Source organism: Colossoma macropomum, unplaced genomic scaffold (assembly GCF_904425465.1).
Source record: "Colossoma macropomum unplaced genomic scaffold, Colossoma_macropomum, whole genome shotgun sequence".
NCBI lineage: Eukaryota > Metazoa > Chordata > Actinopteri > Characiformes > Serrasalmidae > Colossoma > Colossoma macropomum.
The window spans coordinates 2537-146715 of NW_023495871.1; the positions used below are offsets into that span (position 1 = coordinate 2537).

Genomic DNA, 144179 nt, shown 5'->3' on the forward strand with positions numbered 1-144179 from the left:
CTACCCTTTCCGTCTGATTCACCATTTGTAAATCTGTTTTGGTATTGGTAAAAGTGTTTCACATCTTGTAAATTTGTTTGCTTTTACTTTTGTATTTTTGTTATTTTGTTTTGCCTTTCTCAGCCACTGTAGACAGGTAATTTCTTACGGACATCACATTTTATCTACGTGTTCAAGATTCAGAAAAAAAGAAGAGAATGTTTCGAAATGAAATTTAAAGATATTGTGTAATTATATTAGATTAGATTGCTTTAACTGAGTGCTGTGGGAGATCATGCACTCTGGGTCAGTTTATTATAGATACAGTGGAGGTGAATCATGTGTAATAAAATACTGAAAACAGTGGGTCATATAGAGGAAACTCACTTCTGGAAGAATCTGCACACTTGCACTTGTGTGTGAAATAGAAGAAAAGTGAGTCGACGTTACATACAAGTGAACTTTTTACAAGTTGAATTTCCAGTTTTCACTCGGAACATATGTTTGGATTTGCTTGTTTCCTAATCACTTGTTCAGACAGGTAGCTTAGGAGAGAGCTGTGATTGGTCCAGTAAAACAACACTGCACCCTCTTCACCCTGTAAAACACCTTCCAGTACTTCCTTTTGGTGCAGAACTCATCCAATCCAAACCGGTTAACAGTGTAATGGAAATCTTCAGCAGCGTCTGTTCTGTGAAGAGAAGATCATAAACAGAGAGAGAAAAGCTCAGAGGTAATTACTGAAGATCAACACACAGAATTTACTTTCTGACTTGACGATTAAAGACATTTCAGAAACAGAGAGAGCAGAACATCACTGTGGAACTCAGAGACAGAACTATATTTCAGAGAACAGCTTTCAGATGAAGTTAACATGTAGACTTCACTACTTCTGTGTGTGTGTTTACAGGATTAGGTCTAATCTGAAGGAGGAGCCATGACCTCCAAAAGGAGCTTCTCTGAGGAGCAGCACTCACAGAAAGCTGAGAGGTGAGAGAATCATGTGACATTTTCATTAAATAATTCCTGATAAATATTTGTTCTATATTTACAGTATTATAAATACCTTTATACAATGTATTACTGTTACTCAATTTATTGTAATCTTCATTTTTTCTGGGATAATTTAGGTCAGATATGGGAGCTTTTTTCTAATAAAACTTAAATCATGGACAGCATAAGTTAATTCAAAAATGTACTCAGTTACCTTCTGTAATCAGAACAATTATATCTGATCAATTTCTTTAAGACATATGTACAGTTCTGATGCAGACTCCCAGTTCTTTGGCTTCTGTAGTTGACTGTGCTCCATAACAAAGTCTAAGTATTCTTGGATGTTTGGTGAGGTAAATGTACTGTACAACAAACGTAACTGTTGTGTTTTCACACATGTAACTATTGAATTTAGGTTGTTTACAGTGAGTTTCATGTCAGTTAATCTATGTGATTATAACTGACACAAAAAATAGTTAAAATCTATAGGCTCACATTTATTTTGAAAATGGAAATAACTCATTAAGGTACCTTCCCTTTCTAAATATGGACCACCCTGAATGCGTTGATTGTTGGTGGATGAGCCATACATATGGGTAGACACTCCTGAGTAGTAGTCAGGGTGTTGGTGGCGTAGCATACACTGAATTGCAGCCATAATGCTGTTCTCTGTGCCGCAATTGGTCCCTTCTCTTATGTAGACAACACCAAGATTTTGCACACAAGAGGGGAATTGTGAGTGATAACTGATAGATTGTTATTTGTTGGTCCACATACAAGCCACAGTACTTTCTGTGAAAATCCATCTATGCATCCCGAAAGGGCCAAACCGAATTGTATGAGTTTGTCGTAACCATCAGCATGCCGCATACAATTCGGCCCCACTGAGTGGTAGGTTCTCCTTATAAACTTTCTGGGTTCTCTCATCTCGCATCCACGAGGACTGAGCTCCTGGATTAACACCATAACATCATCCCTCTTTACTCACAGATTGTACTTTTGCTTGTGTGCTTGCCACTTCGTTCAGTAGCCAAAGAGCTGTCCAGGTCCACAAAGCTCCAACCTTACAGCATTTCTGACAGTGTTTGTAGAGGAATAGTCCTTTCTAAGGTACAGTCCAGCCTATTGAAGTTTAGTTTTAAGACATCACAAGCTAATGTTTACACCATGTACACTGACATGGCAAAATTCATGGGATAGCAGTATATGAATTGATTATGAAGTGGTGTTACCTTGGGATGGCTTGGGAACTTCGACACCTGTGTAAGTTGTGAGGTGTTATCTTGTGAGTGATGTTGAACACTGGCAAGCTGACATGAATTATTGGAGTTCGAACGAAGCATGGTAGTCTGCAACGATGTGCAGACATTTAACATTCCTTGATCCACAGCATCGTGTGTATACCGGGAATACATCATAGAAGACATTACCACTCACAGTGAACAGCGCAGTGGCTGCCCACGGTTGCTTAATGATTGTGACCAGCGGCATCTGGCTAAATTTTTCCATGTGAACAGACAAGCGAGTCTGGCAGAAATCACATCCACATTCAATGCAGGAGGCCCCACACGCATCAGTAGCATTCTTTAGCTTTCATAGGATGGGACCAGAAGACCCACTGGAGTGCCTCTGTTAACACCACAAAACCCGACACAGTGCCTTACCTGGGCTTGTAAGGTTGCTAACTGAACACTAGAGAACTGACAACATGTGGCGTGGTCCACTGAGTCACAATACCTGTTGTTTCGGGCTGTTGGTTTGGTGTGTTTGTGGCGCAGACCCCATGAAGCCATGGACCCCAGTTGTCAACAATGTACTGTGCAGGCTGGTCTTGGTTCCATACTGCTGTGGGGTGTGTTCTGATTGGTTGGGTCCACTGGTTTGCCTGAACATGTCATTGACTCTTTCTCTGCTTGGTGACCATTTGCAGCCCTTCATGGGCTTCATGTACCCCACAATAATGGGATATTCCAGCAGGGTAATGCATCATGCCAGCAAGCCCAAGTTGTCCAGAATTGGTTTGAGGAGCTTTCTGGAGAGTTCTGGTGAATGATGTCTGCACATTTTCCCCAATCGAGCATTTATGGGATGTGGTGGAGAGGTCCATTCGCACCAGAGATTCTGCATCCACAACACCACAGTGCTGTGGATGGCTATCCAGACGGCATGGCTCAACATCCCTCCAGATGTCTTCTGTCCACTTGTGGAATCAATGTCACATTGAGCTGCTGCACTTCACCAGGCTACAGGGGGTCCTACACAAAACTAGTTCCTGTCCCATGACTTTTGCCATGTTAGTGTAAAGAGGAGATCATGTCAATGATAACATAGTCATAACATAGCGTAGGAATGACCTTTATTAAAAGAGACTATACAATAATGCATTATATCTTCTTCCATCTGCTCTTTTAAACAATCTAAAGACTTCCCACAAGAAAAACAAAAGTGGGCCAACTGGCTAAAATGAGTTCCACAAAATGGATAGAACATTATTTAACATTACCCTCAGAAACTCCATTCACTTTACCCCCACAAAACAGTTTGATAGATGCAAAAGGTCAGCAACAAGTATTATCTGTTTAATGTGCCTACCCTTTCCGTCTGATTCACCATTTGTAAATCTGTTTTGGTATTGGTAAAAGTGTTTCACATCTTGTAAATTTGTTTGCTTTTACTTTTGTAGTTTTGTTATTTTGTTTTGCCTTTCTCAGCCACTGTAGGCAGGCAATTTCTTATGGACATCACATTTTATATACATGTTCAAGATTCAGAAACAAAGAAGAGAATGTTTCTAAATGAAATTTAAAGATATTGTGTAATTATATTAGATTAGATTGCTTTAACTGAGTGCTGTGGGAGATCATGCACTCTGGGTCAGTTTATTATAGATACAGTGGAGGTGAATCATGTGTAATAAAATACTGAAAACAGTGGGTCATACAGAGGAAACTCACTTCTGGAAGAATCTGCACACTTGCACTTGTATGTGAAATAGAAGAAAAGTGAGTCGTTGTTACACACAAGTGTACTTTTACAAGTTGAATTTCCAGTTTTCACTCTGACTATTTGTATTTGCTTGTTTCCTAATCACTTGTTCAGACAGGTAGCTTAGGAAAGAGCTGTGATTGGTCCAGTAAAACAACACTGCACTCTCTTCACCCTGTAAAACACCTTCCAGTACTTCCTTTTGGTGCAGAACTCATCCAATCCAAACCGGTTTACAGTGTAATGGAAATCTTCAGCAGCGTCTGTTCTGTGAAGAGAAGATCATAAACAGAGAGAGAAAAGCTCAGAGGTAATTACTGAAGATTAATTTACTTTCTGACTTGATGATTAAAGACATTTCAGACACAGAGAGAGCAGAACATCACTGTGGAACTCAGAGACAGAACTATATTTCAGAGAACAGCTTTCAGATGAAGTTAACATGTAGACTTCACCACTTCTGTGAGTGTGTTTACAGGATTAGGTCTAATCTGAAGGAGGAGCCATGACCTCCAAAAGGAGCTTCTCTGAGGAGCAGCACTCACAGAAAGCGGAGAGGTGAGAGAATCATGGGATTTGGGGTAAAGACTGTATGTTCTCATCTACACCAACATGCAGGAGTATTTGTGGATCACGTCTGATATTGGTTGTGTTCTAGACTGGTTCAGGGTCAGAGATCTGACTCACCTGAACCCAGCTGTGTGTCCATGAAGAGTGACTGCTCAATAGACAAAGGAGTAGGCTTCAGGAAGTATACCAAGTCTTTTAAGCTCAGGTAAGAATGATGTGGAACAGAAGAATTAGATGGTTTTTCACTGATTCCAGGTTTCTTGAAGAGTAAATTGATCAAGGGGCTTGAATTTTCTGATAAATAACAAAATTAACAATGAAAGAACAGAAAACTGTTTTACTGCATGCATTTGTTTATTTTTCATGATTTAACTCTGCATGTAGAATAAGAGTCTTTGCATATTATATCAGGGGTTCCCGAACTGTTGTACATGTTCTCAGAGGGGTTCTCCAAATGATGCTGGGGTTTGTAAAAAATTCTAACATTTGATATTTACACTCACCAATTCTTTATCAAGAGATCCTTTCTGAAGCTTCTACAAGCTAATCTGAGTTTAATCTTAAGACAAAGCCAGATTTCTGGTGTGAATTTGTGAGTGATGAAGGTGCTGTATGTGATCGGTGGCTCATCTGTGAGCATTGTATGCTGTTCATTTTACAGCTGACCACTCACATGCATGTTGGTGATCATACTGATCACTGTCTGTGTGGCTGTTTTAGATTACAGATGAAAAAAGTTCACTCCTCTTCCTCATCTCTGTGCTCTGAGCAGAATTCCAGCGTGAACCTTGTCTATAATAGAGGCCTAACATCATATAATTCACTTTCAGTATACTATTGCAGTCAGGAAAAAAAAAAAACCAACTCATTTTCTATTTTTGTTGTTTTTCCATTGCAGTAATTTGAAATCTCAGCTGCTCTTTGAATTGTGTAAGAATTTCACAATGAATAGACTAAGAGAAATGGGCCTAGTTAATTGGAATAAATAATTTCTTCATTAAATTCCAGTAAGCATAAAGTCACCTTTTACAGATCGAAGGTTTCTATGGTGATATGTGGTGTGATGTGTCTGCATATCATAAACATGTCTGATGTTTTAAGGTGGACTGACTGCACAAGGCTAAATATCTTGCTTATACATCCTGACAGTATGTACATGTGTGTATGTATAAGGAGTGACAGGGGAGGTCACAGCAGGAGGTTTAATGTCTGAGGGGGTACAGGACTGGTAAAGGTTTGAGAACCACTATATTAGATTAAACTTTATAAGCATATAGAATTAAAGAGGGTTTCAATGACATTTACCTACTAGAGAATCAAATTTTAACATTCCAGAATGTGTTTTCTGAATGTATGACTGTAACATCGTTTTCCCTTTTTGTTATGTTTTAGTCTGATTCAGAGAAAAAGACCAGACTCCCCTGAACCCAGCTGTGTGTCCATGAAGAGTGATCGGTCAATAAACCCTCCAATAAAATTCAGAGAGGAGGACAGTTCTACTAAGCTGAGGTAAAAACACTTTTAAGTCAGAATAGTGTAGGGCTCCTGTTGCTAAAGTGGGGTACACTTATTCTCAGGGGTACAGCCAATGACACTGGGGGTACATCAAACAATTCTGAAATATACTCTTTATTTAATTTCAGTTTATTTCATTAACTTGTCACACAATTACTCAGAAATTTCCCCAAACAACCCTGCACTCGCTCACCAACTCCTGAGCAGGAGAGCCTCACTGAAGTTTCTGTAAGCAGGACTTTGAATACTTTAATAAAAATGCACTGCCAGATTTATGGAGAGTGTGCAGAGTATGGAGGGTGAGTTCTCATCCCTCATTGCAGTGAGCACTAAATACAGGCATAGACAGTGTGTGGAAAATGATTACAGATTAAAACTCTCTCCTATGGAGCCCAACATTATGAACTTACACCCCCGTTATTAACTCCCCTCATTAAACTGTGGGGAGTTTGTAGTTATTATCAATGTGTGTGTCTGGTAATGCACAAATAAGGTGTTCTATAGAGCAACATTACGAGGGAGTGATTATATAGGACTAAATGTTATATGCATTGTGGCAGTTGAGCTGTTAAAAACGTGATTTCTTTAACCAATACTGTGTTCTTGCATTTTTTTAAATTTAAGCCACAGGCCTGTTTTTCTTTTGTCAAAAAGACCAGCACATTCATTTTTCAGGCTTGAGGCTTGAATGTATGAATGTATTACAGAGCTGAAAAGTGACCACCAACTTCTTAAGCAGCTCTGATTCCAGAAGTAAAATCTCTTTAATTTTCTCCATAATGTAACATTGGGGCTGAGACAAGTGGCAAGTGTGAAGTAGCTTTATTAGAGACTGTCCAATTGTTGTAGTCACAGCAAGCAGAGGTCAAAACACTTGTAGGCAAAATGAGAGGTAGATCCATCTCAAAAATCAAAGAAAGTAGCAGGGGTCAAAACCAGTGAAAAGCCAAACACAAGAAACAGGCTCAGAATCAGGTACTGAATGCAGAGACTTTGCAAAGACACAGTGGAAACAAAGAAGTATAAGTAGTGGTCTTAACATGCTTAGAATGAGCTGCAAGTATGTGGGAGAGCAGGACAGTGGACGGACCCTGGGAGATTCCAAGTCGAGTCGGGGGGGGAGTTGTTACCTGACACATAGACATTTCAAAATGTCCTCATATTAAGAGTTTTAAATATTTGGCTGAACCAAGTAACAAAATGAATCATGACTTTATTGCATTCATCATTCTGGTTTTGAAAGTCTGTTGATTTTATCTTTGCTATCAAATTCCTCAGCAGTCATGGTGGAAGCTGCATTAATGTGTGAAGAAAATGGGATTTTTGTTCTTCAGCACATTACGCATGTTAGATCAGGATGGAGAAGAGGAGGAGTTTTTTGTGATTATTATTATTTACTTTATTTCCAACCATCCTATCATAACATTTCTTTTTAGATGGCAGTGCACATACAAAATATTTCCCTCTGTTTGTATGAGCTCTCCTGTCATTCCTGAAACAAGCAAAGTAAATCTGGAAAAGAAAACACATATCTTTCATTGTAACTTGTAATTTTCAGTATTACACAAATACATATTCAGGGAATTCTGGTCGTCTACATGGTTTTATATATTTTGCAGCGTGGCACTTTGGTGTGATCTGTGTAAAGCTCCTGTTCATAGTAATTATCATTAAAACCCTCCACTGTATGTTGTCTCTTTCATACTAACTCTGACAGAACCAACCAGCTGAACCTGACACAAACTACACCCCAATAGACAGCCAGACCCTCTTCTCTTTATCCATAAACAGTGGTGGTACTATTGTCTTTGTGGTACTATACTAAAGAGCATAAAAGAAAGAACTTGTGTATGTCCTCCAAATTAGGATACTGATTTCTGCTGATATTTGGGCAAATGTAAGGTTTAGCATTATAAGATTAAAATTAAGATTAAGTGACCTTTATTAGTCCCACAACGGGGAAATTTCACCTCTGCATTTAACCCATCCATGCAGTGAAACACCACATACACCCTAGTGAGCACATACACTAGGGGCAGTGAGCACACTTGCCTGGAGTGGTGGGCAGTCCTGTCTGCAGCACCCGGGGAGCAGTTGGGGGTTAGGTGCCTTGCTCAAGGGCACTAAGCTATTGTTGACTGGAAATTATGCGACAATTCTATATTACAGGCTTAACATCATATAATTCACTTTCAGTATACTATTGCAGTCAGGAAAAAAAAACCAACTCATTTTCTATTTTTGTTGTTTTTCCATTGCAGTAATTTGAAATCTCAGCTGCTCTTTGAATTGTGTAAGAATTTCACAATGAATAGACTAAGAGAAATGGGCCTAGTTAATTGGAATAAATAATTTCTTCATTAAATTCCAGTAAGCATAAAGTCACCTTTTACAGATCGAAGGTTTCTATGGTGATATGTGGTGTGATGTGTCTGCATATCATAAACATGTCTGATGTTTTAAGGTGGACTGACTGCACAAGGCTAAATATCTTGCTTATACATCCTGACAGTATGTACATGTGTGTATGTATAAGGAGTGACAGGGGAGGTCACAGCAGGAGGTTTAATGTCTGAGGGGGTACAGGACTGGTAAAGGTTTGAGAACCACTATATTAGATTAAACTTTATAAGCATATAGAATTAAAGAGGGTTTCAATGACATTTACCTACTAGAGAATCAAATTTTAACATTCCAGAATGTGTTTTCTGAATGTATGACTGTAACATCGTTTTCCCTTTTTGTTATGTTTTAGTCTGATTCAGAGAAAAAGACCAGACTCCCCTGAACCCAGCTGTGTGTCCATGAAGAGTGATCGGTCAATAAACCCTCCAATAAAATTCAGAGAGGAGGACAGTTCTGCTAAGCTGAGGTAAAAACACTTTTAAGTCAGAATAGTGTAGGGCTCCTGTTGCTAAAGTGGGGTACACTTATTCTCAGGGGTACAGCCAATGACACTGGGGGTACATCAAACAATTCTGAAATATACTCTTTATTTAATTTCAGTTTATTTCATTAACTTGTCACACAATTACTCAGAAATTTCCCCAAACAACCCTGCACTCGCTCACCAACTCCTGAGCAGGAGAGCCTCACTGAAGTTTCTGTAAGCAGGACTTTGAATACTTTAATAAAAATGCACTGCCAGATTTATGGAGAGTGTGCAGAGTATGGAGGGTGAGTTCTCATCCCTCATTACAGTGAGCACTAAATACAGGCATAGACAGTGTGTGGAAAATGATTACAGATTAAAACTCTCTCCTATGGAGCCCAACATTATGAACTTACACCCCCCTTATTAACTCCCCTCATTAAACTGTGGGGAGTTTGTAGTTATTATCAATGTGTGTGTCTGGTAATGCACAAATAAGGTGTTCTATAGAGCAACATTACGAGGGAGTGATTATATAGGACTAAATGTTATATGCATTGTGGCAGTTGAGCTGTTAAAAACGTGATTTCTTTAACCAATACTGTGTTCTTGCATTTTTTTAAATTTAAGCCACAGGCCTGTTTTTCTTTTGTCAAAAAGACCAGCACATTCATTTTTCAGGCTTGAGGCTTGAATGTATGAATGTATTACAGAGCTGAAAAGTGACCACCAACTTCTTAAGCAGCTCTGATTCCAGAAGTAAAATCTCTTTAATTTTCTCCATAATGTAACATTGGGGCTGAGACAAGTGGCAAGTGTGAAGTAGCTTTATTAGAGACTGTCCAATTGTTGTAGTCACAGCAAGCAGAGGTCAAAACACTTGTAGGCAAAATGAGAGGTAGATCCATCTCAAAAATCAAAGAAAGTAGCAGGGGTCAAAACCAGTGAAAAGCCAAACACAAGAAACAGGCTCAGAATCAGGTACTGAATGCAGAGACTTTGCAAAGACACAGTGGAAACAAAGAAGTATAAGTAGTGGTCTTAACATGCTTAGAATGAGCTGCAAGTATGTGGGAGAGCAGGACAGTGGACGGACCCTGGGAGATTCCAAGTCGAGTCGGGGGGGGAGTTGTTACCTGACACATAGACATTTCAAAATGTCCTCATATTAAGAGTTTTAAATATTTGGCTGAACCAAGTAACAAAATGAATCATGACTTTATTGCATTCATCATTCTGGTTTTGAAAGTCTGTTGATTTTATCTTTGCTATCAAATTCCTCAGCAGTCATGGTGGAAGCTGCATTAATGTGTGAAGAAAATGGGATTTTTGTTCTTCAGCACATTACGCATGTTAGATCAGGATGGAGAAGAGGAGGAGTTTTTTGTGATTATTATTATTTACTTTATTTCCAACCATCCTATCATAACATTTCTTTTTAGATGGCAGTGCACATACAAAATATTTCCCTCTGTTTGTATGAGCTCTCCTGTCATTCCTGAAACAAGCAAAGTAAATCTGGAAAAGAAAACACATATCTTTCATTGTAACTTGTAATTTTCAGTATTACACAAATACATATTCAGGGAATTCTGGTCGTCTACATGGTTTTATATATTTTGCAGCGTGGCACTTTGGTGTGATCTGTGTAAAGCTCCTGTTCATAGTAATTATCATTAAAACCCTCCACTGTATGTTGTCTCTTTCATACTAACTCTGACAGAACCAACCAGCTGAACCTGACACAAACTACACCCCAATAGACAGCCAGACCCTCTTCTCTTTATCCATAAACAGTGGTGGTACTATTGTCTTTGTGGTACTATACTAAAGAGCATAAAAGAAAGAACTTGTGTATGTCCTCCAAATTAGGATACTGATTTCTGCTGATATTTGGGCAAATGTAAGGTTTAGCATTATAAGATTAAAATTAAGATTAAGTGACCTTTATTAGTCCCACAACGGGGAAATTTCACCTCTGTATTTAACCCATCCATGCAGTGAAACACCACATACACCCTAGTGAGCACATACACTAGGGGCAGTGAGCACACTTGCCTGGAGTGGTGGGCAGTCCTGTCTGCAGCACCCGGGGAGCAGTTGGGGGTTAGGTGCCTTGCTCAAGGGCACTAAGCTATTGTTGACTGGAAATTATGCGACAATTCTATATTACAGGCTTAACATCATATAATTCACTTTCAGTATACTATTGCAGTCAGGACCAACTCATTTTCTATTTTTGTTGTTTTTCCATTGCAGTAATTTGAAATCTCAGCTGCTCTTTGAATTGTGTAAGAATTTCACAATGAATAGACTAAGAGAAATGGGCCTAGTTAATTGGAATAAATAATTTCTTCATTAAATTCCAGTAAGCATAAAGTCACCTTTTACAGATCGAAGGTTTCTATGGTGATATGTGGTGTGATGTGTCTGCATATCATAAACATGTCTGATGTTTTAAGGTGGACTGACTGCACAAGGCTAAATATCTTGCTTATACATCCTGACAGTATGTACATGTGTGTATGTATAAGGAGTGACAGGGGAGGTCACAGCAGGAGGTTTAATGTCTGAGGGGGTACAGGACTGGTAAAGGTTTGAGAACCACTATATTAGATTAAACTTTATAAGCATATAGAATTAAAGAGGGTTTCAATGACATTTACCTACTAGAGAATCAAATTTTAACATTCCAGAATGTGTTTTCTGAATGTATGACTGTAACATCGTTTTCCCTTTTTGTTATGTTTTAGTCTGATTCAGAGAAAAAGACCAGACTCCCCTGAACCCAGCTGTGTGTCCATGAAGAGTGATCGGTCAATAAACCCTCCAATAAAATTCAGAGAGGAGGACAGTTCTACTAAGCTGAGGTAAAAACACTTTTAAGTCAGAATAGTGTAGGGCTCCTGTTGCTAAAGTGGGGTACACTTATTCTCAGGGGTACAGCCAATGACACTGGGGGTACATCAAACAATTCTGAAATATACTCTTTATTTAATTTCAGTTTATTTCATTAACTTGTCACACAATTACTCAGAAATTTCCCCAAACAACCCTGCACTCGCTCACCAACTCCTGAGCAGGAGAGCCTCACTGAAGTTTCTGTAAGCAGGACTTTGAATACTTTAATAAAAATGCATTGCCAGATTTATGGAGAGTGACGTGTGCAGAGTATGGAGGGTGAGTTTTCATCCCTCATTACAGTGAGCACTAAATACAGGCATAGACAGTGTGTGGAAAATGATTACAGATTAAAACTCTCTCCTATGGAGCCCAACATTATGAAATTACACCCCCGTTATTAACTCCCCTCATTAAACTGTGAGGGAGTTTGTAGTTATTATCAATGTGTGTGTCTGGTAATGCACAAATAAGGTGCTCTATAGAACAAAATTACGAGGGAGTGATTTTACAAGACTTACTACCATTTCTTCTTTTTACCCCTACCCCTTGTTTTCGAGTGTCACCCTAACCCCTTGCAACTGAGTTACAAGGGGTAGTAGTTGAAATCTTACCCTACGAAATGGAACAACCCTCAAATTAAAACAAAACAAAAACAAAAAACTTTGCTTCATTAACAGGCTACTAGCGGTGCTCTGTAGGTGACCCAGCCTGTCTTCAGTGATAGCAGAGGAGGGTAAAGTTCAGCAACCTCACTGCTGGTCTTTAGTTACATTTAGGGTATTATATGCTTTCAAAGAGGGAGCATAAGACAATTATTTATTATCGCCCACACATAATTCTTTGGTGATATGAAGCTGAAGTCAGCTATTCGCCAGCTTCTTGTTCGAATTTTCCGTTCCACCTTAAATGTTGCAGCAGTTACATTAAACACTGCTGGACTATTTAAAGTGGAACGCAAAAGTTAGCTAGCTAGCTAACGAAACATTAGCATGCTATTAGCAATTTTTTATGCTTGTTATGAAGAAAACGACCATAATACACTGAAACGATATTAAACCAAGATAATACAATGGTTGTTGTAATTTTTAACAGAGAAAATACTTACATTTGTGGGTTTTTTTGGTCACTCGTGCAGCCATCTTGCCGTTTTTTCTTTTTTTCTGATAACACTCCGTTTGGAGTGTGCCTCTGAAAAACTTCCGTTTGGAGGGCCAAGTAGCCCTAACACTTCGCCCTACCCATCCATCTCAACAAAAATCGGGACACCCTAACCCTAGACATGAACGGACAAAACAGAGGGCTGTGTTTATTCATTTTTCAGGCTTGAGGCTTGAATGTATGAATGTATTACAGAGCTAAAAGGTGACCACCAACTTCTTAAGCAGCTCTGATTCCAGAAGTAAAATCTCTTTAATTTTCTCCATGATGTAACATTGGGGCTGAGACAAGTGGCAAGTGTGAAGTAACTTTATTTGGGACTGTCCAACTGTTGTAGTCACAGCAAGCAGAGGTCAAAACACTTGTAGGCAAAATGAGAGGTAGATCCATCTCAAAAATCAAAGAACGTAGCAGGGGTCAAAACCAGTGAAAAGCCAAACACAAGAAACAGGCTCAGAATCAGGTATTGAATGCAGAGACTTTGCAAAGACACAGTGGAAACAAAGAAGTATAAGTAGTGGTCTTAACATGCTTAGAATGAGCTGCAAGTATGTGGGAGAGCAGGAGAGTGGACGGACCCTGGGAGATTCCAAGTCGAGTGGGGGGGTTGTTACCTGACACATAGACATTTCAAAAAGTCCTCATATGCATCATTATCATCATTAACCGCTTAGTCCAGATAGGGTCGCGGTAGCGGTTGGGAGAGCAGAGAATCCCAGATGACCCTGTCCCCCACAAATTCCTCCAGCTCATTCCTGGGGACCCCAAGCTGCTTGGAGATATAATCCCTCCGGTGGGTCCTAGGACGACCCCAGGGTCTTGTCCCGGTAGGCTGTGCCTTGTACACCCCCACTGGGAGGCATCCAGGGGGCATCCGGTTCAGATGCTCGAACAACCTCCGCTGGCTCCTCTCAATGCTAGATATTGTAAATATTTAGCTGAACCAAGTAACAAAATGAATCATGACTTTATTGCATTCATCATTCTTTTTTGAAAGTCTGTTGATTTTATCTTTGCTATCAAATTCCTCAGCAGTCATGGTGGAAGCTGCATTAATGTGTGAAGAAAATGGGATTTTTGTTCTTCAGCACATTACGCATGTGTTTTTTGTGATTATTATTATTTACTTTATTTCCAACCATCCTATCATAACATTTCTTTTTAGATGGCAGTGCACATACAAAATATTTCCCTCTGTTTGTATGAGCTCTCCTGTCATTCCTGAAACAAGCAAAGTAAATCTGGAAAAGAAAACACATATCTTTCATTGTAACTTGTAATTTTCAGTATTACACAAATACATATTCAGGGAATTCTGGTCGTCTACATGGTTTTATATATTTTGCAGCGTGGCACTTTGGTGTGATCTGTGTAAAGCTCCTGTTCATAATAATTAGCATTAAAAACCACTGTATGTTGTCTCTTTCATACTAACTCTGACAGAACCAACCAGCTGAACCTGACACAAACTACACCCCAATAGACAGCCAGACCCTCTTCTCTTTATCCATAAACAGTGGTGGTACTATTGTCTTTGTGGTACTATACTAAAGAGCATAAAAGAAAGAACTTGTGTATGTCCTCCAAATTAGGATACTGATTTGTGCTGATATTTGGGCAAATGTAAGGTTTAGCATTATAAGATTAAAATTAAGATTAAGTGACCTTTATTAGTCCCACAACGGGGAAATTTCAGTATGTTGTCTCTTTCATACTAACTCTGACAGAACCAACCAGCTGAACCTGACACTCTTCTCTTTATCCATAAGCAGTGGTGGTACTATTGTCTTTGTGGTACTATACTAAAGAGCATAAAAGAAAGGACTTGTGTATGTCCTCCAAATTAGGATAGTGATTTGTGCTGATATTTGGGCAAATGTAAGCTTTAGCTTTATAAGCTATTGTTAACTGGAAATAATGCGATGATTCATCTCAGGCAATGTTGTGGAGTAACACAAATATAATGTAATGAGTAGTGTAAAGAATTACTTTCCACAGAGAGTAAATGAGTAAAGAAATGAATAAAGTGTAATACATTACTTTTTTGAATAACAATTCTAACACTGTTCATTACTTATTATAGCCTGTTAGCTGGCTACTTTATTAACATTGGTGTCAACCCACCGCTTATGGTTTACCCATATAAAAGGTATTATAGCAGTTTTGGAGGTAAACAGCCATATATGGCTTTGATACAAGAGATCTAGTCTACCACAAGTAACTTTGGACAGCAATTTTGCCACACTCAAATGAAGATGTACTTTGCTCTTCACAAAATGGGCAAATATTTTCCAAAAGTGAAACAAGCACAGAGTTCCACCACCTTTTTCAACCACTGGAACATTAAAATCCTTCACGTTCAGCCCAGGTGTCTGTAACTCAATTTGCACTCTTTTTGAGCTGCTTTTGGAGACACTAACAGCATCTTTGAGAAAACAAAGGAAAAACAATCCTTCTGATGTTTGTAAAAGTTCTGCTGGAACAAAGTTGCTCTGCCAGCTTGGGTGTCGCCATGCCAACTACATGGATGACAGTGATTGGTTAGTAATTTCCTATTGCTAGTGGAAATTCACAAAAAAACAAACAGAGGGCAAATATCTTGTAGCTCTACGAAGTCTACTCTGCTCTGGATAAAGTATGGTTATAAATCTAATTTCCTATGGCGATTATGATTGGCGTTTTTACTTCTGGAACCAGGCTGTTCAGCTCTGTTGGGTTAAATTACCTGCTTAAAAAATGCTACAATGGCACTGAATAATGTAGGATATGTAACTAAAATTGCAGCTCTTGTGATCTGAAAATTTGGACTTATTCAAATTGCACCAAAAGTGATGAATCATTCAGTCCTACATGGCAATATTGATTTGCATGAATCAGCATTGAATTTCATTTTATTTCAAAAAAAAAATTTGTAAAATATTATTGTCAAAAACGGTAAAATTCCAGTCTGCAGGCAGAAGAGCCACTAGAAGTCCTGCAGAAAGGAGTTAAACACATAAAATATATGTAAATTTTGAAATTTGCAGAAAATGCCATATTTATATTTCCTATAGAGAATGTTTTAAATTATTTTTACTAAGAAAATCAATAAAACATGTAATTTGACTGAGAGTGTTAAGACATTTGCATATGATCAATAATGTCTAAAGAGGTTCAGGAAATTAATATGATGTAATATATGAAAGCATATTTATTGTGTCATGTTGTTCACAATATGCTAAAAAGTCTTCTGTTTTCTGACTCCAGAAAATTCCAGAAGAAAAACTCAGATATTACCAGGAGAAACATGGAGATCATATTCAAGGTGTGTGTGTGTGAGAGAGAAAGAGAGAGAGAAAGAGAGGAAGAGCAACTGATGTCATGTACAGTTTACTGGTATATATATGCTGTGATTTTGGGTTCTTTCTTACATAATAAATATTTCATCATAACTCGGGCTCTAAAGCTTTTTTATAACAAAGACCTTTTTATTATTTTGATTTTCCCACCAACAAAAACCACAATTCTAATGTGTTGGTGAAAAAGTTTCATTTGCAGTTTCATTCAAATGCTTAATGTAAAGTCACGCAAGTGTTTGAATGTCAAAGGTGTTGGATTTTGAATTTTGAAAAATGTAATCAGTAACTATTTTCCTTAGACAAACTACAAAATGTACTGCAACTATCCTGCTTTTGCTAAACAAGAACAACAAGAACAACAATAATAATAATAATAATAATAATAATAATAATAATGCGACCCTTTGCACTGCTAACAGGCCCCTGTTTCTTTGATCCTTAATCAGGAGATGGAGCACAAAGTCATCTCTCTGATGAAGAATCAGCTGAAGAGGTTTGTGAAGCTGCTGAGTCTGGATTACCCAGCATGCTCTGAGAGAGAGGTGGAGGATGAGGAGGATCAGAGCAGTGTCAGAGAGGGGGTGCTGAAGATCACACTGACCGTCCTGAGGAACATGAACCAGACTGACCTTGCTAACACACTACAGACCAGTAAGACATCAGGGTCACATGATTACTCATTATATGAATTAATATTAAAAGTTTAAATAATCAGGATAATGTTATATTAATAACACTTTGCACTGAATTATTAGGTTTGATTTTGCTAACAGCCTTTTGTGATGTCGCTGTAGTATGATATGCAGTTGATTATGTGTGTGTGGCAATGCTAAAATGAAATGTTAACATTCAACATATATATTTTTTAGAATTGGCTCCGTCTTGTCATCAGAAGCTGAAATCAACACTGAAGGACAAATTTCAGAAAATTAATGAAGGAATCTCAAATCCTGGAACCTCAACCCTTCTGAATGAGATCTACACGGAGCTCTACATCACAGAGGGAGGGAGTGGAGAGGTCAACAATGAACATGAGGTTAGACAGATTGAAACAGCATCCAGGAGACCAGCACAGGAGAAACCCATCAAATGTAATGACCTCTTTGAAGATACTTCCATCAGAACTATGCTGACTAAAGGAGTTGCTGGAATTGGAAAAACAGTCTCTGTGCAGAAGTTCATTCTGGACTGGGCTGAAGGAAATGCAAATCATGACGTTCTCTTCATATTTCCACTTCCTTTTAGAGAGCTGAATTTGATGAAGAAGAAAAAACTCAGCATGTTGGCTCTTCTTCATCAGTTTTTTAGAGACACAACAAAATTAAAACCAAGTGACTATCATCACTACAAAGTCCTGTTCATCTTTGATGGTCTGGATGAGTGTCGACTTCCTCTAGATTTCCAGAACAATGAGAGCTTATTTGATTTAACACAGTCAGCCACAGTGGATGTGCTGCTGACAAACCTCATCAAGGGGAATCTGCTTCCCTCTGCTCTCCTCTGGATAACTACTCGACCTGCAGCAGCCAGTCAGATCCCTCCTGAGTGTGTTGACCAGGTAACAGAGGTTCGAGGGTTCAGTGACCCCCAGAAAGAGGAGTACTTCAGGAAGAGAATCAGTGACCAGAGCCTGGCCAATAAAATCATCTCCCACATGAAGTCCTCAAGAAGCCTCTATATCATGTGCCACATCCCAGTCTTCTGTTGGATTGCAGCCACTGTTCTAGAGAGGATGTTTGGTGAAGCAAAGAGAGGAAAGATCCCCAAGACTCTGACTCAAATGTTCTCACACTTCTTGATCTTTCAGATCAAACACAAGGACCAAAAGTACCATGGAAAATGTGACACTGATCCTCAGCAGACTAGAGAGAGTATTCTGGCACTGGGAAAACTGGCTTTCCAACAGCTGGAAAAAGGCAATCTGATCTTCTATGAGGAAGACCTGAGAGAGTGTGGCATTGAGGTCAGAGAAGTGTCAGTGCACTCCGGAGTTTGTACCCAGATCTTCAGAGAGGAGTTTGGGCTGCACCTGGGGAAGGTGTTCAGCTTTGTGCACCTGAGTGTTCAGGAGTTTCTGGCTGCTTTATATGCATTTGTCGCCTTCATCAGTGGAGATGGAACAGATCAGCGAACCACTGATCTCTCTGGTATTTTCAATAAGTCAGAAATGTCACACTTCCTCAAGGTTGCAGTGGACAAGGCCTTACAGAGTGGGAATGGACACCTGGACCTTTTCCTCCGCTTCCTTCTGGGCCTCTCACTAGAGTCCAATCAGATTCTCTTACGAGGCCTACTGACACAGACAGGAAGCAGCTCTCACAGCAAAGGGGAAACAGTCCAGTACATCAAGGAGAAGATCAGGGAGAATCCCTCTCCAGAGAAAACAATCAATCTGTTCCACTGCTTGAATGAACTGAATGATAATTCTCTAGTGCAGGAAGTCCAATCATACCTGAACAGAGGAGGTTCCAGTGGACTCAGTAGAGCTGAGCTCTCTCCTGCTCAGTGGTCAGCTGTGGCGTTTGTGTTGCTAAATTCAGAAGAGGAGCTGGATGAGTTTGACCTGAGGAAATATGATCCATCAGAGAAATGTCTTCTGAGGCTGCTGCCAGTGGTCAAAGCATCCCAAAAAGCTGTGTGAGTACTTTTCTTCAAAAATGTTGTACTGCATTGTTTTTTTGTTTTCTATGAAAATCAGTAATTAATGCATTCTGCTTTTAATTGTAATATTTTCTCAGTACCACTTTAAAATAAGAAAACCCTTAGAAAGTGTTTATAAATGGATTAGAATTTGTTTATTAATGTTTTTTAACTACATTGTAAACACCTTAAAAATCATTAATAAGCAGTTATAACACATAGATGCCTCTTGTTTGCCAAATAGTGAACCCACATCCATCTATATTGTAAAACCACAGATCTTGTTGATACTTATCTTGCTTTGTCTTTTCCATCAGTCAGCATTCAACCTGTCAGCTTCATCACATATTTGTAAATAAGTTTAACCATTTCACCACCAAGTGTAATCATTTATTTACCAACAGGATGTTTTAGTTAATAATGATAATGAGGTGTACATTAACATACGAAATTACTAAATTTATATTCTAAGGTCTTAGCAATATTCTTTACCTTTACATTTTCAGCATACTATCTGACATTTTCCTTATGATTGCCACAGGAATTGATATAATGTTGCAATGTGCTAATGTACATTGGACATGAAGGTCCTATTGTGATCATTAAGATTGAGTATCTTCTTTAAAACAGCATTCCTTGTGGTAAAGTACACCTGACATGAAGGTCGTACTATTGTAATACCTGTGGTAGAGTGGCATCTACATTCGGACAGCAATCCAGGTGTAATCTTCCTTTACTGGTTTACTGCTGACCACTCTCAGATATAAGTGACCTGTCTGTAAAATCTCAGGTTATTACTTACGCTGCTCACAGATCATCATGTCAATTTCCTTTATTGCAGTTGCTGATTCACAGATTTTTGGTTTGATGTTTCTTGCCATGAATGGTCTACAACTATTTGTTAATGAGTTACTAACACTTATAGCCACCAAATCGGAGCCTTATTTTAACATGTAAAACATTTCACTGTTTGTTAATGAGTAATTAACACTTCAAGCTTGAGCCTTATTTTAAGACGTACACTTCACTGTAGGTTTTCCTGTTTGGTTTGATGTTTCTTTGTCTCTTAAATGGTCTATGACCATTTGTTAATGCATTACTAACACTTAAAACCTCTAAACTGGAGCCTTATTTTAAAGTGTACAAGACTTCACCATTTGTTAATCAATCCAATCAATCAGTTACTAACACTTATAGTGAATCACATTTATGTAATATAAGTTTATACAATGCAATGACACAGAAATAAGGAAAACAGTTATATTTGCACAACAAAATACAGTTCAAAGGAGACTCAAATTTAAACTGTCTAAACAAGAAATGCCTATATTATGGTAAATTACTTTTTAAATAAGAATGTCTTTTAAATAAATAAAATGTTACCACATTCTTAAATATTTTTTTAATTTAAAGCTAAATCTTTTTTTAAGTTTAAGTCTTTATCCAAAAAACCTAAACAAACCAAAAAATAAACTTCAATATTGCTGTAATTTTTTGTGTTTTTACTCTAACTTGAACCAGTGTGCCACATAAACTTTAACCAACATAAGCCACATAAACATGACCAAGTGTAAAGAGCCATTAAACAGGCTTGCTTCTCCTAATGGGGAGAAGTGCAGCCCCAGCCTTCATGCTTTCTATTTTCTCTTTCACATCTTCATCTCCTTGAATAGCAGCCTCACACCGCTTGGCAAAGGCCAGCACTGTCTCTCCACCAGGCTTCTTGGCCAGTACCTCTTCATATACTTCAGGAGCAGTAACAGCGAGCTCTCCAATCGCTGAAGTGGACACTACAGTGTTCCTGTCAATGGCATGCTTCTGGAAGGCCCTGGTCATGGTCTTGGCCTTTGGTAATGTTTTAAGGATCAATTTGTAGCAGCATACATTTTCACTTGGTGTTTGTAATAGGCAGGAAAAAAGAGACTTGTTGTGAAAAGGTTTTACTGCAGAGAAAACCATAACAGTTACAATAGTGCTTCAACTACAGTTGGGCAATATGATTAGATAGAAGCAGGCAAACAGGTGTCACATGTTACATCTATTTAAACAGGTCTGAATTATGCTCTCTTTGCATTCAAACATGCAGCTGGGAAGTGTGGCACAATTGATCACATTAACAATAAATACTGTTGTATTGTCCAGCCCTAGTTTCAACTGTATGGACTTTTTTGGTCTATATTCTATATTCCAGTCATTGTATCAACTTTTTAGTTTGTGGTCATATAATTATGATCACATTATAGTTGTCAGCCTGACAGTTAAATCAAAACTATTTTCTTATGTACGGTATGCTTATTAGCTGTTTATTTCAAACATGCTTATGTCTGGCCTGACCTATCAGGATTATGCATATAATCCATACAAGGAACACTCTAATATCTCAGTGCATTAATACTATATTCAATTGAAGTGCTTAAGTGTGTATATAAAAGTATCAGATTTCAGAGCCAGAACGATCCATTTTATAACTCATATTTTGATGGGATGTGTCCTTGATTTTAAGCCTGCTAGTTAATTGTAAATTGCTTTTACTTTGCTACTTTAATTTTTAATAACATTACAGTATTAGAGTAAAAATAAATGATGAGCATATCATCTTAGAAACCAATAAGAATGAAGCTCGGTTAAATTTAAAAGATTCACCAATCAAAAAACAGCAGCTCTGACAGGAAAAACACTAGAGAGAGGTTCAGTTTAGTGGAGAAGGACAGAGGAGAACTAAACTAGCACACACGAGGAACAGACCACGTCCAAACGGTCATCTGTATTCATTTTCACATAAACTAAAGAAAACAGAGTTATTATCAGCGACCAAACACGAAACCTGCTGAGATCCACTCTCACAACTGACTCCAGCCTGAGGCAGCATTAGCCGAGCTAGCTGATCCGAGCTGAACAGGTACAGTAACTTGTACTTTTACTTTAAGTATGTTCAGTACTTTTTACACCCCTGCTGCATTGTCCATGGTTTCTTCCTTTGTTGTAACTGAAAAGTACAAAAAAAAAAAAGAATCACTGCGATCGTAGCCTATATGCTCTCTTTTTAACACATAAACTATTACTATAGGAAGAAAGAAGTGCTTGAAAGTTATTTTAAAAATGTTTCATTGACTCAGAAACATTTATAACAATTCATTGAATACAGCTCTGACTACACAGTGTTCCTGTCAGTGGCATGCTTCTGGAAGGCCCTGGTCATGGTCGTTGCCTTTGGTAATGTATCTGTACTTTACTGAAGTATTTCTATTTTGGGCAACTTTTTACTTTCACTTCACTACATTTCAAAGTGAAATATCTTACTTTTTACTCCACTACATTATGCAAAATCGGTCGTTCCTTTTGGCTTATGTGTGCATAAAAACATAACATTTTTCAGAGTAAAAACAAAGAACCATGAAGCAAGAACACAGAGCACAGCGCACACTTTGTTTTGAGCTTGTTTTGACCTGTTGGACAAACCTACCCAGTGCAAGAATACGGTTCAACAACGGTGTTTTAGGGCCACTGTCCATAAAAATAACAATAGTAGACTTCGAGAATAAAGTCGTAATATTTAGAGAAAAGTCATAATATTTCAAGAAAAAAGTCCTAATATTTCAAGAAAAAAGTTGCAATATTTTGAGAAAAAAAGTCATAATATTTGGAGGATAAAGTGGGCTAACTGTAGGGGGCTCGGTTGCTGTACTGTTGCTGGAGTTCCACTCACTCCTGTCTGCTTGCGGATCGATCATTTTAATTATCATTCCCATTGTCTGTGAAACTGCATGTGCACTCAACAACACTCATGTGAGTGAAACACTCATGACTGTGAAACACTCATGCGCTCTTTGAATGGCTCGGAGATGTAGCCACCGAAGGCCATGTAGATGGTCAGTGCATGCGATTCTCCTTCACCAAAACAGACAGTTTCCTCTGAGTCCGTCTGGCTCTTTATTCTAGATAAACACAGTTTCCTGCTCAGCCATTTCTTTTACTAATAACAGGCTGGTGCTGATGTGCCAGGAGAGACAGGGAGACTGAGCATTTCTTTATGGGTGAAATCGATATGAAAGTATAACTCCACCACCTCCTCACTGCCCCTCATTTAACATGAGGAGGTGCTGCCTTCCCTTTGCAAAGCCTTTGGCCAGAATACTGCAATCTTTCCTAGTATTAATGCCACCTTTTAATTCAATGAAATTATCTAGAGTACCTCTCTATTGTAATAGACACAAAGATAATGCCAAAATCCTTTTTTCCACCACCGACTAATTAATGCCAGCTTTTCAGCTAGTGTGTCTCATGATGAATTATCTTCTAAAATCTGTGAAGAGTTCGCAATTCATTTTCAAAATAAAATAGACCTGATATGATAGGGTGTAGCTCAGCAGACTCAAACAACCTCCTATAATGTTCCTGATAGGCCACCTACATCAGTAATGACATCTTTCTCTGTTATCAACTATCAGGAGCTCACAACTATTTTAAACAAACTAAGTTTGTCCACATGTGACCTTGTCCCTGTTCCTGCTTCATTCCTTAAGATGGTTTTTGAATGTGTTCACAATGATGCTTTAACTACTATAAGCTGTTCTCTGTCAGCAGGCCCTGGTGAGCCATTTTAAACCAACTTCAAACCTTCTTTTTTTTAAGTAAAGTTACAAAAACATTGTTTTCACGCAATCAAATGTGCATCTTGGTTTTACTGGGAAATCATCAAAAAACATAACATTTCTTGTGGAGCCCCACAATGTTTCCTTTTTAGGGCATTTGGTTTTCTCGTTGTTACCTCTAGGTGATGCCACTACAAAACATAATATCAATTTTCATGGCTATACTGATGACACACAAGTATACATTTCCAATCCTTCTAATAATCAAGGCTCTGTTGACAGGCTTATCAGCTGTGTGTCAGATATTTCTCAGTGGATGTCACAAGATTTTCTATGACTAAATTATGAAGAAACTGAAATACTGGTAGTTGGTGATAAAATTCAGAGAAAAAATGATTCATGATAAGTTTGGATCTTTAGCTTTCGTATAACAAACCTGAAGTAGGAAACCTGGGTGTGATTTTAGAATCCTAGATCATGGCAACTAAAGTAGCTTTTTAGCATTTGAGAAATTTTGCCTTTTCTATTTCAGAGCAATGCAGAGAAACCTGTTCCTGCATTTTGTTACAAGCAGACTTGATTACTGTAATGATCTTCTCACTGGAGAAAACAATTCATCCTCTACAACTCAAGAAATATATAAAATTGAGATCATGTCATTCCCAGTTTGAAAGAATTGCACTGGCTCCCTGTATCTTTTAGGATAGATGTTAAAGTTCTGCTATTAGTTTTTAAGGTTCAAAATGACCTTAAAGCACCGCTTACATCACAGTGTCTGTCTGTTTATGTTCCAGCATGTGGTCTTAGATCTGCAGATACTGACCTTTTTACTTTCAGTAAAATACAGAAAATGTGGAGAGGCCTGTTTCAGTAATTATGTTTTTAAACTGTTATTATTATTATTATTATTATTATTATTATTATTATTATATACTGTAAATACCTTTAATTAGCATATGGATTACTTCTTTAAGTAATTTATATACTAAAAAAAGTGGGTTAGGTTATTGTCCCAGTACAAATCACGTAATGCCTATTAAACAAACTCCTTTGTTGATGTCTGAAACTAGCTAATTCTAGCCATGTACCTGTCAGGGCAGGCAACTGTCCATGGAGAAAATCTCTCTCTTCTTCCAGTTCTTTAATCTTCTTCTTCTGCCATCCCAACTTCTCCCTTAGAAATTTCAGTTCTTGTTTCTCCTTGTTAATAAGTACTGTGGCAGTAGTGGCTAGGTCAGAGGCTGAGCCTAACAACAGACATTATAAAAATTAGAATGGCAGAACATCTGCTGGCTAAGTGGGTATCATTTATTAATTAAGCCAGTATCAGTTCTCAATTCAGGAACAATTCTGACTCAATAAGCTTAATTCAAACTGTATGTTGTAATTTTAAGTTACTCTTGCCATCTGACTGCAATAGACTGGTTGACTGGTAAAAAATCACAAAAACAAAATCATTAATCAGAACCAATCAATTCTCATTATTTTTATATAAATATAAAAATATATAATCACTAGCAATTTACAACACTGACAGGTCCAAATTTACACATTTCATGTTGTGTTTACTAGCCATATTCACATCTTTCGTGTAACTGATCTCTGTTGATGACATTTCTGCCAGTCAGCCATAAAGGCTCACATCCACGAAAAGGTTAACAAGTAGAAATACTGGGACAAGACTGTACTAGTCAGCCAGCAGCTACAGTCTTGAAAAACACATAGCCATAACTTGTTAGATAGTCAGATTTGTCAGATATCCTATTTAACTCAAGGCCATAGCCATGTGATTTATTGCCTGAAAATTAGGGCACATCCTTTGCAGTGTCTGTTGTGGCTATGGCCCTGCCTTAGCTAACTAGTAATTGCAATCAAGTTAAATCACCTGTGTGCAAATATTATAATACTATAACAGTAATTTTAATAATATCGCTGTTGTTGGAAAAAAATCTTGTATCTCCATTTTTTTATGTTTTTCAGATTTTGACATAACTTGAATGTACCTGTTACCCTTTACATTGTGTGAAAATTTCATGATGTATGGACCATAGAAAATGGCCCAAAATGACTTATTTCCAAGTCTGGTGCCATTGACTTACATTACATGTAATGTAGGTTTTTTCTTTCTCCTGTAAAGTTACCATTGTAGAGATACAAGGTTTTCTTCCGACAACAGCAATAACAATAAAAATAATAACAATAACACGCTTTCAGTTCAAGCATGTATAATTATTTATTACTTACAAAATGTTTTTTATGTGACATAGGCTTTTAGGCAGTTCCAATGGTGAAGTTTAGATTGTGTGCTTAAATGTGTTGCAGAATTAAAATTCAAAGTATGCTGAGTGTTTGCAACATATAACAGGTGTCTACACCAATTTGAAATAGATGGTGTACCTTACTTCTTGTAAGGTAATCATGCCAATGTATCGGATAATTACCAATTGGGTCTATATCTTTATTAAAACTCATAACATACCATTTTTTCCAACTTGATTCTATTCTACAGTGTCTGACAGGTGTCAACACCAAGTCTAAACCAGTTATATTGTGGAAATGATTAATTTTGGCCATTTAACACACTTCAATGTATATTGTATTTATAAATACATACATATATAACTTAATTATATCCTCACGTCACATGCTTGGTTCTTCATTTAAACTTGAATCTATTGTACAATATCAAAATGTCAACAGATCTATAGCTTTAGAAAGGTAACACCCTGATATATACTGACATTTTTAATGCGTCCCAATACACCATACATATCTTTTTTAAAACCTCAAAACAGATCCCCCATTCCATGTGGCCATTTGTGGCACTGTATTTAAACATGCATTTACACCTGGGCTTGTTAAAGCTTATAATAGATCCCTCCCTAAATTGATTATATATTGCAATATCAGACAAGAGTCCACAAGATCTATGCTAGAAATTTAGAGTTTTGAGTTTTTGTTTGCACTGCATTTTTATACATTTATACATTTATACATTTTATACATTTTTATATTTTTATACTTTAATATGACAAAAGTATATTAGCTAAGTGTAAATTTAACTCATGAATAAACAGTGAAGGAAGGGTCCCTGTTGGCAGTTATGTGTTAATAATTCACTTCAAAATAAGGCTCTGTTTTGGGGGCTATAAGTGTTAGCAACTCATTAACAAATGGTTGTAGGGCGTTTAAGAGACAAAGAGACATCAAACCAAACAGGAAAACCTAACATTGAAGTGTTTTATGCTTTAAAATGAGGCTCAAGCTTGGAGGTTATAAGTGTTAATTACCCATTAACAAACAGTGAAGTGTTTTACACTTCAAAATAATGCTCTGTTGTGGTGGCTATAAGTGTTAGTAACTCATTGACAAATAGTTGTAGACCATTTAAGAGACAAAGAGACATCAAACCAAACAGGAAAACCTAAAATCTGTGAATCAGCAACTGAAAATTGAAAACGACGTAATGATCTGGGAGTAGCGTAAGTAATAACCTGAGATGTTTCAGACAAGTCACATATATCAGAGTGGTCAGCGGTAAACCAGTAAAGGAAGGTTACACCTGGAATGCTGTCTGAATCTCACTCTACCTCAGATATTACAACAGTACCACCTTCATGTCAGGTGTACTTTACCACAAGGAATGCTGTTTTAAAGAAGATACTCAATCTCAATGATCACAATAGGACCTTCATGTCCAATGTACATTAGCACATTGCAACATTATATTAATTCCTGTGGCAATCATAAGGAAAATGTCAGATAGTATGCTGAAAATGTAAAGGTAAAGAATATTGCTAAGACCTTAGAATATAAATTTAGTAATTTCGTATGTTAATGTACACCTCATTATCATTATTAACTAAAACATCCTGTTGGTGAATAAATGATTACACTTGGTGGTGAAATGGTTAAACTTATTTACAAATATGTGATGAAGCTGACAGGTTGAATGCTGACTGATGGAAAAGACAAAGCAAGATAAGTATCAACAAGATCTGTGGTTTCACAATATAGATGGATGTGTGTTCACTATTTGGCAAACAAGAGGCATCTATGTGTTATAACTGCTTATTAATGATTTTTAAGGTGTTTATGATGTAGTTAAAAAACATTAATAAACACATTTTAAATCATTTACAAACCCTTTACAAGGGTAGTCTTATTTTAAAGGGGTATCATTTTCTCTTTCTTTACATCACATCTTTCTGTTACTGTTAATTAAAAAATATATTTTTTGGTACTGTTTAATTAAAAAGAGAGAGATTTCCTGATCCAGTCTAAAAGATCTGTCATGGTTTCCTGGGCTAGGCTCCACATGTTACTCTTTCTACCACTTTCCTGTCTTCTTAATACCTTAGCTCTGCCTCCTTGTTATGTTCATAAATGCTCCATAAATGCTTACTGACTTGGGTCAAACATTGACATGGTATTTTGGTCTAAGTCCTAATCTAATGACAGGTGTTTAATTTTAGAGAAGGAACATCTCTTGGAGCTTGTGCATTGTCAGTTAAACCTCACTGTTTCTTTTTTTGTTTTTTTGTTTTTTTTTGTGGTATGACGACAGGAACCAGTCAAACTTGTGCATTTGAAAAGCTAACACATTTATCATGTAGCTGTAGCCATCCTTACATGTTTAAAGTCCCTTCTAGTTTCAGTCTGTTTTACATAATTTTGCTGTACTTTTTTCAGATTAATCTAAGCAATTTTACTATCAGAGCTTTTCTTGAGCATTGCACTAGTATTGGGGGAGCAATGCCCCAATGATCCTCTATTGTTGAAACCTACGAACCCCTATTTATCATGATTGTAACTGCTTACTTGATGGTTTTTCCTTACCTGCCTGTGTATTTATAGTCCCTGTCTTCATTTTATTCACTGCATACTATTAGGGTTTTAGGAACATGGCGGCTTTTATGTTGCTAGTTCTTCCTTTTACTCCGTCGTGTTGTTCATCCTTTGAACTTGTTCTTTAATTCTAATCTTAAACTGAATATCGTGTCAGTGATACATTCAGAAATGTTGGTGGTGTCCCCTTCAACTCAGAGTATAATGTTTACTTGTAAACACTTCACACTTCATATGTGAAATATTTGTGACTTATCTGTAAGAGGAGAAGAGAGGGCAAAAACCAGATTTAGAATTTACGAGCTGTAAAACTTTGTGACATTAATTATAAAACTAATTTCCTTCTCTTTTTGAAGTGGTGTTTTGAGACACAGGTAAGAGGGAATTCTCCTGATAGTTCATGTTCTCAATTAAATAAAACACAATTTATTGTATACATGAAGAACATATTCAGTCCTAATATGTAATAGTTTATAAATAATATCTAAAGGTTTTTTGGTAGCACTTTACAGATTGGTAATAAGTGGGTAATGTTATGGTAGTATCATGGTAACTAGATGTATTTATCAATAAATTAAATCTCAATTTCGTAGTTGTTATGAAATAATAAAATAGTAATTGTAGTGGTAACAAGTCAGTAATAAACTGGTAAAATAAAGGTAACAAGTTGTATTTACCTAATAATTACATGCTTTTTTTCTGGTTGTTACTAAATAATAGGTGAGTAATTGTAGCAGTAATAAATTAATAATAAAATGAGTGAATAAGAGTAATAAGTTGTATTTACATAAAAAGTACATGCTTATTTTCTAGTTCTTAATGTATAATAGGTGAGTAATTGTAGCAGTAACAAATTAATAATTAAATGAGTAAATAGCAGTAACAAGTTATATTTACCTAAAAATTACATGCACATTTCTTAGTCATTAAAAAATAAGAAGTTAGTCATTGTAGCCGTGGTCAGTGATAAAATAGTAAAGTAATGGTACGAAGTTGTACTTACCTAGAAAATTCATGCAAATTTTCTAGTTCTTAGTAAATAATAAGTCAGCAACTGTAGTGGTGACTGGTTGATAATAAAGTGGAAAAATAATGGTAAATAACTAATTGCCCATCAATCAAAAGGGCAATAATATTAGGGTTATTAGCCCAAAAACAAAGCAGTAGGTTTGCTGAAATTATGTGGTCTTTGTGCTGAAAAATACTAATTCACTTGTTTCCACTTTGTTTCTTACCTGTTATGTCTTTAAGTGGCCAGGGGCAGTATAATGTTACAGGCTGTAATTACAAAAAACTAAAAACTGAAACCAAATGGTATTGGAGCTATAAAATGCAAACATGCTTCTTTCCATCTTACTACATCTTTCCCACTTACTACATCTCACATCATGTAATAACATCAGCTATGCAAAATAGTCTGGGTAACTGCACTGAAACAATGACTGCAAATTACTGCATTATAATCTCTCATTGTGGTTGTTCTATTACTTTACGTGTAGGCCCACCTATAGACAAGTGTACTTACACAGGAATAGATGAGTTAAATGTACTGAGATTACACAGAATCAGCGCTGGAAAATGCAACATCACATGTTCCCTTTGTGTTACCTTTTAACAAAATACTGTTACTCTATTATAAAGCACAGATCTGACAAAATGCTCAGAAATTATTTCAATGATGGAAAAAACTCACAATCACATCACACATATCTTTATTCAACCTCTTTATTTGTCCCTGAAGATGTAATGCCTTACCAGCAGACAAGATCACATAGCAGAAAAAAAAATACTTAACAAAATGTCACTAAACATATTTTAACCTCTTAACCTATGTTTCTTCTTCACTCCATAACTACAGAGCTTAAAAATGAACTTCACAGTAGTTATAGAATAATTCATAGTACTGTAGATACTAAATAATTAGTCTAACAATTAAAACCTGAAAAATAAGACAAGGGTTCAAAGAATTAAAAAATCTTGGTTGATAATCTATTACTTTAGGGGATGTACTGCAGAATTTGAAGTGCTTATTTTCTGTGCAACTATGTATGCAGTTCCATTCATTTTTATTTTTTTATTTTTTTATTTCTATATAACGCCCAGATTAGTTTGGTTAGTTATCTTTCAGGAGTTGACCAAGAACAGCATTCTTATGTTTCTGAGCTAATCAATAGTGCCATTCTATGAATGCCACATTATCCTTCAGTGTTTTAACAGAAATATTGCCTCTGTAATGGTAAACATCCCTTGTGTATGTTCTCCATGCACTTTCAAGCTGCTGGGTATGAGCACTGGTTCTAGGATGCACAAAGAACCTACGATGTTTGACTTGGTAATAGATGAGTCACTAAGGATTGTGCTGGCTGGTCTGACATGGCTTCTGATGATTGGCATAAGGTGTTGTGCACTTCTTTGACAGACAAACTTTAAGACTAGCGTTCTGCATCTCCCTTTCACTTCCAACATTCCGAAGACCCAACCACGTCTTCTCCAAGTTGCCTGCATACTGAAATATGCTGTTTCACAATTCAAATACATAAATCTAATGATTCATTTTGTTTTCAGATTTCCAACATAACAGAAATTAAATAAGGGAGCCTTACCTTTCTCTTATGGCACAATTTGCTTTCATCTAAAATGACAAAGGCATTTCTCCCACCTAGCCTCCTCCTTGTCCTCCACTCCAATCTTCACTCCACTTGCCACAGTCTAAGTCCTTGAGAAAACCTATTGAAATAATTATCGATATATTCAGAGATATAAAAACATAAACAAATACAATGGGTGATATTATGAAAATGGATTGCAAGTATTTTTTTCCACACAAAAAGGATTATTTAAATATCACTTCTAACTATAATGTCAAAACTAAACATAGTGGTGAAAATTAGAAGTGGTGGTGATCAAAAGTCATTATTTCACATTTTTGATTCCTAAATTTATTGTTTACCCTGTGATATTTTTTAGCAAAACAAAACTGGAAGGCAAAAGCATTTGACATTTAGATGTTAGTAATGTTAAAAATGTAATGTTTGAATTTTTAATTTTTTGGAAAAGGCTAATTTATAAGGTAGTAAACTGCCCTGTGCATGAATGTTAGTCAAGATGATATTGGTAGATGTGACCTTGAAAATATGGACTTGTCTCTCATTGACATCGACACAAATTGTCTGTGTTTCCAACACACCCCGGAAAAACAAGATCTTATATAAAAAGGGTCAACACAAATACTACCACCTGCTAGTGATTATCTATGGTCATATTAGCACTTGTAATTGCTGTAATAGGTTAATTGTAGTAGCAGCTAGCATTATTTAATAAAGCTAGTTAAAAAATTAACATCAGCTCAATGCAATCATCCAAAAACAATGGAAGACCATTTGTTTAGTACTTAGACTTTTTATGCTACACTAAAAATGTGATACATTAAATGTACTGTGAACAACTGCTATAATGTTGAGGAAATTATTATACCGTTTTTACAATAATATGTTTTCTAAAATTACAGCTCCAGCAACTTGCAACTGACCTCCACAGCAGCATATTGTAATTCCAGTTGTATGTCTACTTTACACTTTCAATACTCTTTGGTGGTAAAACATGTCCAGTATTACTGTAGACAAACAGGAATATACAAAATACAGTGTGTTTACAACAGTTACTTTAATTTTAATTCAACAGAACTACAGTAAAATTACTGTGGAATGTTGTACAATACAATACTGTACTGGTAACAAAGCTGCCAGGAACATACTGTAAATATTACTAGAATTTGTATACTTTATCTGTATACATTATAACATATGAACATACATATCTCTGTTGTTGGAACAAAACTTTGTATCTTCATTTTTGTCGCTTTTCAGTTTTTGGCATAATTTGAAAATATCTGTTATCTTTTATATTGTGTGTAATTTTCATGATAAATGGACCAAAAGAAACGGCCCAGAATTACTTGGAAATAAATCTTCTGGGTGGAACGTTTTGGAAGACATGGGTCCCATTACATCTGGCACAAAGCTAACACTGCATTCCACCATAAGAACATCATACCAACAGTCAAACATGGTGGTGGTAGTGTAATGGTCTGGGGCTGCTTTGCCTCTGCAGGACCTAGCTGATTTGTCATAACTGATGGAACCATGAATTCTGCTCTCTATCATAAAATCCTGAAGGAGAATGTCAGTTTATGACCTAAAGCTCAAGCACAATCAGGTTATGCAGGAGGACGAACAAGTTCACCTCTGAATGGCTCAAAAGAAACAAAATTAAGTTTTTGTAGTGGCCGAGTCATAGTCCTGGCTTAAATCACATTGAGTTGCTGAGATAAGACCTTAAAAAGGTAGGTCATACTCAAAAACCCTCCAAAGTAGTGGAATTAAAATAATTCTCCAAAGAAGATTGTGCCAGAATTTCTCCACAGGCAATGTGTCTTTTACAATGTAAAAGACACATTGCAAGCTTTCGCAAACATTTGATTGCGGTTGTTACTGCCAAGGGTGGCACAACTAGTTATTAAGTTCAAGGACCAATTACGTTTTCAAATGGGTAACATAGTTTTTGAATAGATATTTATCCTCACTTCATGAAATGATTTAAAAACTGAATTTTGTATTTGCTTGTGTTGTCTTTATATTAAAATTAGCTGGATGAACTGAAACATTAAAATGTCACAAATTAGCAAAAAATAGAAGGAATAGAGTGAGGGGCAAATACTTTTTCATGGCTCTGTACTAGGTGCCCATAATGAATTATATAACTTGAAATACAAAGCATTTTTTACTTAGTGTCACATCTACTGCCAAGGGCACTCCTTCTGTCTATTCCTTGCAATCAGCAAATTCTGTATTATCTATTGACTGTGAAGATAACTACAACTCCTATGAGTCTCTGAAGGAACCTATATCTGCCCTCTTCTCCATCAGCCAATCAATTCAAGTCTTATCTGTTTATTGTTACATGCAATCAGTTAGGTAGTATATAAGCCCAGGCTTTAGTTTAGTCAACTGTTAAGTATTGCTAACATCTCTAGTTGCATACTGAGCATTCTTTGTTATGCATTTCTGTGTTTGACCCTGGACTGTGTTTTGGACCTCTCTGTGTGATTCTCCTTTTCTGGATATCCTACTTTCTGGTTTTGACCTTGGACTGTTTTGACCACGATTGTTGTGTGAATCCTTTAGCCTCAAGTAAAGATCTACCTTGGGTTTCAATCTGCAACCATCTGATTTGTCCTGAGAGCCTGACACTTAGGCTATGTTCACACAGCAGGGAAAAGTGGCCCAAATCTTATCTTTTTAAAGTAAAGTCACATCAAGTCAAGAGGCTTTTATTTGTCATTCCATCTATGTACAAGTACACAGTGGAGTGAAATTATGTTCCTCCAGGAACAAGGTGCAACATGGAACAAAAGAGTACAAAGTGCAAACGTGCAGACATAAGTGTGCAAACAAAAAATTAAGCTAGAAACAATACAATAAATACAATAAATTAAACAGACAGACACAATAAACAGACAGTACAGTACAGTGCTGACACAGCACTCATTTCTGGACATGAGGTAGTGGAATAAGGTGCAGACATATTTAACATGCTGTGATATGTGAGTTATGCAGTCAGATAACATACATAACCACAGCAGTTACTGAGGTAGTACTTGAGTAAACAGTAAACACAGTTTCCCCAGGCATCTCCACTGCCCCTTTAGTCTGCCAAATTCACACTCCACTATAATTCTGGCCATGCTGTGGTGCTTGTTAAAACACTTTTGACACCAGCTAGACATACAGTATACAGTATGATATACAGTATATGTTTAGTTGGGTAAAATAAAAAAAACAATGTCATACTTTTATGAAATAATTAATTTCATTTCACATCCTTCATGGTCATAATCTACAAAGAGGATCAATATTGCATGTACATGAAGGATACAGAAGAAAGTTCCCCTCCTTCTGCCATAGCATAGACTTCTGAAGTTTTAAGAACCACTGCTAGGCCATCCAACGTGAAGCTATCAAGAACAGAACAATTCATATGGAAGTACAAGCAAATAATTATGATTAAAATAATTTTACGATTAAAATTAAAATTAATATCTAATCCTTAATGTGACATTGTACAGTGATATATTTAAGTGTCCTTTTTACTTTTAAATGACCTGTGTAGGACATTTAAAGAGGCAGACTTTGAAAATAGAAATGAGCTAGTAAAATCAGACATTTACTAACAGTGCCTAAAAACTTCTATAAAATGAAAAAATACTTTTGTATCACATTGAGCATGGATTTTAATAATGTTTGAATTGCGTAGATTTTCTTATAGAAAAAACAGCATAAACCACTATATGCTGTGTTTGACATTGGTGTGCTGGTCATTGGCTGGATGACCAGCTACCTCAGCACCAGACCATCACTAACTAGCACGGACTAGCTTAGAATTCATGGTCTAAGTTGTTTTTTATTAAGCAGCATGCAAAATGAAGACTGGTTTAGAGTCAGTTTAAAGCAATAGAAAAGAAAAGAAAATTTTGATATAGAATAGGCTTACCAGAGCTGATGATCCACGATTCCCTGCAGAAGAACAGAATGGTATCCCTTATGGTTGAAGTAAGCTTTCAGGTGCAATGGTAGGAATATGACTCCTGTCGATAGCCCTGGCACACTGAGGAAAGCCCATCTTTTTCGAAAGCATCATAGGATGTCCTGGAGGTCCTCCTTGAGGTAGCTTGATGTAGTAAGGCATGAGAACATAACGCATGGCCTTGCAAAAATCATGGATAATTCAGCAAACAAACCTTGCCAAGTTAGACAATGTGCAGTAACCCTCCCCCGTTGTCAGCCAGGACAAAGCAAATCTGGCTCAGATTTTCCATCCAGACATTTCTCTCCAGTGAATCTGATCTATATTTGAAGTGCGACTGAAAAAATCATATCATGAAATATTTTTCTCAATTTTATGTGTTCCACAGTTTTTGCACCCCTTCATTTCATACTTTCGGCAGCCTCCCTTTGCAAAGATAACAGTAAATGGGACTGGAGAACAAATGACTGGAGAACGTGATCTCCATTCCTCCATATAGAATCTCTTCAGATCCTTCAGATTCTGAGGTCCATGCTTATGGACTCCTCTGTCATTAGGTCAGGGGATTGGGATGGCCATGCTAAAACATTGATTTGTGGTCAGTGAGCCATTTTTCTACAAATATCTGGCTGCAAAGGTACTTGTTTGTTGACACATACAGGTAACACATGTAGGAACATAAGGTAACACATGGAGAGTAAAGTAATTTGTACCTAATTCCCCTGATTTAAACTGCACAATGCACTGTATTTACTCTGCCTTTACAGACTAGCTAGCTGTAATCTCACCACAACATCCTGTGAAAAACTATCATTGGTTCTACAACTAAACTCCTCCCTGAAAGAGCTGGACCTCAGTAACAATGACCTGCGAGATTCAGGAGTGGAGCTATTCTCTGCTGGATTGAAGAATTCACACTGTAAATTGAAGACACTCAGGTAAGATTTCTGTAAATTTGAAATTTAATAATAAATGTGAAGCTCTTATATTTAATGTATGACTACTTTTCAGGCAGGGGCGGCACGGTGGCGCAGTGGGTAGCGCTGTTGCCTCACAGCAAGAATGGCCTGGGTTCGATTCCTGGCTGGGCGACCAGGGCCGTTTCTGTGTGGAGTTTGCCTGTTCTCCCCGTGTCTGTGTGGGTTTCCTCCGGGTACTCTGGTTTCCTCCCACAGTCCAAAAACATGCAGTCAGGCTGATTGGACATGCTAAATTGCCCCTAGGTGTGTGTGAATGTATGTGTATGTCTGTCTGCCCTGCGATGGACTGGCGACCTGTCCAGGGTGTATCCTGCCTTCCGCCCAATGACAGCTGGGATAGGCTCCAGCACCCCACCGTGACCCAGAAGGATAAGCGGTTTAGATGATGTATGTATGTATGTACTTTTCAGGCATGACAGGTGTAGCTGACATATGTAGCTGAGAGTCGCCTGTGAAATTCTGGATGAATTCCATGTGTGATAATGCATCCACGTCAATCCCACCACTCCTGGCTCTGATTTTGCATCTAGATATTCTTCTCCAGTGAAGTAGCTGCCATCAATCCACAGATATACATCAGTGACATAATGACCCTTTTTCGCTTCCTCGCTCTCATGATAATTTGTTTATGAATTTGCAGCCGCCCTCCGCCGCACATTAACATAGGCATTAACTTTAAGCTAGTGGCTGTTAACTGTTGACTCCATTTTGATTGTTTACCTCTGAATGCGCTTGCCACATGAAGCATTGTTCTTTCGCGCATATGGGTCAGTTTAGGAGTGTGCTCTGTTGAGAATAATATTGGATATAGGTCATATTAAAAAGACAGTGTTACTTCATGTATAAACTTTTCCTTAATGCTTAGTTAATCTTCATAAAGTAAATAATGTAATGATATTAATAATAATATTTTTGAAACATTAATAGTCATTACTTGGATCCCTATTATGAACTTCTGAGTTTATGATATATTTAAAAACAAATTGTATAACATATTACATTCATATTACATTTACAGCTGTTACTCATTGAGTAAATAGCTAATAATAAAAGTGTAGCATTTCTGCATGCACAAGCAAAAGTGATATAATTATGTATATTCATTAACAAACTATTATATAATGATTAATTTGCTATTTATAGGGCCCTGTTATTATAAAATGTTATGAAAGTGCAACTCGACTCTTGCTACTTCACTACAGAATCAGAGCCAATCCAGGTATATTTAATGGATTATGTATCTGCTATTAAAGGATTGGTTTCGTAAAAATCAAGTTTATACATTTTTTAAAGTGTCCTCCACAAATATTGGCACCCTTTATAAACATGAGCAAAATTGGCCATAAAAACATATGTGTGCTTATTCTTTTAATCTTTCATTCAAAATATGAGCAAAAATCTAATCTATATTTAAAGTGCGATTGAAAGACAAAATCTTATCATGAAATATTACTCTTAACTCTATGTGTGCCACAATTTTTTGCACCCCTTAATTTCATACTTTTTGCTGCCTCATTTTGCAAAGATAACAACTTTGAATCTGCTCCTGTAACACTAAATGAGATTGGAGAACAAATGGCATGTGATCTGAGACCATTCCTCCATATAAAACCTCTCCAGATCTTTAAGATTTTGAGGTCCATGCTCATGGACTCCTCTTCTGCTCATGCCACAGTTTTTTTCTAGGGCTTAGGTCAGGGGATTGGGATGCCCATGGCAAAATATTGATTTGTGGTCAGTGAACTATTTTTCTACAAATATCTGCCTGCAAAGGTACTTATTTGTAGATACAAACATAAGGTAACACATGAAGAGTAAAGCCACTTCTTCCCTGATTTAAACAGTACAATGCACTGTATTTACTCTGCCTTTACAGACTAGCTAGGTGTAATCTTACCACAACATCCTGTGAAAAACTATCATTGGCTCTACAATTAAACTCCTCCCTGAAAGAGCTGGACCTCAGTAACAATGACCTGTGGGATTCAGGAGTGGAGCTGCTCTTTGCTGGACTGAAGAATTCACACTGTAAATTGAAGACACTCAGGTAAGACTTCTGTAAATTAGAAATGCAATAATAGATGTTAAGCTCTTATATTTAACATATGATTACTTTTCAGGCATGAGCACCCATACATTCAAAGGTTTTGGCTTTTGGAGATATTTGCCATTTTGGAAGACAAATACACTACTGCAGCTAAATTACACTCTCTTTAAAGCCTATGTCAAGACCCTCACAAGGAAACATTTGTGAACTATACATCACCCAAATTCCCTCACTTCATTTGAAAACTGCAGAAATGCTGGTTCATGCTTTCATCACCTTATATATAGATTACTGTAATTCTCTTTTCATGAGCATTTCTGCTAATGCACTACACCGTAAAAGGTGGAACAGGGCAGAAGTTTATTTGAAGTATTTTTTTATTATTTGGTTTGATGAAAAACACTGTTTCTGTTCATTTTAACTAGAATTTATTTTGTTTCAAGCAATAGTTGCATTTGACATGAATACAACTAGTTAATTAGTTAAACCCCATATTAACACACAAAGTCCATGCTTAGATTGATCTGACTAAACATTTTTGCCATATATTGGACACATTCAAGTTCAGCTGCTATGGTTCTTAGATACATTAGAAATTCTACATGTCAGTGTAATTTTAATGAACTGTTTTGTTAAACAAACTTTGAGTTAAACTTTTGATGAACTGTTAGGCTGTGATCATCTGCTGTATTTGTTTCTAGATGATGTAACACTTGAAGAGTGTTGTCATTCTAATTCTCTTGACATAAATGCACCATGTGCTGTATTTACTCTGTCTTTGCAGACTAGCTATCTGTATTCTCACCCCAATGTCCTGTAAAAAACTAGCATCAGCTCTACAATCAGTAAATTCCACCCTGAAAGAGCTCGACCTCAGTAACAATGACTTGCAGGATTCAGGAGTGGAGCTGCTCTCTGCTGGACTGAAGAGTTTACACTGTAAATTGGAGACACTCAGGTGAGATTTCTGTAAAATACAATGATTATAAATGATAAAGTTCCCATATTTAATATATTTCTCATGTTGAGGACTCAGTTAATTGTGCAGATTTTGAGATTTTGGGGGTTCCTCCCTGAGCAAAGAATATTTGATAGCACTAGAGATCTATAGTAAATGAATAGTGATGTGGTAATACTATTGTAACAAGTTGTTGTAACCCTAAAAATACATGCAAGTTTTCTAGTTGTTACTAATTAGGTTATTAGTTGTAATGGTAATAAGTGAGTCGTAAATGCTAAAATAATGGAAAAGAATAGAATATTGCTATTGTACAAATACAATGGAATTGCAGTGCAACTTCCATGCTAGATACTGTTGATTGATATAGAATATAAATATAATTTTAAAAATCTGCACAAAATATACCTTTGTGTGCAGAATGGAAACAAAATGAAGTAGTAAAGAGAACAGTATAAAGAGTGAAAAAACAAATTTACAGAGCAATATGAGAGAGCAGTTAACATTCAGTATAAGTAGCAGCAATAAGGGTGGTAGCAGCCATGGACATTATCTTTAGTAATATTATAGGTATTAGTCAGTCAGTGATACAGAAAGTGCACGTGCAGTGTGTGGTAGTTTGATATGGACATTCAGCTCAGCAGCCAGAATGGTAGAAGCTATGCGCATCACATGTTAATTGACACTGGTATCAGTACAGCAAGTAATGATGCTATGATACAAAAAGTAATGTTTAACGCAGTGAGAGTGATGTTCTATGGTTCAGTGCAGTATTCACTCTTGGAAATAAGCTATTTCTCAGTATGGAGGAGTGAAGATAATCTTATGCCATATGTCAGATGGCAGAAAGTGAAACAAGTTATGGCAAGGGTGACTTGGGTCTTTGCATGTGCTGGTTGTTTACAGCATAATTTATGAATGATCTTCAAGTATAGTAGCTGAACCTTGATGATTTTCTAGGAACTTGTGATGATCCCCTGCAGTGCTTTCCTGTCCAAAGTGATCAAAGGCCCACCACAGCATTTTTCCTCCTTACTCAAAATGTTATGTTAGCAGGAAGTATGTGATTATCTTCATACTTCAGTTTCAATACAACATTTTTTTGGCACTGCAGAGTGCATAAAATGACCTTTAAATATTTATTTATTTATTTATTTTGTGTATTTTCCTCCTAACCACTGGTTGGGACTTTATTTGGTGTGATCTTAGAAATCATAGATAACACAAATTGAGAATAACAAATCATAATGGGGCAGTCGTGGGCCGGAAGTTAGGGAGCCAGCCTTGTGACTGTAAGGTCACCGGTTTAATCCCCTGAGCTGACAGTACATGACTGAAGTGCCCTTGAGCAAGGCGTCTAACCCCCAACTGCTCCCTGGGCACTGTGGATAGGGCTGCCCACCGCTCCAGCCAAGTGTGCTCACTGCCCCCTAATGTGTATGTGGTGTTTCACTGTATGGATGGGTTAAATGCAGAGGTGAAATTTCCCTGTTGTGGGACTAATAAGGGTCACATAATAATAATAAGCTACCATATAGTGCATTTTCATGAACTGTAAAGTCAACTGACCCACCCACACTTCACGTGATCGACATTGCTCTAACTAACTCTAAGGCACTCATTTACAAATGCTTAGTTTTGAATGCAGGAGGGAGAAATGTAACTTTCTACATTATATTCTGAATAACCTGACCAAATCATAAAGGCTCACTTTTCTTTTCAAAAGTCTGTACCAAGCTTTTTTGCTGGCTCATTTGTAAATTGGGTTCAATACAGCACTGGATTTGCTAGCTGACTCAAGCTGACACTTACTGAAGCCAGTATGGATTATAAGATGGTAAAACTTTTTTTTTAAATCATTTTCTTTTGACAGTTTATTCAGTAATGTAGATACATTATATTAATGTTAGCTACCTGCCATCAAATATTTTGCATCTAAGATGCAAGTCAGCTACAAATGTATTTTTATAATGTTGTATGAAATGACACATGGACATTTTTGAAGTTGCCAATAGTCACTGATTTTCCCATGTTTAGCTCTCGCTGTATATAGTTAAAGCTAGCTAGACCTGGTTAACCAGTCAGATAAAAGCTAGCTAGCTAACATTAGCTAACAGCCAAGTCTCCAAGTCAATGGTGGAATCCACAACATAATTAAAATGTGGTTAATCTAAATTTCTGCAAATTAATGTAAAAGTAAGTATGAAATGCATGGATATCTTCTAATTTAATTTAACCAGAGAATTTCATTAGCCTCTATTTGATCACAGCACAGATCTATTGATGGAGACCCCTAACAGCCTTTCTCATATTGCTGCAATGCATCTGCATTCCAAAATAGGGAGATAGCATGCCAGTGTATTTTTCATCCTGCTTATATTCAGATCATTTTGGAATGACGAATTTACAGTAAATGCCATAAGGTTGAAGTCAGCTTCTAATGCACCAGCTTAGTTTTCACTGTTATACTTTGTATATTATATTATGAAGAGATGGCAAATTGTTTGCTTAGTTCATGAGATGGCAGTGGGATTATGGGAGCAGCAGTAGACTGAAACAGGTGATGAGAGCCAAAATAATTTTGGTAATTTTGTAACTTAATTTAAACAAGTGAATTTTTCAATTTAAGTGTTTTTTATCATTCCTCAATACAATTTGTATACACAAACAAAGCATGACTACACAGAGCACATACATAACAGTGTGAATCAAATGCAGAATATACAATAAATATATCAGACAATAAACATTCAGGGCATTAAATAAACATGACAAATACACAGATTAATAAACACACATGACATTCACTAGACAACACAACAAAACAATATATGGATCCTTCATTTTGGTATTCTAACTGCTTTAGAACTAACTGAAATGACCCTATACATTTCTTAAGTTTATTTTCCTAAAACACATTGAACATTCCCTTTTGTTATTACCAATGCCATAATAACACCTCCAAAACTTTATTAAATGTTTCAATCATGACTATTTCAATAGTGAGAATTTTAGCCAAGTTTGAGTATAACCCAAAAACAATAACTGGAACAAGACTAACAAACAGAGCTTTGAATAGTTATACATACATAAAATGTTTTTTTAAGTATCATAATGTTTTTATTTAAACACAAGTTCACCTAATTTCAGAAAATTTGTTTTTCAGTAGTGACAATTCTTAATGGTCCAGAGAGATTTTGGGACACATTTTCTTTAAAACAATGAGATCACCAAGTGTCCATGGGCACAGGACACAGGGTTGCAATCAGACTTCTTGGTCAAAAATGCAAGAATTTGGCTAAAAATAATCCTCCACGGGCGGCATGGTGGCGCAGTGGGTAGCGCTGTCGCCTCACAGCAAGAAGGGCCTGGGTTCGATTCCCGGCCGGGTGACCAGGGTCGTTTCTGTGTGGAGTTTGCATGTTCTCCCTGTGTCTGCGTGGGTTTCCTCCCACAGTCCAAAAACATGCAGTCAGGCCAATTGGACATGCTAAATTGCCCCTAGGTGTGAGTGTGGGTGTGGATGTATATGTCTGTTTGTCTGCCCTGCGATGGGCTGGTGACCTGTCCAGGGTGTATCCTGCCTTCCGCCCGATGACAGCTGGGATAGGCTCCAGCACCCCACCGCGACCCGGAAGGATAAGCGGTTTAGATGATGGATGGATGGATGGATAATCCTCCACCTATGGATTAAAACTCTTTGTTTCAGTAGTGATATAAAAACGTGAGACAGCATTTCTTGAATAATTTTGTGACTAACTGGAAGTCAGTGTAAAAACTTTAGAACTGCTGTAATTTGCTCTGTTCTTTTTAGGCCTGTTTTAAACTCTAGCAGCATCTTGAATGAGCTGCATCTTTTGTACAGTTAAGAGTCCATTGTAGTAATCCACCCTGCTGAAGATAAAAGTACAGATGAGTTTCTCCAGGTCTTGTTGGGGTACCAAACCTTTCATTCTGATTGTATTTTAGGATGGTACAAGCCTGTTTTGATGATTGCTGTAATAAAGCTAGAGACTACTGGAATGCCGAGACGTCATTGTTTTGTGTTTTAGAGCCTGTGAATCTAGGTGTTAGCCAATACTAATTCTTTTCTATTTGTGGCTAAACATAGTCTCCATTATGTTCTTATCTAATTTTGCCTCTGTAATGACCTCAGGTTGAAAATTGTTTTTGCTTTGGAGGCTTGGTTCTTAAAATGTGTTCTTAACCATATCTCCTGAAGCTCTGAATCAGAATGAGATTTTATGTTGTAGTTGGTATTGTGAAGATGTTGAGTGAGTTAATTGTGTTTTTGTTCTGCCATGTTTTATATCAGTGTTCATGTATATTTACAAAATCTTATTTTTGCTTTGTTTGTTTTGTACTGCAGCTGTTTTTTGTTTTGTGTAAATGCCATCTGTCCCTCTTTTTTCTTCCTTTTTGCAGAATGTCTGGTTGCATGGTTACAGTTAGAGGCTGTTTTACTCTGGCTTCAATTCTGAAATCAAACACCTCCCACCTGAGAGAACTGGATCTGACCTATAATCACCCAGGAGATTCTGGAGTGAAGCTGCTCTTTGAACTACTGGAGGATCCACACTGCACACTGGAGAAAATACAGTGAGTTACTAACTTACTGTTTCAATAAACAGGCTGACTACAATGTTTAACTGTAGATGTGTTTTTCTTTATGGTGAGTTGGTTTATGGTTGGTTGGTTATGGTGAACTGTTGTTTTTATCAACATGACTGTGACTAGCTTAAGGATACCAGGCTCCTGACTGGTTGGTTTGAAAGGGTTTTATGAGATTCGTTTTGGAAACAGTGACCAGATTGCACAGTCAGCAGTGATTGGCTGTCTTCTGACCTCAGAACAGCTGTGGTTTAGCCATAGACGTAAGTGCCTGCTATGTTTATGTCTGCATGAGATGCTAATGCTACACATATAGTAAGTGACTTTGACTTCATGAGATGTTCAGGTATTCACCATATGTACTACAAACTAACATATCACATTGTTTTGATTAAAATATGAGAGATTATGAGGGCAATTAAGAGATGATTCTGGTGAAAAGAAAACCCCATTAATTTGTTTTTTATTTGAATCACTTGTTACATTTTGCTTAGCTGCAGTAGCAGCTCATTGACAAGTCAGACTGTAGTTAGCTATATAAGCAATCAAATTAGCTGGAGCCAAGTTAATGTTGGTTCAAAGTTGTGTTAACTACTTACAACTCTATAACCAGAATAACAATAGTGATCTACTACCAGTTCACGGTTAATTAGCACACTGATTGCACAGTTCTGCCAGGAAGACTCATGAGACAGGAGTGAAGAAAAGTAAGTAGAAATCAAAGCATCTTTAGCATATACCACATCCTTGGTCCAGGTGTTGGAGTACCGAGAGCCTTGCAGATCCTGCTGGATCAAAATGGCAGGAGCAGAGACTACCTCCAATTCACTCTATTGACTAGTGGCCATGGGCCCATTGCATTCACTCATTAGTTGGGGCTGTGGGCCCATTGCATTCTCTCCATTAGCTTGGGGCCATGGGCCCACTCCATTCACTCATTAGCTTGGGGCTGTGGGCCATTACAAGCACTCTATTAGTTTAGGGCCATGGGCCCATACATGCAATCTATTAGTTTTGGGCCATGGGCCTATACATGCACTCCATTAGTGTAGGGCCATGGGCCCATAAATGATCTCCACTGGCTTGGACCATGGGCCCATACATGCACTCTGATAGTGCAGAGCCATGGGCCATGGATGCACTGCATTAGTTTAGGGCCATGGGACCATACATGCACTCCATTAGTTTGGGCCACGGGCCCGTACATGCCCTCCGTTAGTGCAGGGCCATGGGCCTGTATATGCCCTCTGTTAGTGCAGGGCCATGGGCCCATACATGCACTCTGTTAGTGCATACATGCTCCTTGTTAGTGTAGGGCCACAGGCCAATTCATTTGCTCCATTAGCTCAAGCTATGGGCCCATACATGCACTCTGTTAGTGCAGGGCCATGGGCCCATACATGCACTTTGTTAGTGCATACATTCTCCTTGTTAGTGTAGGGCCACAGGCCAATTCATTTGCTCCATTAGCTCAAGCTATGGGCCCATACATGCACTCTGTTAGTGCAGGGCCATGGGCCCATGCGTGCTCTTCATTAGTTTAGGGCCGTGGGTCCATATACACATTCTTTTGGCTTGGGCCACAGACCCATTTATGCATTCCATTGGCTTGGGCCATGGGCCCTTTCATGCACTTTGTTAGCTTGGGGCCATAGGACCAGGTATGCACAAATGTAAAACATTTCTCAGGGTTTCCATCGAACTTATATTGTTTACTTAAGGGGAATGGAACACCAGCTGTATCTACAGAGGTGGAAGGGCTAGCAGGACTGTTAGCTAAACTCAGACCCTGGAGTTGGGCTTTAACTCCATTACACTAGAGACTACGGTTGCTAGTTGGGCTTGTTGTTCCTTGTAACGGTGGCAGATAGAAACAGATGCTTGCAGATGAGGCTGTAATTAAGATCTTTAATAACAATGGGATGATTCAAAATCACAGTTGAAAAGCCAGAGCAAAAAGTCAAAAACCAGATCCAGAACAAGACAAAAGGGAAAGACAAAAATCAAAGTCAGAACAGAAAAACACATCATACATGGAAATCGATAAACAAGCAAGGAGAGAATGCTGAGTTTGCTCAAGCTGAGATGATACTTTGCAATGAACTATACTAAAGGCTGGACTTATATACTAAACTAACACACCCATGAAATAAGGAATAGGTGTGTGTGTGATCAATAGTTTGGAGAAGCTGAGTGCTGATAGGTTGGTCTGATGGAGTCCTGGGTCATGTGAGGCAGCGAGGGGTTCTGGGAATTGTAGTCTGAGGCAGTTCCAAAGTCATTGTCAAAAAACAGGCCAAGGTCAGATCCAAAACAATCCAAAACCAAGAAAACACCATCATAACAAAGTCAAAGTGATACAGCAGAAAGGCAGAATCATAACAAACAGACAAAAGGTCAATAATCAAGAAAAACAAACTGGAATGCACAATGAAACACCGGAAAACAGGAAAGCTCTGGTAACAACAGCAGTACTTTGCCAAGTGTCTAAGCTAAAGCCCAGGCTTATAAAGCTAACTAAACAGATTACATAACAGTAGAAAATAATCAGTATTCAGATGAGGCTGATCTTGGACAGATTGTGTTTTGAGGAAACAAAGTCACATGATCACCCAAAGGGTTATGGGTTGGTATAGTGTAGTGGATAACACCTCTGCCTTGTATGCTGTAGACTGGGGTTCAATTCCTGCCTGGGCACCCTACACTATTCCAATTAGAATCCTTGGGCAAGACTCCTAACACTACCTTCGCCTACCTGTGTAGAATGATCTTATTGTAATTTTGCTCTGGAAAAAAAGTGTCTGCCAAATGGGAATTGGAGTCCCTGCTGGAGGGATGCATGACACTGAATAGTCTTTCACCTCAAATTGGGTTGCAGCATTCTTAGCAATTTTGATGTATTCTGTTTAAAAACTTGGATTTTTTATTTATGAATATGATTCAAAATATTATTTTAGTGTCAAGGGATATTCTTATGTTAAATGTGAAGTTTGGCTGCATTCTACATGTTTTTTTTATTCTCACCAAGACAATGTTTTGTGTTCCAGTTTACAAGTCCAGCCTACTGCCAAAAATGCTAACAAAACAGCAAATGTGCATTAAGCTATTAGAGTATTTAAAAATGGAAATTTTAGTTTTATTCAGGTCATTTATCTGTTACAATATGAAACAAACCATTTACACACACACACACACATCTTCTAAGCCGCTTCTCCCTCAGGGTCACGGGGGGTGCTGGAGCCTATCCCAGCTGTCATTGGGCGGAAGGCAGGATACACCCTGGACAGGTCGCCAGTCCATCGCAGGGCACAAACCATTTAATATAATGGAATTGTTTTAGCTGTTGTCAAAGCATTACATGAAGAGCATTCAAGTTAAATTAACTAATATGTAAGTAAGCAAAACTTGAAAAAGCAGAGTACTGCCATTTTACATCATTTATACTAGAAAAGTGCATTTCCTAAGGAAATTGCAGAGTGATGGCGCAGCTTAAACTTGCTCAGATGTTGCCAGGTGGTTGCTAGGATATCCCAAGTGGTTTGTAGGGTGTTGTTTTGTGGTTGCAATGGTATCCCAGTTGAGATGCTGTCTGTGTATGAACTATGGTGAATGTGAGGTATGTTTGGTGTATAATGTGTATGATGTGTGTGGAGTGTGTTGTGTATGTGTAGAGAGTGTGGTGTTTTTTCTTTTTTGAGTGTGCATTGGTATGTGTTGTGTTTGGTATATGAAGATGATGTGGATTGTTCACAGACTGAGGTACTTTACTGCTTCTGCACCTATCTATAAAAAATTCTGTTTGTCAGAGGTTTTCTTAGCTTTTAGGTGCCAACAGATCAGTGACATTTTGTTCCTGGTGTTAAAGTTTTCTAGGATAGTACTTACAGGCATTGGTTTTAAGTTTGGAATTGAGTTCATAGCCTTAGTAAATTTTTCTTTAGTGCTGTCATTTAAGTGTCTCTTTTTGATATAGACAGGTTGTCTTTACACCACAGAGAAGATCTGAATATAAAACAGAGTACAGAAATGATCCGATACAGCCAGATCCATAAGGGACAGAGTTAATATTCATATTCTTGCTAATAATCAGGTTAAGTATGTCACCCCTATTGTATGTGGGCTTTTTTACATGTTGTGAGAACCCAAAAGTGTCTAACGGAGTTAGAAATTCTTTTGCAATACTGTCCTTTGGATTTCCTATAGTGTAAGTTAAAATCACCAGTTATTAAATTACTGCTGTAATCTATGGAGATGGCAAACAGGTCAAGTCAAGTCAAATTTATTTGTATAGCGCTTTTTACAACTGATGTTGTCACAAAGCAGCTTCACAGAAATCCATTTAGGACAAAGTTTCAACATGAAATGTTAATCCTCCAGGTGAGCAAGCCAGTGGTGACAGTGGCAAGGAAAAACTCCCTCAAAGCTGAGGAAGAAACCTTGGGAGGAACCAAGGCTCACAAGGGGGGACCCATCCTCCTCTGGTCAAACTACCTACAAAATTATTATACTACTAATATTAATAGTAGTAGTAGTAATAGTTAGGAGTCCACTTCAGTGTAGAGTGGGCAGCCAGTCCAAGGCAGGTGGCGGTGACTGGGGTGTGGGCAACTGGTCTGAAGCGGGTAGCCGGAGAGCTCTACAGACAATCATCCAGCAGTGTCCGGCCGGACAGGTGGGCAGTCGTTTTCTCGGAAGAAAGGTAGGGAAATGGAGTTAGTTTAGTTCTGTATGGGTGTATGTATAATAATATGTAAAACACAACGGAGTGTGGCTAATGACTCCGGCAGATCTGACTACAACAGCTTAACTAAAAGGAGAGAACCAAAAGGGCACACAGATACGGGAGCACCCTGAGACAATTTGGCATCCCTCCGCTCCACCGTCCACAAACCTGAGTGATCGCGTGCGAGTGGCGGGATGACAGCAGCAGCGTCTCAGTTTACTATAATTCCCTGCTTCCATGGACCCCTGGTTCTGCTGCCTTTATCCAAGGGGAAACATTAACTACCAAAAGCTAAACTAAATAAGTGAGTTTTCAGCCTAGATTTGAAGATTGCGACTGAGTCTGAGTCCCAAACATTTTCTGGAAGATCATTCAGTTTGGGGGCTTTATAAGAAAAGGCTCTTCCCCCAGATGAAGCCTTCTGAATTCTGGGAACTATTAAAAAGCCAGCACTCTGTGATCTGAGCAATCGTGGTGGCTCGTAATGGGAAATGACGTCTTGAAGGTACTCAGGAGCGAGTCCATGTAGGGCTTTATACGTCAATAAAAGAATTTTGTAATCAATACGGAATTTAACAGGCAGCCAATGAAGTGATGATAGAACTGGACTGATATGATCAAATTTTCTAGTTTTAGTGAGAACCCTGGCTGCAGCATTTTGAACTAGTTGAAGTTTACTTAAATTCCTGCTGGTGCATCCTGATAATAGTGCGTTACAATAGTCTAGCCTTGAAGTAATAAAGGCATGACGCAGAAACATTAGTACATGCCTTTATTACTTCAAGGCTAGACTATTGTCTGTATAAGGCATTTCTTATTCTGGCGATATTGCGAAGATGTAAAAAAGCTGACCTAGTCATACTGCCTATGTGTTGATCGAATGATAAATCTGGATTTAGTATTACACCAAGATTTTTTGCTGCTGAACCAGGTATAACTGGAAAGTCAGCAAGATTTAAAGTTAAATCTGATAATTTATTTCTTGCCACTTTTGGACCCAGAAGGAGAACCTCTGTTTTGTTACTGTTTAGAAGGAGGAAGTTACGCAACATCCAACCTTTCACATCTTTTACACAATCTTCTATTTTCTTTAACCTGTATTTGTCATCAGGCTTGGCTGATATGTATAATTGCGTATCGTCTGCGCAGAGAAGTCATTGATAAAATCAGTACAGTATTTTGGGGGTCTGTAGCAGGTTAACAAAAGTACTTGTGGCAGCCCTTTAAGTAAGGTAAAAAGATATTCAAATAAAGAGAAGTCGCCAACTGTTATCTATTTGCATTTGAAAATACCTTTAAAAATAACAGCTACTAGACCCGTCCCTCCTGTTCATTCTAGAATGTTGGAACAGAGAGTTAGTAGGAGCCGTTTAAATAAGAACACTTGCACTGTTTCCATAGTCTAACCAAGTTTCTTTTAAAAACATAAAATCAAGGTTGTATATTCCGACAAAATCATTAATAATAAAAAAAAGATTTGCATACAAGAGATCTCCTGAGCTGATAAAGGTTGACGGGCAATCTGTTGCAGATTGGATAAGACATATTTTTTTTCGGGGTGGCCTTGCTTTTGTGCTACAAGTCACAACAGAGATTCTGGACGGGTTGGATCCCAGCTCATACTGCATATGAATTTGAGTTTGGCCACTTCGGTCGCAGGGATCCTGTATCAGTTTTTTCCATTGTTGACAAGTGAGGACTGCTGGGCTTGTTGCTAGGGGAGTGATCTTAAAACGCTATCAGTTGGTGGACAAGGTTGTGGAGGGCAAGCTGGTGTGCAAAAGAGAGACGTAGCTTAGTCCTGTTCCTCCATCTTCTCAGAAACACCCACATGGGGTGAGAGTGAGATAGTTGAGGAAGAGGTTCAGTCATCAATGTGATACATGTCTTCACATTTTGTCAGCTCTGTACAGTGTTCATCCTCAGGTCCTTTATCAACACCATTTGATGGCGAAGAGAGATTGAGGCCCTGGGGTCCTTGGAGGTGGGATCCCATACCAGAAGGGCACGGTGACCCCATTTTCTGAAATGCTCTCGTATTCGGTTATCCAGCTTCAAGGCCTGCTCTATCAATGTCTTGAGAGAAGTGGGAGTCTCTGGGGTGGTCAGCTCATCTTTTCACTGGAAGGCAGCCATTAGCGTCCTTGCATTCCAACCGCTTTCAGTGGCCAAAATGCAGAACTCATGGCTCATGCCAGTGAGTAACGATATTATGAATGCTCCCTCAAAAATGGAACCTTCTAAAAACCTCTGTATCCCAATCATACCTCTCGGGGCAGGTGGATAACCAAAAGAGGGATAAAGAGGTCAAACAAATGAAACGCCAAAGCAGCATCTTGGATAACCAAAAAAGGACTTCAGATTCATCAAGAACTTTTTTATTTAACAATATAATTGTGCTACATTTACTAAACATTTTTAACTACATTGAATTCATTGGACTATCTATATTCAAAATGTTACAATGTTGCCGACCTGTCCAGGGTGTATCCTGCCTTACACCCAGTGACAGCTGGGATGAGCTCCAGCACCCCCCCATGACCAGAGAGGTTAGGTAGTATAGAAAAAGTGTGTGTGTGTGTGTGTGTGTATTTACCTTTTACTCCAGGAGGACTTTACTGACTGACCCCACTTGGTTCCACAGCAGGTAAATCTTCGTCTCCTCTGGCAACCACTCTTGTTCATTAACAAGTGCATCTGTGGTATCCTGCAAAAATTGTAAAGATAACTAGTTAGAGCTCACTTTCAATCTGCCTGTTACAAGACAGACACCTACAAGACTCAGACACAGAAAGAGGGATCCCTCACTGCTCACTTGCTATGCTTTTCCTTACCATGTTTGTGATCTTGAACACTATTAAAATTCCTGAAAACTACTTATTGTACTACCTTCAAAGCCATTGATCAAGGCATTTCCATCTTCTCCCAGATGGTCGATTAGATATCAGATGATGACCTCTTGTGTTTGCTGAATGGGGTTTACACTCTGTAAAACAAAATGTCTTTCAGCATCTAATAAAATGTAGTACTCTGCACATTCAAGCAGAGTCTTGCTTTACTATACCAACTTAAGGAAGGAATAAACAGGAGGATGTGTCAGAGGGAATAAATGGGAGTTGTCTGATTAGGATTTATGAATATCTATAGTAATTAGTCATGGTAATTAACTACCACAAAGAAGAGAAAAAGTTAATGAGACAGGTGGAATTGTGAGTAAGGCAGTTATGGAAGCAACTGAATAAAATAATAAAATACATTATTAATACTTAAAGTGTAATATTCATTTGTGCAGAGACAGCTGTTTGGGGGAATCAGAAGCCAACCCTTAGGGGTGTTGGTGCTGTGAACATGTTTGACAAAAAATTCAACTTACATGCTCTAGCCATCATCAAGTGCTCATGCAATGACACATAATAAATGTGATCTAGAAGTAACTAGCCTAGCAGTGTGGTCTAGTGTTAGAGGCTAGCAGTATTGTGTAGGGCTAACTAAGCTAGTAGTGTGATCTAGCATCTGCTGGGCTAACATTGTGAGCAGTATGATCTAGGACTAACTATTCTAGCTGTGTACTTGCTAACTAGGCTAGCAGTGTGGTTGTTACGACCTGTGTAGGGGTTTGTGATGATCATAACAAAAAAAGGACCAAAGAGAGCCAGATGATGTTTAAACAGATCAAGTCATGTTATTTTCTTTTTTTGCTGCTCTTTTGTGTACAGGACACAAGAGAATATCAGAGTGGGCATACGCCAAAACAATAAACAAAAACCAGCCTAGCCTAGAGAGTTCCGAAAACTAACTTACCTAAGGGAAACAAAAACAAGAAACAAAAAACACAGTCAGTCTTCCCTAACTCCCTATCTATACCAAAACAGGAGAAAACAAAGTCAAGAAGAAATGACACCCACTCCTACAACCTGGTTGGCATAAGAGTGAACATTTACAGGGTAAGATCATGAGCTTACTGTTTAACAGTAGAGATAACTGGGTAAAGAACAAGAGATTAAGCTAAGCTATTTCATTTTACATGAGGACAGACAAGCCATAAAACAAACAAGCTGAGCTGTGGTTCAGATGTACAACAATCGCCCCAAGCCGCCATGGAGGAAAGCCTCGATGACATGCAGCGCAGCCGTCGAAGAAATACTCTATTCAATTTCATCCAGCCAATCAGATGCAAGCATCATTACGGGACTCCAGCCAATCACACGCACGAGTGGGCGGGTTCCTAATAAGCGAGAGTATGAGAGAGAAAGAGAGAAAGAAAGAGAAGCAAGCAAAACAAAACATACGTCCTATGGACGTAACAGTGGTCTAGAGCTAACTAACTTAGCAGTGTGATGTAGAGCTAATTAGCCTAGAAGTTTGATCTAGAATTCACTAAACTACCAGTGTGGTCTAGAGCCAAGGCTAGCAATGTCACGTAGGATTAACTATCCTTGCACCATGATATAGAACTAATTAGATTAGCAGTGTGATGTAAGACTAAGTAGGCTACCAGTGAGGTCTAGTGCTAAATAGCCCAGCAGTGTGATGTAGTGTTAATTAAGCTATCAGTGTGATTTAGAGCTAACTATGCATCAGTGTGATGTGGGACTAACTAGCCTAGCAGTTTGATCTAATGTTAACTTGGCTAGCATTTTAATCTAGAGCTAACTAACCTAGCAGTATGGTCTACAGATAACTAGGCTAGCAGTCTGATGTGGAGCTCATTAGCCTAGCAGTGTGATCAAGGGCAAACTAGCCTAGCAGTCTGGTCTAAAGCTAAATACACTAGCAGTGTGATCTAGACCTAACTACAATAGCAGTGTGATCTAGAGCCAGCTATCCTAGCAGCATGATATAGGGCTAACCAGCCTAGCAGGGTGGTCTAGAGCTACCTTGCCTAGCAGTGTGAGCTAGAGCTAACCAGCCTAGCAATATGATCTAGGGCTAACTTGCCTAGCGGTGTGATCTAGAGTTAACCAGCCCAGCAGTGCAATCTAGTCTTGTGAAATAGGGCTTACTACCCATCCAACGTATCTATGTGGGCCCCAGGTGTGTTTATGGAGGGCTAAATGATAGTCCCCATCAACATTACCCATTTTTTTATCCAACTCATGTTGCCCTTCATCTCCACGTGGGCCCCGGGTTAAAGATGGGTATAAATGGGTACAGTGTATGAGCATACAAGGTACTGTATGTTGAGTGTTTTTATGGGCCTCTCATTTGGAGGTCAAGTGGGTTTTATTTGGGCACAGACTGGGAACTTTTTGGGAAGGCTAAGGATACCAGGGCTCCTTATATGCATTACAAACAGTAGCCCATTTGGGACCTATCTCATATTGTCCGCAGTTTCCATTAGGCCCCTTTGAGTGGCACCCCAAATGGGTACATAATGGGTGTAAGATAGGTACAGTGTGGACTTACAATGGACAGAATGGGTTTTATACAGAAGCACAGTTGGGTTTAATATAGATGTATTATGGTCGGATGAGTAGGACAATTCTGGTCAAACTGAACTGGTGGCAATTGAGACCCATGATGCAATTACCAAACATTTTTAGAATGTAGACCTAATGATAAAGCAGGATACCACTGAATGCGATAAAATCACTTCATGTTGAGAATTTTTTTATATAGATATTCAAATAATATATATTAAAAAAAAACAGTTTCTTCCTTTGAATGTTGTCATTATAATCAGAGCAAAACACTGGTCAGGAGAACATTTAATTTAAAAAAAGTAATAGCATTGTTTAAACAGCATTTTCATTTTACAAGTAATGCACACATTTCATTTTCAACTTTGGTGAGCAAACTCATAAAAAAAGTCACAACATTTATTTAACACCAAAATCATTTAGTTTTTTTTTTTTTTTACCTTTAACCATTGTTTAATCACTTTGTTTTTCAGCTAAAGAGGAAAATGATCTGGACTGCATGTTTGCATTCTCCTTCAATAACAAATTAAGTCACACATTCTTAAACTCTTACACAAAACCTTTTAAATTTAAAACAATAACAATGTTTTATTCAGTCCATCCATAAGAAATAACTAATTATAAATTGAAAAAACGCAAATCCTCAGTGCATCAATTACCTAAAACAACAGGCTTGAAGGTGTAACTCAAAGAGAATGTGCCATGGACAAGTACATTCAAGAGGCCCTAGACCAGGGATTCATCAGACCTTCCACTTCTAGCAGAACGACTCCAGAGACGAAAGTGTAGCAAGGAAAATAGTTTAATCTAATAGTATTTAACAATTCCATAGATAACAAAATTTTGTAAGTTAAGTCCTTGGCGCGGGCCCCGTCATCAGCCCAGGTACTTTGACGTGTAGAGCTTCGCAGATCCTGCCGTACAGGGATGGCATGGGGCGAAGCATACCCCAAAAGATTGTAAGAGATAATGAATACCCACCGGGAAAGGCTTTACTTGGATTGACTAGTCTGAAAAGAAACATAAGAGATATTATTAGCAAGATGCATCAGTATATATCCAATAAAAGTACAGATTGTAGGGTATTAGTAACAAGTGCAATTAAATTACTGATTAAGTGTACTAAGTGCTTTTAATTATTGCATATGCTAAGATGGAGTGATAAGTGAATGGGCTCATCATTCTAAATACCATTGTGGTGGTGTAATAAGCGACAGAACTTAGTTGTTCTAATGCATATGTCACCTGGAGTACATAAGGCGGCTTTAAGCTTAAAGTTTTCATCAGGTTAAAAGAAAACTCAAGTTTTAGAGGCCAAGGCCTCGACGCTGCAAATTGTTTGCAGAGAGCAACAAATTCATTCTTACGTTATGTAAGGAGTACTGCAGTATTTATTATGTAAACATTAGATACAAGGGCTGCTATACATGCATCATGTTTGGTTGGGTGACGAGCCCACACATGCACTATGTTTGCTTGGGTGACGGGCCCACACATGCACTACATTTGGTGGACGATGAGCCCACACATGCACTATGTTCGCTGGGCGACGGGCCCACACATGCAGTATGTTCCCTGGGCATCGGGCCCACACATGCAGTATGTTCCCTGGGCATCGGGCCCACACATGCACTATGTTCGTTGGGTGACAAGCCCACACATGCACTATGTTCGCTGGGCAACGAGCCCACACATGTAAAGCATTCATGTGCCCTCACATGCATAGCGTTCGTTAGGGCGACGCGCCCTCACATGCATAGTGTTTTGCTTGGGCGACGGGCCCGTACATGCATAGCTTTCATTGGGGCGACGTGCCCTCACATTAATTGCTGTGTTTTGCACAGGTTACGAGCCAAAATAAGCATAGCATTTTGCTCAGGTTATGAGCCCATGTGGTGTTTGCTCAGGTGACTGGTCCATATATGCAAGTGTTTGTTATGATAATGGCCCATTCATGTATTGAGATTGCATGGCGTTTGCTCAGCAATGAGCTCATATAGGCATGCAATGGCTTGGCAGATGAGCTCATAAATGCGGAACAAAATGTATAACATTAAAGAGGTATTCCTTAGAGAGCTAAGCAAAGGTTTTTTTTTATTTTTATTTAAATCATGCAATGTTCATTCAATTGCAAAGGTCAGTAGCCGCTACCAGTAGTTGCAAGAAATATAATATACCTTGATAGATTTTGAGAGAGCCAACTGAGCATCCATGATGAGTTATGCATCTGGTCTTGTGTAGGATTCATAGGCAGACGAGGACCCAAGCAGCTTGATTGAATTCATGGGTAGACCAAGTTTAGCTGCGGTTGTAGCTGCTCCTATGGCCTATGTAGTGAGTTGGGGACAGTCCACATTTTGTAGTGACAAAGGCTAGATGTTCCCTGAACCATTGTGCAGTCATAGGAAGGCCGTTTGGAAATATAAACAGAGGTGAGTTGAGAGTAGGTGGGCGGAGTTTCAGATAACGGGTCATAGAGGAATAGGGACAGAAGGAGGTGTTTAGTCTACAGATTTTAATAGAAACACCAGCTTCAGAGAAGTCTGTCTGAGTGTTTAAGGAAGATGGTAAAGAAGTGAGACAAGAAGCGTATATCAGACAGTGTGAGACCTCGTGTGGGATCGAATAACTGAGTGTTAGAAGTGAATTCCCCTGGAAACCATAAAAAGCCATGAGAAAAACAGCCTCAAGTAAAGTGTTAATGAAAGATGTAAAAAGACCTTCACATAGAGCAGAGATAAGCATCTGCAGTATTTCAGGAGTTATGGGTAAACATTTATCTGAAACTTGCGGTGTAGATTTATTTAAACCTTTAAGAAGTAAGCGGATAGCTGGGTTGAAGAATAAACTAGGATAGTCAGGGTCATTACATCTAGCATGGAATTGGATACCTGCTAAAATTCTGCGACTTTAAGATTGCGAGTCTGATAATTATGAACGAAGAATGTGCAAACTGTTGTCACGAGTATGGGAAAAACTGGAATTTGTAGTGAAAGACAGAACAGAACAAACCAAGATCACATGGAGTTATAAGCTTTAAGAGTGGAAGGGGCTAAGCCTTTTGACATATAATATTTGGCTGATTCTAGCAAGGCGTTATAATAGTTATTTAGTCGAAAATCAGTAGGGTGAAAGGAGGGCAAGGTGTTGAATCCATGTTGGCCGAGGGGCAGAGTTGTCTGAACTCCTGTAAACAAGATCGAGAGTGCGTCAGCTACAGCATTAAAATGGCCAGGAATATGTTCAGCTGTCACAATAAAGTTATGAATGACTGATTGCCATGTTAAACGTCTAAGTAAAGACATGATTGTGCTACATGACGACTTTCCTTTGTTAATGATGACAACCACGGCTTCATTGTTGCAAAAAATATTAATACATTTCCGTGACCAAGCCTCACCCCACAGAATGCTAGTGACGACAATGGGATAAATCTCATGCAGTGCCGAGGAAGCAGATCCAAGGGCAAATTCAGAGAATTCGGCTGGCAATTTCTCTGCGAACCATTGCCCTTGGAAGTACCCCCCAGAACCAACAGAGGGAGCGGCGTCAGTGAACAAAGCAAGAGAATGCGAGGACTCAACCACGTTGGAGTAAAAGAAGGAGATGCCATTCCATTGCTCGAGGAGCTGAGACCAGAACTGCAGATCAGACCGGCAGCCATTGTCAAGGGCAACGACATCACGCAAATTAACCACGAAGTGAGCGAGAAGGAGCAAGCGAGAAATAAAAGAACGACCCTGAGGAATGACGTACATAGCAAAGTTGAGATGACCGTGAAGAGAGAGAGCTTAGAAACAGATGAAGCTGAGAGAAAAGCATCTAAAATCGATCTAATCCTAGCAAGCTTATCTGCGGGGAGAGACGCACACATTTCAACAGAATCCAAAACGATGCCGAGAAATTTGAGACTGGTGGAAGGACCAACGGTCTTTTCAGCAGAGAGAGGTACGCCCAATTTGCAAAAAGCGCCCTTGAGGACATCTAGCGCGGAATGACGAGAAGACGTAAATTCCACAAGCAAAAAATCATCCAAGAGATGGAGGACGAAAGGCAAGTCACAGACGTTCAACAGGATCCAACACAAAGCCTCGGAAAGACAATTAAAAATAAGAGGGCTACTCCTGCAACTGAAAGTAAGCCCGGACGGCAAAATAAAACCTAGACTCCCACTTAACGCCAAAGAGAGGCCAATCCGATGGGTGAATAGGTAATATTTTAAAGGCATCCGTAATATCTGTTTTAGCCAGCAGAGCGCCACGACCCGCAACCTTAATAAACTGGATAGCATCATCAACGGCTCGAGAAGAATGCATTCGTTAACACTAGCAACCAGATCTGAGGAGAGGACATATCAAAAATAAGCCGCTTCTTGCCAGTATACTTGCGTGTAACAACACCAAGGGAATTGACTCGAAAAGGAACAAAAGGAGGGGATGTAAAAGGACCGACCAAATAGCCCCTTTCAAGTTCCCTGGCCAGGAGAGCAGAAACCACACCAGGTTCATCAAGCGCAGACCGGAGGTTCCGAGATACGTAGGAAGAGGACAGTGGAGAGAGGACACCAACCCTAAACCCCTGCGAGAGCCCCGTGAACAAATAACAAAACATCGGTCAGGGTGAGAAGAAAGAAAGGAGGACAGAGTAGGCACGTCAACAGGAGTGGACGGATGGCCACTCAAAATTTCTTTGACGGAGGGGCCTTCCCCCACCCAGCCGGACAAAAGTGACAAGGACAAAATTATTGCATAAAACGTTCCCATTAAAATCAATAAGGGGGTGGCCCAGCCTATCGCGGGGAGCACTTACAGTTTCAGCACCACAGACAGCAGGCGCAGACGCAGCTGCATAGGCCCTAGGGCAGAGGGCAGAAGAGTGACCATGAGAGCCACACACGGCGCAGGCCAGCGTGTGGTGGCCGACAAAGTGGCGAAGCAGCAGTTCTGTGTCCGTCACGGACCAGTCCAGCCTGGAGTTATAAAGCGGAATATACGAGGCAGCTTTAGCCGAAAAAGCCTTGTGATAGTCATCAAAAAGCGTGCCGCCATAACGCTGGCTAAAGTCCGCCATCATAGATAAATACAGGTCCAGCTCTTCCCTACGGTCAGGATAGGCCTGACACAAAACATCCCTATACACTCCAAAAGCAACGACAAACTCCCCAAAAGAGACGTTGCGCTGAAGCCGAGGATCGGATGTTTTCAGAAAAACGGAAATGTCACCACAATTGACCATTTGCCGATCGACAGCCGGAGAGGGGAGAAGCAGAGAGGCCAGATTAATGTCCTTACTCTTTTTATCTGATGAAGGCCCTCAATTTACCTCTCAAGTCAAATCAGTATTCCTTGAACATGTAGGGGTCTCCATAAGCCTGATACCGGATATCATCCCCAATCGAATGGACACCTGACGTCACACCACCTCCGGAGGAGGAGATAGATGGAGCACCCGTTTATGTTGTCCGTTGGTTGCTGGACTCCCGGAGACATGGAGGAGAACTCAAGTACCTTGTGGACAGGGCAAGATACAGCCCAGAGGAGCAGTGTTGGGTTTCCGCCCATGAGGTTCTGGATCCTGGTTTTATCGCTGACTTACATAGTCAACATCCTAAGAGAAACCTGCTCCTCGACCAGGGGACGATCAGAAAAGGTGCCCCCAGTTCACTCCCTGATCATCTTTGGGGCCGTTGTAGGCGGACCCTGTCTGTCCAGTGCCGCGGCAGCTCTGGGTCTGCTCCCGTTCAGATCACCGGTCATCAGCTTGGAGGTCGTCCTGGCCAGCCTTGCTCCGAGGCCACCCCGGGCTGTTTGGGGGGTACTGTCACGCATCCCTCTGGCTCAGAGGCCTCTGTGGACTCCATCTCCCAGAACCCTCTGGGGATCACATGACTCCTGACCCTCCATCGTGCTCCAGTCACCGCTCTCTGTCTCCCGAATACTGGTTTGTTTTACCTGTTGTCCCTTGTTAGGTTAGTTGGTGTTAGTATAAAGTCCAGGCTTTTAGTTCAACTCATTGTGAGGTATTGCTTCTTTCCAAGAGCTACTGAGCGTTTCATTTCTTTGTTGTGATTCCTGGTTCTGACTGATTTCCTGTATTTTGACTTTGTCTTTTTGCTTGACCCCTTTTGGACTGTTTGCCTGGTGTTATGTTCGTGTTTTTGTATTTTTTGTCTGTTTTGGATCTGACCTGTGCCTGTCGATTTTGGATCACAACTCTTACAGGAAAGCCTTCCCATTTTAACTGGGAGTGTCTAACTCATTCTGTCACAGTGGCCAATGAAATGAGGTAAATTTCTCAAGGTTTTTTGAGGCTGGGGAATCATGCAGATTTCCAATGTGTATTTGGCGGAATAGATGGCTGCCGTGTTTGAATTAAAGCTCTAGGAGAAACTGGTGCATGATGTTACAGAAACAGGACGCTCTACCCTGTACAGCTGCAGGCTGTTTGTGATCATCAGACAAAGTTTTTGGATGATTTTATAGGCTTTCCTGAATCAGTGCACAATACAAGGGGGCTTTGCAGAGTACCAGGAGGAACCATGATCCTTGGTGATGGTTGTCAGTCTCACTCCTGGACAGTGGAGCCTTCAGCTCCTAAAATAAATGCAAACCTCCAATCTAACCTCACTTTGCTTTCTTCTGTCTAGCTGAATTATTCTAAACCTTTTTTTTATATTTGAAGCATGTTTGAAATACACTCAAAGGATTAAATAAATATTTAAGATGAACACTGATAATTTGGAGAACAATGGATTTATTTCCATTTATAAGCACTCAGCTGGTTTCCTGATATGTTTAATCTTGTCTGAATTTTCTTGCTCTACCTTAAATGGTGCAGAAGTTAAATTCTGGCACCTCAGGCACCATTAAGGTGGAATGGGAAAATTATTCCACTTTTCATGGTGGATATGTGAAAAATGTAGCTATAGCTGAGCTAAAGCTTAAAGCAGAGCAAAGTATGTCTGCATTTTCGTTTTATATTTTTAGCCTATACAAGTAAATTACCACATACTTAGACATATTTACAGCCAAGATGGTAAAATTGACATAAAATGTCATGGTTCCCCAGGTGGTTTGATGTTTGTTGAAAGGACAAAATGGCTCTTCTTAAAATTGGGGTGCCAACCTCTGCCCCACAATGATGGGATATTCCAGCAGGAAAATGCACTGTGCCATTGGGCCCAAGTTGTCCAGAATTGGTTCGAGCAGCATTCTGGAGCTCAGTCCTATCAACAAGCAAACAGAATCAAATTTTAGGGTATGTTAAAAAAAAAATTAAAAGATCCAATATTATTCTAAATTTTTGACTAAAATTTTAACCAGATTTATACTATAAGTATGTATGACTAACTCATTGGTGTCCAATCGTTTCTGTAGAGTGTGGCTGCAGGTTTTCATGATTAATTCTTTTTCCTGATTAAGGGGAATCAGCTGAGCTCCTGCTTGTTTCCAATGAAAACCTGCAGCTAAGGCCACCCTTGGTGGATAAGATTAGGAACCCCTGGTCTAACTGGTGAACCAACAGCCTGTCTTACTTCTTTGCTGACAAAGCAGAGTTTTCCTCCCCGGTGAACAGCCTCTCTCTCAATATGAGCCTTTATAAAGCTTTTGAGTGCTGAACTGTGTTGCACTGGTCTGAGTGGATCAGACACAGCAGTGCTGCTGAGTTTTTAAATGCCTCAGGGCCACTGCTGGACTGAGAATAGTCCACCAACCAAAAATATCCAGCCAACAGCGTTCTGTGGGTAGCGTCCTCTGACCACTGATGAAAGACTAGAGGATGACCAACAAAAACTGCAGCAGCAGATGAGCTATCATCTCTGACTTCACATCTACAAGGTGGACAGATAGGATAGGAGTGTCTAATAGAGTGGACAGTGAGTGGACACAGTGTTTAAAAACTCCAGCAGCACTGCTGTGTCTGATCCACTCGTACCAGTGCAATACACACTAACACACCACCACATCAGTGTTACTGCAGTGCTGAGAATGATCCACCACCTAAATAGTACCTACTCTGTGAGGGTCCATGGGGGTCCTGACCACTGAAGAACAGGGTAAAAGGGGGCTAACAAAGTATGCAGAGAAATAGATGGACTACAGTCTAACTGTAGAACTACAAAGTGCACCTATATAGTAAGTGGAGCTGATAAAATGGACAATGAGTGTAGAAACAAGGAGGTGGTGATAATGTTATGCCTGATTGGTGTATGTCATCTTTACTAATCAGGCATGCGCTGGTATGGTCTAACTAAAAATTGGGCTAACACAGGATAACTCTAACTATGAGCACAAAGTGGATGCAAACTGGATGCAGGTAATACAATACTTATGCAATGAAAACACAGAGGCATATAAACATGTGAATGACTCTACTGCATAGTTGCTTAATTTTATCTTATATAGAAGAACACTTAATTAATATGCCTATGTCAATAATATTATTGTGCAGTGCGGGGGATCAGGAGAGAGAAATAAGCTGGCCCATGACTTGCCTTGTTCTTCACAGACCTTTCCTAGCTTCTGAATCAGTCTGAAGATCTGATGTCATCTCTATGTTCATGTATCAGTATTCATGCTGATAGATACACCATAAAGCTGGAAAAGACACGAACATGATAACTTTTCCTGTTTTCCTGAGGGTTGGTACAGTCTCAGACTGCTTTGTTGACAATACTAAGAAGATTAAATACTTATCATTTGATACTTATTACACAACACAGCAGGGCTGGTATAAAGCAAAAACTGCCTAAATTCATTGGCTTCCATTGTGCCATTTTTAATAAAATCTGGGTCTTCTGGAGAAGGTCCTTGGGAAGTACCGCCATAAAGATTTTAGTTGCATTTTACTGAGAAAAAAAAAAAAAGATTTTTTTTAACCACTCGCAAACAGATAGTCAGGCACAAATGTGGTTATTAAACCTAGGTCAAGATCAATCAGTGGAGCCACACCTGTATGATGCTCTTGGTCTTCCATTTCAGCAAACTGCCTATCTGTTCTTAGTGGTGCAAAAATTCAGGATAAGTCATTCTACCATTGATATAAACTCCTTTCTGAGTACAGCGTTCACAAGTGGTACCCTGTATGTAAAAAGAAGTAAGAAGAGAAATTGAGAAATGTCTCTCATACAAATCCAAGCCAGTAAGACTGACAGATTTTAAATAATCTATGAATGCCTGCAAATATTCCTGAATAGAAAAAGGCTTAGAGACTTCTGAATACAAGACAATCAAAAATGGACAACTATTTGTCACATTAAGCTTTCTAAGTATGGACCAGAGCTGCACACTGGAGTTCTTAAATAATGGTAGTCAATCAATCTTTATCTCGAAAGATAATGAATCAGGCAGTTTCTGAAGTTTGTAACATCAATTCAGAAGCAACTGCACTGCCTACACCAAAGTGATAATAGGACCCTCATGTAATTTGTTAGACTTCAAGGATTTATGGAGTTGAAAGTAAAGTTTATGTACATTTAAAACTAAAAAATACCACACAGATCACATTTTTAAATCCAATCCTTTTTTACTGTGTCAGTGCAAACTGCAGAGTAAACCCAGCAGCCGCTCCACATTTGTGAATTTGCGTCTCCTAGTAATGGGAGAACATGTGAGTTCATGTGAGTTCAGTAAGTTCCGTTTCGCTTTGAGCAACAGTTTAAAAGTTGCACAGTGTGTGATCCCTAATTGTTTAGTGTGTGATTCTCAATATTTGTCACCCAAAGAGATGTCCAGTCCTTTTATAAACTGTTAAGACTTGTGTAGTGTACCCAAGACTTTAGTTAAACACTTTACAGTTATGTAAAAAAATACTTACAAAGTACATGAAAAAATATTTACACATAAATATTTTTTCATTGACTAAATATTAATGGATAGTCATTGTTAGTTGGGCTAGCCATACTGAGGTTATATTTCCAATGTAATAATAATAGTAATAATAATAACTAGAAAGGGAAAGTTCGTGAATGAACTTTAAGGTAGCTTGAAAAAAACCCAGCTAATTGCGGTAAAATGTTAAAATAGTGGAAGACTGTTGATGGTTGTAATGTGTGTCTGATTGTATATGCATGTTTATCTATCTGTCTGCCCTGCGACAGACTGGCGACCTGTCCAGGGTGTATCCTGCCTTCCGCCCAATGACAGCTGGGATAGGCTCCAGCACCCCACCACGACCCAGAAGGATAAGTGGTTTAGAAGATGTATGTACTTATGTATGTATGTTGATGGTTGTTAAAATGTTGCTAAGTGGATGCTGCAGTATCCAAGGTGGATGGTAATGCGTTGCTAGGTGCTTCCATAAATGAAGATCCACCTTAAATTCTGTGTCATCTTAAATTCAGTGCTATATTAATTGAAGTTCCACCTTAAATTCAGCGCCACCTTAAATGAAGTTCCACCTTAAATTCTGTGACATCTTAATTTTAGTGGTACCTTAAAGAGAGTTCCACCTTAAATTCTGTGCCTTGTAGCAGGTTTTGCAATTTTAATGTTATTATTGCTAGAACACAGGACCCCCCAAATTTGTTGTGCACTCTGGTTTTGTTCGGCTGTAGGCCCTACCCTTTGGAGGCAGAGCCAGATTGCTGATAGGTTCTCATCACCTAACGGTTAATTAGCTATTCATTGTTTCCAACTCTGATTGGTTGTGCATAATTTTAGGAACGCCTTCCCCAGAACCACTGCCTTCTTTGTTTGTTAGTTTTAAACAAAGAAAAATAAACATTATTCTTATAACATCAAATCGGTTTAAATTTCAAAATCAAGGAACGAACAACTAGGATATTCAGGTATGTTTATAAGAGAGAGTTTAATCCTTGTTACCTGATACACAACACATGTTAAAGAACATAGGTAATGTTTGCTTGTAATATCTGAATATGACCCAGTGCATGAAGAAATAAAATTGACAACGAAAGAAAAGGAACAAAAGAAAGAAAAGAAAAACACATTCAGGATGCATATTTGTCAATGGTCTAAACTCATTACAATTAAATGGTTGTCTCGGTCTGTTATCAAAGTAATACACTGCATATTTCTAGCACTTAATAGTAGAAAAAGATACAGGTTTTAGGTAATACACGTTACAATAAGACTAATAAAACAAGTAGTATTGCTTACAGATTATATAAATGTTGATAATCAAGCAGACAACGCAACAAGTTTTCTTGGGTTCTTTACAAGCACATGTCCTCACGGTGGTGGTGTGTTGTGTCTCATTCTCACCACTTGGGGGTGTTGTGGCTGCATATCTAAATTGGTAATAAAATCTAAAAAGGCTAACTTTGTTATAGATTCTCATAACAACCTCGTTCTTGGTGTCTCCAGACTTCTTGAAGTGAACCCTGTTGAATGGTGACAATTCTGTATTGGTGCAAACTTGAAACTTGATTTCTTGTAAATTACAAGTTTAGTTAAGAGTTTGGTGAGGCCTGAAGCTGGATTCCAGGCAGGGCTTTATAGCTGCCTGGCATGCCTTATGGAGCAAGGGGGGTTGATAACCTCCCACAGTGTCCAGACTCCCAAGGTAACGTCCTTTTAAGCTGTAAAACTTGTTGGCAACTTAATCCTGTTTCATGGCTTTTACCTCAGACTTTGTGGAGCCAAACCTTTCAGTTTGGGTAATGTGGAGAGTTCTTGTAAACAGGAGTGACTTTGTTTTAACCAGATGGTGATGTTCACTACAGCCTCCTCATATTCAAATTTAAATGTAGTTCCATCTTAAATTCAGTGCTGCTTTAAAGGCAGTTCCATCTTAAATTCATTATTTGTGCTGATACTGCTGAGCATTAGGCTGTAAGCGTGTGAGTCTGTGTCTACTGTGTGTGAGTGTCTGTGTGAGAGATTCCATTGTGACATCACTTGTGCCAGTTAATCTGAATGTCCCAAACATTCTAACCATTAATTTCCTATGGGAAAAAATATCGTCTTTGAATGATAATTTTATGAAAATCATATGTCGGATCGCTTAGAACAGCACACACACACTCTGTGGGTATAGGACCTACGAACCTGCAAAGTTTCGTGGTTCTAGCTTGAAAATTGTGGGAGGAGTAGAATTTATTTTTTGAGTATAGAATAATAATAAGAAGTAGATTACAAAGAACTGTAAGTTGGCTTTTTTCATCATCATCATCATCATCATCATCGTTAACCGCTTAGTCCAGATAGGGTCGCGGTAGCAGTTGGGAGAGCAGAGAATCCCAGATGACCCTGTCCCCCGCAACTTCCTCCAGCTCATTCCCGGGGACCCCAAGCTGCTCCCAGGCCAACTTGGAGATATAATCCCTCCAGCGGGTCCTAGGACGTCCCCGGGGTCTTATTCCGGTAGGCCGTGCCTGGTACACCCCCACCGGGAGGCGTCCAGGGGGCATCTGGATCAGATGCCCGAACCATCTCAGCTGGCTCCTCTCAATGCGGAGGAGTAGCGGCTCTACTCCGAGCTCCTCCCGGATGGCCGAGCTCCTCACCCTATCAAATAGAGTGTAGCCTGCCACCCTGCGAAGAAAGCTAATTTCCGCCGCTTGTATTCGCCATCTCATTCTTTCGGTCATTACCCACAGCTCATGACCATAGGTGAGGGTCAGGATGTAGACCGATCGGTAAACAGAGAGCTTCGCCTTATGGCTCAGCTCCCTCTTCACCACTACAGTCCGGTACAGCGACCGCATTACTGCTGCCGCCTGTCCCAGCCTGCGGTCGATCTCACGATCCCTCTTCCCATCACTCGTGAACAAGACCCCGAGATACTTAAACTCCTCCACCTGGGGCAAGTCCTTTCCCCTTACCTCGAGTGGGCATGCCATCCTTTTCCGGGCTAAGACCATGGACTCAGACTTGGAGGTGCTGATCCGCATACCAACTGCTTCACACTCAGCTGCAAACCGCTCCAGTGCGCGCTGGAGGCATCCATGTGATCCAGCCAAAAGAACAACATCATCTGCAAATAGCAGAGACGCCACCCTCCGGCCTCCACACATAATGCCCTCCTGACCCCGGCTACGCCTTGACACCCTGTCCATGAATATCACAAACAGGAGTGGAGACAGGGCACAACCCTGGCGGCGTCCAACGCTAACACTGAAAGAGTCCAACTTAATGCCGAGTATACGAACACAGCTCTCACTCCGGGCGTACAGAGATTGAATGGCCCGGAGTAGTAACCCCAGCACCCCATACTCCTGGAGGACCTCCCACAAGATATCTCGGGGAACATGGTTGTAAACCTTCTCCAAATCCACAAAACACATGTAGACTGGGTTGGCAAACTCCCATGCCCCCTCAACAATCCGTGAGAGGGTGAAAAGCTGGTCCATTGTTCCACGGCCAGGACGGAATCCGCATTGTTCCTCCTCAATCTGAGGTTCAACTATCGGTCAAAGTCTCCTTTCCAGCACCTTGGCATAGACTTTCCCAGGGAGGCTGAGCAGTGTGATACCCCGATAGTTGGCACACACCCTCCAGTCCCCTTTCTTGAAAACAGGGACCACCACCCCGGTCTGCCAGTCCAAGGGTACTGTTCCCGAGGTCCATGCACTATTGCAGAGGCATGTCAGCCACGACAGCCCCACAATATCCAGAGCCTTAAGCATCTCCGGACGAATCTCATCCACCCCCAGTGCCTTGCCACTGAAGAGCTTGCCAACTACCTCAGTGACCTCCACCATGGAAATGGAGCTTGACACGCCAGAGGCCTCTGGCCCTGACTCCCATGAGGGAGGCATGTCTCCCGGATTAAGGAGTTCCTCAAAGTGCTCTTTCCACCGACCGACAATATCCTCATTTGAAGTCAGAGTTTCTCCACCCCTGCTGAATACAGCTTGGGCACAGCCACCCCGACCGCTCCTGAGTCGCCGGACAGTTGTCCAGAACCTCCTCGAGGCTGACCGAAAGTCTTTTTCCATGGCTTCACCAAACTCCTCCCACGCCCTGGATTTTGCTTCTGCCACCGTTGCAGCTGCCACCTTTTTTGCCTGTCGGTACCTATCGGCTGAATCGGGAGTCCTTCTGGTCATCCAGTCCCTAAAGGCGTCTTTCTTCAGCTTGACGGCCTCCCTCACCACCGGTGTCCACCCGGGGGTTCTTGGGTTACCGCCAAGACAGGCACCAACAAGCTTTTGGCCACAGCTACGCCTGGCACAGAAGTCCAATAACAATTCACTATTTGGGTTTAGATAGGGCAGGCCGTTCTTCCCAATCACGCCTCTCCAGGTCTCCCAGTCATTACCAACATGAGCATTGAAGTCTCCCAGTAAGACTATGGAGTCTGTAGGCGGGGCCCTTTCCAGAACCCCGCCCACTTGCTCCAAGAAGGCTGAATACTCCGATCTGTTGTTTGGTGCATAAGCACACACAACAATCAGAGTTTTCCTTTCTGTGATTTTAATACGCATTGAGGCGACCCTCTCGTCCACCAGCCGGGGACTCGTGAGTATCCCCACACGGCTTTTTTCATGCCAACGTAATAATAATAATAATAATAATAATAATAATAATAATAATCATAACATAATTGTGTTTAGGGGATTCCTTCTGTGTGGACGTTTTGGAAATTGCTTGTGTGTGGTTGTGTCTGATGGACTGGTAAACTGTCCAGGGTGTATCCTACCTTCTGCCCAAAGACTGTTGGGATAAGCTCGAGCGACCCAGAAGGATGAGTGGTTTAGAAAATGTGTATGTGGACTGTATGGTCTAAAGAATATTTTGTATCGTAATAATGAGTTTTATTCTTTTAGTTTTATCTGGACTGTAAGTTCTAAGGGATGTTTTATAACAATGATCTGTTATTCTTAATTTTTGTTTTGATTCGGTATTAACTTGATGTATAAATGTGTTTGTTTGTTCTTCAGGATGCATCATGGAGGAAAGATCAGGATGAAACCAGGACTGAAGAAATGTAACACACACACACACACAAACACACACACACACACACACACACACACACACACACACACACTGATTAATATTCTCTAATCTGTGTGTGTGTGTGTGTGTGTGTGTGTGTGTGTGTGTACAGATGCTGTTAATCTCACTCTGGATCCAAACACAGTGAACAGAAATCTCTCTCTTGCTGAGAGGAACAGAAAGGTGGAGCATGTTTGGGAAAATCAGCGTTATCCAGATCATCCAGACAGATTTGAGTACTGGGAGCAGGTTCTGAGTGTGGAGAGTCTGACTGGACGCTGTTACTGGGAGGTTCAGTGGAGCGGAGATGGAGCTGATATATCAGTATCATACAGAGGAATCAGGAGGAAAGGACGCAGTACGGACTGTGTGTTTGGATTCAATAAACACTCCTGGAGTCTGAACTGCTCTAATAACAGTTACTCTGTCAGACACAATAATCAGGAAACTGTCCTACCTGCCCCCCCCTCCCCCTCTAACAGAGTAGGAGTGTATCTGGACTGGGGGTCCGGCACTCTGTCCTTCTACACCATCTCCCCTAACACACACACACTGACCCACCTACACACACTCACCACCACATTCACTGAACCGCTCTACGCTGGGTTTGGAGTTAATTATTATGACTCCTCAGTGAGTCTGTGTGAAATAGAATAACAAGGGAGAGAGAGACAGGTGGAGAGCAGGTTGTTGAAAAATGTATTTTCTATTTTTTTTCTAAAATGTGAGTGCAGGAAAAAATTACTAAACACAACAGAAATACACAGCCATGTGTTTATATAAGACACATTTCAGATCTATTGTTTCATGACAAAATATATTTCTACATTAAACTACATTCTGCAAAAATACATTTCTGACCATTTTCATACATTTTCACCAATATATTTGATAAATATACTTTACATATATTTCTATTACAAATCTGCATCCAGTCAGAAATATTGTGGCAGTTGCTTATAGTTAAAGATATATTTGAGCTAAAATACTGTGACAAACAGTAGTCAGAGCTGATAGTAGATATAAAGATATACATTACCTGATGGAGGATTGTGAAAATCTTGAGAGGCTGGGATGAGTGAGGACACCATGAGAAGGGTGTGGAAACACAGAGTTATCCTTTTCTTGTGAACATCAATCACTTAGCTTTCAAGCCAGTACACAAAATTAAATAGCACATTCACAGGAACTTTTCAGTCCTTTTATTTCTGCCTCAAGCCTCCATTGTTTCCTTCTCTCTGGGCTCTGCCACCTACTTAGAAAAGACATGACTATAGGCTGGCAGAAACAAAGCACAGGTGAATTTTATCAGCTACTCAGTCTGCTGGTTTGGCATGATTTTCTGTCATGTTTATTATTATTTATTACGACTTTCTGTCATTATTTATAAGGCAAGTTTAGTTGTATAGCACCTTTCATACACTGCTGTCAAGTACTTTACTGATGAGAAAATACAAAATAATTTAAAAAGTAAAGGAGAATAGAAAAATGTAAAGTGAAGAAGAATAAAAATTAATACATTCTAAAACATAAATAAAGCAATAGATTTTAACAGAGAAAAATCATTTAATTAAAAATCAAGCAAGAAAATTAAAAACTAAATAAGGATAATAAAGCAGAGAAGAGGACACGAGCTGGATGAGCTAACAGTGTTTAAACTGAGTTGAAAACTGCTCACATACTAATGTTTTAAACCTGGATTTAAAAGTCTCCAGTGTCTGGGCTCTCCTATTGCTCTGTGAACTGGTTCCATTTAAGAGCAATGTAGTAGCTAAATGCTGCTTCTCCATGTTTAGTCTTTACCTTTGGCAGGGCTAACTGACTAGTTATCTGAGAGTTCTGCTTGTTTCATATCGCTGCCACATATCAAATATGCTGGCCTTAGACCACTGAGCAATTTTTAGACCAGAAGTAATATTTTAAAGTAATGTATATTCTGTAACAGAACAGAATATACTGGCAGCTGCATTTTGAATCATCTAAAGGTGTTTGTCTTTTTTGGGAGTCCTGTTAAGAGACTATTACAGGGATCAATCCTGCTAGAAATAAAGTTGTTGGTGAGTTTCTCCAGGTCTGCTTTAGTCAGAACATCTCTGATCTTGTTGATGTTAAAAGTGATAAAATGCTGACAGTTCCTGAGAGACCAACCCAGTTCTCAAATCTATCTATGAGAATTTTATGGTCACTGGCATCAAAGGCAGTACTGCAATCAAGCAGTAGTAGAACAGATGTTTTTCCAGAGTCTGTAGTTAAAAGAGTATCATTAATAACCTTAATTAGAGTGTTTTCAGTCCTATGATTAGGCCAAAAACTTGACTGAAATTTGTCTAGACAGCTATTTAAGGACAGAAAGTTGCTTGAAGACAATATTCTCAATCATTTTTCCAATGAAAGGAAAATTTGAAATCAGTCTGTAATTGCTCAATAGAGTTGAATTCCAGATATTTTTTATGAGGCTTCACAACTGCAGTTTTTAATTTGTTAGGAAAACACCTGACAGGAGTTAGGTGTTTACTGTCTGAACTATGTCCGCTGCTATTGAGTGAACATGTTCTTTAAAAATGTGGTTGGTAACGTGTCAAGACCGCAAGTGGATAATTTGAGATTACTCCCTGTTTTGATTAAAAATTCATTATTGATAGATGTATGCAAACTCAGTACATCTCTCAATTGACACTAATTCAGGGTCCATATATGTAAGTGACTTAGTTTGTCAACCATGGTGAACAGTATGATGCTGTTGGTAATGTTGTTGATAATCCTGGAGAATAAATATATACTGATTTTGAATTTGATGCCAACAACACATTCCAAAAAAGTTGGGACGGGGCATGTTTACCACTGTGTTTCATCACCTCTTCTTTTAACAGCACTTGTTTGGGAACTGAGGAGACTGACTGCTGTAGTTTTGAAAGCAAAATGTTTTCCTATTTTTGCTTAACATAGGATTTCAGCTGTTCAACAGTGCAGGGTCTTCTTTGTTGGATTTTTCATTTTTAAAATGTGCCAAGTGTTTTCAGTGGTGACAGGTCTGGACTTCAGGCAGGCCAGTTTAGCATCCGGACTCTTTTAATACAGAGCCTTGCTGTTGTAATACGTGCAGAATGTGATTTGACATTGTCTTGCTGAAATAACCAAGGCCTTCCCTGAAAAAGATGTCATCTAGATGGTAGCATATCTATTGTTCAGCATTAATGGTGCCTTCACAGATGTGCACGTCACCCATACCATGTGCACTAATGCCCCCCCCCCGTACCATCATGAATACTGGCTTTTGAACTGTGTCCTGAAAACAAGCTGAGTGGACACAGTGTCCATGATTTCCAAAAACAATTTCAAATTTTGATTTGTCGGACCACAGGACACTTTTCCACTTCCCCTCAGTCCTTTTTAAATGACCTCAGGCCCAGAGAAGATGGCAGCATTCCTGGATCATGATTGTATATGCTTTCTTCTTTGCATTAAAGAGTCTTAATTAGCATTTGTGGATGCAGCAATGAACTGTTTTCATAGACAGTGTTTTTCAGAAGTTTCTCTGAGCCCACACAGTGATTTCCACTACAGAATCACGTTCGTTTTTAATACAGTGCCGTCTGAGGGCCCAAAGATCATGGCCAGCAAATACTGAATAATAACATCAAAAGATTCTCTGAATCTTTTAATCTTATGTACCTTAGACGATGAAAAGCAAAAGCTCTTTGCTATGTTTTGTTGAGAAATGTTATTCTTGAATTGTTGCGCTATTTGATCGTGCAGTCTTTCACAGATTGGTGAACCCCTCCTTATCTTTACTTCTGAAAGACTCAGCCTCTCTGAGTTGCTCATTTTATACACAGTCATGTTATTGACCTGTTGCCAATTAACCACCAAGTGTTTTTTTTAAGCATTACATAACTTTACCAGCCTTTTGTTGCCCCCGTCCCAATTTTTTGGAGCGTGTTGCTGGCATCAAATTCAAAATGGGCATATATTTTTCAAAAAACAATAACATTTCTCAGTTTCAACATCTGATATGTTGTCTTTGAAGCATTTTCAATTAAATATTGGCTTTAAATGATTTGCATATCATTGATTTTTGTTTTTATTTACATTTTTCACAGTGTCCAAACTTTTTGTTCTGTACTGAGAGAGATTACTGGCACACGAGGTCTGAACTGAAAACATGTACTGCTGACACCATCACTGTAGGAGCATGAACCTTTGTTCAGCAGCTTTTATGTAACCAGTTGTTTATTCCAAGGCAGAAGACCACTGATAAATGACTGCGCACTGAGCTTCCTGAGTGTGTTGAAGAGATTATTAAAGTCACTTTTTAATGCTTCATACTGCTGCTTCCTTGTGTCATTCTTGCCTACATGAACAATGATCCGCTTCACTGTTGTGTGTTTGGCCAGTAATGTAGGAAGCTTTTCATTCAGCTCGGAGACTGATGTTTGGCTTATATCAAACTATGAGTTTCTGTTTTTTTACGCCATCAACACAGTCATCGCCAAAAACAAGAGTGTCTGCTTTGTCCGCACACTGGGGCCCAGTGGATCTACCAGGGCGCTTTGACTGGCTGAGACTTCATGTTCTTTCTGCATTATGATCACTGCCTTTAGGAGACTCACTTGCTGTGGAACAAATCTGTTCTGCAAATGGAGTGACTGGGACTGATATTCTGCTCTGGCTTTGTGCCGTGGTTTCTGAGAAACAGCTTTGGCATTAGCATTAGCATGATGGTATATGCAAGTAGGACTGGAAGATGAGACTACAGAGCTGTATGGAAAAGTAACCTCATTACTTCAACATTACTCTGTACCAAATAATGTCACTATACTGGCAGATAGTTTCAAGCATTATTTTCTAAAACAAGCAAGATTATTTGCCAATACAGTGTGATAATTTCACTTATTATTGCTTAAGTATGTTTACTGTCACAAAGTAAATTCAATAATCTTATAATATTCTCAAAACAATCTCAAATGAGAAATATTAGATATATTAACTAGATTTAAGATGAGCTGACTTGCAAAGATCACTTTTTTGCAATGTAGATGGTGGTGGCGCTCAGGAGCCGAGATTCTCAAGTAATTTAAAAATGTGCATTCAGGGACTCCATTCCTGTCTTTCACATAGAGCCTCAGAATCACTAATTCTGCCCCTGCCTGTGTTCAAATCTTCTATTTTTTCAGTCATTTTTTAGCAAATATGACCTTTTACATGATTTACATGATCCCACAAAGACACTTTAGTGTTATATTATTACACACTGCTATCACTCAATGTAAAAATTACACACTTGTCTCCTGTCCAGCTATTGGTGTGACCGACATATTTCAGCACTTACTTCGGCTCTTTAAGAGGTCTATATTTAAGCCAAATAGCTCTTTGGACTATCCCATTGGTAATGCCTCCATGGAAACATTTTGCAGATTGCAGATTTTTAATTATATGCATAAATCAGATTGTGTTTCATTCAAATTTACTTTCTAAGAAGAAGCTTTGAAATAAGTATTGTTATTAAAACCTGCAGATAAAAGCAGATCTAGTGTGGTTCAAGAAATAATCAGGAAATAGAGGGACAGCTGAGTGATGCCAATTCATAAATGTTGTAAATGGACCTGATACATTTAATGACAACATAAATTGTGTTTAAAAAGGCTTTGACAGATGCAGTCATTGAGGAGGATCTATTATGTAGAAGTGATCTATTATGTACTGTAGACATATCAGGTTTGTACATAAATATTCCTGATTGAGGGGGTTTGGAGGCTCTAGAAATATTGAATAAACTCAAGAAATATTGAATGAAACAAATTTTATGTTTAAAAATAGGTTTTATTTAAAAATCCATGAAAAACCAAAGGTTCTCCCATTGAGCTAAATTACGCAAATCTAGATCCTCCTCATTTTTATTATAAAAGAGATACAAATCTGTAGAACCAACTGGTCTGAGCCCAGTTGGATGGAAACATTTGGTCTTTTCCTGCTTTTCTGATTTTAGGGGTCATTTTAAATGTTAAAGTTGCATTATAGTAACAATTAGATACATTCTCAAACTAAAAAGGTGTTCAGAGTTTGGGGCAAGATAACCTTTTTTGACTTTTGTGGTTTATTATTAGTTATTATTAGTTTGTCCATGTGGTCGTGTGCTGTGCTCGGGTGCTCGTCCAAGGTTTAATTAGTAAATATGACTAAACTTGGTTTATATAGATGCCCACCACACAGAAAAAGAAATCTGGAGATCTGGAGAACACATATCTTGCTTTCTTGTTATTGTATTAAAAAATACACAGATTTAACAGAAGTGCCTCAGTTATAAATTTTTTCACATTTACTGTAAGGTTAGTGTTTTTCACTTGTGTAAAAGGTGAAAGGTTGTGCACACATCACATTTCATAAACTCATGTGTCATCTAGAATCCTGAGTTTACCAGCGGTAAATACAACTTTGTTGGCTGTTTGAGTGCAATTCACACATGGGAAAACGGGTACATGCCAGTTTCTGACACCACTCAGAACACAGCGTTAGCTATGTGGGCATAACCAAATGACAATTAAAGCAAGAATCGGTGAACGTAATTATGCAATTAGAAATAAAGATGAGAACTGCAGTAGCTAAACACTTTAATAAAGTAGGTCATGATGAACGTTGACTTATTTTTTATAATTTGAGTATATTATATAAATCTGTATTAGTCTGCTGCGATGGACTGGTGACCTGTCCAGGGTGTGTCCTGCCTTCCGTCCAATGACAGCTGGGATAGGCTCCAGCGCCCACCGCGACCCAGAAGGATGAATGGTTTAGATGATGTGTGTGTGTGTGTGTGTGTATGTATGTATGTATGTATGTATGTATTAATCTGTTACATGTTTAGGGTTCATTTCATTTTTTTGGCTTGATTTATAATAGAGATGGTTTATAATGGGTTTTGTTGGTACTTGTCATTCACCTTAATGATATCTAAAGTGGAAGGTTCATGTAATTGATAACAGTAATTAGTGGGTCAACAGAAATGAAACAAAAAGACAGGTGCTCCTGGGGCATGGGTGCAGAAAACTCAAAAAGAAAAGGTTCCATGCTGAGAGAGGCAAAAAACCCAAAAAAGTATCCATCCGCATCCACAAGGCATGTGCAAAATAAATCCCAAAGCAAAAAAATCCTGGGCACACCGTCCTTAGAAAAAGTATAAAATCCTTTATTGAAACATGGGTCAGCATGGAACCATTTCTTTTTTGAGTAAGTAGTGGGTTTTTTTGCTAGAATGATATTAGCATGCTGAGGTAGGCAGTGTGAAACATGTCTGTACTGTCTGTCAGCTAAAAAATAAAACATTACACATGGCCTGTGCAAAAATTGTGGCACATTGTTTATTTAATGTTTTTCCCTATCATGTTAAAATCAGCAAATATTTGAAATTGTGCACTAAAATTATCAGAAAATTGCCCAAATATGCAGACATCCTTTAGTTTCTGGCCCCCCTTTGTGACACTAGCTGCCATTGTTTCAATTAATCTTCCATGTTAAAAATACACATTTTACCTCTTAAGCTCATGCAGTGTCTCATAAAGGAATATTGTGAGCAAATTTATTAATGTTGTTTTCATAAATATGAGCAAAATAAAAACAGTATAGAAAAACATGAGAAGAGAATGAAAAACAACAGCACTTAAGAAAAATTTAATAAAAACAATAAATTTTTTTTGCATGATTTTACATTCACATGTTGCCGATGTTACCAGTGGGCAGACTGCAGGATTCCATGTAATTCTGTACATTAGTTTTGGAGCACAGATGAACTGCTAGGCAGACCTGTGCTCAGGTTCTGTTCACTATTCTGTTCTTCCATGGAATTGTAATGATGTTCCTGTCTGTGGTACTTACGGTGTTATCAGCTGACTTTATACTATGGAATTGGCAACTTACCAGGAACAGGGCTGCGTCACAGGCTGAACATATTATGTCAAATTCTTTGGTCCTTGTAAGGACTCTAGCAGCTGCATTCTGGACCAGTTGGAGCTTATTTAGTAAAGTGTTGAAGCATCCAACTAAAATGGTTTTCAGTAGTCCAGCCTGGAGGTTATAAAGGCACCAGCTTTTCTGCATCATTTAGAGCTAGAATATTGCATAGTTTAGTGATGTTACACAAGCGAAACAATGTTGCAAACATTGTTTAGAGAGACTGGAATCGAGGATGACACCTAGATTTTTTGCAGTAGTGCTTGGAATGACCGTATGGCCATCTAAATTTAGTTCAAATTTGGAGAGTTGAGATCTCTCTGCTTTGGGTCCAAGTAGTAGGACCTCAGTTTTGTTAGGATTAAAAAGAAGGAAATTGTTGGTCATGTTTATTGTTTACACTGACAAATTGATACCAGTCTGTCAGATAAGATCAGAGCCAGGACAAAGCCTGTCCTTTGATAACAACCGGGTTTTCCAGCCTATCAAGGAAGATGTTGTGGTCGATAGTATCAAATGCTGCACTGAAATCTAGAAGGACTAGTATGCAAATAAGGCCACTATTGAGAGACACAAGGAGATCATTTACTTCTCTAGGTAATGTTGTTTCAGTACTGTGAAAGAGTCTAAAGCTGGACTGAAACATCTCATGGGGAGAGTTTTTAGAAGATAGGTGCACAGTTGGTGTGAGAACACTTTTTCTAAGATCTTAGCAATGAAAGGGAGATTGGAAATTGGTCTATAGTTGGCGAGTTCATTGGGATCAAGATCTTGCTTTTTAAGTAGGGGTTTAATGACTGTAAGTTTTAATGATTTTGGTACATATCCCAGACTGAGGGATGAATTTATTATGGACTACAGGGGTTTAACAACACAGGGGACAATCTGTTTGAGCAGTTTTGTGGGTACTGGGTCAGCAATGCATGTTGATGATTTGGATGAGCTAATCAGTGTGACTAATTCATTTGGTTGGATAGGACTAAGAGATAGCAACTGGACTTTTGGGCTGGCAGGGCACTCATCATGTTGTGATATTAGACCTATAGGCAGATTTTGGATTTGTAGTCTAATATTTTCTATTTTATCGTTGAAGAATCTGCTAAAATCATTGTTGCTGTATGTTGTTTGAATGTCATCTTCAAAGTGTTTAATGTTACCAGTTATTTTAGATATAGTCACGAACAGGATTTTAGGATTATTTTCGTTATTCTCAATTAGTCATGTTATTCTCAAAAAGCCATGATGCTTTATCTGTGTTTAGGGTACGCTTATATTCTATGGTGCTGTTTTTCCACTCAATTCGGAAACAATCTAGTTTTGATATATGCCATTTATGTTCCAGACTACGAGCTTTTTTGTTTTAGTACACATAGTATACATCGTTGTACCATGGTGCAAGCTTTTTCTTCTAACTTTTTTCATCTTAATCGGTGCCACATTATCAAGAGATGACTGAAGTGTGGATTGCAGAATTTCAGTATTATTTTCAAGATCATCAAAGCCCAACAGGGCAGGGATGATTGATAAATCTGGTAAACTATTTGTAAGGGCATCTATAGTGGAGGCAGTGATAGTTCGCTTGTGCTGATAGTGGGATGGTACGCAAACATTATTGTCCAAAACGACTTCATGCATAATTAAGTAATGATCGGAGATGCATTCATTCTGAGAGACAGTTACCAAGTTTTCTATCCTGATTCCCATAGATAGTACTAGTAGCTAAGAGTAGCTAAGTGGCACGCTATTTTTTGTAGTTAACTACAAATATTTGTAGCTAATAGCTGTAGCCACTACAGTTTTATGAAATGTACCTAATAGCTGTAGCGCCTACAAATTTTTGTGTAGCTATAGCGATAATTTTCGCTACAATTTCGCTACAGGCTTCAGTTAATCCGCACAAAATCTGAACCGTAGTCGTTAACTGAGCTGGTGGCGATTGTGCAATCCTGACTGATCCACGGACAGTTCGAGCAAATAGTCACGCGCTGGTCCCACATGCTGATCACCGCTTACTATTAGGCTTAGTTCAGGGGTCGGCAACCGAAATGTTAAGAAGAGGCATTTTGTCCTTTCAACAAAAATGATGTTGGTGAATTAGCAGTTATGCGTTAACTCCAGCGTTTAAGACCATTTATTGTGAAAACTGTGTTAGAACTGTGTGTTATAACGATTTCACAGCAAAGGAGGATGATGAGAATTTTGAGGCTAAAGTGTTGCTGAAGCTTAACAAAGGACTCTGAATGTCATGTCTGTACAGATCTTGCTGAAATGTTTAAATAGGAGCAGTTTTATTTCCACATATGACAATGCTTTGCACGAAGTTGTTTGGTTTGTATCCGGTTATTTTTGTTGATTTTATTAGGAAAAACCTGAAATGATTGACTTTGCCTTTACTTAGTCTAAATTTTTGTTGGATATCACACCTTTGGTTGTGTAAGTTTGATTGTTAGTTACACTTAAACTTACTTTTTGGTGATATTTTTGTATATTTACAACTTTTCATTGTATGTTCTTTCTGGCACGTGATTAAATGCAGTGTCTTGTTCACACTTTCAGTTGGGCTTGTTTGGTGTGCCATGTGGAGATTCACAAACATTCTGACAATTGCGCTTTGAACGTAGCTAAAAAGTAGTGCACTACTTTTCAAAAAGTAGCTACAAAGTAGCGACTACTTTTTCTTGAAAAGTAGCTAAACTGTAGCTAGTTACACATTTTGGAAAAGTACCAAAGTAGCTAACTACTAATTTTTCAGTAGCTATCCCAGCCCTAACTAAATCTAAGGTATGGTTGCAGCGGTGTGTAGGCCCTATCACATTTTGACTGTAGCCCATAGCATCTGAAGTGCTTCAAAAGCTATTTTTAAAGGGTCTTGAGTATTCTCAAAATGAATGTTAAAATCTCCTATTATCAGAGCTTTATCCTAAGAGAGAGCTATAATCATAAGAAACTCTGCAAACTCTTTAAGAAACTTACAGCAAGGGCCTGGGGGATGATAGATTGTAGATAATATAAAGTTATTTGATTTAGAGGCAGGACAGGGGCTGGCACTTTTAAGACTCAGGACTTCAAAGGAGTTTGTTTCATGGCCTGTAGTCTGAGTGATGCCTATGTTTGTATTATAGATCGTAGCTACACCAGCACCTCTACCACTAATACGTGGATTGTGATAATAGCTGAAACCTGGCGGGGTAGATTCGTTTAGAGCTAAATATTCACCCTGTTTGACCCATGTCTCTGTGAGACACAGCATATTAAGTTGGTTATCGGTTATTATTTAATTTACAATAACTGCTTTGGGTGCCAGGGATCATATATTGAGTGGGCCAAGTTTAATGTGAGAGCTGCTGTCGCTGCTACTACGAGAAATTACCTGGACTTTAGTAAGACTGCTAGGACAGATTTTTTGATGACGATGTCTACGAATCGGACGGGCAACAGTCACAGTCTTAATGTTATAAGACATAACAGCGGTACAGACATTAGAAATGTCAACATTAGTTTTATTAGTATTTGTCTTATTTGTAGTATAAGCACTAGCATTTACCTTATTTTCAGTATTAGCACTAGCATTATTAGCTTTAACATTTCTAGTGTTAGCTATAAGATTATTGTTTGCGCTACAGTGGATGGCTCTCTCGATGTTCTGTGAGAGGACAACTGATCCAAGATGACTAGGGTGAAGCCCATCCCTCCAGTAATGCACTGGCTGCTCCCAAAACGAAGACTAGTTGTCCACGTAGCCTAGGCTGTTAGCGGTGCACCAGCCGAGGAGCAAGGACTGCAGCGCGAAAAGCCTGCTGAACCGCTGGGCTCCCCTCCTGTACGTGGGAAGAGGTCCAGAGATGACAATCCTGGTGTCCATCGCCTTCCTAGTGGTGTCCAGCAGTGTCTGGTAGTGCTCCTTCAGGACCTCACTATGCTGGGCAGAGATGTCGTTGGTCCCAACATGAATAACCACGGTCCAGAAGGCGTTGTGTCTGTTGAGAGCGGAGGGGAGGTGCTTGGCTATGTCTAGAACACAAGCACCTGGAAAACAAGAGATGGTGGCATTGCTATTCATACTTTTTACTTTTAAGTGGCTGACAATAGAAAAACCGATGTCCTGTGTAGAGGTCCAAGGCGCTGGGACGGGCGATGAGGTCCGAGGCGCTGGGACGGGCGATGAGGTCCGAGGCGCTGGGACGGGCGATAGGGTCGACGAAGGGGTAGGCGTAGGTGTAGGCATAGGCGGCGAGCTGATGGCAGCGAAACAGTTGCAGGAGGTGAAGATTGGCTGGGGTGGTGGCGTGGGTCTGCAAGGCCCTCGGCAGCGCTGGCATTCCCGGGGTTCATGTGAGGCTGGCGTGAGAACGGCATCTTCCAGTGTATGTAAAGTGGTCCACAATCCCAGTGGAGACACGCAAAAAGCTTGTTAGCAATTTTAAGAACTATTTGATTGCTGTGATGGCAAGTAAAGGTTTTGCCATTGATTATTGAGGGTATGAATAATTTTAAACATATATAGAATCATACAAATATAGAATCAAGCATAGAAATAGTTCATTTTTTTATTTGTGTCTCTGGCACAATTATTCTAGTCTTTTGTCACTTTTTATGTCATTTCCAGCCAGAAGAAACCTGTTGGGTTCTTCTTGTATTATGATGTCAAGGTTGTAACAATAGAAGAACCCCTTTTGGTTCTGTATACAACCATATACAACACATTCTTCATAAATCTGAAGAACCATTTCACAATGCAAAGAACCCTTAAGCATGAAATGGTTCTAAATAGAATTCATGGTTCCTAGTAGAATCATTCCCTTTACTAAAAAACCCATAAGGAAACATCCTTTGTTTTAAAGAGTTTAGCATTAATTTCAACTGTTTTTAATGAACAGTATCCTTTGTGTTCTAAAGGTTAAATTGTTAAATGCTAAAGCTTAAAATGTGATGTTACACAAACTTTTGGACTCGCCTCTCATATTAATAATTTTTATTTTATATACAATAATTTGTAATGTTTATCTATATATTATTTATAAAATGCTTTTTAGAGAGTCTTATTCAGTTTTTGGAATATTTTGGGATTAACAAGAGTTTAAATAATACATCATGAACTGTAATTCTGCTTACAGTAATTTTTGTCAGGTTTTGGCGATTTTTTAAACATTAATTTCAAACTGTTGGACGGTAGTGTATATAGGCACCATATAATATATAGGTGTTATATAGATAATGCGCATATTGTAATTTAACAGGCTGTATCATCAGTCAATCAAATATGTTGGGCAGCGAGGAGTGACTAGAGAGGAAATCCAAAACCAGTGGGACGCGTTTTGGCTGGATTCAGTTACGGTCGATGCAAATTGGAGAAAATGCTTTCGTGAGTATTTTGACGTTTGATACTTAAAGATTAATTTAAAGAATAATTGATGCCAGATTTGTCTACAACATGAAAAAACTGCTTCAGTCAACGTTCATCAGTGTATCATTCATATTTTGTGTGGGTTTTTAATGTAGCTAATGCTAACTGATTAGCTAACTTAGCTTTAACCAAAAGCTAAAATGATGCTTTTTCCCTAGCTGAAACGTTATTAGCGAGCTGGTGTTGTGTTTGTAGTTAGAGAATTTTAGTGAAAGACTTACTGTGCTATACTAATAATATCCTCACAGTAGGACAGGGTGATAGGTAGAACAAATTGTTAGAACACAGCACTGCATATATTATGCATGCTGGCACATTTTACCCCCCTTTGACTATATAAGGGCTATTTAATGAACTGACTACTTGGTTCAGGTTTGTTGGAAGCAGGGAAAACGGCAACAAATCAGGAGTAGGGGTTACTCCAGGACCAGGCTTGGAACTACTATATGGCCCTATAGCCATAGCAAATGATGAAGCTGTGTTGTTTAGGGTGGAATGGAAAATGTTAAAAAGATCCTGTTTGTCATTCATACCATTTTTTGTATTCATTTGTATTTATGTTTGAAATGACTCTGGGATTGGTCTGGTGTAAGGCATAACATAATTTAGTTTTATAAATTCTGTTGAATGTACCTTAAAAATCTGTTCAATTACATTCCTTTAAAATTTAATACAGTCCATTTTGTATTCTGTAGTATATACATCAACTACTGAAATGTCTTTTCTTTTGCTTGAATAATCATGATTATAATGCAATAATGGATTATGCATGCAATAATCTCTTATTCCTGTTTGCAGGACTTAAGTGCCTGTAGAGATGGAGATTACCAGTACCTTCCAGACATAGGTTTCTAGCAATGGTTGCTGTTCTCAAGTACAGATGACCCAAAAGGGAGAGGATCTCACAAAGCTGCTGCATGCCTAATGGATACAGGGTGTATGTCGCTGACCCATTAATGTTCATATCTGAAATTTTACATTTTTTTTGTCTATATGTTCTCTCCACTAGGCAGGACACACATCTAAATAAATGTTTAAATCCATCAAGTCTAATTAGTTGGTCACATTGTGCTGTTTTTAATTATTCATTTTCTACAATCCGTCTGTTGTAATGTAGGTTAATATAGATTAATGTGAGGTGGTAACAGGCCAATAGACAATAGTATCTTCTCTGATGATGCCCTGCCAAGTTATACAGTACTAAGTGCAGTACTGAACATGCTGTACTAAACAGTAACAAAGTAAACCAGCAGACAGTGCATTTACTGAAAGTTAACCTCTTTAATTTTTAATTTTATTTTATTTTTCCAAAAATTGCAACGTGCAAAAGTGCAGAACAACAATCAACTATGAATAAAATTAAATAACTTTAGTTAAACAGCATCTTTTTGCACAAAATATAAATATAAATGTAAAATATAGCCGCGGCAAGCAGCAATCTGCGGGGTCCAAGCACCAGGAAGACATCGAGGAGTAAAGAAGTGGCCCCTGGTCTTAGAATGCAGCAGATCTTTAGATTTTTAACAAAGATCTCCTTTTTAACTATGATTACAACCACTAGGTGATACATCTGCTACAATCTATGCAACTCATTTTAACATCTATGACAAGGATTTGAACCCACGATCCTAGAGTTCAAAGGCGGAGGCTCTAATGGTGAGCCACAACACGTCTGTGGCAAAACTGCAGTTTTTGAAACAATTTATTGAAAGGAAGCAACAAGGAACCATGCACCATTTTAGGACAACGTAGCAGCATAAACAAATTTCCTGTCTCTGAACATAGAAGGCAGCAAAAAAAAGACCCTTCATTAAGATAATTAAGTGTGTGTTCACAAGAACTGCTACAGCAACATCCAACATCTGTGACAGGGAATGAAACCCATGATCTTAATCTTCAACGGCAGATGCTTTCATGGTGAGCTACAAGCCACCCACAGCAGCCCTATTTTTTTTTAAGAATTTATCCATACGGAGCAATAAGAAACCAAGTACCATTTTGGGAATTAGTTTCCACCTTGCAATTACTTTGACTATTGAGGAGTATAATTCTGTGAAATCATAATACACTGTCAGTTTGTCATTTTGTATATTTGTGTCAAATTTGGTTATATTCAGACAATTATTGGTGTATTAATAGCCTTTTATGGCAGAATAAGCCAGTTCACATCAATTTATTCAAATCTTCAGCCACACTGTGCTTAAAAGTCATGATATTTTCAATATGATTGTTTTAAGAAAAAGTTTTTCAACTGTGATATTATTAAATTCAGATATTACTGAAAAAACGTAAAGTTTTTTAAGACTTGTATTGGCAAAATTGTTGGGCTTAGTGGAAATCATAACATTCAGAAATGCTCTTCGCTTAAAGACATACAGTAAAGTTTTCCATGTATATGTCAACAATGACGTGCAGTTACTGATTTGGCTCCCTCTGGTGGCCAGAGAAAAACTGTTGCTCTGAACAAAATTTGCTGAATCAAATAATAGGATTTCCTGTACAGTACAACCTACACATATTTGCAAAGTGACAATTCTCATTAAGTTGCATAATTTGAAACAATTGTCATGTTTTTATTTTTTTATTCTTAGACAGGAATAATTACATTTTAGATTTTTGGTGGTAAATTGAACATTGTAAGAGCTAACATAGGCAGAATCAAGCCAAATGTCATACGTTTCCTCAATTTATTATTATCAATATACAAATCGATTTTGGTCACAAAGAGAGCATAAGTGACAGATTTTTGGTCCCTTGTAGGCTGGACCGAACTGATTATTCCATAACTTGTAATAACATTGTGCTTAAAAGACAAGATTTTTAAATAATTATTGATCTTGAGACTTCAACGGGTTTGAAACCAAGTTTGAGACAATGCAAGAAAAACAATACGGAGTTTTTTAAAAGACTTGTATTTGCAAAATTGTCAGGCACAGTGGAAAACATAAAATACAGAAATGGTCTTGACCTAAAGACATACAGTAAAGCTTTCCACTAATAGTATATTTTTTATTAATTAGTTCAACATTGACATTTGCAGTTACTTATTTGGCTCCCTCTGGTGGCCAAAGAAATATAAAACACCTCTTGCTCAAATTAAAATTTGTTGAAATCAAATTATATGATTTCCTGTACAGTTGAGCGACCTACCCATATTTGTAAAATGTTCATTCTCATTAAGATGCATAATTTGAAACAATAGTCATGTCTTTGTTTTAATCTTAGACAGGAATAATTACATTTTAGATTGATGGCAGTATGTTGAGCATTGTAAGAGCCAACTTAAGCCAATGTCATACGTTTCCTCAGCTGATTATTTTCAATGTATATATCAATTTTGGTCACAATCAGAGCATAAGTGACAGATTTGTGGTCCCTTGTTTCCGAATAGGCTGGACCACACTGATTGATCCATGACTTGCAATACAGATGTGCTTAAAAGGCAAGATTTTTTAAATAATTATTGATATTGAGACTTTGACGGTTGTTTAGAGACCAAGTTTGAGACGTTGCAAAAACATTTCAGCAAGCAGTATGAAAACATCAGTTTTCAAACTCTGATGATTTACAGAAAAACAATATAGTTTTTAAAAGACTTGGATAAGCAAAATTGCTTGGCTCAGTGGAATACATAAAATTCACAAAGTTCTTTTGCTGCAAGATAGATGTTGCAAAGACTATGACCATAAGTATGTTTGAAGTCATAATTTGCATTTAATGCTGATGCTCCCTCTGCTGGGCAGAAAAAATATTACCGTTATTAATTGTGTGGCCAACCTGGGTTTAAGTCAAATTTCCACATTTCCTGTGCAATTTTGGAACATACATATAATTGCAATAATTTAGATGTTAATGAGATGTGTAATTTGAAACCACTACCTTTTCTTTATTTCATTCATAGAAGAATATAATGACATTTTAATAATCCGCACTAGATTAAGTATTGTAGGGGCTAATGACAATCAATTTAAATGAAACTGTGCATGTTTCCTCAGAAATTAGTAGTGTACAAGTTTACCAAGACTTATCACAATCACCTAAAACTAAAGAATCTATAGCCCCCTAAGTCAGAAAAGGCCAGGCTGAACAGATTCATTGGTGTCTTATGGCTGTTCTTTGCAATAAAGTCAAGGTTTTTTTTATTTACCTACGGACTCCACAGATTGTTTTAAGACCAAAAATGAAACAATTGTCTTAAAATCCACAGACTAGTTTGAAAAGCTCAATTTTCAAACATTGATCAATCAAAGAAAAACTTTTAAAAGTTTAAAGGATTTTAAAAGACTTGTATGTGATAAAATGTCATTCTCAGTGTACGCAATGACATGAATTGATTTATTTTGATATACAATAAAATTTATAGGACTTATTCTTGTTTATGCTCTATAGCGCCACCTCATGACCAATTGAGGACAAACTTTAGACGCTATTAGAGATTGCCTATGTGGACACATGATATAATTTTTGTGATGATTGGCCAGTGCTAAGCCCTCCAAATGCCTGTTGAAAACTTATTGGCCAATATTTGTCCAATGATTCAGTTGTCCTTAATAGAACTTGTAAATATTAGACTATGGATACAGCTTTCAAAGTTTCAGCTCAATTGGCTTAGCACTTGCTGGGAAACAGATTTTTGGTTGTTATAGCACCCCCTATTGAGTAATCAGTATCAAACTTGGTGGGCTTCCACAGAATCATGTGGGGTACAGGACTGATAAGTTTGATGAGAATTGGCACTCTCGATCTGTAGCCATTTATGTGAATTAAGCCAAACCTGGAGGGGCTTAATTGGCATGTAGTAGCCATATTGTTCATAAATATTCAATTTTTTTTTTATTTTAAGACCAATACTGTGTTGATATCTTGAAAAAACTCAGAATAGTAGAAAAATGTAGATGTCACATATTTTGCCAATTATGATAGAAAATATGGGGGAGGAGCTAAATACATGCAGTGGAGCGTTTATGTAGAATAAAGCAAGGATTATGCAGAAGCAATGTTGAGTGTAGCCCCCATGGTTCAGGAGATATGGGCAAAAATGCAAAATGTTGCTCTATAGTTGGCTCCATAGTTGGCTCCATCATCAGGCTAACTGGGGTCATTGTGGTGGGGGGGATTCTACACCTACCCTCCAAGTTTGGTCTTTGGAGGACTTACGGCGTCTTCTCCACAATCCGTTTTAGAGAAGAAAAAGAATAATAATAATAAGAAGAAGAAAAATCTTAGCAAAAGCAATAGGGTTCCATGCACCTAAAGGTGCTTGGACCCCTAAAACAGACAATATTTAATAAATTTATTAGGCGCTTAAATGACAAGAAATGAACTGGCTAATTTAGGCGTATATAATGATACTGGAATAAAATAGCAAAGAAAAAATGGTAACGTAAATAATGTTAGGCTATTTTAACTATTAATCTATACCTAAATAATGTTATACTGTAATATATTAGCCCTGTGATGGACTGGCGACCTGTCCAGGGTGTATCCTGCCTTCCACCCAATGACAGCTGGGATAGGCTCCAGCGCCCCACCACGGTGTAGATGATGTGTGTGTGTGTGTGTAATATATTAAGATGTTAAGGCTATTCAGGGATGTTTAATTAAACGTGAACATTTTGCTAAGATAAGATATGCTTCCTAGGCTATGTTTGCAACTAACTAGCTATCTAATGTTAGTTTACAACACAGCTTAGCCAGCATACAGGAAAGTTCACGTTTGAGCTCGTATGCAACTTTGATGAATAAGAGTCATTATATAAAGTCATTTTAATAGATGAATTTGGTAAAAATTTATTTAAACCCCTGTCCAGGCACTAATATTAATTATGCTGTTAATTTCAGTTGTATGGTTGGGTAATGATACAAGATAAAAAGCTACTTCTACTTTTTAGAAATGCCATCATTTCTTCTTGTTATTGTTGTTGGTGAGTTGATGTTTTCCTTTTTATTTCAGTTTCCATGAGAGGCAAAAATACTGGGACAAAGATGTAAACTGGGTTCATTTCTATGTTTTAAGTTAAAAATGTCGTATTCCAGATGCAGATAGTCATGAGACTAAGACCCAAAATGTCCTCTTATTTTTGGATATGCGGTATTAACTATAATGTTTTGTCCACTACCTCATGCTCAGAAATGAGTGCTGTGTTGGCGCTGCACTGTCCTGTCTGTTTACTGTGTCTAATGTCTGTTTAATTTATTGTATTGTTTTTAGTTAAATTTTTTGTTTGCACACTTATGTGTACACGTTTGCACTTTGTACTTTTTGTTCCTTGTTGCACCGTGTTCCTGGAGGAACGTAATTTCACTCTACTGTGTACTTGTACATAGATGGAATGACAATAAAAGCCTCTTGACTTGACTTGACTTATCTTTTGTTGTGTTTTCACTACTAGTTGCAGGTGAGCATAAGTATTGGTACAGCTGCACAACAGCTCATTCTGATAGCTCAGATGTTTCATGTTCCCTTAATTGTAAAAATACATAAATGAGCTATGAATCTGTAGGGTTGCATGTAGACTTTGTAAATGTACTGATATAAAATCAAGTGCCATTAAAGCAATCAACACCAATCAGAACCATTGTAGAGCAATTAGGCATTCCAAAAACTGTGTATGAAATATATATCTGGAATTGTAAGCAGTTCATAGAAATTTTCTCCAGAAATGTAGTGCCTCGTCTTTGTACTTCTTGTAGAAAATTGTAGCCAAAACCTCTCATCAACGTAAAGAACAGAGGGCACTGGCTACAAGTCGCATGAATGATGAAGCACAGTTTTTCTGAGAAGTTCTATGGACAGATGATGTAAAGATGAATCCTCATTAAAACAATGAGGAAAGGAAAAATCTGGAGAAAGAGGCTGAAAATTATTCTTAGAACACCATTGGTTTGGACATGGCTGCTTATGGAACTGCCTCACTGGTCTTGGTGTAACGGGTGATGGTACTCACTTAAAGATGGTTCTTCAAAGGTTCATTAATTAAAAAAAAGTTTTATATATAAACCATGAAAACTCAAAGAAGCCTTTGGATGATTAAATGGTTGTGTGCATTGTGAAAGAGTTCTATATGGCACTAAAAAGGGTGGTTCTATTGTTACAAGCTTGACATTGTAACAATAGAAGAAACTTTTCTGGTGTTGTATAGAACCCTTTTCATAAAGATCCTATACAGAACCATCCACAGCACATTCATCAATCTAAAGAACGCTTTCACAATGCAAACAATGCTTTAACCATCCAAAGAGTTCTTTGAGTTTTCATGGCTTATATATAGAACCTTTTTTTTAATTAATGAACCCTTGAAGAACCATCTTTTTTAAAGTGTAGCAGCAGAGTGAATTATGAAGTACACATAAACATCTTGTGCTGAAGTTAAAAATCCCCCAAAACAGTAACCTGAAACATACAGCATGGCGTACAGATTGAGGAGTTCAAGAAAAGTTAATGTGTTGCAGACTAGATATATTTGTTCCAGTCCTTATGCTCAGCTGATATTAGAGGGGTAATCACACCGAATTAATTTTTCCTGCATTATTAATGTTGTATGGAAAACATTGACAAATAAAGCACAGTATGTGCTTTATAGATATTAGTCTCAGACCCATCATGTAACAAAAATATAAGAAAAATAACTCATTTCACCTCTTTGTTCCAGTATTCACTGTATTCTGATCATAACCAGATAATGTGACATTATGTTTGAATATATCAGAGTTTTAAAATAGTCACGTTTTGTTCCACATCAGATTGAGGACATTTTTTTTAACCAAAACAAAAAAAACATCTTCAGAACATGCATGCATTTACCACTTATCTACATAAACATATGAATTGAAATAATAGTATAATAAATGAAAAGGCAGACAAACTCATTGCTGTTCACTTGTGATGACTTACACTTGAACACTTTGGGTTTCTTTCTTATTATTTCATTAATCATTATTTATGTTATAAATGCACATAGGGTGCCTATTTCTGGTCCTAGCGATCTCCCACCCTGGAGACTTTGAGTCCAACACACCTGATTCCAATATTCAGAAGCTCCTGAAAGGGTTGGAGTTAAACTCTGTGGAGTGATGCATCTCCTGGACAAGGTTTAGGCACCTCTGGCTCAACTACCTGCAGGTCAAGCTAGGCATAGCCAGTTAAATCCCACTTAAATCTTGTAGCCTGTGTTTAAATAGCAGCTCTTGAAAATGATGCTCTTTCAAATTCCTGTTTCAATATGAAAATGATTAATGTTTTGCACTATCCTGATTTATTTTTAATTTCACTTAGTGATTTTTCATTTATGAACCTATTTTCCTCTTGTTTACAATTGGTTCTCAGATGCTTCTGTTAATGATTGTGTTTCCTTGTAGTGAAACTGAAAGAATAACAAAAATGGTTTTTTGACAGTGTAACTTGTTTTATATTGCAAAACTGTATGTTTTCTTTTTCTAGGGTACTTGCAGACATCAGAAATGTTGTCGGACATCAGTTTTGGGCTGTCCAGGAGGTTTTTGAAGAATTGAGTTGGGAGTGGTGTTAAATAAAAACTCGTCTCCCTGAACTTTTAAAGAACCGAAAACCTTCTTGACACAAACCTCACATATTTAAATCCAGCGTGTTTTTTCTTCTTGTGTTTCAAGTCAGCAAATTTTTGTGTTCTAAGTTTAGGAAAACTTGTTGAAATTGTCTGTGGTAATCAGTCATGTGGTAAAGATACAGAAGACAGGGGTTAGACTGAAAATTGCTGGATTATTCTTTTAATGCAAATAATGCACACATGGTAAGCTTTGCTTTAGAGAAGACCAGACTGTACTTGCATACAGTGGGGAAATATGGATAACGTTAATTTTTTTTTTTACTTGACGTATTTCCAGTGCAGCTATTCACATGAAATTTAGACCAGACACTGGTATTAACTGAATAAAACTACACAGGTAAAGAAACTGTAGCATTACGATCCATAAAAAGGTCTGTGCAATAAAGTGGAATGAAAAAAAGAAATATTGCACACAGTAAGAAAAAGCACTAAACCATCTGATTCCACTAATTAGTTCTACTACCAGTGCTAAGTAGTATAAATGATAAGCTTATTTATTTATTGAATAATAATTATTAGATAATTTATTATATAATAAGCTTATTTCCCTCACTGTACATTGTAATGATGTAGCTGAGTACATTTCAGTTTCAGGCTTATGAATAACCATGAATAGGTTTATTGAAAGGGTCTCCATATTCATAGTGATTTTGGAATTTAGTGTTTTACCATTGCAGAATTTGACCAGACTGTGTTTACCAGCAGTGAAAGACAGACACTGTCAAATTGTTATTTCCAATTGCTGAACGCTGTGTAGAACTTGAAACATAAAGTATGGAATAAAAAATAATAACATCAAGACAATCAGCTGTGCTAATATGGTTACGTCTTACAGTGAAATAAATATACTTACCTTGAAAGATACTGCTTTGTTTTCATTCCCATACGTTGAAAATCGTCTATCAGGTCATCAGAACCACATTGCCAGCTGGAGACTTTGCTTGATTTGTATTTTATCCATCAGTTATTTGCATTGGTTATTGTTTTGGTGATATAATGGTTCCCTATATGTACTCATAAATAATATTGTGCAACATAAAACGAACACTTTGTGGTTCACATGCAATAGGCTCCAGCGCCCCCTGCGACCCAGGAGGATAAGCAGCTTAGATGATGAGTGAAGTACACATTTACCTCCTATCTGTATAAACCATATAATTGAAATAAGGCCTATAATGAAGCTGCCACTCTGGAGAGTTTAGATCAAAGGGGGGTTTTCATAAAGGAGAATTTCTCAGTTTTCCCAGGAAACTTCAGCCCAAAGATGAGGATTGTCCAATAGGAATTTCCCTCAGGTCCTCAGCTCTTGGAAGATCCTCATCTTTGGGCTCAAAATGGGGAAACTGAGAAAACCTGTTTTGTGAAATATGTTCCTTGATTATGAAAAGTAAACAAAGTCATTGTCCAGCCATAATTCTGCCCAATTCCAGGGTTTGGTGCAGAGCGATAATTCATGCAGGCTGCGGTTATCTTGAATTTCGTGTTTGACCTCAACAACTTAATTTTTTTGTGACCTATTTTTAAAAGGGGCTCCTGCTGTCCTGAATCTCCATTAAAACAAAAGCAAACATCTGTAACAGACTGTAGTTCGGTCTGAACATAATCTCATCAGTTAAGGACATTTGTTCATAATGGTTTTAACACAGGCATGAACAGCTAAGGAAAACAGCTGATTTGGAGCTCATCCAATAGTATGACGATAATCCTGCAGCCATAAAACCATAAAACCAGGCCCCAGTACAGCAGCCTTAAACAGCTAAACTTTTAACCCTGGATAAGTAAAATAATAAAATAATTCACAGTAGTTTTCTGATGCCGTCTATTGTCCTGCTCATGTTTGAAGAGAAATCAAACAAAAAACAAAATTCTGTGTCATGTAAAGTGTGCCAAAATCTCGGATGTGTTTGTATTGGAGAGAAAAAATAAATAAATTCAGAAGATTTAAGAGATCATTGTTGTCTTTGTTTCATGGACTACTTGCTCTTTTTATAAATGTTGTCGATGATTCCAAAGGATAGTGCAAACACAGATTCATAACATAAAATAAGAGTAAGATTAGATTGAATATTTGTGTTTGTAAACCAGAAACAGCGTAAAATGTTTTTTTAAAAAAACCTTTCAAATGTAAATGAAACCAGTAGAATTATGAGTTCACCAAACATGCAAAATTTACAACTAATCTCCTTTTTTATTACATAAGCAAATTTGCATTTACAAAATTAAATTTCCACAATCTTTTAACGATACTGTGCAACAGGTACTTGTCTAGAGTGCATTTTTAAGTATGGAGTCTTCCAACAAGGTAAAATTACCTGAACCAAAGACAGAAAATTTTTACATTTCTTTAATTACAAAGGAATCAGAAAAATGTAAAATATTATTTATTGCATGTATTGGGTTTGTATTCATCTGAAATGACCAACACCTACTGGATACATTTAACTTTTTATTTGAACAAATACACATTTTAATAAATCAACCATTTTTAATTTATTTATTATACATTAATAAGTACATACAGTATCAGACCAGTGATATCTGAGAAAGAAATGGTTGAGACCAGCTGCTGGTTTGGCAACTCACACTGTTCTCCTGCAAATGAAGTGGACGGTCGGAGTCGATCATCTCATTGACCTTTTGCAGTCAAACATGCAGAATGACTTTATGATGAAGGTGAGGATTTTGACTGCTAATGACTTGAAATACTACAGTAGAATCACTTCATATAATTTTAGGTGCATAACAGAAAAGACTCTTAACTGATATCCATTAATGTTATTTTATTAGTTTCAAATTTCAATTATTATTTAGTTGGACTAACAATTATGAGGATTTTGACTACAAATTACTGAAAAATGCCAGAGTAAAATTACTTCATAATTCATATGTACATACTATAGTATTAAGCTCAACTGATATCTGTTGGTTTTATGGACTACTAAAATGACCATTTTACAATGTGTACTGATAAGTTTGGGGATTTTGGCTGCAAATTACTTAAAGACTCTACAGTATCCTCTGCAATTCAAAATAATAGTCTACCAATTGTTGATAACGAGAGTCGATATGTGTTCAGTAGATATCCTGAAACTGAAACTGAAAAGAGAAGCAATGTTCAGTCTAACAATGAAAGCCAACATGGAAAACCTGTAAACAATGTTGCGCTAAATGCGTAAATCAAGCGCTACACCATGGTTCTTGAACGCACAGCATGATGGAGAGGCTTGTGAGGTGACGTGTGGTAGGCCGGGTCAGATGTGGACCATGAAGAGGGTTTGCTGGTTCCTGATGGTGTCCAGTAGGCACTGATGGTGTTTAGTGTTCTCCTGATAAGATGATATCACAGTGTAAAGGACTCTAATGGTTCTAATGGTCTTTATTCAGCCAATGCCAATCCAAAAAGTGCGTTTGGTGTACGAGCATGAAAGGTTTTAAAGTTTTAAAACCTTTTTCATTTCTTGTCCATTGGACGCTCCTGTCAGGTGATGCTAGGGAAGTGGGCTGTGAGTCATTCCTTCAGGAGCTGATGTGAATGACATCATCACTCTGAATCTGTTCTTTTTTATTGTTTCATCACCCCTCCAGGTTCAGGTAGACATCAGGCAGAAATCCCTGGAAGAGTGGCAGCGCAAAACGTCCATCACCTTGACATCAACGACCCCAGGACATATGGTGGTCCTCGGGTAGGTGCACATGCATTGGTGGGCCTCTACATTAGTATGCGCTAGAAAGCTGCCCCGGCCTTTTCAGTGAAGCCCAAAGACATTAAAATGTATAATACTGAGTAGAACAAACTGCTTTTGAGGTGAACAGTGTGTGTATACAGGCTGAAAGGAAGTTTGGTGTAGACTATAAACATGATCCTCTGACTAAAGTGATTCTTACATGGACCAGATGAACTTGGGAACCTCTCACTTCTACAAGAGCACCAGAAATTATCCAGACTGAGAAGAAGCTTCAAGCTTAGAGATACTGTAATAGTTGTATGTAGTTCATCCCCACAAAATGTACATAACAGAAAAAATAAACCAAGCCTTACCTGACTTCAGTGGACCAGTGCACCGTGTCCAGCTACAAACCAAGACATACATGCTGGAGAGGCCTGTGAATAAGCTGTGTTTGTTAAACAGGACATCAAACAGACGAGGGCTGACAGCTGAGAGTTAAATGGTTATTCTCAGTTTATTGGTTTGTGGTTCTTAGTATTAAAGTTGATAATTGCTTAATGTCTCTGCCTGACCAGATAGAGGTTGATGATACAAGAGCCACAATAAGGGAAATACTGAACTTGATCAAACATAAACACTCAGCATAAGTTGTAGTGCATGTCTGGAATGAATATGAAAGTACTGGTGGTTCTGGTTAATGTTGTGCTCCACTAGGGGGCAGTAATGTATCAGTCTGCTCAGTTGCAGAACTGCAACAGACACTAGAGCAACTCAGTTCTTTCAGGCTGTGTGACGGTAAATCAAGTTCAGTAAACCTTTTTTATTTTTTGTTTATTTATTTATTTATTTATCCTTCTTTCATGAGTGTTTGGCTGAAATGTGGACTGGACTTCATGAATACTGGAACTTCCATGGCACTCCTTTAAAATGTGTTTGGTTCTTTGCTGGAACGTGTTCCTCTCAGAACTCAGACCAGTTAAACCAGTTTATGGGTGAAAGGTCAAAGTAACTGAAATGAAAACTTTTAGTCTGAACTTTAACTGGAGACAAAAAACGTGGACCCCTGACTTTCTCACCGAAGACGTCTAGACACACGTCAGAAAAGGTTACAATGCTTTTAGTTCCGCATTACTAACAATCTTTATTATAATAACAGCTTTAAACTTAGCAGCTCTCAGAGAAATTATACACAACATTCATAAAACAATAAGAAGACACTAATTAAAGTCTAGAGTAAAAAATATGATGTTAATAAAACAGTTCATTAAAATCTCGAGTAAATATATAAGGTTTTTGTTAAGTGTGAGTGTTGAGGGTGATGGACTTTAGGAGGAAGTGAATTCCTGATGCTGCCTGTGTAGAAACTAAAGCAGCTCCACCACTTTTCTACAGTTTGTAATAAAACACCTCCAGGAAGCTTTCATAGATCAATAAAAGCGATTAGAAGGGCAGTAACATCAGCATAGTTGTCATTAATTCTCATCACAGAAGAGACACATTATATAACATTAAAATAAAGACAAATAAACAAAAATACAGTAACATTATTGATAATGATTATCAGGATTATAGAGGTGATCAGTTCTACTGTCTGTTTATACTGAGATTCTATCAGTAAATACAGTTTATTAATAATGAACTGAGATCAGAGAGAGACAGTAACATTATTGATAATGATTATCAGGATTATAGAGGTGATCAGTTCTACGGTCTGTTTATACTGAGATTCTATCAGTAAATACAGTTTATTAAAAGCTCAGTTCATCAGTCTCTGAGTGTTTAAGCTACTCTTATATGAAGATCCTGAAGATGCCATAACAGGATTAGTCCTGTGGAACTAAAGAGAACCTAACTGTAGCCTAATGGAGAGTCTGAGTCTGTATTAGCTCTGATTAGAGTGGTCATCTGTACACGGCTGAACTACAGCAGCTCAGAGTGATGGACCATTTACTGATCTTTTATAACATTAGGGTGTTTTATTTTCATTGAAATTGTCTAATGTCCAATATCAGAGTTCATGTACAAACTGACAGAAATCACTCTAGTGTGCAGTTCTGTGTGATGGACAGTCTGAGCTCTACACAGCATTTACTGGGTGCAGATTATTATCATATAATCACTGATTATGATTAATAAAGATTGCAGCAGCAAAATATGTGAAGGTGCCAGTAGATCTAGAGCCAGTTTTCTGTGTCTGCTTCATCATCCCTAGTAATATTTTTATTGAAAAAAGTTATATAGTAGCCTCATAACATTATAGTTTCATATGTTCCATGTTGTTATTAACCAGATATTATTTAATGCTACATTAACGATCTGTTCACAGAGAGCAGCATCTCCAGTGTCCAGCTGTGTGTGGAGAGTCACTCCAGCAGGAGAGGAAGAACCTCTGATTCAAAGTGAGTAACTTTATATCAGCTCTTAACCTGATTAAACAGAAAGAGGAAATCGTGACTTATGATCAGAGTAAATGAGTCTTAGTGAAGAACATAATTACTCAGCACTTTAATCTCACTGTGGATGAACTTTTCTCAGAGTGAAGCATGCAGGACCTCCAGAACCCAGCTGTGTGTCTGTGAAGAGTGACCAGTCCATGGAGAAACATCCTGTGTTCAGCAGAGGAGGAGGAGAACCCAGCTGCGTGTCTGTGAAGAGTGACAGGTCCATGGAGAAACATCCTGTGTTCAGCAGAGGAGGAGGAGAACCCAGCTGTGTGTCTATGAAGAGTGACCAGTCCATGGAGAAACATCCTGTGTTCAGCAGAGGAGGAGGAGAACCCAGCTGTGTGTCTATGAAGAGTGACCAGTCCATGGAGAAACGTCCTGTATTCAGCAGAGGAGGAGGAGAACCCAGCTGTGTGTCTGTGAAGAGTGACCGGTCCATGATGTTACCAGCACAGTCCAGTGGACGGAGAGGATCCTCTGACTCAGGGTAAATAACTGCTACCATGAGGCATGACCGCCTTTCTGGCTACCCCAGTTAATCAGAGTGAGAAGGTCAGCCAATTAATTACTGTTTACAGTGTTAGTGTGTGTGAGCTGTAGGCTGAGTTCCATCTGAGGTGAATCCAATGCTGAGTGGAAAATGTTCACCCAGACATAGACTGACCACTCATAACATCACCTTATACTGTCTGACTGCTTTATCATTAGACTCATTATTGACCTTTTATCATTAGACTCATTACTGACCTTTTTCATTAGACTCATTCCTGAACTTGGTGGTTCAGTGAAACGGTGAAAAAGAAGCCAGTATTGCTAATGTTTGTCATGGCTAATCACAACTGCTGCACCATTTAAGGTGGAACAGGAACATTCAAGCAAAATGCTGGTGACAAAGAAGCTAAATTCAACACTGGTAGTATTTTTGATAAGGAGTTTTAGCCTTTCAAAATATCCTACCTAGAGGTTTTATTTATGGGTATATCTGCAAATATGCGCTACAGTAGAACATTTTGATAAGGTAGCACAACTTGTCAGAACACCACCACAGCCTGCTTTACTTTCGTGTAGCTTAGTGACATCAAATTGAAGCACAGTAGCTTTAGTTCGCATGTAGCAGTATTAGTGTTAAAGCTCTTTAACAACCTCGTAATTCAGAGGATAACAATGATCAACCTGAATTAGTTAATTAGTGACTAAGTTTGAATTAGTGAGAAGTTTGGCCCCTGACTTTAGTGGCAGCTTCAAAACACCTCTCCACTTGTTGAGGCAAGGTGTTAAGCAGCCTCAAAGAGCACCTCAGTGAAATGAGCTCTAATGGCAATAGTGACTCCTAGAGCTCTTTAGTGAAATGGGCTGGTGACTACAGGGGCTCGTGGTTACTATGGCCTGGTTGGAAGGGTGGAATTGTTGAAAATGTTCTGCAGATTTGCCGTCATCCTCTTTCGTCACAGCCTCCTCTGAGTCCAGAGTCCTGTGACGATGCTGGCTCTCCTGCTTAGATTACTGAGGTTCTTGTTGTCTCCACAGTGGCAGTGCTTCCCCAGCAGAGAACAGAATTCTACTACAGCAGACTGACAGAACAATCCCTGCACAGATTAAAAGACCTGTCCAGTCCATTTGGTCATCCAGGTAGCCCCTAGCTACTTAGAGCACTGACCCCTCTGCACACATAGATGATGACTGGGTTCACCGTGCCACATGCCAGAAATCCATGACCCCTTCCTTTGTCTTGATGTATTTACGTTATAACTGAAGTTTGGGGGGAGGAGCATAGGCTGAAACCCATCCTTCTTCCAATTGCCCTATAAATCCCATCCTCACCTTCCATTCCCGTGACGAAGGGTTCGCAATCCCCACTGTCTCTTTCCTGTTCCTCAGTCCTGTTCTCCCCCTCCCTCAATCAGTCTCCCCTCATACTACCACCACCATGTTGAAGGCATGGTCTGAACTCACAAACTGATGTCAGCCTGTTCAAGTAGCCCATGATGATGCCCTTTAGAACTGGGGGTTTATGGGAAATGGAGTAGTTACTGAAGAAACAGTGCACCATCTTTGTGCAAGTCATGTTATCAACACAAAAATGTATGTCGTCTTTAATACAGTGTTGAGTCAGTGCTCATCTGTGTTCTCTCCATATGATGAACATAGCAAGTTCCAGTGTGTCTCCTTCAGTCCAACCTACAGAGCTTCCTCATCCTGGTCTGTCCACTTTCTCAGAGTCCTGGTAGTAACAGACAGTCAGTGAAGTGCAGGTTATGTTATCACATGCAATCATGTATTACAGTTATCACATGTAATAACATAAACTCATATAATTCCACTGGAGTACTTGGGGGTCATCTATGAAAACGTGCTTACATGCAATTTAGGTATTAACATTATGTGCTATGCCATTTTCTCATGTTGCTCTAATGAAGTCACATGTGCTGACCTGTGAACATTGGAAAATGTGAAAAGTGTGAGATTTTCGGTAAGTCTAAAGAAACAATGTGTGTTTGTCAACCTTTAACCATGAATGACCATTAATTTTCACATGTACAATATTTAAATTAAAGGTTTAACTGTCAGTGCAATATTACACTTGTCTAGGAATATGTGTTAGTATTAGAAACTGACAGGAGAAATCAACACATGTAACATTAAGTCTGAAGCCTGAGGTAAACCAAAAAAAAACATACTAAATGAAAGCTCAAATGTAATGCAATAAATGATCAGAAGAATATTAAAGTTATGTAAATTATTGATGTCTGTTATTATGTAACAGGCAGCCAGTGAAGTGCAGGTTATCATCTGTCATTAGTAAATAAATAACTCATGTTATTCCACAGGAGTAAGTGAAGTCATCTATTTCTGTGACATTTTGTGATGTTGCTACATAAAACTCCAATCATGTCACAAGTGCTGACTTGTGAGCACTGGAAAAATGTGAAAAGTGTGATTTTTGTGTAAATATATAGAAAACATGCATGTTTATTAACCTTTAACCATGAAAAGCTACAGGAATTCCCACATGTCGAACATTTAAATAAGAATTTTTCTTTCTCCTGATAATAGGGCCAACGCTTAGACGGTTGTGCCACTCGGGAGCCCCTTAAATAAGATTTTAAACTATTACTGCTGTATTACAGTTCTCTAGGAATATTAAACATAAAGTTTGTCTTGGGAGCCTGAGGTAAACCAAATGAAATATTTACTGAATTAAAAATGTCAAATTTAGTATAAAAAATTGTCCGAATATTAATATCGTTATTTGTTTTATTGATGTTTGTTGTTGGTTGACCCCTATTAGCCAGCGCTCCACAGTGGATGACATTCTTCACAGAGTCTTAGAGAGACACAAAACCAGCATGAAGAACAAGTACGAGAGCTTATTTGAGGGAATCAGAACAGAAGAGAATAAAACCCTCCTGAACAGGATTTACACACAGCTCTACATCATAGAGGGAGCGAGTGAAGGAGTGAATGAAGAACATGAGGTTCTACAGATGGAGAAAACATCCAGGAGACGCTTACAAGACTCTCCAATCAACTGCTTAGACATCTTTAAACCTCTACAAGGTCCTGAAGGAGAAACACTAGAAGAGACCATTAGAGCTGTGAAGGCTGACAGTCTCAGACACAAAGAAAGAGAAGAAGATAACAGACCAAAAGAGCCAGAGCTCAGAAGTGTTCTGACTAAAGGCATCGCTGGAATTGGAAAAACTGTCTCTGTGCAGAAGTTCATTCTGGACTGGGCTGAAGGAAAAGCCAATCAGGATGTAGAGCTCATGTTTATGCTTCCGTTCCGGGAGCTGAACCTGATTAAAGATGATCAATACAGTCTTCATGGACGTCTGTGTGACTTCCATCCTGAGCTCAAAGATCTGGACCCAGAGATTTATGATCAGCTCAAAGCTGTGTTTATATTTGATGGTCTGGATGAAAGTAGAATTCCACTGAACTTTGATGAGTATGAGAAAGTATCTGACATCACCATGACATCATCAGTGGGTGTGTTAATGACAAACCTTATCAAAAGAGAGCTGCTTCCCTCTGCTCTGATCTGGATAACCTCCCAACCAGCAGCAGCCAATCAGATCCCTCCTAAATACATCAAGTGTGTGACAGAAATTCAGGGATTCAGTGACCCACAGAAGGAGGAGTACTTCAGGAGGAGGATCAGTGATGAAGACCAAGCCAAGAGAATCATCTCCCACATTAAGACAGCAAGGAGCCTCCACATCATGTGCCACATTCCAGTCTTCTGCTGGATCTCAGCCACTGTTCTTCAGCACATCATCAAACAGCGTCATCCAGAAATCCCTAAAACTCTGACTGAAATGTACTCACACTTCCTGCTCACTCAGACAAACATGAAGAATGAGAAGTATGAAGAGAAAAAGAGGAGAAACACAAAGAACCTGCTGAAGTCCAACAGAACCATTATACTGAAACTGGCTAAACTGGCTTTCAAACAGCTGATGAAGGGCAATGTGATGTTCTATGAAGAGGACCTGAGAGAGAGCAGGATTGGTGTCACTGAGGCCTCAGTGTATTCTGGGATTTTCACTGAGATCTTCAGGGAGGAATGTGTGCTTTACCAGAGGAAGGTCTACTGCTTTGTTCATCTGAGCTTTCAGGAGTTCCTGGCTGCTGTTTATGTGTTTCACTGCTATGAGAGCAAAAACATGGAGGAACTGCAGATATTTAACCCACTAAACAGAGAGAGGTCTCAAAAAGTTCCACTGGATGAGGTTCTGGAGGGAGCAGTGAATAAAGCTGTAGAGGGTCAGAATGGACACCTGGATCTTTTCCTCCGTTTCCTTCTGGGCATCTCAGTGGAGTCAATCAGAGACGCCTACAGGGTCTACTGACCCCAACACAGAGCAGCTCATGGAGAACCAGACAGCACATCAAGACATTAATCAAAGGAGATGCTTATTATCCCATCTCCACTGAGAGATCCATCAATCTGTTCCTCTGTCTGTCTGAAATGAATGACCAGTCTCTCTCCAGAGAGATTCAGGTGTATCTAAACTCAGAGAGACACTCAGAGGAGAAACTCTCTCCTGGACAGTGTTCAGCACTAGCCTGCATGTTTCTGACCTCAGAGGAGGTTCTGGATGAGCTGGACCTGAAGAAATACAACACAGCAGAGGAGGGTTATAGGAGACTGATCCCTGCTCTGACTGTCTGCAGAAAAGCTCGGTGAGTGTTACATCTACATTAATACAGCAGATTAATATCTGATTATAGATGATTGATTAAGGCTGAACATATTAGATCTTCAGTTCAGACAATTAAAAATAAATTTTAGTTATTACAGTTTTAGTTATTAAGAAGAGTTGCAGGTTCACTGCTTGGCCACTTTAATAGAAAACGATATTTTTGGAGTTATGACTGATTGTTATATTGTCAGTATATTCTGTGGTACATTGTGATATTGACATATTGTGATATAGCTTTTCAGTTTTAGGAACAATAAGCATGGAATTATTCAACTTAATAATTATAACTTATTAAATTTACACTGTAAATATTTGAACATTTTTATAAAAACATATAACTAAGTAATCTTGAAGAAGCATGTTAAACAGTAGCTTATTTGGATGCCATAAAATAAATAGTATAAAACAAGGCTCATTTACATGTTCTTCAATTAAACATATTAACAGTGAATAGAATTCTTAAATAGAGTTAAAGCGATTTTAAGTATAGCTCTAGTTTTTATAGTGTTATAGTATAAGGGCAGGGGTCACACTAAATATGGCTCTAGTTTTATAACGTTATAGTCTTAGGGGAGGGGTCATGCTAAGTTTGGCTCTAGGTTTTATAGTGTTATAGTGTCAGGGGAGGGGTCACGCTAAGTATGGCTCTAGTTTTATAGCGTTATAGTTTTAAGGGAGGGGTCAGGCTAAGTATGTCTCTAGGTTTTATAGCGTTATAGTGTTAGGGGAGGGGTCACGCTAGGTATGGCTCTAGTTTTATAGCGTTATAGTTTTAAGGGAGGGGTCAGGCTAAGTATGTCTCTAGGTTTTATAGCGTTATAGTGTTAGGGGAGGGGTCACGCTAAGCATGTCTCTAGTTTTATAGCGTTATAGTGTTAGGGGAGGGGTCACGCTAAGTATGTCTCTAGTTTTATAGCGTTATAGTGTTAGGGCAGGGGTCACACTAAGTATGGCTCTAGTTTTTACAGTGTTATAGTGTTAGGGGAGGGGTCACACTAAGTATGGCTCTAGTTTTATAACGTTATAGTCTTAGGGGAGGGGTCACGCTAAGTATGTCTCTAGGTTTTATAGCGTTATAATGTTAGGGGAGGGGTCACGCTAAGTATGTCTCTAGTTTTATAGCGTTATAGTGTTAGGGGAGGGGTCACGCTAAGTATGTCTCTAGGTTTTATAGCGTTATAGTGTTAGGGGAGGGGTCACGCTATGTACGGCTCTAGTTTTAATAGCGTTATAGTGTTAGGGGAGGGGTCACGCTAAGTACGGCTCTAGTTTTCATAGCGTTATAGTGTTAGGGGAGGGGTCAGGCTAAGTATGTCTCTAGGTTTTATAGCGTTATAGTGTTAGGGGAGGGGTCACGCTAAGTACGGCTCTAGTTTTAATAGCGTTATAGTGTTAGGGGAGGGGTCACGCTAAGTGTGGCCCTTGTTTTTATACTGTTGTCGTTTTTGAGATGGGGTTATGCTGACTGTGCTACTAAATCACACCAGATACTGAAACTTTTTATGGTCACAACAGTCTCAGTTGTTTGTTACTGCTGACATAAAGAATATAAGTCATATAGTTATATGACTGTAAATATTGTTTTTTTAAACTTGTGTTCATTCATTTATTTGCATCTTATTTCCATAATAAAATTATATCAAATTTATTGAACAGTGGTTATTTTAGGTAGAACGTATTTGGCTGAGAAATTATTCTTTGTGAAAAACTCCTTGAACAGATTTTTGAAGACTAAACAGAAACACAAGCAACAAGTATTATCAGTTGTGAAGTAGGTGTTTCTAATAAAGTGGACAGTGAGTATCAATAACCCCTCCCCTTCTAAATAAACTTGGGGTAGCAGGTGCTCCAGTTGCTCCATTGTTCATGTACATATGTGTAACCCAGACTCCCTCACAGCTCCAGCCTGCACTGTGTTGAATGAGACAGAGCCACAGTGGAATCTGCAGTGGTTTATTCTGTACAGCAGTTTTCACAGAGAAATGGACAGACAGCACTAGACCAGTCAAAGTCAAGTCAAAGTTTATTTATGTAGCGCTTTTTACAACAGGCGTTGTCACAAAGCAGCTTTACAGAAAAATCTGGGTCCGAGCCCCCATGAGCGTCGCCAGTGGCGACAGTGGGAAGCAAAAACTCTCTAAGAGCAAGAGGAAGAACCTTGAGAGGAACCAAGACTCAAAAGGGGAACCCATCCTCCTCTGGTCAACACCGGATAACAAACAGCATTAGTGTAAAATATTATTATTAGTAGTATAAATATTATTAACATAAAACATCATCAGGAGGGTCAGTTCATGCAGGTGAGGTTTGCACAGCTTTGTATAGTGTGAAACTCCATGGTGGTTGAAACTCTGGTGGCTCCCATGTGGCGACTCGTAGAGAGAGAGAGAGAGAGAGAGAGAGAGATTGATTTCAGAGAGAGAGAGAGAGAGAGAGAGAGAGAGATTGATTTCAGAGAGAGAGAGAGAGAGAGATTGATTTCAGAGAGAGAGATTGATTTCAGAGAGAGAGAGAGAGAGAGAGAGAGATTGATTGATTGATTTTTGGTCCTTGTAAGGACTCTAGCAGCTGCATTCTGGACCATTTGGAGCTTATTTAGTAAAGTATTGGAGCATCCAGCTAAAAAAAATGGTGTTACTGTAGTCCACCCTGGAGGTTATAAAGGCACCAGCTTTTCTGCATCATTTAGGGCTGGAATATTATGTAGTTTAGTGATGTTACGCAAGTGAAAGAATGCGGTTCTAACAATGTTGCAGACATGTGTATCAAAGAGAGACTGGAATCAAAGATGTTTTACAGTACTGCTTGGAATGACCGTATGGCCTTAACATCTAAATTTAGTTCAAATTTGGAGAGTTGAGATCTCTCTGCTTTGGGTCCAAGTAGTAGGACCTCAGTTTTGTTAGGATTAAGAAGAAGGAAATTGTTGGTCATCCAGTTTTTGATATTTTAACACATTCTTCAAGATTATTTAGATTCAGAGCCTCTTTTGGTTTAGCAGGTATGTAGAGCTGCATGCCGTCAGCATAGCAATGAAAACTAACACTGAACCTGTGAATTATAGTCATCACACTGCAGATCTACCTCATACATCAGTGTGGAAAAGAAAAAAGGATGGACTGATGCTTCTTTGTTATTACAGACCCCAGTCTGTACAACCACTCTTTCAAAATAAAAGTCTCTTACAGCTCATTGATAAAGTGGTGAATTAAGTACAGCAAAGACTAAACGTGTTATGTGATATTAATTTATATTCACATTAGTAAAAATCTAATGAAACATTCCAGTCAGTGTCAGTTCTGCTACATATGGTCCTGTTTTTGGTCAAACTGCTGTTCCTGGTGCTCATTACTGTCCACTCTTATCCACAGAGGGACTGTGTGGCTGCAGGTTTTTCATTTCCACCAAACAGGAGCTCAACTGATGTCCTCCTTTGTTCAACTAGTTTTAGTCTTCAAACATTTGATCAAGGGGGTGTTTTACAAAGCAGAATTTCTCAGCTAACCAGATAACTTACACTCACAGTAAGCACTGTCCAATCAAACGAGAGATAAGGGGTTCAGGGGTGATCCTGCTTAGTTGGACTGAAAACCTACAGTTACACTGGCCCTTCATAGATAAGACTTAACATCCTTACTGTAAGACTAAGATAACCTGAACTGTAATCCTTGAAGCCTTGATTTCTGTCTGCAAGCTTTTATTAGTTAACGTTTAAAAAAATATGTTTGGTGTGATTAGTCAGTGTTATGAAAATAATGTTTTTTTTTATTTTGATATTGTGGTTTTGAAAAGTCTCAAATATCAGAACTTTTTAAACTGTTACATCAAAGTTTAAAAATCCAATATTGTGACAGAAGTCAGAGAATTCATGCACCATGAGTGACAGTCTTATATGTCTCATTTCAGCAGTGCTTTGGATTATTTTAAACTGTACTGTGGTTTAATGGTACTGTCTGTGCAGATACAGGTCTATATAAAAGTCTAGGCACCACCTGGCCAAATTACAAACCCAGTTCCATAATAAGTTGTGACAGAGTGTGAAAAACCAATAATACAGAAAGCAGTGATGAGTGAATTCTGTTTGAGCTATTCTGTTTCTGTTAAATAGAAAACAGCCCAAAATGTTATTTTACCTCATGTTTTACCTTCTGAACTTTATTTTAATTTATTCAAAAAAGGTGGGACACAAGCAGGTTTATCACTTTACTACATCATCTTTCCTTTTACCTGCATAAAATCGTTGTATGTGGACTGAAGACACAAACTGATCAGTTTTGAAAGTGGATTTTTTGCCATTCTTCCATTATACCAGTCTTCAGCTGTGCAGTTGTGTGGAGCCTTTATTGTTGTATTTTGCTCTTCATAATGTGCCACACATTTTCAGTAAGAGTCAGGCCAGTCTAGACCTCTCACTCTCTGATTACACAGTCATGCTGTTATAATACAATTTGCTGCATTTTTGGCAGCGTGGTGAACTTTGACCCATCCTTGCTTATACAGGACAAGGCCTGTCCTAAATGCTCCTTTTATACCGAGCATGATTACATCTCTTTCAAAATGTTTTCAGAACGTTTAACAATGTTCATAGTGTTAAGTCGCCCCTGTCCCAACTTTTTTGGAACATGTTGCAGGCATCAGTTTCAGAATGAGTTTATATTTACAAAAGACAATGAAGTTGATAAGATAAAACATTAAGGGTGTGTCCCAAAACCCAGTGAGCTCCCTTAGTAGCTGCTGTCTACATAGGTAGCTGTTTAAATAGGCCGCATTCTAACCATCACTGAACCTTATAAGACAGATAAATGAGACACTCTAGTTAGACAGTAATGACATCACCGCTTGTTCCCACCCACTGAACACAACCAATGTTTACTTACCTCAGCCCTCAGAATCACCTCAGTGCTTTACCACCATGGATCCTGATCTGGCGGTTTATATAATGATTTTAATTGAGAATTGAAACAGCAGAATAGACAAGAGTTCAGTGGTCAGACACTGAAATTTAACAATTTGAGCACTACATGATGCTATTGAACAGTTAAAATTTACAAAGGTAAACTTTCCTCTAAGCACTCTGGGGACTACTTCACCTCCTTCTATCTACTCTCATTGTCCACTTGGTGTCCACCAGCTGCAGGCTGTATGTTATCATCAGGCAAAGTTTTGGATATTTTATAGTCTTTCCTGCAACAGTGCAGAGTCCGTCACACAGAACTCCCTACCAGAGGCAGTGTGATCCTTGGTGATGGTTGTCAATCCCACTTCTGGACAATAGAGACTTCAGCTCCTAAAATAAATGCTAAATTGTAATCTAACCTTTGAGTAAACTTGTAGGAATTGGATCTAATATGCAAACAGAAGATTTTGAGAAGGGGATCATTTAACTAGCTCAGTTTGTTGAAGGTAAAGGATTCCAGTCCCTCTGCAGTAGTTACAATATTCTCAAGATCTGGATTGGCTTTGTAAGGCAGTAGGTTTGTAGAGTTTAACTGTGCGTTCTGAATTTTGCCAGATTTTATTTTAGACATTACTGAAGAAATTCTTAAAGTCATTGCTGCTGTAGGCTGATGGCATCTGGGGTTCAGTAGCTGTTTGGTTCTTCGTTATTTTAGAAATTGTGCTAAATAATAATCTAGGATTATTCTTATTGTTTTCTATGAGAGAGGAGAGAGAGGCTGAGCATGCTGCAGTAAGCGCTCTTCTATAGTGTATAAGGCTATAATCCCTCCAGGCGGACTGGAACACTTCTAGTTTAGTCAGGCGCAACATTCACGCTAGTTGTCTGACAGTCTGTTTTAAAGCTCGAGTATGATCATTATACCACAGGGCAGCCTTATTATTTTACTTTTTCATGGAGCCACATTATCTAGAGTAGAACGAAAAGTATCCTCTAAGCTCTTGGTCATAATATCTAATTCGGTAGGATTAGATGGAGAGCTGATAGAAGCTGATAATTGTGGGAGGTTTCTGATAAAGCAACCAGCTGTGGAGGAAGTTATAATCTGCTTAACATGATAGCTGGTGATGAACGTACATTACCACTAAAGCGAATTTCATATGAGATTAGGTAATGATCTGAGACTACTGTGCTCTGGGGGAGGACGGCAAAATGATCTATGTTTATGGATACTGTGACATCCTGCATCATCATCATCATCATCATCGTTAACCGCTTAGTCCAGATAGGGTCGCGGTAGCAGTTGGGAGAGCAGAGAATCCCAGGTGACCCTGTCCCCCGCAACTTCCTCCAGCTCATTCCCGGGGACCCCAAGCCGCTCCCAGGCCAACTTGGAGATATAATCCCTCCAGCGGGTCCTAGGACGACCCCGGGGTCTTATTCCGGTAGGCCGTGCCTGGTACACCCCCACCGGGAGGCGTCCCGGGGGCATCCGGATCAGATGCCCGAACCACCTCAGCTGGCTCCTCTCAATGCGGAGGAGTAGTGGCTCTACTCCGAGCTCCTCCCTGATGGCCGAGCTCCTCACCCTATCAAATAGAGTGTAGCCCGCCACCCTGCGAAGAAAGCTCATTTCTGCCGCTTGTATTCGCGATCTCATTCTTTCGGTCATTACCCACAGCTCATGACCATAGGTGAGGGTCGGGATGTAGACCGATCGGTAAACAGAGAGCTTCGCCTTACGGCTCAGCTCCCTCTTCACCACTACAGTCCGGTACAGCGACCGCATTACTGCTGCCGCTTGTCCCAGCCTGCGGTCGATCTCACGATCCTTCTTCCCATCACTCGTGAACAAGACCCCGAGATACTTAAACTCCTCCACCTGGGGCAGGTCCTTTCCCCCTACCTGGAGTGGGCATACCATCCTTTTCCGGGCTAAGACCATGGACTCAGACTTGGAGGTGCTGATCCGCATACCAACCGCTTCACACTCAGCTGCAAACCGCTCCAGTGTGCGCTGGAGGCATCCATGTGATCCAGCCAAAAGAACAACATCATCTGCAAATAGCAGAGACGCCACCCTCCGGCCTCCACACATAATGCCCTCCTGACCCCGGCTACGCCTTGACACCCTGTCCATGAATATCACAAACAGGAGTGGAGACAGGGCACAACCCTGGCGGAGTCCAACGCTAACACTGAAAGAGTCCGACTTAATCCCGAGTATACGAACACAGCTCTCACTCCGGGCGTACAGAGATTGAATGGCCCGGAGTAGTAACCCCGGCACCCCATACTCCCGGAGGACCTCCCACAAGATATCTCGGGGAACACGGTCGTAAGCCTTCTCCAAATCCACAAAACACATGTAGACTGGGTTGGCAAACTCCCATGCCCCCTCAACAATCCGTGAGAGGGTGAAAAGCTGGTCCATTGTTCCACGGCCGGGACGGAATCCGCATTGTTCCTCCTCAATCTGAGGTTCAACTATCGGCCGAAGTCTCCTTTCCAGCACCTTGGCATAGACTTTCCCAGGGAGGCTGAGCAGTGTGATACCCCGATAGTTGGCACACACCCTCCGGTCCCCTTTCTTGAAAATAGGGACCACCACCCCGGTCTGCCAGTCCAAGGGTACTGTTCCCGAGGTCCATGCACTATTGCAGAGGCGTGTCAGCCACGACAGCCCCACAATATCCAGAGCCTTAAGCATCTCCGGACGAATCTCATCCACCCCCGGTGCCTTGCCACTGAAGAGCTTGCCAACTACCTCAGTGACCTCCACCAGGGAAATGGAGCTTGACACGCCAGAGGCCTCTGGCCCTGACTCCCGTGAGGGAGGCATGTCACCCGGATTAAGGAGTTCCTCAAAGTGCTCTTTCCACCGACCGACAATATCCTCATTTGAAGTCAGAGTTTCTCCACCCCTGCTGAAAACAGCCTGGGCGCAGTCACCCCGACCACTCCTGAGTCGCCGGACAGTTGTCCAGAACCTCCTCGAGGCTGACCGAAAGTCTTTTTCCATGGCCTCACCAAACTCCTCCCACGCCCCGGATTTTGCTTTGCCCGTTGCAGCTGCCACCTTTTTTGCATGTCGGTACCTATCTGCTGAATCGGGAGTCCTTCGGGCCATCCAGTCCCTAAAGGCCTCTTTCTTCAGCTTGACGGCCTCCCTCACCACCGGTGTCCACCAGGTGGTTCTTGGGTTACCGCCCTGACAGGCACCCACAAGCTTTTGGCCACAGCCATGCCTGGCAGCTTCCACAATGGAGGTTTTGAACAGGGTCCATTCAGACTCCATGTCTCCTACCTCCTGCCGGACATGAGAGAGCTCTCCCGGAGGTGGGAGTTTAAATCATTCCGAACAGGGGCCTCCGGCAGTCATTCCCAGCACACCCTCGCTATTCGCTTGGGCCTACCGGGTCTGACCATTAGTCTTCCCTGCCATCTGATCCAACTCACCACCAGGTGGTGATCAGTCGACAGCTCAGCACCCCTCTTCACCCGAGTGTCCAGAACATACGGTCCCGAGTAGATGAAACGACAACAAAGTCGATCATTGACCTTTCAGCCAAGGAGCTCTGGTACCACGTACACTTATGAACATCCTTGGGTTGGAACTTGGTGTTCGTTATGGACCATCCATGCCTAGCACACAAGTCCAATAACAACTCACCATTCGGGTTTAGATGGGGCAGGCCGTTCTTCCCAATCACACCTCTCCAGGTCTCCCAGTCATTGCCAACATGAGCATTGAAGTCTCCCAGTAAGACTATGGAGTCTGTAGGCGGGACCCTTTCCAGAACCCCGCCCACTTGCTCCAAGAAGGCCGAATACTCCGACCTGTTGTTTGGTGCATAAGCACACACAACAGTCAGAGTTTTCCTCTCTGTGATTTTAATACGCATTGAGGCGACCCTCTCGTCCACCGGGACAAACTCCAACTGTACTGCCACCAGCCGGGGACTCGTGAGTATCCCCACACCCGCCCGGCGCCTCTCACCTTGTGCAACCCCGGAGTAGGAGAGGGACCAACCCCTATCCAGGAGTTTGGTTCCAGAGCCGATACTGTGGGTGGAGGTGAGCCCAACTATATCTAGTTGGTACCTCTCAACCTCCCGCACAAGCTCCGGCTCCTTCCCCCCCAGTGAGGTCACGTTCCACGTACCAAGAGCCAGTTTCTGCCGCAGGGGCCTAGGCCACCAAGGGCCCCCCTGCAATCTCCCACTGCCTGTACGGCACTGCACCACTCCCCCATGCTGGACCTTGCGGATGGTGGGCCCACATGGTCCCCCCACGTTGCCTCTTCGGGCTGAGCCCGGCCGGGTTACGTGGGCTGCCCGGCCACCAGGCGCTCGCCGAGGGACGCTACCCCCAGGCCTGGCTCCAGGGGTAGGTCCCGGTGACCCTCTCCCGGGCAGGGTACACGATGTTTTGCGTCCGTTTTTCATGGAGGTTTTTGGATCGAGTTAGTCTGGGTCTTCACTCCAGACCTGTTCGCCCTGGGAGACCCTACCAGGAGCATGTTGCTCCCGACGACTTAGCTCTGAAGATCCCTAGACCACACAAGCCCTTCCGCCACGACAAGGCCCCGATCCAGGAAGGGCATCCTGCATCAGCTTTTGTCAAAACACCTGTGTTCCCACCAGGACTCGCATTAAATATAACAACAAGAAGCCCTGATTTAATGCCAAACTTAAACAGTTGTGCATGTCTAAAAAAGCAGTATATAGGAGTGGAGATCAGGCAAGGAACACACTCAACAAAGAAATCAGAGCTGCAAAAAAGAACTACTCAAACAAGCTGAGCAGTATGATGTCCACAAACGGGCCATCAACTGTCTGGAAGTGCCTGCAGAACATCACCAGCTACAAAAGAAATCCCCCTGACAATGGGTGATCGTCAGCTGGCTGATGAGCTTAACACCATTTACTGCAGGTTTGAAAAGCCCAGCTCCACACCCCCATTCACACCCTCCTGTCATTCAGCCACCTATTCAGCCTTCCCTGAAGATCTGCGAGAAGGATATGCATCGACTCTTCAGGAGACAAAAAGTGAGGAAAGCACCAGGACATACAGGCTACAGAGAAGTTTCTTCCCACAAGCCGTTAATCTCTTAAACAGTTAAAATATTACACATAAACAATATTCCAGCTTCTAAACTACACTTCTAAATATACTGGTACATAGTATCACAGTCAACTCCATCTTCTGAAACTGCTGTCTCAGACCACTGTTTATTCTAGCATCTTACTTACCTGCCTTATTACCCCACTTATCTGACTGTTAACCCACATACCTGCCTTGTTACCCCACTTATCTGACTGTTACCTTACTTACCTGAATCAGCTGAGCTCCTGCTTGTTTATCCAACTGGTGAAAAAGCACCCTGACTTTCTTACTTCCACACTGACAAAGCAGTTTTTCTCCCTGGTGAACAGCTTCTCTTTTTCTATTTACAATCCTTCATTGAAGGCTCTGATCACTGATCTGGTGGAAAATGCTCTCTCAATATTCAGTCAGAATAAGAAACCTTAGTAGGCAGCATATTTGAGGTATCTAAGAATTGAGAGCCTTGTTGTCGGGATCACATATTATGATGTAAAATGCTGTCTATGTAGAGAGATCTCAAGGTTTTGAGACACACTCAAAATATGTTGTCTTTTTACTGCTTTTTATTTAAATATAGGTCAAAGTAAAATGTACAAATGACATTTTTCTCTGTTGATCTTCAATTTACATTCTATCACAACTTTTGGAAGTAGATGAAGTAAACAATCTCTGCGGCAAAATATATATATTTTTTTCATATTATTTGTCTGCCTACATTAATGCACAGTTATTCTCTCTCTCTCTATGTGTGCGTGTATATATATATATATATATATATATATATATATATATATATATATATATATATATATAATCTTGTTTCTACGCTCATTGTTCATTTTATCAGCTCCACTTACTATATAGGTGCACTTTGTAGTTCTACAATTACAGACTGTAGTCCATCTGTTTCTCTGCATACTTTGTTAGCCCCCTTTCACCCTGTTCTTCAGTGGTCAGGACTCCCATGGACCCTCACAGAGCAGGTACTATGTGGGTGGTGGATCATGCAGGTACTACTTGGGTGGTGGTGTGTTAGTGTGTGTTGCGCTAGTATGAGTGGATCAGACACAACAGTGCTGCTGGAGTTTTTAAACACTCACTGTGTCCACTCACTGTCCACTCTATTAGACACACCTACCTTGTCGGTCCACCTTGTAGATGTAAAGTCAGAGACGACAGCTCATCTGCTGCTGCACAGTTTGTGTTGGTCATCCTTTAGTCCTTCATCAGTGGTCACAGGACGCTGCCCACAGGACGCTGCCCACAGGACACTGTTGTCGATATTGTTGATATTTTTTGGTTGGTGGACTATTCTCAGTCCAGCAGTGACACTGAGGTGTTTATAAACTCCAGCAGCACTTGTGCAACACACACTAACATACCACCACTGCATCAGTGTTTTATATATATATATATATATATATATATATATATATATATATATATATATATATATAAAACACTGTCGAATCACCCCTGTATTCACTGATTCACTGTATAGAGCAGGGATGTAAAGAGTACTGAAAATCCCTACTCAAGTACAAGTACTCTTACTGTAGTGATATTTACTCAAGTACAAGTAAAAGTATTAGTAAATAAAATTACTCAAGAAAGAGTAAATAAGTAATTCATTGAAAAACTACTTAAGTACTGAGTTACTTAGTTACTTTTTCATATTTCTGCTGTCACAACCTGAACATATTTCTGAGCTGACTCGGCTACATCACTGGAAATAAACTATACAGAAAAAAAACTAAAGCTAAAGTGTGGAAAGCTGAGACTGATCACAGTTCGCTCTGCTAGAGCACATCTACACACCTTTCTGTGAGCTGTGTAAGGAATAAGGTTTACATTAAACTGTATGCATTTCAGGTTAGATGATTATATAAGACGTCCTTGTTTATCTGTTTCCAGTATTTTAGGGTCCCTGAAAGATTGAGCAAAGGCTGTTACTGTTTAATTAAGTTCATTTAAGAGCTAAAAATTATGAGTAGATTGCTTCATTAATAATGTAATTTTAGTGAGAGTCCTGCTGCCAATCAGCTCCCTGGGCTCTAGCTTACATTAATAGGTGTGAACCTCTACAGACAGTAAACACATTCACAACCTTCAAACTGTATATTTTCATTGATAATATATTTCACTAGTAATCATGCTGATCACTTCATACAGAATCAGACATTATTACTGCATTTCATAGTTAAACAGCTACACAGTATCTCACAGTTAAAGACAAACAGACAAGGCAGAGAGAGAGAGAGAGTCAGAGAGACAGACAGAGAGGGCGGGGAGGTGGGGAGGGATCAGATCAGGCTAGTCAATGACAGCGCAACAGAATCACTGTCTAGAGTTTATGAAAAACCTGTATTAGACTAGATTTCTATCTCAGCCATTCATGACCGTTTATCTCGAAAACAGCAGCTAAACTAGGCTGTATAAATGGTAAACTGTGGGCGACACCTGTTAACTAAAGTATCTGACAGACACTGTTATAAAACATACACAGCAGACTTCCAGTGTAATAAACAGAATCATAATAAAAGAAAGAAGAAAACCGTAAACACGGTACCTGTGTAGCTCGGATCAGCTGGCTCGGCAAATGCTGCCTCAGGCTGGTGTTGAGTTGTGAGAGCAGATCTCAGCAGGTTTCGTGTTTGACTGCTGATAATAACGGTTACTTTCGTTCATGTTAAATGAACACAGATGACCGTTTGGATGCAGTCTGTTCCTCCTGTGTGCTGGTTTAGTTCTCCTCTGTCCTTCTCCACTAAACTGGACATCTCTGTAGTATTTTTCCTGCTGGAGCTGCTGTTTTTGATTGGTGAATCTTTGAAATTTAACCACGCTTTGTTTGTATTGATGTCTGAGTTGATACGCTCATAATTTATTTATGCTCTGTAACATTATAAAAAATTAAGGTAGCAAAGTAAAAGTATTTCATTACAAATTAACTCAAGTAAGAGTAAAAGTACTATAATTTAATTCTACTCCAAAAGTACCGTTACAGGGAAAACTGTACTCAATTACAGTAATGAGAGTAAATGTAATTCATTACTTACACCTCTGATAGAGAGTATTTCTGTTTCATTGTTGGTTTAACACTAAACTCTCAAATTAGATAAATATCTGATTAGTATACATTCTGATAGGTACATAATTAGGTATATGAGAACATAATCTGATCATGTCTAAGTGAAAAGAATTTAGTGCAACATATGGGTTGAAAAACTTTGACACAGTCTTATATTTTAATGTTAAATTACTTTTTATTTGCTCAACTCAAAATATTGAGAATAAAATAAAATGTGGCTTTTTAGTGAATCCACTAGTGTAATTTTTGTAAGGGCTCATTTGATTCATTAGGCCTTAATGTAACTGAGGTGTAGACAGTTCCATAGCATACTATATCCTGTAACCCTTTAAACCCCAGAGGATCTTAAGCTAAAGATAAATGAATCATACACAGCAAGAGAAGATTATAAAAGATAACTAAACACTTTCTGTTTGTAATTTTTACTGTCTGAAATGCCATCAAGGAAAAGACATTAAAGACTGTTAAAGTCAAGACAAGCTTGGAAAGATCCTGAAAAACAGTCAGGTATGCAGAGCAAAACCCCTACATCACTGCCAAGGACTTACAGGAAGATTTGTCTGGCACAGAAATAGTGATGCCAGTGCTCTGTGCAGTGTTGATGCACAAACATCATGTACATGGAAGGGTCATCAGGAGGGTAAAAGAGACATAACCGTAAATGTAAAATGTAATTGCTACAATCATCAAAGTCATGTTTGGAAATAAATAAAATAACTTAATAACTTTTTGTCAACTGTTAAGGATGGGGTTGGCTCTTTTATTGCTTATGGTTGTATGGCAGCCAGTGACAGGGCTGCAGAACTAGTATGTTTGGATTCATGCTCAGTATTTAATATTCATTTCACATGGTTTTAGATTTTTACTGAATGTCTTTCTCTAGCTATACTTGAAATATGAAAACACACTAAAAGTGTAAGTTGCTGCTGAAAAACCATAATGTTCTTTTTCACTTAAATGCTTCTTTCAGTATTTTGCAAGATCTGTTCCAAGTTTAAATAAATCATATATTGGCTGAATTTTTCTGGGCTTTTTATGGTCCTAAACAGGAACTTCTACTTAGTGAGAAAAAACAATAGCTGTGTTGACTATTTTAAGTGGGATCACATGGATGAATAATCAAGCTATGAATATCTTGTGCACTTTTCTGAAAGTAAAGTAAAAGTAGAATATGGAGAGTAAAGTAACTCAATCAAGCTATGAATATCTCTTGCACTTATTTCTGAAAGAAAAGTCAAATTAGAAAATGGAGAGTAAGGTAATTCTATTACAGTTCTCCTGATTACACCATGTACTATATTTACTCTGACTTTTACAGACTAGCCAGCTGTAGTCTCACCACAAATTCCTGTGAGAATCTACCATCAGCTCTACAATTGGTTAATTCATCTCTGAAAGAGCTTGACCTCAGTAACAATGACCTTCAGGATTCAGGTATGGAGCTGCTCTCTGTTGGACTGAAGAACTTGCACTGTAAACTAGAGATACTCAGGTGAGCTTTGTGTGAATTAAATTTTTAATAAAAAATTGACAAGCCACGATAAACTGTAACCTTATATTTGTGTAATTTTAATATTTGTTTCACATGGTTTTAGAATCGTACTGAATCTCTTCTCTAGCCATCCTTGAAATATTAAAACACACTAACAGATCAATGTGCTGCCGAAGAAACATGATATTCTTTTTCTCTGTACCTATTCAGAGTTGATTTTTTTAAGTATATTGCATGATCTGTTCAATTATATCATATTTTGGCTAAATCTTTGTAGCAGTTAACTTTTTATGCTATTAAACGGGTAGTTTCTACTAAGGGAAAAAAAGTCAAATTAGAAAATGGAGAGTAAGGTAATTCTATTACAGTTCCCCTGATTATGTCATGTACTATATTTATTCTGACTTTTACAGACTAGCTTGGTGTGGTCTCACCACAAAATCCTGTGAAAATATATCATCAGCTCTACAGTCCAAAAACTCGTCTTTGAAAAAGCTAGACCTGAGTGACAATGACTTTCAGGATTCAGGAGTGGAGCTTTTCTCTGCTGGACTGAAGAGTTCATTCTGTAAATTGGAGATATTCAGGTGAGCTTTCTGTAAATTCAGTCCTGTCGGAAAAAAGTCAGAACCAATTAACTGGCAAATCAATAACTTAACATCATTTAAATTTTTATTTTAAGTTTTTTTTAGGTTTTGAGTTTTTATTTTATGCCTCTCTGTCCTTATACCTATAATGAATGTGTAGTGAGTTGTCATGGCATGTTCTCACTTATTCAGTTCATCTTTCTTTGAGTCTGTTGTAATAAACTAGAATAACCAGCAATAAAAATGAACACTAAGTCTTTAGATTTAGTTTTTTTGTCTTTTTTCTTGTTTCCACTATTAAGCTAATTCTAATCACATACAAAAACTTTAATGTAATGGTTAGTATTCAGCATGTGGAGTGATAGACTAAATAGTGATGACAGACTGCATGAAACTAACTGCAGTTGCATAGTGAAAGGTTTTTGCACTGAAACTTAAACCTACTTTAGTTTAAAAGTAGAGCAGGAATATCTCTAAGGTCTGGTAATAGTGTCAGTCTTGAAATTAGAGGAAAAAGATTTGAAGAGACCATTGATAGCTTTGCTTTTAAAAAAGTCAAAGTCATTTTAATTGTAATTTATTTATTTTTTTTTACAAGGTAAAAGACTTTCCTCAGAAATCTCTTGGATTTTTTCCAAAAAAAGATCTCAACAGCATGTCCAGTGTGCTGCTATTTCAGCATTGTGGTGAACCTAGCAGCCTTAGCACATAGTGTTAGAAATTCAGCAGGAAGAGTCAGGAGACTGGATCAGAGGTTTATTCACATGTTTCATGCACATCATGCACAGACACAGCTTGATCATCAGTCTGTCACCAGTCCAATGAGCACACAGTCTGACATTGTTTAAGTAGAGACACTGAGGGTCAGGGGAGGGAGCAAATAGGGAGGGGAAGAAGTTGAAAGAAAGGATGATCAAAAGTTACGGGAGAAGGTGAAGGAGGGAAGGTGAAGGAGTCAAGGTTGAAAGTGGCAATGTCCTCACCTTGAGGAGGGACAAAAACAAAAGGACATACAACTGTAAGTAAATCCAGCTGACATAAGAAGAGAATAACACGTTGGAGCATCGAAGAAAACATGTGAAAGGACATATACTTTCTCTCCATAGTGAACCCAGACTATGGCTATACATAAAACCATATAAGAACGTGTACACTAAAACAGTGCTGTAACTGATGGAAGAAACCTACTGACTTAAAGGGGCAGCAGTTGGTATCACTGCTTATCTTCACTGTTTAGTTTTGAGTTGTGGAAGGAATACGAAATCGGTTTATGTTGGAACAGCAAACCAAAGATAATCTACTGTGTCACTCTCACAAACTCATAGCCTCATTGCATATATATAATATAAAACATTAACAGACCTCAGCTTTAAACTCTGGATAAAAGTTATAAGTTTTAGGGTGTGGCATATGTTTGGAGGCTTGTGGGTGCAGAGATACTTGAGAATACTGTGCCCAATGTCTGTAGGCTGTTAGCTATGATAGGAATATATGGATCATCTATCCTGTACATTCTCTACTCATCAAGGTAGAAGTCTGATGTGAGTGTTTTTTTTGGGGTAAGCCTGGATATGTACATAGTACTGAAATGTCTTGATGGAAAAAAAATAAAAACAAATAAAAAACTTCTGATCACAAAAAAAATATGAACAGGCCTGGCCTAATAACATTTTTCAGGGGCTGCCACAGGGGGCACTAAATGATTTACATGTAATGAAGTTTCTTCAGCTCCTCAAGAATTGCAGAAAATTTTCAGCTCTTGTGACTGGATCACTTGTCACTTTCTTAAAGTTTTTACTGAGCAGTAGAGAAAATCTACTTTTAGTTTCAGTGCACCAGTGAACTGGAAAACATTACAGAAAACTCTAAAGCTCAACTTGCCGGTGTCACTCCACCATTTTAAACTTTTAAACTCTAACCAGCTTCATTCAGCCTACAACTATTGACATGATCTGAGTTCTTTTACATATCAATTTAATTTTGTTATTAGTTGACACTTTATTTGGAGAGTCCACTGTGTATGTCTTGTAGATGCTGATCTTGCATTTAACTGACATTCAACTAAATATCTATTACATTCACCCTAATATTCCATAAAACTAACCCTGACCCTAAACCTTAACCATAATATCATCCCAAAGCCTAATACTAACCCTCACCCTGGTGATGAACTTATCCCATGATACTAATCCTCACCCAAATCTTAATACTGTTGAGAATGTATTGAGGTTTCTGCAGGTCTGTGAGAGCCCCAGTGATGTGTTTTCCATGTCATTGACCTACTTTTTTAATTACTACTCTGCATTGATGTTCTGCTTTATAATAGTGGGTGAAATCCAGAAAACACAACCAGTACAAAAGGCAAACATAACAACAGGCGTACAATAAAAAAGGGTCAGGCAAAAAGACAGATTCAAGAAAACAGGCAAAAAGGTCATAAATACTGATATCATGAAAGGCAAACAATCCAAAGGGTCGGGCAAAAAGGAAGAGTCGAGCATACAGGCAACAATGGTCAAAAACAAGAGTCAAATAACAACAAAACACTCAGTAGATCAAAAGTGATACAATACCTCAGAAATTGTCTCTGCTAAAGCCCGAGCTTATAAACTAAACAGAGAGGCTCATATGACACACAAAACAGGTGAACAGAATCAGTACTCCGGTGAGTGAGATGCTGATTGGAGCGCGAGGGAAGGTCAGGAGTCAGGTGATCTCCCAGAGGATTCTGGGAGATGGAGTCTGAGTATGTCTCAGAGTCAAATGGATGCATGACACCTAATAAGATCAGAAATTGAACATAACTCTCCCTTATTTACAAATTACAAATGACCACTATATAAAGAATCCATTAGACTCTCTGATAAAGCTGAGTAGTAAATCTTCAACAAATTTGTGCAAAATAAGCTAAAAAAAAGGAAAATTATTAGAAAGTTCTTGGGTGATACGCTCCCCAATTCACTGTAAAATTATTTGTTTTAACTTACATTATCATGGCTGCCCTAAAACTGAGATCTTATTACATTTCTATTAAAAAGCTATCAGGATCTAAGATATAAAGAACTGATCTGTTAACAGTTTGAGATGCAGCACACTCATGCGCAGTCATGCTACTTTCTTTTCAACATTATGGGAAACACCATTTTTACAGTTTGATACTGGACAGAATGAATGTACTGAAGTACATTCATTCAATTTTCTATATTTCACTACTTTGTTGCACCAAACCTCTGTTTAAGCATTTAGTTTAATATGTATTGGCTATCAGTATAGTATCAACACAAACATTTACATATGTACAGTGCTGTGGAAAAGTATTTTCTGATTTCCTCAATTGTGAATATTTGACACTAAATAGTTTTAGATAACCACACAAAAAGTAACATAAAACAAGGGGAACATGATTAAATGTAAAACTAAGTGATTTCATTTATTGAGGGAAAACAGTTATCCAACACAAACTGACTCTATGTGAAAAAGTAATTGCCCACTGAGTTACTCATTAAGCCAATTAATGATATTTACCTGATATTTAGGAACAATTAAAATAGACACACCCAGTCTTGATTACTCTCAGCCCTGTTGAATCTAAACACCACTTAAATATAACTTCTCCAACAATGTTATGTAGGCCAAAATGTCTCAACAAGCAGCATAATATGCTACGATCAAAAGAAATTCCAGAAAAAACGTGAAATCAGTCTGGATCCAAAGCCATGTCTCAGGCACAGAGACTTCTGTGAACTAAAGTAAGAGCTATTATCTCCAAAAGGAGAAAACTTTGAACTGAGGTGAGTCTTCTTAGAAAGTGGTCTGCCTACCAAAATTCCTCCAAATGATAACTCATCCAGGAAGTCACAAAAGAATCCAGACAAACATCTAAGAAACTGCAGGCCTCACTCGTCTAAGATAATGTCAGCGTACATGACTCCATCTTTAGAAAGAAACTGGAGAAAAATGATATCAGTGGGAAAGCTGAAGGCAAAAACCATGGCTAACCAAGAAGAACATACAGGCTTGTGTCACATTTGGCAAAAAATGCCATGATGACCCCCAGGCCTTTTGAAATATTCTGTTGAAATGTTCTGTGGATTAATGAGTCAAAAGTGAAACATTTTGGAAAACAGTGGTGCCATTACATCTGGTATAAAGCTAAGTCAGCGTTCCACAATAACAAAATCATACCAACTGTGAAACATGGAGGTGATACTGTGATGGTGTGGGAGTGCTTTGCTACTTTAGGACCTCAGTGACTTGCCATAATTGACGGAACCATGAATTATGCTCTTTACTACAGGATCCTGCAGGAGAATATTTAGTCATCAATAATGATCTAAAGTTCAAGCATAATTGGGTTATGCAGCAAGACAACAATCCCAAGCACAAGATTAAGTCCATCTTCAGATTGCTCAAACAAGATTAAGGTTACTGAGTGGCCTAGTCAAAGTCCTGACTTAAACTCATTGACATGCTGTGACACCTCATGCTCAAAAGCCTTGGCTGAATTAAAGCAAATAAAGAGTGGAACAAATGACTTGAGTGTTTGGTTACAGTTGTTCTTGCAAAAGATGGCACAACTAGTTATTTAAGTTTATGAGACAGTTACTTTTTCAAATGATCTTTTGAAAACTTTTTTGTTTTTCCTCAAGTTCTCCTTGTCTTATATTACATTTAATATGAATATCCCAAAACATTTAGTGTGACAAATATGCAAAATCAGAGGAAAACAACAGTGTTTTCTTTCTTCTCAATCACCTGGGCTGAAGATAGAGATTGGATGTTTATAGGACATTAGTTTAGAAGGAGGAGAAAGATATGAAAGAAAGTAATGGAAATACAGTGTTTGAATTTGAACAGTGTTTGAACTTTATTTAAGCTAAATGTCTCAGTGCTCAGGCCAGCAGAGTGAGCTCCTGTAGTGGGGATGACCGGCCCCGTGCAAGAATCAAACTTAGGCCTCTAATACTAGAGACCAGCGCACAACAAGGCACATCACCTACTGTGGACAAACACAAACTCAAGTGCAGAGCTGAACTCAAAAAATGATTAAACTAACAGATAAAATTAGAGAAGAGAAAGAAACAAACTTAAAACACTCTGCAAAAAACAGAAACTCAGTCATTCTGAGGTGGATGTGAACTGTGGAACTATGGGTTTGAAAGCTGTCACAACCTAGGGTGAACTAGAGGGAGGAGCAAAATCTAGTGAGATCACTTTTTCAGGTAGTAATATGTAATGTAATCACATTTAATTTTGAAAGAAGTAATTAGCGACTTATTCTTTTTTTAGTGACCACCCCAATGTATTTGGCCAAAGATTTCCATTTTTCATCATTGATCAGCAAACAGCTCTTACTTCCAAAATGCCTCTAGTTCATCTAGATGTTGTTTTAAATGTCTCAGACATTGATTTTTGTCATGAGATCACAGGTAATGTTTCCTTCCAGTTAAAATTTGGTTTACTTTAATAGTGTTTATGTAAATTCCTGGTGCCTACTTATCTATATATTAACTCTGTGATGTTTCCAGGAGGAAAAGAGTTTCTGCTTTGGAGTCTTGGTTCTTCACAAATTTTTTTGCCCATCAAATCTCCTGAAGCTCTGAATCATAATGAGATTTTTATCATGTTGTAATTATGAAGATGTGTGTTAAGATGTGAAGATGTTGAGTCAGTTTGTGTTTTTGTTCTGTTCAGTGTCAGAGTGTTGATATATATATTGTGATGATCCTCCGGGCCATCTGGTTTGTTTTGCACTGAATGTGTTGCAGGTGAAATTGGGAGGCACAGCTTTGACCTAATTGGCTACTGAGACACACCAGTTCGCAGGTGTTTGGGTCTCTTCCAATGTGGAGAACTGGAGCCTCATCATCTCCCTCAACTGTTTGTTACGGACTGGCTGGAGGCTGGTCTGTAACGATGTGGGGATGTGTTGTTTTTAGCTGCGTTTTCTCCTGGGCTAGTATACATGCTGGGGTTTGCCAGCATTTTTTGAGTAGGGAGGGTAGGTACAGCAGCCTATCCATTTGGTCATGTAGGCCCTTTTTTGTTTTAATTTCATTATTTTTGAATGATGATCATACGTGAAGCAGTTGACTCAGGGGCACATCCGAGGTGCTAAGAATTGCACTAATGGGCTTCAGTGCATAAATACCTAACACTAGTAACTGTTTGAAAATCAGGGTCTAGTTAGTTAGTTGTCTCTGAGTCAGTGGCAGGTAGTGACGGGGCTTTCACACACTTGTTTGACATCTTTTGTATCACTTTTGTATCCCTCTTTTTGTAGTTTAGTGATTTTTTGGTTCCATTGCATAGAGTTTCTCGTTTTTCAGACCAAATTAAACTTGAGGTTGTGTTAGAGGTTTGCCTTGGGCTGCCTGTGGATGGGAGCTTCAGTAATTTTGGGAAAAAGCCTGGCTGGGGGGTGCATAGTGTGATATGTCACCACCTTTACTGGTAACACCCACTCCTCCTTGTCTCAGGTTTGTGATGAGCTGGTGCCTTTTCTTGCAACCTTATGTTTCTTGATATTTGTCAAAGGTACTGACAATGTGATAGCAGATACATTGTCACAGATACCATTCTCTTAATCTTTATACCTGTTACTTGGTGTTCTGTCCTGTTTTTGCTGTTTTAAACTTCTCAGGGCTGGGGAAGTGCAAGGACGTATTGGATGGGACATGTCTAATATTGATGAAAATTGTAAAATGTAAAATTTTTTTTTGCACATCTTAGTGGTTGGTGGTATATAAAGTTTATTTTTATGTGGGGTCATGTCAGTGCTTTTTCTGAGAGAGAGGGTGTGATGACCCCAGGGGCTATTAAGTTTGTTTTGCCCTGAGTTTGTTGCAGGTGGAATTGAGATTGGGAGCTTTGACCTTGGCTACTGAGACACACCAGTGTGCAGGTTTTTTTTTAAGGCTTTCCAGTATGGAGAACTGGAGCCAGTTTTCTCTGTTTCTCTTTATTGCAGGTTCATTTTCTGGCCATCTTGGGGCTAATGCTGTCAGAAATCCAGCGGGTGGGCTTCAGTAGGGCTATCATTGTAGTTTGCAACCCATTTTTAATGACAAAAAACAAGATCTTACTTTAATTTTCACACATTGTCTCCATCAATTAATTGTTATGAACTGGCTGGAGGCCAATTCTGTACTACAGCTGGGTTTTGCTGTATGTAAATGCTATCTGTCCCTCATTTTTTTTCCCTTTCTGCAGATTGTGTGGCTGTATGGTTAAAGATGAAGGCTGTTCTTCTCTGGCTTCAGCTCTGAAATCAAACCCCTCTCACCTGAGAGAACTGGATCTGACTTATAATCACCCAGGAGAGTCTGGATTGAAGTTGCTGTCTGATCTACTGGAAGATCCACACTGTAAACTGGAGAAACTACAGTGAGTTACTGACTTACTGTCTCTGTACTAAGACTGTATTTATCCACATTACTGATTGTAATATATTACAGTATATGTGTTTGTTTTTGAAGTGCGAGTTTAGCTTCTTACAGACTGAACACGTCTTACACACTCAGTTCAACTTCTTACAGACTGAACACGTCTTACACACTCAGTTCAACTTCTTACAGACTGAATACGTCTTACACACAGAGTCTAACTTCTTACAGGCTTATGAAACGCCATTTAGGTCAAAATTCTAACTTGCCTCTCACACTCGCTATCGAACTCTCTCAAACTCACTAACAAACCTCTCGCATTCTTTATCAAACTCTATCACACACACTATCAAACTCTCTCACACTAGCTATCAAACTCTCACACTCGCTATCAAACTCTCACACTCACTATCAAAACTCTCACACACACTATCAAACTCTCTCACACACGCTATCACTCACACTCATTATCAAACCTCTTGCACGCTATCAAACATTCTCACACTATGAAACCCTCTTACAATCTTTATCAAACTCTCACGCACACTAACACTCTCTCACACTCACTATGAAACCCTCTCACACTCGTTATCAAACCTCTCACATAAACTATCAAACTCTCTCATACTCAGTATCAAACCCTCTCACACTCACTATCAAACTCTATCACATTCACTAAGAAACTCTCACACACTCACTATCAAACACGCTCACACATGCTATCAAACCTTCTCACACTCACTATCAAACTCTATCACACTCACTACCAAACCTTCTCACACTCACTGTCAAACTCTATCACACATGCTATCAAACCTTCTCACACTCCATATCAAACTCTCAATATCAAACCCTCTCACACTTGTTATCGAACTCTTTCACATTCACTATGAAACTCTCATACATTCACTATCAAACACACACACACACATTATCAAAGCTTCTCACACTCGCTATCAAACTTTATCACACACACTGTCAAACCTTCTCACACTCGCTAACAAACCCTCTCACACACACTATGAAACCCTCTCACATTCTTTATCAAATTATCTCACAAAATATGCCCGCCCAGATGGTTCTTCAAGGGTCCTTAATAAAAACAATAGTTCTATATAGAACTAGGAACACAAAAAGAACCATTTGCATGATTAAAGAGCTCTTTGCATGGTGAAATGGTTCTTCAGATTGATAGACAATGTGCTGTAGATGGTATGACTGAAGTCTTTTTGGTGCTATAGCGGTCCGTGTATTCTCGTCGTTTGTTCTGTTATTGTTAGCGGCAAAATCACAGCGTCCCTACCAGGGCTGCAGAGCGTTGAGAGAACAGTGGGAAAAGAAGTGAAAGAAGTATATAAATCCACAGCTCTCCCCCCACTGGGTCATTCAGACCATGACCGGGTTCACCTCAATTCGTGGTATAATTTCCTGGTTCAGAGACAGGCAGTGACCACAAGGACAGTGAGAAAGTGGTCACCTGAGGCTGTAGAATCACTGAGGGGCTGTCTGGAGGCTACACAATGGGATGTCCTGTGTGAACCACATGGTGAGGACATTGATGCAATAACGTCATGCATCACTGACTACATAAACTTCTGTGTGGACTCTGTTGTACTCTCCAGGACTGTCTGATGCTTTCCATACAACAAACCCTGGGTCACCAGTGACTTAAAGTCTCTGCTGAACCAGAAGAAAAGAGCATTTATGGCAGGAGACAGGGAGGAACTGAAGAGCTTAAAAGAGCAAAAAGAGCTTAAAACCTCAATTAAGAAGGCCAAAGAGGAATACAAGTCCAAGCATGAAAACACTCGTGATGTCTGGAGAGGCCTGAAAGACATCACTGGCTTCAACCAACACAGCCCTATTCTGGCAGAGGGAAAGCGTGAATGGGCAAACGAGTTAAACCAGTTCTTCGTGTGGTTCGACAACGACTCTTCTCCTGCGCAGATTAACACTCCTACACAGCTACACCATGGGCCATCCACAGCCTCACCTTCCTCCACCAGAGTCATTCACACCTGTGACCATCAGCAACCACTGTCTGCAATGGACGCCTCTCACCCTCCCCCCACAACTGGAATGTGCAGTGATGTTACATTCACTGCTAATCAGGTGAAGATGGAGCTGAAAAAACTCAAGCAGAGTAAAGCAGTGGGACTTGATGGGTGCTGAAACTGTGTGCAGAGCAGCTGTGTGGAATTCCTTAGCACATCTTCAATCTGAGCTGAAGAGTCCCAGTTACATGGAAAACATCTTGTCGGGTTTCTGTCCCCAAGAAAAGGCAACCGACAGCACTGAATGATTATCGCCCGGTTGCACTGACATCCCACTTAATGAAGACATTTGAAAGGCTGATGTTAGCTGATCTGAGACCTGTGGTCAGAACAGCTCTTAACCCTCTGCAGCTTGCATATCTGGATGGCATTGGAGTGGATGATGCAGTTATCTACCTGCTGGACAGAACATACTCTCACCTGGACACATCAGGCAGCACTGAGTCGTGTCAGAAATTCTCGGATGACACGGCCATTGTGGGGTGCATGAGGAATGGACAGGAGGAGGAATACATAAAGCTGGTGAAGGACTGTGTTGACTGGTGTAAGCTGAACCAGCTGCAGCTAAACGTCAGTAAGACTAAGGAGATGGTGCTGGACTTCAGGAAGTCCAAACCTGCCTTGTCACCAGTCACCATTGATGGAGTTGATGTGGAGCTGGTTGGGACCTACAAATATCTGGGTGTGCACTTGGACAACAAGCTGGATTGGAACTGTAACACTCTTGTAGTGTACAAGAGAGGCCAACGCCATCTCTACTTCCTGAGGAGGCTGAGGTCTTTCCTATGGTCATTCTATCAGTCTGTTGTAGTGAGTGCTCTATTCTGTGCTGTTGTGTTCTGGAGCAGCAGCATCAACAAAAGTGCTCTGAACAAAATTAACAAACTTATTAGGAAGGCTGGCTCTGTTGTTGGAGTCAAGCTGGACTCTTTGGAGTTTGTGGCAGAACAGAGGACGCTCAACCAGCTGTTAGCCATCTTGGACAACACCTCACACCCTCTGCATGCTACACTGGATAAACAGAGAAGCTCATTCAGTGCCGACTGTTACAGCTGTGCTGTGTTAAAGGCTAACTAGCCTAGCACTGTGATTTAGAGCTAACTAGCCTAGCAGTATGATTTAGCGCTAACTATTCTACGGTGTGATTTAGAGCTAACTAGCCTAGCAGTATGATTTAGCGTAAACTTGCCTAGCATTGTGATTTAGAGCTAACTAGCCTAGCCGTGTGATTTAGCGCTAACTATTCTACAGTGTGATTTAGAGCTAACTAGCCTAGCAGTATGATTTAGCGTAAACTTGCCTAGCATTGTGATTTAGAGCTAACTAGCCTAGCCATGTGATTTAGCGCTAACTATCCTACAGTGTGATTTAGCGCTAACTAGCCTAGGGGTGTGATTTAGAGCTAACTAGCCTAGGAGTGTTATTTAGAGCTAATGAGCCTAGCACTGTGATTTAGCACTAACTAGACTAAGAGTGTGATTTAGCATTGTGATTCAGAGCTAGCGAGCCTAGCACTGTGATTTAGCACTAACTAGCCTAGCAGTTTGATTTAGCACTAACTATCCTACAGTGTGATTTAGAGCTAACTAGCCTAGCACTGATTTAGTGCTAACTAGCCTAGCAGTTTGATTTAGCACTATCCTACAGTGTGATTTAGAGTTAACCAGCCTAGCCATGTGATTTAAAGCTAACTAGCTAAGCAGTGTAAATTATAATTAAAGCTAAGAGCTTTAGAGCTAACTAGCCTAAAGCTGTAAGTCATAACTAACTAGCCTAGCAGTGTGATTTAGCACTAACTAGCTTAGGAGTGTGATTTAGTCCTAATTAGCCTAGCATTTTGAGTCAGAACTATATAGCATAGCAGTGTAAATTAGGGCTAACTAGCCTAGCAGTTTGATTTTGTACAAACTAGCCTATCAGTGTGATTTAGTGCTAAATTGCCTAGCATTGAAATATAGAGCTAACTAGCTTAGCAGTGAGATTTATTGCTAACTATACTACAGTGTGATTTAGCACAAAGTAGCCTAAAAGTGTGATTTAGACTTCACTAGCCTAGCATTGTGATTTACAGTTAACTAGCCTAGCAGTGGTATTTAGAGGTAACTAACCTAGGGGTGTGATTTAGCGCTAACTAGCCTAGCACTGTGATTTAGCACAAACTTGCCTAACACTTTGATTTAGAGCTAACTAGCCTAACATTGTGATAGCAAAGTAACGTTGAATCAACGTTGATATCGCGTCATTTTCGTCTTTTTTGGTTGATGACCAAAAATCAACTACAAATCAACATTGCCATAGGTTGAATCCTTAAACCTTGTTTCAACGTTGAAAGCAAGACGTTGAATCAATGTTGAATTGTGGTTACTGTCTTCAACCATACTATCTCTGCTAGCAAATAGGCAGTTTGGCTGAGTGTTGAAACTGACGGCTGACTGAGACTCGCGCAAAAACAGCATCTGACCCATGTATGGCAAAGCTCTATGAGACCTGCTTAAAAAAAGTATTGTTTTCAGTGACGTAGGCATTTCTCTGTGGGCTTGGTATGTATACCATGGTATATGAACAATATGTGCTTCTAATTGCTTGGCTCTACTAAGGTTTTTTGGGTTTTTTTGATGGTGCAATATGTATTTCTAAATGTAAATTATGTTGCATATAGTGTTTTCTGACCAAAAACCAAGATGTATTCCTTATGCATGCTCATTTATAAACATATATTTAAAACAATCAAGCAAGTTTTACTTTGTAAGAATTCTTGAAATAAGCAAAAAAAAAGCAACATTGCTTTCATCTTTTATCAGCTTCATAGCACATGTGAATACACTACCTTTGTTAAAAAGGCCGCTTTTAAGAATCATAAAAAACAACTGAATCCCCTGAATTCAGTATTGCCAAATACCATCTCAAAACCATCTCAAAATCCCTGAAATAAAACAATGTAACATGGGGCTACTTCTTTAAACAAATAAAAAAAAGTTGACTATAGACACAACATTGTAACAATTTAATCATTGAATTTTTGTACTTATTTTGTGCCATAAATTACTTACATAAGATAAAAATCCTTAGTGAGAGTTTCAGCGAAGAAAAGATTATTTCAGACCAGTAAAACACGTAATGGGCAGAGCTGTCTGGCCTGACTCCGCCCCCTTGTAGCGCGAGTCTCGACGTGACCGTTAAGCCAAACGCGGCCGTTTCGAGCTCTGTATATTCAAATCATACTCACCAAATGAACGATACCTGTTTAACTACCATTTTTATTAAGCCTCTTCACAACATTCGCTTATGCTCATTACTAAGATGACTGATGCGTGATGACAGAAACTGCAGCTCCAAAACACCGAAGACTCTTCTCACCGAGCGCCAACGCGTATGCGTTACTGGATCAAGTGGAATGAGGACGAACTCACTTCTTCTGCTTGTGGTTTAAAACTACGGTCACAACTGAATTTCAGCTTACATACTCTTAGCTGTGTCTGTCAGCCGACACTACCTTTTGGGTAAGTTAGTTAACGCTAGCATAATCTTAGTTTAGCGAAAGCTAGCTCGCCTGCCTGTAACCCTTAATGTTGCTTAGCAACCCCACAGCGCGGCTACGGCATTTAGGAAGAGCCGGAATCACTCAGAGCTGATGTGGAGCTACAGCTGAGTAAGCTAACAGCTGGCTACGTTTGTGTAGGTAGCAGAAGGCAGATAAAACATTTAGGAAGGTAAATCAAAGAAACATCCCTCACACAGAGAATTAGGATAGTAAATTAAAGTGTCTGATGTATAACTTTTTGTCCCACAGCAAAGGCCCAGCTCAAGACCCCCTAGAGACCAGAGAAGTTTGGAGCTTTAAAAGGTACGCTCTCTGTCTCACACACACACATTGCCATTCGCAATTTTTTTTTTAATATATATGCCCATTTTGAATTCAACACGAGTCAAAAAAGTTCTGACAGGGGCAACAAGAAGACTGGTAAATTTGTGTAATGCTAAAAAAACCCACAGTGGAACACCTCACAAGTAAAAAAGAGCGTCTCAGAGGCTGAGTCCTCAGAAGTAGAGAGGGGTAGGTGGTTCACCACTCTGTGAAAAACTGCACAATCAAATAGTGCAACCATTCAAGTACAAAAAGTTTCTCAATGTAATACAGCAAAAAACTTGGAGATTTTATCATCTAGGGGACATAACATCATTAAAAGATTCAGAGAATCCAGAGAAATCTCTGTATGCAATATTGGATGGCTGTGATCTACAGGCCCTCAGGCAGAGTTGAAACGGAGTTGATCCAGCATCTAGTTTCAACGGATTTTCAATGTTGATTCAACGTGGAACAGTATGTGCACTTTTCTGTTGAATCAACGTCAAAAATCAACGTTGATTCAACAGTTCTGCGTTGAACTGGACAACTGTGAATCTCCATTGATTCAACGTTACTTTGCTATCTGGGAAGTGATGTGTAAATAATGTAATAGAGGTTTTTGCTTTCCTTTTTGGCACATATTTTGCATGTCATTACTGAAAAGTAATGCCATGTGTACAATGAGTTTTATGTTCTTCAACTGTGGTGAATCCATTTCAGTTTGGCACAAATTCCTGTCTATATTGGTGCAGCTCAGTGGCAGCAATGATCCATTTTTGAATTTCAGTAGCATTTCAAGCAGCAGTAATGATGCACAGTCTTTGGAGTTCTAATGTATTGCAATAACTACTTTAAAATAACGTTGTACGCACAAATGCTATGATATAATGTTAGAGCGAACAACAACACAGCAAGTAATGCAACTAATGGTAGCTGGGTTGTGGGTTAGCAAACTGTCGCTACAATTGCTACTGCAAAAAAAGCCACAAACATTAGCAAACGGGACAAAACAGTACTGACTTACTGATTCTGTGAAGCTGCAAAATAACTTAGTTATCCACCTGTTGAGTAGAAACAGAAACATCCACATTTCTTTCCTGCCTTTCACCTTCCGATAAAGCTAAAGTCAGCTTTGCCAGCTTCTTGTTCAAATTTTCCTGTTCCACCTTAAATGGTGCAGCAGTAGCATTCTGGCACCTCAGGCTAGCATAACCATTGAAATAACCATCTAACAGGACAAACCAGTCCTCCTGCTTCATAATTGGGTTTTAAATGTACTGAAAAGGCTAAAAGGGCTGACATGCGATAGCTTTTGCAGTTCTGCGTCTTATTTTTTATTTTCAGCTCCTGCCAAAGCCGTAGGTCATGAAGTTAGTGCAGTGTAAGCTAAGCTAAGATTAGTGCTCGGGTGCTAGCTAACATGTTAACAGAAACGAATCCTCAAAGCTTTGACAACAAACCGCGTTAATTACAGCTCTGCATGTGAGTTTACAGCCAAACAGAAGCCAAATATGTTAATATACTACAGGAAAAATGTTTTTCATTAGTGAAATTAATACCACAAGAATGAAGTTCTTCTTGTTCGAATTTTCCCATTTCACCTTAAATGGTGCAGCAGTTACATTCTGAAATATGGCCCCCCATTAAAACATACTGTAAAGCAGATATTACATAACATCCATAATTACTACTGCCACTGAACACAGTGTTAAACACGCTCTTGTCCCAAATGCTTCTGGAACATGTTGTAGGCATCATATTTAGAATGAGCACATTTTGGCAAAAACACAAATTCATAAGGTAAAATATCAAATATCATGTTTTTGTACTTTTTTCTGTTTAATACAAGTCAAATAATTTACTAACCACTGCTTTCTGTTTTCATTTCTCATACTGTCCCAACTTTTTTGGAACTGAAATACATTTCCCAACTCTTGTTTTTAATTGATAAATATAGTTTCTTTACATGATGCACACTGATATTAACAAAAATGAGTCTTATGTACAGTAAACATTGTGAACACTAAATATGAATCACAGGCCAAGAAACACAACAGAAAACACTGCTGTTCAAAGCTGGAAGGAAAAAACTGATTGTCACAATGGTCATTTCAATGGTCAGTTATTTCTAGAAAATAAATAATAATCACTGAAACAAACCAAATGTAGACCTACATAAAAGCCCTTAACATGAGAAAATGCATACAAGAATGGTGATCGACAGGCTGAAAGTTTTAGTAGCTTCTTATTTTAAGTTCTTAATCCATTAAACTCATTTTCTTAAAGGGGAACTCCAGTGATTTTCCAAATTTTCTGCATGATTAAATAGTTAACATGTAAACAAAGTCATTCAGAGTGGTTTGGTGTGAAATGCTCCATTCTAGAGAAACTTACCAAGTCAGAATTCCTTACAATGGTGGTGACAGGAACCAGATGTCCACCTCTAAAAACTCCTGGTTCCTATCATCACCCCTGTAAAAAAATCAGGGTCAGTAAGTTTCTCTATAAATGAACCATTTCACCTCAAACCACTCTAAAAGACTGTCTGCATCTCAACCACTGAGTTACACAGAACTTTTGGAAAATTCCCCTTTGCTGCCATCACTATATTCCGCCTGTAGACAGCACTGCCAGCCAATTTTCGTCATTAGCCTGTGTAATCAGTGTAAAACAGGACTATCTGGTAGATCTGTTTCCCTTTTTTTGAACTGCCTATTTTATATACCTGAAGAGCAGTGCATTAATATAGGCTTAGGCTTAGACTCTGCACCGATTTTAGTTTGAGAGGCTGATACACATTAGGCCACCAAACACTCACCTTAACATGAAAGATTAAGAGTTCATAAAATGATACAACTTGCTTTCATACTGGCCCTTAGTGGTCTTCATCCTCAAAGAACCATGATATAATGTATAAGAGGGTCTTGTTGTCTTTATGTCCCCATATATAGACCACAAAATAAAGGGTTAAAACATTTTGGCCCACTAAAAAGTCAATATATCAGAAAGAATGAAAGAATTCCTGACTGACACATAGTGATATTTTATGTCATCATGTATTGTACAAAAAGACCAAATGTCTCTGTGTATGTATATTTATATCAGTGTATAAAGAGATTAAACAATTTGGACCAAAAGAACCGGCCTTAATACGGAAAACTGGCATGTCTGAAAAAGGCGTTTGGTTTTAGACAAGCCCACAGTGTTCCATCATTACTTGTCTAAGTAGGTCTCATTTCCCTATGCAAATCAATATTCAAACTACAGTATGAGGTAAAAAGGGACCTTAAATGTAAACAAAGTCATTTAGATTGGTTTGATGTGAAATATTTAATTGTAGAGAAACGTACCAACTCTGATTTCTTTACAGTGGTGATGACAGGAATTAGGGATCGAACCACCAATGAATCTATATGTCTTCTGAGTTTTAATATGGAATGTTGATCAGAATCAGTGCCACTTTATTTCAACAAGTATGTTACACACACAAGGAATTTGTCTTGGTGAGTCACACATGTATGACGTGTAACACACTGAACAGACCAGACAAGAGTACAGACTATTAATAAGTACTTAACCAATGGAAAATTAAAATAAAAATACATTAAATAAAGAAAAATAATTAATAAAGAGCCATGGAGGAGCTAAAGAGATGTGTGAATATCTCTACATTTGCAGATAAGAATATCTATACATATGCAGGTCTGATAATATACTATAACATTATATACAGAATATTACAGAATCTGAATATTATAAGACATTTAACAGAGGAGTTACTGTAAGGAGGTTTGTTGGTTTAAAATGCAGGGTGTCCACTGTGGTTGAAGAGCTACAGCTCTGGGGAAAAAGCTGTTAGCATGTCTGGTTGAGCTGGTTATGATGGCTTTAAAGAAGTGTGTTTTTTTCTGTAATATTCAATATTTTATTAGAGTAGATGCAAATAAACATAAATGCAGTAAAAAGTAACAGTAATTTAAAAGTTAAAAAGTAGTTGATATCTTGTGAGCTAGTTTGAAGAACAAAGTTTAGATCTTTCCTTGACGCCTCCAGCTATTGCATGAATTTGTTAAATTCCATCCCCAGCACACCTGATTAGCCAAACCAGGTATTGGATGATAACTACACATAATACTGAACTTGCCTAATTACAAACACACTTGACGTACGTAAAACCACTCATTTTTGCATAAATGTTATTTGAATTTATTTTACTGTTAGCATTTTTACTGTTACTGTTAGAGCTTTAAATGAATTACTACTGTAATTCTATGCCACTGAACACGATGACCTTAGGCCTGCAAACAGCCTTTAACAAGTCTATAACCTGCATGTGGCAGACCTGCTTTTATAGCAGGAATTCTGTCATCTAGTTCTTGGTCTGATATGGAACTATACAGTGTCTTGACCGAAATGCCATTTTCTTTCATTCTGCTGAAGACTGTGCTCTGACTAACCCCAAGCTAATTGGCTACACAGCTGACAGGTAACGGCATTTCAAAAGGACTACAGAAAACATAATCTTAGCTCATCCTCTTTCCCCTTGTTCCAAAGTGAAGACTACAGGATTCGCATCCTCTTCAACGCTTGCACATACAAGTCTGTGCACTGCAGAAGACCTTCAGTTATGTCCAGTGGAATGTCTACAACTTGAGAGGCTGTATCAATTAAAAAAGTTCCTGATTACAAATGAAATCCAAATAATCTGAGTCAAGTGAGGGTTGCTGGAGTATCTACTGGAGTATTGATGAAACTCATTCCAGTATGCAATGGCATAGGATTTCCTAACTAAACGAAAACAGATCATACTCAGCTGCTCTTTCCTTTACCTGTACAGAATCATGCTAAGCAATATCACTGCAACTTAGCTGTCTACCTAACTAGATTAGCTCTTAGCCAGCTTTAATCAGTTCAATATATAATCAATATATAACAAAATTTCTAACAGCAACCAACATTGTCAGTTAAATACACACTGAAGCCTACTTTAAAATACCAACTTAAAACAAAACCACAGTGCAATTTGAAATGACCTGTTCCATGAAACTCATTCGCACACTTGCAATCGACAGTTCAGGTCATAGATAAACATACCTGGATGTCGAGGTGTCTGTTGTTCTCCATCTGAGGCGATACGTCTGCGCGTCCATCATGTTGGAGTGGTCAAGATCCGCTTTTGAACAAATTCACTTGTATTGAGAGGTGATGAGTCTCAGGATTAAATCAGCTACAACTTCTTTATTTACTCAACTGATTTTCACCAACTTTGTTTTATCCTCAGACACAGATTAATTTAGGTTGCACTGACTGCTCACTTGAATAACTTATCGTGCTAATTAGCTGTCCTCACCAGCATTAAAGTATTCAGTCTGCACCTGATGTTAAAAACCGAGTTTAGCACAAGTAGAAACATAATCTCACACACATCAGCAAATCCATCAATGTGTGAATCACTTCTAATCTTAATACACATAAAAATAAAATAAACCCCCAAACAAGAAGGAGGAAGCTAGAGTTGGCTTCCTATTCGCTTCCTATTTCCCGTTCCACCTTAAATGGTGCAGCAGTCACTTTCTGGTGCCTGAAGCTGCTCCATTTAAGGTGGAATGGAAAAATTCGAAGAAGAAGCTGGGTGATGCACCATTTGAGGTAGAACGGGGAAATTTGAACATGATGCTGGCAAATAAGCAGCTAACTTCAGGTTCGAGTCCCGCTGGTGACATCCTGTATAAATAAAAATAATGCGTGGCCACGACTTAGTAAGGCGTAGGAATGAGATGATTAAGTCATGGTCATGACTTAGTAAAGCCTTGATCTCGTTCTCACACCTTACTTAGTCATGGCCACGACTTAATCATCTTATTCCCACGCCTTACTAAGTTGTGGCCATGCATTAGGATCTCGTTCCCCCGCGTTAATAAGGTGTGGCCATGTATTATTTTCATTTATACAGGATGTCACCAGCAGGGCTCCGTAGGTTCGTGTAAGAAGTTCGTGTTAATTTATTATAATATCTACACAGATTAAGGAATGCTATAATTTACCCAGCTACAAAGCATTAACCATCACACATAAACAACTACTACATAAAGTTAAGATCCTCTGAATAGACTATTAAATGAAATAAGCTTGATATCCAACCAGAGGAAAAACAATCACATTGGCAGGTTCTCTGTACTTCACCAACCACATGACCATATCTACACATAAACATCACATAGACATCACACAAACAATACGCATCACACAAACATGAATGTGGCTCACTGTGTTCCCTCCATTATATAATCCTATCCTGCTTTCTGAGTGCACTATTCTTGAAACAGTATAATTAAGCAATAGAAGATGAGAAGGAGTGTGTTATCACAAAATAACATCACAGCTGTGATTTGGTCGCGTGATGTTATTTGCGATAACACATGACCTCGAATGTTCTACTGCTTTTATACAACAGTTAAATAAATACAGTAATAAATGAATAAACTGGGCCGTGAACGTGGAGTTTAATATGTCAGCAATTCCTTCCGCCAAATTATAGTTCCTTAACGAGCAGCTTGTTGCTACGTCAGAGTAACGAGCTCCGCCCACTCGCTGCACAGCTGGCAGTTCGTTCTCCAGCTCCTCATACAGACCAACTTAAAGTTTGGGAATTCAGTGTTGTCTCATCTTCAGAGTCTGACCAAATCCACTGTCGGTCAAATGTGATCTTAAAAGTGTCCATTTTCTGTTTGTGGCAAAGTAAGAAGTAAAAAACGTTCAAATGGCTTGAGCGTCTCCTACAGCTGTCAAAGTCGTCGCTTAGCAACGGCGTCTCAGCGGAGTGATACAGTGTGAAAAACCCGTGCTGTTATGGTGAAGAACGCTCCTCAACCAATCAGCTTGCGTGGCCGGAACTAACTGTTGTACACTTTTGGACAGTATCTTTCTGAACTGCTGCTCTGTAGTGGTACTGAATGCAGTCCAGCAACGATGTTGACGTGCCTGGCTGGACCCAACGTGGCATCTAGGTATGCATATGTATGCTCAAGACTCTATGGCCGCTTGACATATAGCAATTATCGCAATTACTGCCACCTACTGGTGAAGAAAAATAGCTGTAATTTCCAACTGCGGAAACAGTGGAAGAGTTTCATTCAAAATGCTGTGTTTCCTACTAAAAAAATTAGACGTTACACATTTTTTTAAAAGAATAATATGTATAATGAGAAACACATTTTTATTTTCCTACTTTCAGTAAATAAACTAAATACACAACCGCTTACGTTTATGTTGTAACAGTACTACTAATTCCTGATGAATTCAGACACTGAAGAAAGCCTTTATTACCTTCATCTTCACTCATTAGTACATGCATTAGTAATTTAATCTTATGGTTGTTAATAGATGACTCATTCATTTGTTCCTGATTAATGACCCATTATTTTCTGATTAATTATTAATTAATAAATGCCTTAATTACTGGCAGGTCATGTACCCTTAATGTTACTAATGTCTCAAGCTGTCTGATATTATGGTGTAATTATGAATTTTCATCAAATCACTATAATCTGTAGATACTCAAAAAAGTGGGTAAACTATGTTTAAGATGATTTGGTCTCTGCTGTGTCCCTCTGTCACCGGCACTGCTGTCTTGGTTTAAATCCAGTGGAGGCGAGAAGTCAATGCCATTGATTCCAGCAGCAGGAGTCAAGAGTCGAGTCCAGAAAATCCAGAGTCATGCATCACTACAAAATGGCTGAATGAACAGACTTTGCTGTAAGGACTTTGTGTGTATATCCCAAATTGTTTATTGTGTGACCCCCAATATTTCAGTCAGCCAAAAGACTCTACAGAAACCACCCACTTCAAATGTGATCACTCCACTGAATGGACATAATCAGTAACTAGGACTTAAAAAGCTGTGTAGTGTATTCAAGGCTTTAGATGGAGCTAGTTTGACTGAATAGTAATAATTACGGATGTGTGATGTGCCGCACTTAAAAAAGATGGTTCCTCAAGGGTTCTTCAGTAAAGGCAGTGGTTCTATTTAGAACCATGAGTTCTGTATAATGGTTCTTCAAGCTGATGGAGCGTGTAATAATCAGAATTATGTTTCTGTGAAAGTAATCAGTTAATAAAGGCTTCAGTCATTTACACTGAAACTATCATTGTTAACTATTTGGATATTTTGATTTGATAATAAGGTTATTGATTTTACCAAGGCTGACTGGTGGTATCTTGATATTATTATTAAATTAATATTATTATAATAACACATTTTGATAAATGCCAATCTAATCATTCAATATTATGTGGTTTGTTGTAGGGGTGGGCGATATGACAATATTTTATAGTTACTGTGATAAATTACAGAAGAATACGCTTTTATGGGCATATCATGGATTTCATCAGTACTTACAGAACACCGACTAACTACATGTTTCATTATAAGGTGAGCATAATGAGGCCTGTTATGTGGCGCTACAGGTTCTGTTTTGTCTGTTCCAGCTTATTAAATCTCAGATCATGATGCATGTCCCTAGTTTGTTATAAGATTTCATAAAATAATTTGCACATATACTGCTTGCTATAGTTGTGCTGTAGTTTTAAAATATTAATCATTGAACGCATTTTAATTTTGAACACCTGCCCTCTAAGACACTTTGCAGAGCCTCGATCATGAACCAGTACAGGCCTTTTAGCAGACAAAACCCAAATGATGGCCAGTCAGCGTTTTTAGAATGGTCTCTGTTTATAAATATTGATGATGAGGGGGTCTATAAAAGAGGTCTGTCAGATTGATCCTTTCACTTTGGTTGGATGAATATTTTTAGAAATAAGGGAAAGTGTCATAAGGAGTGTCATTTTGAGCTGTATTGTGTTTTCATAGTTGTTGATCTAGTTGTGCATAGTTGTGCAGCGCTCCCCCCACCCCCCCCCATGACCCAGGAGGATAAGCGATTTCGATGATGAATGAATGAATCATTACACTGTCAGTCTCTATAACTGAACACAGCTTGTTTTAGTCATTATTCATTGTTTTATTACTTTTAGTGCTTTTAAATGTGGCTGTAGTCACTGTCACACAGTTTCTATAACTTTTGAAAAATTTTTATTAGTATTTTTTTTTACTTCAAATATTATGGCATTATGCGACACACTGAGCTGGCATGCTATGTAAGTGTTTTCAGATCATTTTGTGCGTCCAGCTTGAAATATCTAGCTGTGTGTGGAAGACCTGTGAGTTTTATCTTGATAAAGCTGTTAGAAAAGAGGCTGAAATGAGCACATCGAGCCCAGTACTATAGAGAAGCTGTCCAGACTGCCTGAAAGGAGTGACCAAAATGACCATTTTAAATTAAATTTTAATGTCTACTTAAACTGACCCATTATTCTACCAGTGACTCTCCAGTGAGACAGTGGAAACAAACATTATAGTTATAATGAGCAAACATTACATAATTCTGTCAGTTCCACATCACAGCCAGAAAAATACACTTTATCATTTTTTTTGGTTGTTACTGTTGCAGTGTTTTTAGCATAACAGCATGTTAGGAAGCCAATTAGAACAGAGACAGATAAACGGCTTCTCATGAGGCAGCGGCGAGAGTCATGACTGAATTGGTAAGTAAACATAATAAAACACCTTTATTGATTTCAGTGTTTAACAGTCAAAATGTCTATATTTTATGATGTTTACTTACCAATTCAGCCGTGACTCAATTCAGCCGTTTCAGCTAACAGTTGATTCTCACAGCTGATGTGTTGGGAGAAATGGGCAGACATGAAGACCTGAGTGACTTTGACAGCAGCCAAATCATTATGGTCAGACGACTGGATTGGAGCGTCTCCAAAACGGCAAGGCCTGTGGGGTGCTCCCGGTCAGCAGTGGAGAGCACCTACCAATAGTGGTCCAAGGAAGGACAAACAATGAATTGGTGACAGGATGTTGGGAGGTTATCGATGCGCGAAGACAACTCTATCTGGTCTGAACAGACAGAAGGGCTGCTGTGGCACAAGTCACAGACATTTTTAATGATGGTTATGCGAGGAATGTCTCCCAACACACAGTGTATCAGACTGTGGTGCTGAGTAGCTGCGGACCGTCAGAGTGACTATTCTAACTCCTGTGGACCGTCGAAATTAAGGCATGTTACAAATACAATTAGTGAGAGCACATGAACAGTAAGGCACAACACTAATATATTAAGGGAGAACAGAACTGGTAAATGTTTCTGCCTAAAACAGTAGTGTGGTGATAACAGTAGTATAGCTAGCAGGCTAACAGCTCCACACACTGCAGCACAGATTCAATTCCTTCTAACTGATGGTCCAATTATATAAGTTTAGCTGATAAAGACTCTTTATTTGTATTCATATTCCATTTGTTGTGATGTTGATGTCGTCTTGTTCTCATCTTTTATTTGCTTCACAAATGCTGTTGTGTCGTGACTCTCTGGGCCAGTTCATCCACCCAGGTTCCTGACTAACGTACTAGTGTATGGTGCCTGTTCAAAACAGAGGTAGCTGATGTGTAACTGTTGAAATAATTTACATGAGATAGGCCTACTGTATGACAAGCTTCTGTTTTATGTGGCTATGCAAACCAGGCCAAATAAAGATCTTTGGAATTACTTTAGATGTAGCATTACAGCAATAAACAATAACGGCAATAATCTAGGCTACTTAAAAGTTGATGCATAATGAACTAATTCATGCAGCAAGTTGAAACACCATGAACATTAAATATGTAAATTAATCACATAAATGATTCGTTTCCATGTCTGAATGGAGGAAAACAGTGTACAAGTGCAAAACACAGGAGAACTATGTTAAATAATTGTAATCCTCTTTTTCAGTTGCATGTAAAGTTACAGCACTACAGCAACTAACCTAACATTCCCCTCATGGTGCTTTGATCACACTGAAATACTTCAAGCTTCAGACTTAAGCAACCAGATATTAGTCTAACATGTAGTGAATGAAAAAACATACATTTTTAAACTGTTATAAAAGCGCCACAGTGTTTAAACTGAGCTTATCACACTACATGATGCACCAGCCGTGTCTCAAAAGAAACTATTGACCTCATTTTGTTTTGTTTTTATTTTACACTATCGTTAATGTAGCAATGTAGTTATTTAACAGCAAAATCGCAGCTGGGTCATTAAACAGAAATGTCCACTTTTGAAATGGCAAGATGTCTTAAAATGTATTTCTTTTTCTAACATGTACACTTCGATCATGTTATTACATAACTCACTGGCTGTATGAACTCAAAATGACCATTTTAAATTAAATTTTAATGTCTACTTAAACTGACCCATTATTCTACCAGTGACTCTCCAGTGAAACAGTGGAAACAAACATTATAGTTATAATGAGCAAACGTTACATAATTCAGTTCCACATCACAGCCAGAAAAATACACTTTATCATTTTTTTTGGTTGTTATTGTTGCAGTGTTTTTATCATAACAGCATGTTAGGAAGCCGAATAGAACAGCAACGGATAAACGGCTTCTCATCAGGCAGCGGCGAGAGTCATGGCTGAACCAGTAAGTAAACATAATAAAACACATTTCCTGATTTCAGTGTTTAACAGTCAAATGTCTATATTTTATGATGTTTACTTACCAATTCAGCCGTGACTCACTTCAGCCGTATTACTTCCTGCTGAGATGATGTTTAACTGACGCCATTCTAATCAGCATTCTTGTGTGTTTTTATGGTAAAAAATGAACTCGTTGGCTGAGAAGTTGTATTGTGGCTCAATCACTAATCCAGTGGCACTGAGGAAATAATCCAATAAAGTTACATTTAAGTAGAAAAAAAAATATGCAGATTTTAGTTTTTCAGTTTATAGGATTTGTAGGCTTGGGAGAAACGGATCTTTATAAAGCTTTGAACGTGTTGAACTGATCACTTTAAGAAGGGGTTCACCGCTTCAACACTCTCAAAACAGATGTATATTTTCCATAGTTTCTTCAAATGTGTGTAAATGCATTGTGACAACCCAGAGCAAAAGCACATAAAACCCAACAATAGGGAAGTACACCTTTATATGTTTACATTTAAGGATAATCTGTAATACCCTGAAATAAATAAACCTACATTTGTATAGAATGGTGGTCTTCAACATACACAGATGAAACAAATAATGCTGGCTATCACATAACAGCGACACATGTCAAGGTCTGGGAAGTGTTAGACAGTAAGCTAACAGTTGATTCTCACAGCTGATGTGTTGGGAGAAATGGGCAGACATGAAGACCTGAGTGACTTTGACAGCAGCCAAATCATTATGGTCAGACGACTGGGTTGGAGCGTCTCCAAAACGGCAAGGCCTGTGGGGTGCTCCCGGTCAGCAGTGCTGAGCACCTACCAATAGTGGTCCAAGGAAGGACAAACAATGAATTGGTGACAGGATGTTGGGAGGTTATCAATGCGCGAAGACAACTCTATCTGGTCTGAACAGACAGAAGGGCTGCTGTGGCACAAGTCACAGACATTTTTAATGATGGTTATGGGAGGAATGTCTCCCAACACACAGTGTATCAGAGGGTGGTGCTGAGTAGCTGCAGACCGTCAGAGTGACTATTCTAACTCCTGTGGACCGTCGAAATTAAGGCATGTTACAAATACAATTACTGAGAGCACATGAACAGTAAGGCACAACACAAATACATTAAGGGAGAACAGAACTGGTAAATGTTTCTGCCTAAAACAGTAGTGTGGTGATAACAGTAGTATAGCTAGCAGGCTAACAGCTCCACACACTGCAGCACAGATTCAATTCCTTCTAACTGATGGTCCAATTATATAAGTTTAGCTGATAAAGACTCTTTATTTGTATTCATATTCCATTTGTTGTGATGTTGATGTCGTCTTGTTCTCATCTTTTATTTGCTTCACAAATGCCGTTGTGTCGTGACTCTCTGGGCCAGTTCATCCACCCAGGTTCCTGACTAACGTACTAGTGTATGGTGCCTGTTCAAAACAGAGATAGCTGATGTGTAACTGTTGAAATAATTTACATGAGATAGGCCTACTGTATGAAAAGCTTCTGTTTTATGTGGCTATGCAAACCAGGCCAAATAAAGATCTTTGGAATTACTTTAGATGTAGCATTACAGCAATAAACAATAACGGCAATAATCTAGGCTACTTAAAAGTTGATGCATAATGAACTAATTCATGCAGCAAGTTGAAACACCATGAACATTAAATATGTAAATTAATCACATAAATGATTCGTTTCCATGTCTGAATGGAGGAAAACAGTGTACAAGTGCAAAACACAGGAGAACTATGTTAAATAATTGTAATCCTCTTTTTCAGTTGCATGTAAAGTTACAGCACTACAGCAACTAACCTAACATTCCCCTCATGGTGCTTTGATCACACTGAAATACTTCAAGCTTCAGACTTAAGCAACCAGATATTAGTCTAACATGTAGTGAATGAAAAAACATACATTTTTAAACTGTTATAAAAGCGCCACAGTGTTTAAACTGAGCTTATCACACTACATGATGCACCACCCATGTCTCAAAAGAAACTGTTTACCTCATTTTGTTTTGTTTTTATTTTAAACTATCGTTAATGTAGCAATGTAGTTAGTTAACAGCAAAATTGCAGCTGGGTCATTAAACAGAAGTGTCCACTTTTGAAATGGCAAGATGTCTTAAAATGTATTTATTTTTCTAACATGTACACTTAGATCATGTTATTACATAACTCACTGGCTGTATGAACTCAATGAAAATTCAATGAATCTAAAATTATCTTGTCAAATGTGATACATTTTATTTAATATGATAAAACACACAGTAACACCAGGGACATACATAAGACTAAAAATTCTTA

At 38.9% G+C, this 144179-nt stretch overlaps 1 protein-coding gene across 1 annotated transcript; it reads left to right on the forward strand.

The window, feature by feature from the left end:
• The first annotated feature begins 16767 nt into the window (after positions 1 to 16767).
• On the forward strand, positions 16768 to 69293 carry LOC118803195 (NLR family CARD domain-containing protein 3-like). Its single transcript, XM_036563726.1, has 7 exons — positions 16768 to 16965; positions 17184 to 18951; positions 38788 to 38961; positions 43387 to 43560; positions 44347 to 44373; positions 68588 to 68610; positions 68734 to 69293. The coding sequence occupies exons 1-7, from the start codon at positions 16788 to 16790 to the stop codon at positions 69276 to 69278; spliced, it is 2889 nt and encodes a 962-aa protein (XP_036419619.1). The 5' UTR covers positions 16768 to 16787; the 3' UTR covers positions 69279 to 69293.
• Positions 69294 to 144179: the final 74886 nt, after the last annotated feature.

Coding starts and splice junctions, on each gene's coding strand:
- LOC118803195 (XM_036563726.1), top strand. CDS start 16,788: ATGAAGAATCAGCTGAAGAGGTTTGTGAAGCTGCTGAGTCTGGATTAC. Junction 38,962..43,386: donor TGTAAATTGGAGACACTCAG/GTGAGATTTCTG, acceptor TCCTTTTTGCAG/AATGTCTGGTTGCATGGTTA. Junction 44,374..68,587: donor GATCCTGCTGGATCAAAATG/GCAGGAGCAGAG, acceptor AGGAAAGATCAG/GATGAAACCAGGACTGAAGA.